A 102,553-nucleotide genomic window follows, 5' to 3' on the forward strand; every position below is an offset into this window, starting at 1 on the left:
GTCAGCCTGCAATTGGTGTTTTAATTAACTTGCTACCAATAGGTGATTTGAGGATTATCGATGCTACTGCTCTCATTATTTTTGTGGTCAAGAGAGACTGTGTTTCTCATGCTGAAACTTCAGAAGACTCTTACCTGGATCGTCTCGTGTTGTCCAGCCAGAAGGGAGAACCTCTCTCCTCCTATATCCACATCAACCTGCTTGGCCCATGAGGCCACAGTGGAGAACTGATGCTCAGCCTTTAGCCATATGGCAAAGGGAGTGGAGTGGGAGCCACAGGTTTGGACCAGGGCAACGTGACAGGCTCCCCGGAAACTGAAAGCAGCCCCATCAAAAGTGTGGAGGTGGGGGTCCCCGTAGAGCCACATGGTCGCAAACTTCATAGGGTGGCAGCCCCACACCCCTTTAAGTAGACGGCACACTTTTCTGTACCCACAGGCATGGGGGTGGCACTCCATGGTCAGTCCTGGACCCGGACACGTGCACTTCTGCCTGCATGAGTCTATGAGAAACTCAGTCTTCAAGGGGTAGTATTGTCCATTCAGAGAACATCCACAACTATTCCGGGGGATGCAGACTTCATTCTCTAGAACATATCCGTCCTGGCAAAAACAGCCTGCTATGCATGGACGGGTACACGTGATGCTGGTATTGAGGTTGGCACAGGTGACTTGGCAGGGGGTACCACAGAAGTCATAATAGCTATTGGCTGGGCAAGAAACATCTAAGGGGAAGAGAGGAAGGGTAAAGACATAATTGGGGTGAGGGACAGTTTCCCATCTCCTCTTGCCTCCCGATTTTCCCACCCCAAGAAGGGAGCAGGAATACTGGGTTCATCTGTAAGCCCGCTGCACACAGGCTCAGGTCAGAGACATAAGGGAGGGAGGGTTGAGATTAGAGATACAGTGAGGGCTGGACATGGGAGCTGGAGGTCAGCACCATAAGTTGGCAGTAAGGTTGGGGCTGGGTTCGGGAGCCACATCATTTAAAGTTTGAACTGTAGGGACGTTGGCTCTTAGACCAGTTTTGCCAAAGTGACTTAGAGTGAGCAGAGACAGGCTGAGGCTTAAAAGAAAAAGAAAAGGGGATAGCTAGGTGCCTTAGTGAATAGAGAACCAGGACCAGAGATGGGTGGGCCTGGGTTCCAATCTGACCTCAGGTACTTACTTCCTAGCTGTGTGACCCTGGGCAAGTCACTTTGCTTAACCCTTAGCACTCTTCTGCCTTAGAACCAATAATTTGTAATGATTCTAAGATGGAAGGTAAAGGTTTTTATTTAAAAAGAAAAAAGGAAAGGAATGAATTTGATTAATTGTGAAACAAAAGGAAGAGTTAGAGCTAAAATTGGGGGAAACAGTAAGACTGGGAGTACTTTGTTTCTTTTGGGGGGTGCTTGGGAAGGTGGGCAATGATCCTTACTGCATCCTAGGCTTTTTCTCCAATCAGGCAGGCTCACCCTATGCAGGGCACAGAGCTCAGCATAGGCCTCCAGGGCAGCACACAGCATTTGATTGCCCATTCCATATTGGCACAGGTCATACACACAGGTCTGGACATGGGGGTCAGGATTCTCATGCCAGTGGCATTCAGCAAAGGGTCCTGAGCGGTTGGAGAGAACAGCACAGAGCTGGTCCACCCTGTGCCTGTCACGACAGGATTCTGCTCCACGGATGTCTTTCCGGCAGCTGCAAAGCAGGGACATGCCACATTTACTCACTCGGCTCTGTCCAAATCGAGCCTTTCCCTAGTCCCCCTCCCAAGGGCCCCTGACGCTTTAGCTCACCTCTGGAGTGCCCTCCTGTCCCTTCTCTGAATACTGAAATACCCCTCTTTTCTTCCAGGGAACTTTTTCCTAGCCATTCCTCTCCCTCTTGACCAACCTATAATAAATATTTACGGGTCCGGATGACACAGTCCCATATGGTTGGCCCATGGGTGGAATCTGGAACTAGATTGTAAACTCGTGGACCAGGGCTTCTCTGGCACACATTTTCCAGTTCCTTTGTCTAGCACCTAGTAACAGCCTGATCTATTTTGAATTCTGAGATGCTTTTGTTTGAGCCAGTGAAGTTGGTGAAGAAGACATTTATTGATTGAGCAAATATTTACTGAATGCCTACCATGGGCCAAGGCCTCTAGTCCCTGAGGCCAGCCTGCCCCCTTGCCCCCTGTACCGAGTACCTGCCAGTTACACAGTAAGAAAACTTCTGCCTATAAGGGTTTCCCTCAGCTCTCGGCCGCCTGGAGCAATGCCTCTGTCTTCAAAGGAAAACAGGAGCGGACAGGTGTGATGGGCAGGGTCTCACCCATCTGGGCTGCCATCCGCCTTCCAGGCATTTCCAAAGTCAGAATCATTGGAAGCTGTTCTCCCACTAGGGAGGAGCTTGTCGTCTTTCTTGTCACCATTGAAGTTGCCACACATGCCGCACAGATGGCCCCTGTATACTCGACCCACTCTCACAAACAGGGTGTTTCGTCCATTGTACCGGACTTCCAATTCGTTTCCTACTTTGAGCATCAACAGGCCATGTTCCTTCCACATCCATGCCTGGCTCCCCAGCTGTATTGGCAGGTTGACTGTGTGCCCATTCACCTGGTAAAGGAGAGATAGACCGAGTCTAAGGATTGGGCTCCTTGGGGTAGCATATCTTCAACCCTTCTGAATAGGACTCTTCATCTGATGCTGGAAAGGAGGAAGTACCTTCTGTACTGGGAAATCTGCCTTCTGTATCTGATTGGCTAAATCCAATCTGTGGCAGCTTTTAAGTATTTCTGTCCCCATGTTCTCCCCTAGAGAGGGGAGGCCTCGTCACCCTTTTCTCTAGGTCAGGCCATCTCAGTTCCTCCCCCTTGCCTCCCTGCTCTCCACAGGTTCCTACTATATTCCTGTTAGCTCCAAACAATAAGAATAGTGTTTATAATAGATTATCTGAGGAATATTTCCATTTTCAGGTAGACTGCTTCTTATCCCCCGTGACCAGCACATATCTAGCTAGGTCACCTTCAGCCTCCAAGCTGTGAATTTGTCAGGTTCAGGATTAATTTGTAGGTGTCTGTCTTCCTGAAGGTAATAAGAAAATTAAATCCTACAAAACATTCTGCAGCCAGCTAGAAATCACTTCTGGACTAGTTGTGAGCCTGTTTATCGAGATCTTGAAGAGCTGAGTTTCCAGCCTCATTTTTGTCTACTCTGAAATCACAGGGATCTCAGAATTGGAAAGAGCCCGAGACCATCTGGCTTAGCCAATAGCTGGGCAAGAGGCCCTTCTATGAAAGCCCAAGTAAGTGGGTATCAAGCCTATGCTTGAATTCCCCAGGTAGGACAGGGCCCAGCTTCTCCAAATGCAGCCTAGTCTGATCATTAGGAAAATTTCCCTTATATTTGACTAAAACTTGTCTCCCTGCAATTTTACCTCTTTTGCCCAGTTCTGCCCTCTGGGGCCAAACAGAAAAGTCTAACTCTGGGAGCCTTAAAAGTTAAATGAAGGATAGAGTCGATTAGAAATCGAAATATATCTGGGGATGGACCCAACCAACCTGGTAGGAGGATGGGAGCTAGCAGCAGGATGAGGATTAAGACTGGCCATATTGGTGGGGTTAGGGTTAGTCCCCCTGACAAAGGGGAGCCTCTTCCCATCAGTTTTCTCCTCTTCTAGCCCCTGCTTACCTTGACTGGCTGGCCTCGATCGAAGACCACACGGGCCCTGAAATCTTTGTTACTGAGCCGCACCTCCACATGGGTCACGAAGGAAACTTTACGGCTATGGAAGTTTCTGTTGGTGGCCTCCACTTGGAAGGAAAGTCCCCCAGGAGAAGAGGTCTCATTACACGTGTGGGTCAATCGATAGGCACAGGTGCCTTGGAAGTGAGCAACCTCTCCATCAAATGTGAAGTAGTGAGGATCCCCAGTGGCTGTGCAGGTGCCCATGGGGGTCTGACACCTCAGCCGCCCAGCCTGCAGGGCACAAAACTCCCCTTCAGGACACTGGGCTGGAGCACACTGGAATTGCCCAGGAGCATCACAGCTGCATCGATGGGTACAATGAGAAAGCCAGACCAACTCTCCAACCTAGCAGAGGGGTAGAAGAGGAGGTGAATGTAGATTGGGCTAGGGAAAGATGCTGTCAGCAGTTCTTGGTCCCTCCTGGCTGGGGGAGGCTGGCAGTGGGCTTCTTTCTAGAGACATGGCATAGAGACTGAAAGATGCCCGAATAGGAAGCGTACTGGTCTAAAGATCCAGTTTGAATCAAGGTATAGTTGTAGCCTGAGATCTGGCTGACCAAGAGCAAACTTAAAAAGAAGATTCATTAGCCTAAAAAGAAAAAACCTACAATATCCCTAAAGTCAGGAAGGGGGCAAATAACAGAGACGTGAACATGATTATTAGGTATCTTGATGTCCCTCGATGGTGGAATAAAACATTGGGACAAATAAACATTTATGCCACGGGGGAAAACCCAGGGAAGACATTCTGTTGAAAGCCATCTACCCGGAAAATGGAGAGAGACTCAAAAAGGGTTTTTTAGATACATTTTCAGAAGCAGAACTGGAATGCTATGAGACAGCCTGAACCTGTGTGGACAACTATGGCCTCCCTCAACCTGCCTCTTGGGCCCCCATCGGAGAGATTCCTTTGGTAGGTAAACGTTGGTGCTAACTCCAGCCACTGGGAGTGGCAAGGCAGAAGGGCAGGAGCAGTGGTCAGATTTCTGGTAGGGATGAGCCTGAGAATGGATCTGGAAGGCTCCTTAGGTGTTACCTAGTCTTACCCCTTCATTTTACAGATGATAAATGAAATCCCATGAAGTTGGGTAACTTTCCTAAGGTCCCATGAAGAATAAGAAGCAGAACTAGAACTACAACAGAACTAGGGACCAGCAGGTGGCACAATGGAGTCAAATATGAATTTGTTTTAATTCTGCCTCAGACCCTCACTTAGCTGTGATCCTGGACAAATCACTTCATCTCTGTGTCTCCCTTTCCTCATCTGTAAAATGGGAATGATAATACTTTCCAGGATTGTTGTGGGGATCAAAAGAGAGAATATCTGTAAAGTGCTTTGCAAATCTTCAGGTGCTAAATAAATGCAAGCTCTTCTTTTCCTTCTCCTCCTTCTCTTCCTCCTCCTCCTTCTCCTCCTCCTCCTCCTTCTATAAACCCTTACTTTCTGTGTTAGAATAAATATAATGTATTGGTTCCAAGGCAGAAAAGTGGTAAGGGCTAGGCAATGAAGGTTAAGTGACTTGCCCAGGATCACACAGCTAAGAAGTCTATGAGGTCAGCTTTGAACCCAGGACCTCCTGTTTCTAGGCAAGACTCTCAAGCCACTGAGTCTCCTAGCTCCCAAGCCAGGGAGTATTTACATTTTTCTTTTTTTCTTTTTATGAACAAAGGCAGCTGGTCTTAAAAGTGAGCTTTTGGCTATTTTTAAGGTTGAAAAAATTATATACGAAAAAATATTGATCTTTTAATATCTTTTGCACACCTAAAATGTATATTTTTGTTCCCTCTTCATTATGCATCTAATTCATATTGTATGTTAGCTACATCACTATCATTGATCCTATAATATTAAATTGATATCTATCATATCATATATATAGCATATCACGCCACCTCTCTCTCCCACCCCTTCTGTCAATCTGGGTATTATGCCCTTCTCTGGATTCCATACTTACCTTGTAGTAGCGTCCTTCATGCTCGCAGCCACACTGATTCGGGAGAACACACCTATCCCCATTCCACAGGTAACCATCAAGACAGGAACAGCCCTCAGAGCACACTGGGCTGCCAGGAGTCGGCAGAGAAATCTTGGCACAGAACTGGACCTTGTGTGGGTCTCGGCAGAGGTGATAGTTGCTGTGTGTTGGACAGGCAAAGGCTGGGAAGGGGGAAAACAGCATGAAGGTGAGGGACCCCAACTGGTCCATCGCAGAGGCAATTTATTGACTTACAGCCCCAGCCTACGGTAGTCCATCGTGCACACTGCCAGGCTAATCTTCCTAAAATTCCATTTTAGCCATGGCATCCCCCAGCTCAATGTGTGGGGTGGCTCACTATTGCCCCTCAGATCATGTCCAAACTTCTCAACTGTGATTCAAGGCTGTCCATAATACAATTGCGTCCTTCCTGTCTGCCTTTTCCCCTCCACTTGTTCAAGGGATGAGCTTAAATAATGTATTCCCTCTCTTCCAGGTAGAAGGATCTTCTCCTTTCACCTTTTCTATCTTTCAAAGCCTTCCTGGGGGGGAGCAGCTAGGTGGTTCAGTGGATAGAGAGCCAGCCCTAGAGATGGAAAGTCTTGGGTTCAAATCTAGCCCCAGATACTTCCTAACTGTGTGACCCTGGGCAAGTCACTTCACCCCAATTGCCTAGCCCTTACCACTCTCATGCCATGGAACTCATATTTGGTATTAATGCTAAGACAGACAGTAAAGGTTTAAAAAAAATAGAGAGAGACTTCCTGGGGCACTTCCATAAGGATTCTGAATTTCCTCAGCATTGATGTCCTGCTGATCTGACTGGACTGCACAAAGGCCCTTTGGTTGCTCTGAAGAAGCACAGAGAAGAGTTTCTCCTGGGCAAGGAGAGGTAGCCTTTCCGTCTATACCTCTGGAGAGAGGAACCACCCTCTGTGTGTGTGTGTGTGTGTGCGTGTGTGTGTGTGTGTGTGTGTGAGATATTCTCTAGTTAGAGCTCCTTAGATCACCCAAGGAAGGCTCAGCTTCACAGAACGCTGAGCCCGAGCCCCAGCGAGGCTGCTCGTCTTTTCCTTTTCCTTGTAGTGCCTGATGTAGAACAGAGATTTCCACCTAGTAAGGGTGGCGGTAAAAACTGATTGGGTGAGCGAGTGGGACCCCAATTCTGGCACGATTGGACAAGACTCAGAACCAAGAACATCAGCGCTGGCTCTTCTCACGTGTTTTCAGGGCTGGAAAGCCAAAAAGCAAAGCTCTGACCCTTTAAACAGCGACTGGGGCAATCTCCCTGGAAACTGCTTGGACCGCTTCAGGCAGCCCTGATGCAATATACCGGGGATGAACAAGATGGTGCAAGGTCAGGAGAGACTCACCACAGAAGGAGCCGTTCCTCCAGCGGCCCACGGTGATGTTGGCTCTCTGGCAGGCTGCAGTGTACGTCTGGACGGAGAGGCAGAGGACGGTGCGGCTGCCCTTGGACCGGCACACGTCCTCTATACAGCTGCCCACATAAGGTTCTGGGTCGATCTCTTCGTGGCAGGCAGCGAAGGGTCCCTTGGGGTCCTGCAGGATCCAGCACTGGGCCTTTCCCTGAATAAGTGCCTTGTGGTCCTGGCAGGCTGGGCAGCCGCCATGAGCGCAAGGATGTTCACAGTCTTTGCTGTTCCACTTGGAAGCCTTCGGGGAGCTCTTTCCGAACCGGGGCTCCTCCTTGGGATTCCAGCTGAAGTTTCCGCAGAGTCCACAGGTGTTGCCCTCAAAGCGAGGGGGCAGAGAGAGGAAGAGGCTGTAGGCCAGGTCGGAACTGAGCATCAATCCAAAATCTGTCCACAGGGTCAAGAAGAATCCGTCTGGATACAAGAGGATGCCGCCAGCATTGAGGCTCAGTGGGAGACGCAGGGTCTCTCCATCCACCTGTGGGAAAAGAACGCAAGCCAGGGGACTGCGATAATGAAAGCAGAGAGTGGCCAGTCTAAGTCCATGGAGGATGCTTATACGTGGACTTACCTCAACCAAGCCTGGGCTTTTTCTGTGCAGATGGATCTGGGTCCCGTTGACTGAGACAAACACCTCCGAGATCACAGATGTGGGGGTACTTAAGGCGCTCTCCTTCTTGACTTCCACCCTGAAGGAGGGCAGGGACTCCAGGGAAGCGCACGACTCGGAGAAGACGTATCTGCAGGCGCCCGGGAAGGCATAGGTCGTCCCGTCAAAGGCCACGTACTGTGATTGTCCTACTATCTGGCAGGTGCGGGGGACAAGCGGGTGGCAGCCAAAGATGCCCTTCCGAGTCCCGCATCTCTGCCCGGGCCCACAAGAGGAGTGGGAGCAGCGCACAGCTTGGGTGGAGGCATCGCAGCGGCAGAAACGCTGGCAGGCCTCCCCTTCCCAGAAGGTCTCTCCAGCCAGGTAGTATCTGCCACCCGAGGTGCAGCCACACTGGGCTGGAAGCACACAGTCGGTGCCACTCAGCACAAAGCCCTGGTCACACTGGCAGCCCTCTTGGCACGGGGTCTGGCAGCTGGCAGTCAGATTAGGCTCAGCACAGGAGTTGGGGCAAGAGGAGCCACAGAGCTCATAGTGGCTGTGGCGGGGACAGGTCATCACTGAAAGACACGTTAGTAGACATTAGAACACGAAAATGCTCCTGGGGTCAGACTTCCCCAAGATCCAGGGGAGGCATTGAGGGAAAGTTGGGGGAAATGACACAGTGCTTATCATTAAAAGAACACTAGACTTGGAGGCAGAAGATCTGGGTTCAAAAATCAGCCCTGCTCAACCAACATTGATTAAGCACCTACTATGTGCCCTTCGGTGGGCTAGACTCTAGGAATTTTTTTTTAAAGGGTAAAAGACAGTCCCTGCCCTCAAGGATAGACTCACAGTCTGATGGAGGGGAGATATGTAAAAACTATGCACTCTGCCTAGAGACCAGAGGCCCTGGGTTCAAATCTGTCCTCAGACACTTCCTAGCTACGTGAACCTGGGCAAGTCACTTAACCTCCATGGCCTAGCCCTTACCACTCTTCTGTCTTGAAACCAATACGCATTATTGATTCTGAGATGAAAGGTAAGAGTTTTAAAAAACAAAAAGAAAACAACTAAGCAGAAATAAGATATATGCAGAGTAAATTGGTGGTAATGCCAGAGGGAAGGCACTAGCATTAAGGGGGACTGAGAAAGTCCCTAATGATTTTCTGGATCCTAGTTTTCTCTCTCTCTCTGTCTCTGTCTCTGTCTCTCTCTGTCTCTGTCTCTGTCTCTCTCTCTCTCTGTCTCTCTCTGTCTCTGTCTCTGTCTCTCTCTCTCTCTCTCTCTCTCTCTCTGTCTCTCCCTCCCTCCTCTCTCTCTCTCTCTCCTTCTCTCTCTTTCTCTCTCTCTCTCCCTTTCTCTCTGTCTCTCTTCCTTTCTCTATCTCTCTGTCTCTGTCTCTCTCTCCCTCTCTCTCTCCCTCTCTCTCTGTCTGTCTGTCTGTCTGTCTCTCTCTGTCTCTCTCTCTGTCTCTCTCTGTCTCTCCCTCCCTCCTCTCTCTCTCTCTCCTTCTCTCTCTTTCTCTCTCTCTCTCCCTTTCTCTCTGTCTCTCTTCCTTTCTCTATCTCTCTGTCTCTGTCTCTGTCTCCCTCTCTCTCTTCCTTTCTCTCTGTCTCTCTCTGTCTCTCTCTGTCTCTTTCTGTCTCTCTCTGTCTCTCTCTCTGTCTCTCCCTCCCTCCTTCTCTCTCTCTCTCTTCTCTCTCTCTTTCTCCCTCTCTCTTTCCCTCTCCCTCCCTCCCTGTCTCTCTCTCTCTGTCTCTCTCTCTCTCTCTCTCTCTCTCTCTGTCTTTCTCTCTCTGCCTCTCTCTCTCCCTCTCCCTCTCTCTATGTCTGTCTCTCTGTCTCCCCCCTCTGTCTATCTCTCTGTCTTTCTTTCTTTCTTTCTTTCTCTCTCTCTCTTTCTCCCTCTCTCTCCCTCCCTCCCTGTCTCTCTCTGTCTCTCTGTCTTTCCCTCCCTCCTTCTCTCTCTCTCTGTCTCTCTCTCTCTGTCTCTCTCTCTCTGTCTCTCCCTCCTTCTCTCTCTCTCTGCCTCTCTCTCTCTCTCTGTCTTTCTCTCTCTCTCCCCCTCTTTCTCCCTCCCTCCCTCTCTCTCTCTCTCTCTCCTTCTCTCTCTCTGTCTCTGTCTCTGTCTCTCCCTCCCTCTCTCTCTCTCTCTCTCTTTCTGTCTCTCTCTGTCTCTCTCTCTCTCTCCCTCCCTCCCTGACTCTCTCTGTGTCTCTCTGTCTTTCCCTCCCTCCCTCCCTCTCTCTCTATCTCTTTCTTTCTCCCTCTCTCTCTCTTCTCTCCCCCCCCCCCCGTGTCTCTCTGTCTTTCTCTCCCTCTCTCTCTCTCTCTCTCTCTCTCTCTCTATTCTTGTCTTCTGTCTTTAGTATCAATTCTAATACAGAACACCAAAGGCTAGGCAGTTGGGGTTAAGTGACTTGCCCAGGGTCACACAGCTAGGAAGCATTTGAGGTTGAATTTGAACCCAGGTCCTCCTGACTCCAGGCAGAGTGCTCTATCCACTTAGCTACCTCAATGCCCTGGACACTAGTTTGTTTATCTGTAAAATGAGAAGTTCATTATATCCTTCCAATTTTCTCAGACAATGAATCTTGGGGATTTAGAAATATCCTACAGCTTATCTTGAAAAACTCATCATGGATTCACTCAGGAATTTCTCTAAACCCCAACTTCCGAATGAGCCTGTTTAGAATTCTAGCCTTTCCGACACCTCCAGTTACTCTTCTGCCTGTAGAGCGGGCCTTCCCTTGGTTTGTTCTAAGTGGATTTCTTCGAGCTCCCAGGAGTGCCCTTTTGTTCTAGAATGTGGCCTTGGGTGGAAGCATGGCCCCAAGGAGCTGCTATTGCGTAAAGCAAGATTTTCCGGTATCCATTCATTCATCCGGCTGAAGAGCAGTAAGGGCTAGGCATTGGGGGTTAGTGACTTGTCCAGGGTCACTCAGCTAGGAAGGGTGCGAGGCCATTTGAACCCTGGGCCTCTGGGCCTGGCTCTGCAGATTTCTGGCAGGCTAACTCTCTGCTTTAAACCAGGCTGGGAGGACTTCTCTTTGGGGATTTCCTTTCCTCCCCTCCTCGGGCGTTTTAATGAATTCATCAGCCCATGTGAGTGAGAGCACTTGGGAAAATGCAGCCCACAAGGACGGGATGTGATCGGCTTTTGGGTCTCTTCTGCTTTGCTTAGCAGTCACTCGAGGGGGGTGGGGGTGGGGTGGAGAGGAGGACCTGGGGAGAGCCCTGGGGAAAGCGGAGGGGCCTCTGGGAAGGAGGAGAGGCCCCAGGAGGGCCTCACTCACCGCAGCCGGCCAGATGCCTCCAGGGCCCGAGAGAGCGCTTGAGGAGCTGGCACTGCTGGGCGTAGCTGCGCAGCACGTCACACAGGGGCGTCGCGGCGCACACGTCGTGGACGCAGTTCTCCACGTGAATCTGGACATCGTCCTCCGTGCTGCAGGCACGAAAGGGCCCATTTGGAAGCCCAAGCAGGCCGCAGAACGTCTGGGACCCGTAGAGGGCCCTCCTCTCGGGGGCGCAGCGGGGCGCCGGGCCCACGGCGGAGCAGTGCACGGGGGAGCCCGGGTCCCTCCAGCTGTCGATGAAGGCGTGCGCGTCCCCAAGGACCGTGCCGTTGGGGCCTCGGAAGTCGTCTCTGGGGTTGCCGTTGAAGTTCCCGCCCAGGCCGCACAAGGAGCCCGCGTAGGCCTCGGGCACCGTGACAGACACGGAGTGTTGCCAGTCGTAGGAGACCAGGACGAGGGCGTCCGTGTGCAGCACCGCGGCCGAGCCGCTGAAGTAGGCGTGAACGAGATTGTGGGCCAGGTACAGCGGGAGATTCCTCCAGAGCCCGTTCACCTGGGGCACAGGAGAGGCCGGGCTGGAGGGCCATCTCAAGGGGGCAGAAGACTCGGTGGAGGAGCGCGGTGACCCTGGGCCAGCCACTCGCCCCCAGTCCCGCCCTTACTAAGCCCCAGAACACGGCGCAGTATTGACTGGAAGACCCAAGGGGAAGTCCATGTGGAGCGGGCGGGCTTGTGGGGCCTCGGCACTCTGTCCCGCCTGGCAGGGGAGCTCCGCAGGGGATGCTGGGGAATCCCGCGGGCTCTGCGCTCGGGGCAGGCTGACCCACTCTCACCTGGACCTTGCCCGGGACTTTGGCCGCCATCACGATCTTCAGGCCGTACATGTCCACCTCCACGTGCCTGGTCCAGGCCCCGGCGATGGAGCTGAGGTGCTCGTTGTGTATGTGCACGGCAAAGGCGGGGGGCCACGGCCGGGCCCTGCAGCTCCGGGTCAGCGTGTAGCGGCACGCGCCCCGGGCCGTGAAGGCCACGCCGTCGAAGGTCCGGTAATGAGGGTCGCCCGACACCCAGAGGCTGCCGTCGCCCCCCCGGAGGCAGCCCCACGCCCCGTCCTGCATCTTGCACTCGTCTCCGGCCTGGCAAGCGTGCGGGGAGCAGCGCACGGGCTGCCCTGGGCCCTCGCAGGCGCATCTCTGCCCGCAGCCGGCCCGGAGCACGTGGGCCCCCAGGGGGACGTAGCGGCCCTGCAGAGAGCAGCCGCAGCGAGCCTGGGGGACGCAGGCCCCGGCGCTGAGCAGGTGCCCGGCGTCGCAGGCGCATCCCTCCCGGCACGGCCCCTTGCAGAAGAGCGGAGCCAAGGAATCCGCGCAGCTGGCCCCGCAGGGGCTGGTGCAGGCCTCGTAGTGGCTGTTCTCTGGGCAGGAGGGGGCTGGGGGTCGGAGGGGAGAGAGAGGCGTCGGGCTGGAGGCCCAGCAGACCAGGGGAGAGAGAGGGAGCCGGAGACCCGGGGGCCATCCTCATACGGGAGAGCAATGGAAGCTGCTACTGAGGCTCCGGGTCTAGCCCGCATCCAGGCCCTTCCCTCAGCCGGGGCCCCCCAAAGGCTCTGATGGGGACAGAGGACCTCAGAATGGAGCCCCGAATCCCATCGGAGTTCCTGGCTGCCAGTCACCTCCCCCTGCCCAAACCCCCAGACCTTTCTCCAAGTCGCCGTCCACCCTAGTACCCTGGGGCCAGTGGCTGGACCTCGGGCGCACAGGGCTGGGTTTCGGAGGCAGGAATGGAAGCCGGCTTTCCGAAGGAGCCGCTCAGGGAAGGGGGACGAGGATTGGCCCCCCGACTCCCCCCACCCAACAGTATTCCTCACCACAGAAGGCTTGGCTCCTCCAGGTGCCCACGGTGAGGTTGGCAGCCTGACAGCTCCGAGCGTAAGCAGCCAGGGCCCGGCAGAGGACGCGGGGGGCTCCCTCGGCCGTGCACAGCTCCTCGGCACAGCTTTGGACAAAAGGCCTGGGGGACAGGACCTGCGCACAGGCCGCGAAGGGCCCCGGAGAGGCCTCGAGGAAGCCGCAAGCCTCACGGCCCGTGTACAAGCCCACCCGGTCTGGGGGGCAGCGTGGGGGTTCGCGTCCGCACGGCCCGGCCGCTTGCCAGCTGGAAACCAAAAGAGTGGGCTCCCGCTGCAGGGCCCCCGAGGGGGTCAGGGCTTCGGCCCCGCAGAGGCCCCGGGTGGCGCTCCCCAGGCTGGCCGGCACAGCCAGCTCCACGTGCTCCTCCTGCATCCACAGCTCCAGGCCAAAGTCGGTGGTGAGGTAGGCCACAGAAGCCCCGGCGTGGGCCCTGAGGCTCCCCTGCAGAAGCTGAACGGGCATCGGGAGCCGGAGGCCATTTACCTGGGGGCAGAGGATGGGCTGGGGACCCAGCGGCAAAGGGAGCCAGAGAGCAGCGCCGATGGAGGAGATGGCACCAAGCACATCGGAAGGACCCCAAAGTCCCTCTTGATACACTGAGGCACAAAGGAGCCGGCAGCTCTCTTGGCTGAGTCTGAGTCCCAGCCAGAGACTAGCCTCCAGCTCCCCCTCTCTCCCCCCCGCCCCCCTTTGCCCGCTTACTCCCCCAAGCAGGCCCCTCTTCATGAGAGGACCACAGAATGTTAGTTCGAAGGGACTTAGGAGTCCCTCTCCTCCAGCTCATCACTGAAAGGAACTCCTACCCTCACAGACTCCACAAGAGGCCCTCCAGCCATGACTTGGATAGCTCCAAGGAAGGGGAACTCACTCCCTATCAACTTCTGGCCAATGAGGAAGGGCCTTAAGCCTAAGCTCCATCTGCCTCAGTTTCCTCATCTGTAAAAGGAATACTCCCAGCACCGCAGGGCTCAGACAAGATAATCTTTGTACAATGCTTTCCAAACCCGAAAGCATCATCATTATGACTATTTTATACGTTTGCCTCCGCAACGTCTGTCCGGGGCTCCTGGTATGACGTCTGGATCAAACCCAAGCAGCCAAACCCTTCCAACACGCTAACTGTAAAATATCTTGAGGCTCCTCTTCTCCAGGGTAAGCACCCCCACCTCCCCCGCCCTTCACCCCCCAACCCCTCCTCCGAATTCGCTCCGGCCGATCAGAGTCTGGGGACCCCCGCTAAACAGAGAGCCCCCGATGGGGACCCCACTCTTCCCAGAACCTGGACCTCCATCCATTTAGCCCCAAATCACATTCGTTCCCCTCCTCGCCTCCCCCAGAGCTCTTCCAGGCAAATCCTCGTCCCATCCAGGCTTTGCGAACCCACGTCCGAGACCCGTCCTCGGCTTCATCTCGTCTGGTCGGATCCACGGCTCTCCGGGGGACCTAACGGTCCTCGAGCGTCTCCTGCCCTCCCGGACGGGGCAGAGGAGTGTCTCATCGCCACGGCTCTGTGTATGGCCTGGCTGCTTATCCTGTCTCAAGGACCATGTTTTTTAACCCCCCTTTTTAAAAACATCCTCACCTTCCTCTTAGAATTAATGCTGCGTATTGGCTCCAAGGCAGAAGAGTGGTCAGGGCTAGGCCATGGGGGTCATGTGACTTGCCCAGGGTCACCCCGCTCTGAATCCAGATTTGAACCCAGGACCTCCCGTCTCTACGCCTGGCCCTCCATCCCCTGAGCCATCCAGCTGCCACACTTTGTAAACTTGAAGAGGAATTCACAGTTGTATGGACTGTGCCGCGGATCTCAAGGACATATGAGCTAGCATCATTTTAATGCTGTGATGAATAGCAGCGTCTTGGCATCATGGGATTAGAGAATTGGGGGGACCTCAGTAGCCTCCCCGGGTCCCTGGCTGATTACCCACCAGCTCTTCACGCCTCCCATCAAGAGGACACGCAGCCACTTGCGATTGAGCTTTTCCCGGTTTCCCTCCCTTTTCTCCCCCCCCCCCCGACTTACCAGCACGTGACCCACGGTGCCATTCGGTACCACGACCTCCTGGCCGTGAGCCAGGAGCCTCAGCTGGAACCCCGGCGCCTGGCCTGTCCCCCGACTCTCCACCTTGACTTGGAAGCCAGTCCTGTTGCCAGGGGCCTGAGCCAGGATGTACGCACAGGAGCGGAGGCGGAGCAGACGGCCAGAGAACGTCCGTAGGTGCCCATCAGGCCCCAGCTGGCAAGAGGGGCCCCGCTGGGCTTGGCAGTAGGCAAAGGGGTAGGAGGTGCGGCACCGCTGCTCCGCCAGGCACGGTTCGGGCCAACACTGAACTCTCTGGTCAGTCAGGCATTGGCACCGGTGTCCGCAGCTACTGCTGTTCCAGAAGGTGGCACCCATGGGCAGGAATTGGGCTGAGGAAAGCGAGTGGCATGAGGCGCGGCACAGCTGGGGGACCAGCCTTGGGGAAAGCCCTGAGAAGAGTGGGGCTCCGGGGGGATCTTAGGGTCGGGCCGGGGGAGGGGGGTCCATGGCGGCTCACCCTTGTAGATGCAGCCACCAGGGACCGAGAACTCGTCTGTTCGGAAAGCCCACAGCCCTGGCATCCCCATGTTGCTGGTGGAGGCTACACGGATGATGGCAGGAGTCCTAGAACCCGGGATGTTGAAATAGTCCTGGGCGGTGCCACTGTTGATACCAGCCTGGGGGAAGAGAGCCCGGGGAGGGAATGAGTGGGGACTGCATGCTTCCCCCCTAAAGGCCATCACCCCTCTGGAAGCCTTTGGTTGGGGGGCGAATGCCTTTCGGAGGACCCAGGCCCCCCTACTCCATCCCTTGGCCTCCACCTGTGCTGGGGTGCCTCCCAGGCCACTGCTGGGGGCCCCTCCGCTGGCCATGCCTGTCGTCCACTGGATGTCGCCATAAAGCAGAAGAACGTAAGAGGCGTTGGCCCCCGAAGCCAGCACTGCCTGGAAAGTATTCGCCTGTGGGAGCGGCGGAGGGAGGAGCGTGGTTATGGATGGGAGGCCCACGGGGTCTGCGGAGCATAGGAGACCCTGGCCGGACCGGGAGGCCCACTGTGGAGTGGGAGGAGTAAGATCCAGGCCTTCTCTGCCCCCCAGAGCTTGGCTAGCTGCCGGCCCCTCTTCTGGTCTCAGCCATTCACTTTTCCCTGTTCCTGTTCTCTAGGACGACCTCTCCGTCGCTGCTCTTTCCTACGCGTCTTTCTGCCACGCAAATGTCTCTTTCCTGCCCCTCTTCTCTTACCGATCTCTCCGTCCCTCTCCCGCCCTGCCCCTTCGCTCACCTGCGGGCCCTTGGACCCATAGAAGGGCACCTGGTCCCAGGTAGCCACAAACAGAGAGCGAAGCCTGGCCACGGGGGAGCCAGGAAAGGCAGCGGCCAGCTCTCTGGCGGCACGGCTAAGCAGACCGGGCTGCTGGCTCTCCCGGTACCACACCTGCCCTCTCTTGACCGTGGTCACATCGGCCCAGAACGGGGCCACGAAGGCCCGGCCATCGGCAAGAGGGAAAGCCCGAGGAATGAACTGGGACACGGGCACCTCAAAGGAGACCAGGCCGTTGGTGTTCACCTGTGGGGGTGATGGAGAAGTACAGGAGGCAGTGGTCAAGAAGGGACGGGCCGAAGGGAGAAGGTGTGACCATCGCTGCAGAAGGGACGAGGGGCAGAGGAGGGACGAGAACCCCGGGGCAGGAGGAGGCTTGCATCCAAGGGAGAGTAGAGTCAGAGGGAGGAGTGCAGGTTCACAACGGCGCTGGTGGCAGAGGAATCAGGGGGGATGGGAGGGTCATGATTAAGGGGGCTCCCCCACACTCACATAGACAGTTCGGTAGGTGACTCCATAGAGGCTGAAGGGTTCAGAGAGTTGGAACTTTGGGGAGAAACCATCATCTGCCCTGGGGATACTCTGGTCTCCATGCTCAGGGCCAAAGGGATACAGGAGGGTAGCTGGGGGTTCAGGGACTTCTCAGAGCCCAGAAACAGCCTCTTTCCTCAAGACTTTAAGACAGACTCCCTCCTCCAGGAAGCCCTTCCTATTTAACCACATTGCCCTAGCCACTCTCTGCAAGGTCTCCCAATCCTAAGCATTTGTGGACTGGTCGCACAATGGATCCTGGCCCTTGTCTGTTAGTTGCTATGAGCAAGAATCCTGCCCGTGCTTGTGCCCCTTTGTGTGTCTTGGCATTTCTGTCAGATCCTCCCTCCAGGACTGCGGTGCTCCCAGCCTGACTTTGCCCCCATCCCCCAGTAGATGGAGGCCCCCAGGAGTCAGGAGTCACTTCTCCTCCCACCTGGTTAGGGACTTTCCAAGAAAGTAAGTCTTGTTCCCCCCCTCTGCCCCTGAGCCCCCCAACATATCCAAGACGGGCTGGAGAGCAGACTCCCTGCTTTGCCTCTCAGTCCTCCTCAGATTTCCTCGTTCAGGGTCCCATTCTTCCCTGGTCTGGGGCCCCAACTCACCAGCTGCATCTTGACCCTGGGCCAGGGGCCCCTGCAATGCTGGGGGCAGCAGGAAGAGCAGAGAGTGAGGGGTGGGGGAGCTCTTGCTCTATCCTCTTTCTAGAGTGCTGATGCTTCACTCCCCCCCCACTCCCATGCCCCACTCACCCATAATCAGCAGCCAGAGCACCCCCATGGCCACCTGACCCTAGCTCCCAAGGGAGACGATTATATCCATCAGGAAATGGGGTGGGGTCACCCTGGGACTCGGGGTGGAGTTGGGGTCCTCGCCAGATGGCTCTCTGGCTTAGCTCAGCAGCTCTGCCTGCTGCCTCCACCTTGAAGGCTCATTTTCTATTGTTCCTGTGGCCCATGGGCTATAGGGGGCCCCTGGGAGGAGGGGCAGATCCTAGTTCCCATCAGCGGTGGCCAAGACAGAGCCAAGTGGGGGGAGGGTGGCGAAGAAAGGGGAGGAAAAGACATGTAAGTCAAGAGTCACAGGCTTGGCTATTAGAGCAACAGTGGACATCCACGGAGAGACGGGGATTTTGGATGGGAAATTGAGCCCGAGAGCTGCAACTCCTTGAGAAGACAGATTATTCCTAGATATATTCCTAGAGCCTAGGAAACCCACCGAGGCTGTTTGTTGAGTTCAATGGAGAGAATCTCTTGGGGGCGGGGGGGAGGGGGGGAGATGGGCTTAAAATTCTCGCCATGCTGGGGTACTGGGTGTGAATGCTGGGGCTGGGGGGAGAGGACGACAACGGAAGGAGGCAGAGTGCAAATTCTTCCATCCCTTCTTTATTTAAGATTTTCTAGAGATTTCCACAGACAGAAATGAAGGCACAAGATGGGAGAGGGGGTCTGCTGAGGCCAGGGGAGCCAGTTTGAGGGCCTGAGTAGCAGGGGAGGCCTGGATTATTATTTCCATGGCCATCCCCTCTCTCTCCACCCTCCCTCCTCTTCCTTTCTCTTCCCTTTCCAAAGAGCCAGATTTCTGGCTGCTTTTCTCCCTGCCACTCCTCCTGTGAGGTCTCAGGTTAACAATTAACTCCCAGCAGGATTTCGTGTCCTGGCTACTGATTTGGGGGAGGCTGGGGTGTGATGAAGTTCCAGAAGCTTCTAATCTTAGACAAAGAGGGGAGAAGGGTTAGCAGATTCCTTGGGCCCAGGCTTTCCCACCTCTACCTCTCTGGGGACCCTATCCCCAATCCCTGAGCAAGAAAAGGGGACGGGCCACTCCTAGTCTGAGTCTGTTGGGCGATCAATACTTCAGGGTCCCCTTGACCTCTGGGTCTTCCCAGGGGAGGTGGACGGGGAAGCCTTTCATTTTCTCCTGGTAAATCTGGCCAAAACGCTCACTCTGAGCCACTGTAAACAAATTCTTCCAATCACCAGTGACCCCTAGAGAGAAGAGAAGGCAGAAAATGAAGCCACTGTAATTCCATTGCTGAGCCTGGGCATCCTCCCATGGCATTTTCTCTTCCGCTCGAGTCCCTCCAGAACCCCGTCCCAGGCCATCCCCTCAGCCTCCCTACCTTTCCGGAAGAAGGTCCCCCGATCTTTGGCAACGTACTGAGAGGACATCTGGCTGAAATTGGACATGGGGTTCTCCTTCATTTTCTGGAAGCTACAATTGTCCACCACTTGCTCGAGGGCAGCGCTGCTCAGATGGACCCCCAGGAAGTTGGCGATGCGCTCTATGCTGCCTCGAATGTCCTAGAGAAGATCGAGGAGGAAGCTGGACTGAAGGGAAGCCTTGGGGTAGGGGCTCAGTGCTTCACACTAACCTGACCCCATCCCTGACTCCAACTCCAGGATCAGGCACCCACTCTGGCATGCCTCCTCACCGACCCAGTGAGGTCCATTCATCTCCTTACCTTTTTTTTAAAAATTAAATAAAACCCCTTAGAATCAATACTAAGTATCTCTTCCAAGGTAGACATGAGATAAGGGCTGGGCAATTGTGGTTAAGTGACTCACCCAGGGTCACACAACTAAGAAGTGTCTGAGGTCAGATTGGAACCCAGGACCCCTTGTTCTTGGGCCTGGCTCTTTATCCACAGAGCCACACGGGAAGTTTTGAGGGAGAGAGTGGGCAGATAGATGTCTGGGTTCAAAGTTACCTTCTTAAGCTCCTCATAGGTTACCAGCAGAAAGTTGCTCTGTTCTCTAAGTCCCAGCCAGCCTTTCACATGGTCAAACCAGGAGCCATAGGGCACTGGGGCAGGGGAAAGGAAGCTAGTTGAGTCAAACCTGTCGAGAGGCCTCCTCTCCAAGCCTCCCCCTTCTGCCTTCTGAGTCAGGAATCTGCCAACCCCTCACCGGCTCCACTGAGGAACTCCTCTATGAAGTCCTCCGAACTCTCTGCTTGTTTAAAAAATGTCATAATCTTGGAGAAGTGAAATAAGGAGGTGCACACGTCCCTCGGGTCTCGAGTTGTGTAGATGACCTGGGGGAAGAGCCAGAGACCAGGAGCCAGGGATGCCTGAGATTCTGGTGTCCCAGTGAAAACTAAAACACTTTATTCATGATCATTAGAAGTGAAGGAAGAAAAAGGTAACAAAATCAAAACCACATGCCGGGGGCCAATCAGCCTGTTCCAAAGCCCTGCTTGCCACCCATTAAGATGACTCTCAATCATTAAAATATTATATTTTTATTGTGGTGATTAATGTTAATTTTGACCCTGGGGGAGGCAGGAGAGGTAGAAAATTTGGAAGAAGATCCTACACAAGATGGTGGGGACTTTGGATCAAATGACTGAGGAAACAAAACTTGAATATATTAATTTTGTAAGCAATGCATGATGGTTGCCCAACAACTTCCTCAGCTTAGGGCTGGACTCTGACCTCAGCAGGAGGCAGATTTTTTATCTATTAAAAACCAATTAATTAAAGGGAAACAGTACAACATTAGCTAATTTGATTTCACCGGGCAGAGTGTCCTGGCTCTCACTCATTTAATATACGACGCTGGCCTCTCTTGGCCATCTTGCTCCTTTGTAAAATTAGGGAGTCGAATCTAGACCCTCTCTCACGTGCTGTCCAGCTTTGTCATTCTCCCAGGTAGGATGGGTGTCAGGATGCCTGGGTTCCTTACCTTGGCTCTGCTCTGAAAGAAACTTTTTGGGAAAAGCTGAATCGGGAGGTGTGAGGACAGCAGGCGGGGCTGAGCCCAGGTCGGTAGATCTTTCTCCTTAGGAGTTATTTCTATCCAAGGAGCCCGTTCCCAGGTGGGGAAAGAGCGGACCCAGGAAGTGTCTCCCATGGAACGAATGAGACTCAAGATCTCTACCATCCAGAAAGTACCTGAAAGCACAGGAAGGAAAAGAGACGGAGCCTCCCCATCTAGAAGCCACATGTTTCAGCCCTTTGGGCCCAGGGCCTCAGGGAACTGATCCATCGGTCCGTCTCCCTGGCTCCCTGTCGTCTCCTCCGCGCTCTCTTCCCAAGATCCCACCATGGCTCCTAGCCACCTGCTATGCACCTGATCCCAGGCCGGGAGCCTCACCTGACTTAGGGAAGGTGACATTGAAGACATCATCCTCTTGGACCTGGAACTCTTCTTCTACAAAGCTTAGGACTTCAGGAGAGTAAAAGTTTTCAGGAAACGGGATGTCCTTGTAGGTAAAGTATTTGCTTGGCATTTTCCCACTGGAGCCTGCAAGTAATGGCATGGACGTTCACAGGTCAGGCCAAGCCCCTGGCGCATACTTGGCTCTTCTCATCTGTAGAGAGCTTAGGGTTGGCTCTAATCAGTCTTGAAAATTTAGTCAAATCCTCTTACTTCAGCCCAGTTCAACCAGTCAGAGAGGGTAAAAAGAATAAACTGGATCTCTTAGTCCAGCCCAACCGGCCACTCTGATCCCCCCCAGAACCGATCTGACCCAGAAAAGAAGAAAAGAGCCCGAGTGGCCCTGGGAGAGCTGAGAGGGGCCAGCTTTTCTCTGCTTCCATTCAATAAGGGAAGGGGAAAGAATAAGCCTTTACGTAGCACTCACTTTTTCCCAGGTACTGTACTCGGCTCTTTTATAAATATCAGCTCATTTGATCTCACGACAACCCTGCAAGGCAGCTGCTCTTATTATCTCCAGTGAAGGAGACTGAAACAAAGGTTAGGTGACTTGACCAGGTCATACAGCTAATAAGTATCTAAAGCTAGATTTGAACTCAGGTCTAGCCCTAACCCACAGTCCACGGTGCTACCCAAACCAGCTGCCTTTAATAAGCCCTCTTCTTAGTCCCAGAAAGTAGAAGTAAACTTAAAAGGAGAACTTCCCAAGGACCTGAGGAGGCTCCAGAGGTAGTCCACCTCGACCTCCAAGAGCATTCTCGTGATAATATACCAGGCCGGCGGTCATCCATCCTATGCTTGAAGACCCCTAGGAAGTCTGGGGTGGGGAGAGGGAGAGGAAAGGCGGCTGCTCTGGGTTTGGACAACTCACATTATAAAAAAGCTTTTCCTCTCCCACTCATTCCTCCTGGTCCTGCCCTCTGGGACCAAGATGATCCCAACTAAGCTCCTTTTGGATGGCCTTTCAGGCATTTGAATCCAGGTCCCTATAAGGAAAAGCTTCTCAGTACTTTCAAGAGGTCTCAGATAAAGTCTGTTGCCTTAGAAAATAGAGGGTTTCGGGGGCAGCTGGGTAGCTCAGTAGATGAGGAGCCAGGCCTAGAGTTGGGAGGTCCTGGGTTCAAATCTGGCCTCAGACACTTCCCTGGGCAAGTCACTTGACCCCCATTGCCTAGCCCTTCTCACTCTTCTGCCCTGGAGCCAATACACAGTATTTATTCCAAGATGGAAGGGGAGGATTAAAAAAAAAATAGAGGGTTTCCTCTCCTTGAGGTGTTCAAGGGCAGAGGCTGGATGACATTTGGGCCGGGATGTTGTCAGTGGAATGGGTTCGCCTCTGGAGCCCCTTCCTTCCTCTTTCAAAAAGCAATTCATTCATTCATTCACTCACTCACTCATTAGGAGGCATTTGAGAGAGGGGTCCTGGCTGCTCCCAAGAGAAGCGCCCCGCACCGGTGTCTCACTGGGCCCTTTGAGCTCCGAGGGCTCAGGGTTCTTGGCACTGTAAGGGGTTCTCTAAAAGGCTGGCCTGGGCCTGGATCACTCAAGAGAAGCCCCCCCCCCATGTAATTAATCCCAAAGAGATTTACTTAATTCGTTTACAAAATCTAGAAGAGTAAAGGTAAGAAAACCAGAGAGAGGCTAGGGTAAGATATCGAGGCTACACGCGAAGTATTCTCTCCCACCCCGGCTCAACCCAAGCAGGCCCAATTAGTCCTTAGCTGCAGGTGCCTTGGCCTTGTGCCCAGGTTCTGGGGGTGCAGGGGGCCTCTCTCAAGAGGGCAGGCCTCTCCGGAGGCTAATCCCTTCAGAAACTGCAGGAAAGGAGTCGGCCTTTTTCACTCACGTCAGTCCAACGGGAGAGAGTTAAAAACAGTCACACCAAGTCTAAGGTCTCAGGTCCTGTAAACAGATTCTGGGACGGACGGGCCTCCAACTCAAACTTTGAACTCCAAAAGTCCTCTCCCACAGGAAGTGGTAACTCCCCCCTTTTTTTTAAACCCTGACCTTCCATCTTGGAATCAATACTGTGTATTGGCTCCCAGGCAGAAGAGCGGTGAGGGCTAGGCCATGGGGGTCAAGTGACTTGGCCAGGGTCACACAGCTGGGAAGTGTCTGAGGCCAGATTTGAACCCAGGACCTCCCATCTCTAGGCCTGGTTCCCCATCCACTGCGCTACCCAGCTGCCCCCAACTCCCTTTTAAAGACACTTCTTTTGCGGCACTTCCTGTACCTTCCTCTTTTACATGAACTAATTACAGCTAAAGCTTTGCTTAGGACTGTCCAGGGGGCGGTCGGTCGATTCTGATTGTCACCCACTACCGTCACACACTGCACCCCCCCCCCCCAAGCCTAAGTGGGGTGTTTTCAGGCAGGTGAAAGTCCATTAAATCTCCACCCTCAGGGGAGAGTCCATTTTACTTTCACAATCAGGGGAGAGTTCATGTCATCTCCACCGCCCAAGTCAGATGGTTTCTCTGCTCACCCAGCCAGCCAATGGCGTGGAACAGCCCTAGTGACGTCACGGATCCCAGGCAGGCTCCTCGGTGATGGGCTTTGCCTGGTCCCCTGCCTGGTAGACCCTGCTGCGCAGCCACACTTGTTACAAGCTACCCCCCCCCCCCATCCTTCCCCTTCCGGTCTCCATCTTAGACCGGGAGGCAATAGGCGGGAAAGGTCGAGGCAGGCTCGGTGAAGGAGGTCTGGAGTCGGGCTGGTTGTCATGGTAGTCTGGCCCATTTGGGGTGCGGTGTCTGAGGTCACGGGGAGGCCTTGGGCCCCTGCAGCTCAGCCCTGCCCCCAGCCCCGACCTGGCCAAGGTGCTGGGCATCCCCCCAGCCCAGTCCAGTGCTCACAGGCAGGCCTTGGGATCCCCAAGCTAGAGTTGGATGGATGATAGACAAGACAGATAGCACGGGACAAACGAGGGGGGAAGAGAGGAAGGGAGAAGGGAGGGAGACAGAGAGGAGAGAGGAAAGGAAGAAGGGGGAGGGGAGGGAGGGAGAAAGAGAGAGGAAAGAAGGGAGGGAGGGAAGAAGAGAGAGGGAGGAAGGGGGAGAGAAAAGGAGGGAGAGGGAGGGAAGAAGAGAGAGGGAGGGGGAAAGAGAGAGGAAAGAAGGGAGGGGGAGAAGAGAGAGGGAGGAAGGGGGAGAGAAAAGGAGGGAGAGGGAGGGAAGAAGAGAGAGGGAGGGGAGAGAGGGAGGGAGGGAAGAAGAGAGAGGGAGGGGGAGAGAGGGAGGGAGGGGGAGAGAAAAGGAGGGAGAGGGAGGGAAGAAGAGGGAGGGGGAGAGAAAAGGAGGGAGAGGGAGGGAAGAAGAGAGAGGGAGGGGGAAAGAGAGAGGAAAGAAGGGAGGGAGGGGGAGAAGAGAGAGGGAGGAAGGGGGAGAGAAAAGGAGGGAGAGGGAGGGAAGAAGAGAGAGGGAGGGGAGAGAGGGAGGGAGGGAAGAAGAGAGAGGGAGGGGGAGAGAGGGAGGGAGGGGGGAGAGAAAAGGAGGGAGAGGGAGGGAAGAAGAGGGAGGGGGAGAGAAAAGGAGGGAGAGGGAGGGAAGAAGAGAGAGGGAGGGGGAAAGAGAGAGGAAAGAAGGGAGGGAGGGGGAGAAGAGAGAGGGAGGAAGGGGGAGAGAAAAGGAGGGAGAGGGAAGGAAGAAGAGAGAGGGAGGGAGGGAAGAAGAGAGAGGGAGGGGGAGAGAAAAGGAGGGAGAGGGAGGGAAGAAGAGGGAGGGGGAGAGAAAAGGAGGGAGAGGGAGGGAAGAAGAGAGAGGAGGGAGGGGAGAGAAAAGGAGGGAGAGGGAGGGAAGAAGAGAGAGGGGGGAGAGAAAAGGAGGAAGAGGGAGGGAAGAAGAGAGAGGGAGGGGAGGGAAGGAGGGGGAGAGAAAAGGAGGAAGAGGGAGGGAAGAAGAGAGAGGGAGGGGAGGGAGGGGGAGAGAAAAGGAGGGAGAGGGAGGGGAGAGAGATGGAGGGAGGGGGAGAGAAGAGAGATGGAGAGAGGGGAAGAGAGAGGGAGAAAGAGAGGAAAGGAGGGAGAGGGAGGGAAGAAGAGAAAGAGGGAAGGAGGGGGGAGAGAGAGAAGAGAGATGGAGGGAGGGGGAGAGAGAGGGGGAGAAAGAGAGAGAGGAAAGAAGGGAGAGGGTGAGCTGTAAGAGCTTTTGTGCCAGGGACAGTGACAAGAGCCAGGAACACAATCACATACTGCCTTTCTCTGCTGCCCCCCAGAAGTTTCTTCTGTTCTAAATGAGGGAAGACAGTTCATCCTGGGGAGCTGACAAGGGGTGGGTGGGGAAGGCACCCTCAGCTAGACCCAGGTGTGTCCCCCCAGGAAGGAGGAGGCAGCGTGTGGTGGCACTGCCAGGGATTTAAGGCTGCTGAGGTGAGGCAGGGAAGGACTCTCGGGAGCCATGAGCTGGTCAGGTTTGAAGTGGGCACTCACATAGGTGTCCCCAGGAGGGTTCTGGGATCTCAGTACCCTGGTGGTGGGGTCTTTGGGCCCCCAGGGGTGTCCCGGGATCTCAGAGCCCTGGCTGGGCTCCGGGTGGCAGGGGGAGCCCCCCTGGGATTTTCAGGGGTTTGTGGCCGTCTGCTTTCACAGAGCTCTTCTGAATTCCCAGGTGTCACGAGGCATCATTGTGGACCTCCCCTGCTGGGCAGTGAGCTTGGGGTTACTGAAGCTGGGCTCACCCAGCTGGTCGGTGTGAGGTTCCTGGTTTTTGTTCTTAATCCTGGAGCATGAATTCACAGAGGGAGGGAGGGAGGGAGTGGGGGGGGCTGGCCTGGCCTGGGTGTATTAGTAATCAGAGTCTCAGGAGGATTCCAGGCAAGTGCGGTTTATTACTCTTCTCCAAAGCAGAAACCTATCTGGGATACACTGGAAGCCTGTGAGATTCGTTGCGGTCATTCCAGCCCCGATCCAGGCCCCGCTTCCGGGTGGGAGGCTAATGCTTAGACGCAGGACCTCGGTGTTGGGGTGGGCAGCGTGCTGGGGGGGCCGGCTTGAAGAAACCCCAAGGCACTTCTAATCAAAACCAGTTTTATTATCCAAAGTAATCACGGAACGTTTCTGGGGACAGAGGGCAGGCCGGGCCAGGGCCCGCACCTCCCAAGAGAGTATTTACATGGGGAGGGGCAGGCAGGACTCTTGGGTGGACCTGAGTGGGGGGTTGCCCAGAGGAGGGCAGGTCCTGGGCCAGGGATAGCAGCAACATGTACGGGATGGGGGGGCCAGCACTGACCTGGTTTCCCCCTCCCCATCGCCTCCCTGCCCTTGGGAATCCTCAGGCCCCCCTCGCCTTCCAGAGGAATCCAGGATGGGGCTCTTGGAGCCATGGACTGTCCTCCACTGCTGAGTGCTGGGGAGCATCCCAGGATACGGAAGAGGAGGGGAAGCAGGTCCCCAGGGGAGAAGCAGGGGGTCAGAGCTGGGTCACTATCCCACTGTCCTCGGAGTGAGTCTGGGGAGAGAAGGTTAGACAAGGGTAGCGTGCCGTGCCGTGCCGTGCCGTGCCGTGCCGTGCCGTGCCCTGCCCTCCCGGTCCAGGCCTTCTTCTCTGTGAGACTCAGCTGGACGTGCTCCCCCCCCCGCCAGGGGCCGGGGGAGCCGCCAAGCCTCGCCCCTGTGGTGCTTATGTGGGCGACGGACGTAAAGAAATGGGTGTTTTCCAGACTCAAACAGGGCGACACGAGGTCCGAAGGGAGACGACGACGCTATTCCCGCGCGTCTACACCTCCGGCCTTATGGCCTTTGCCTGCGTGGCCCGCCGTGCGTGGGATGCTTCCCCCAAGGTTCTGTTTCTCCCAGTTGTGACCCAGCCCGCTTCCTCTTCCCTTGGGCTCTACTTTGTTGATAGCCTACATCTGGGGTGCGACGGTACCCCCCTTAAGGGCAGGGACCTGCCATAGTGCCGACACACGCTAGATGCTTCATCAGTGCCTCTCACCGGATCAGAGAGCCACTCACACACACTTTCTTGGTCCATCAATCAGCAACTTTTCGTTGAATCTACCCCAAACCTGAAAACACCCCGACTGAGTACGGAGGAAGGGAGCTCACAGTTTGGGGTTGATTCAGTGACATGCTGATTGATAGACACAGAAAGTGTGATTCACACTTCACAAAAGGGAGGATGGACAGAAATGGGGGGCACAGTGGATGGAGTGCTGGGCCTCGAGTCAGAAGGACCTGAATTCAAATCCAGCCTCAGATACTTCCTAGCTGTGTGACCCTGGGCAAGTCACTTCACCCTGTTGACCTCCGTTTCCTCTTCTGTCCCATGAGCTGGAGAAGGAAATGGCCACCCACTCTAGTGTCTCTGCCAAGAAAACCCCAAATGGGGTCATGAAGAGTGGGAAAACGCAGCCGCAAGAGAGACCTGCACTGGGGCAGGGGCCGGAGAATAGAGAGGAGGGGCTGGACCCACTGGGCAGGTGGAGGAACGCTTCGAAGGCTGCTCTGGCCCCCATTTCTCCCAGGTCTCCCTTTCACTGGGCCTACTTAAGCGGGACAGGAGGGGGCAAACAGGGGGTTCTAGGAGGGGCGAAGCTGCTTTTGCGACTCCCCCCCAGCCTCAGTACCTTCATGGCTCGGTAGATCCACTCCTGGTACTCTCCGACTTTTGTGTAAACTCCGGGCTTGTGGGCGAGGGCACAGCCTGTTCCCCAGCTCACTATGCCACACAGCCTCCATCGAGGCGTCCTGGAGATACTGTCCTCACACACAAAAGGGCCCCCGCTGTCTCCCTGCGGAGGAACAAGCAAGCTGGAGGCCGGGAAGCCTGGGTTCCTTCGGGAGGCCTGGCGGGCGGGCGCGCTGATAACTCTCTTTAAATGCTCTTCCTTCTCCCAGTTTCAGGGTCTCCCATCGGGGCAAAGGATCCAGGCTCTCGGCTTCTCTTGACTGGAGATTTTTCCCACCCCAAAAAAGGCCAGTTTTGGACAAGGGGTGTCAAAACCTGACAAAGGCCCCCGGGGGGATGAAGGGGAGCATGGGGGAGGGGGGCTGGCGGGTTGGGCCTTAGGGCGCAGCTCCCCACCTGGCAGGCATCGATGCCCCCCTCGGTGTAGCCAGCACAGAACATTTTGGGTTTGATCTGGTTCCCATAGAAGTCGGGGCTGTTGCAGACGGCGTTGCTGATAATGGGGACTCGGGCTTCCTGTAGCATATTCGCCTGTTGGCCTGCAGGGAAATGAATCAGCTCCATCTCTTGTTTTAACCCTCCCCTCCCGTCTGGAATCAGTACTGTGTGTCAGCTCCAGGGCAGAAGAGTGGGAAGCGCTAGGCGGCGGGGTGAAGTGACTGGCCCAGGGTCACCCAGCTGGGATGTGTCTGAGGCCACATTCGAACCCAGGACCTCCCAGCTCTAGGCCTGGCTGTCCATCCACCGAGCCGCCCAGCTGCCCTTCCTTCTTACTTTTCAGACGGTGGGGCCTCCCCTGCCCTCCCACCTTGGAGTCCGGGACCGTCTCCACTCACCATAATACTGAGTGTTTCCCCAGCCGGTGACGGTGCAAATCTTCCCATCCACCAAGGCCTGACCAGCAGCTGGGAGGCACACGGGCTGGATGTATTCTGTGGGGGGAAGAGCCACGCGGCCAGTTTTCTGCGGCCGCCCCGGAGCCAGCATCTTGTCCCCCGGCCCTCCCCGGGTGGGCCTGTGGGCGCGCTCACCCGTGAGGGGCAGGGGGCTGGACAGGTGCACCAGAGCGATGTCGTGACTGTTCTCTTCACTGTTGGGGTCCCGGAAGGGGAGGTAGCCTCCGTGGTACACCACGGCCTGGACCCCAAGCTGGAGTCCCTGGGTGGACGCCTGGGCCACGGCGCCCGCAAACACTCTCCACCGCGACACCACCCGGTTCCGCCTAGTGCAAGAAAGAGCGGGATAGCCGCCTCTCGGGCCGGCCGCGGGCCTTGGGAGGGAGGCGCCCACCCCACAACACCCCGCGGGCTCTAGGCTGGGGGCCGCAAGGGACCCCCCGACACGCGGCTCCGTTTCCTCCTGCCAGCCCCGGGCCTCACCAGGAGGGCACTCACTCAGGGAAGCAGTGGGCAGCGGTCAACACCCAGTCTCCGGACAGCAGGGACCCCCCGCACAGGTGCGACCCATCATAGCGCAGACTGACCTGCCACGGCCAGCGGCCCAGGCTGGCGTCTCGGCCTCCCACAATCCGGTCCACGGGCAGCTTCCTCCGGCCACAATCTAGAGACACACATGCTCAGGCCGCCTCACAGACTGCGCCCTGGGGAGAGGAAGGGGCCCCCGCCCTCAGGGAGGAGAGGCAGCCCTCGCTCTCCTGATCTCTGAACGGCCACGGACCCGCTCCCTGCCTCAGTTTCCTCTGCTCCAGCGCACACAGGCCAAGGAGCCAGCCGCTCCAGACTGATTGTGGAAGGAGGGGGACGGGGAGGGGAGGTCTGTGAGGAGGACACCCCTGGGGGGCTGCTTACCTTGGCAGAGGGTGGCCAGGAAGAGGCCCCTGGGGCAGTCACTGTCAGAGAGAGAGGGGAGCTGGTGAAGGGGGCCGGGACAAGGGGCGCGGGTCCCTCCTGATCGCCTCAGCGCTGCCCGCCAGCCCCGCCTCCCTTGCACGTGGGCCTCGTGCACATCCGCTCGCATGACTCCCTGCCTACGACTTCCTGTACGTTTATGTGTCCTTAATAAATATTGATTAAGCATCTGGCGTGAATTAGACGGTCATGGAGGAGGATAAAAAAGAGGAGTAAGAAATAATCCCTGCTGTCCAGATGACCGTACAAGGGGCAGCTGGGTGGTTCAGTGGCTGGAGAGCCAGGCCTGGGTTCAAAACTGACCTCGGGCACTTCCCAGATGGGTGACCCTGGGCAAGTCACTCGACCCCCAGGGCCTAGCCCTTACCTCTCTTCTGCCTCGGAACCAATACACAGTATTAATTCTAGGCTGGAACGTGGGGATTTAAATTTTTTTTTCATGAGATGCCAGTCTAGTAGAGGAGAGAACACACATGCAAAGATGAATACAATTAAACTGAGACGAGCAGAGGAGAGAGACAAGCAAAATGCTAGTTTAGGGGAAGGAGAGTTCATTTCCTGACGGGAGATTTGGGTGGGCAGGAGGGAAAGGCGTCTGGGAGCAAAGGCGCAGAGGCAGGAAAGAATGAGAACCAGTTTGAGTAAGCAGGCCATTCTGTGGCTCCACCTCAAGTAGCTTAGGCTCCAGCCCCCTGGCCAGAGTTGAGGAGAGAAGTCAAAGCTGATGTTAGAAGGTCGGGTTCTTGGCCTTGCCACATTTGACAGCCTCTTTGAGCCTCAGCGTCCTCATCTGCAAAGTGAAGATGGCCCAGCTGATACCCAAGGATGCTTGTCACTGTGTCCTATGATCCCTGCAGAGGTGGGAGCCAGCTTTCAAAAGGGGAGACGAGGCTGTGGAGGGGACAAGATCAGCACCAACAGGAATAACTGAGTTATTCAGCAGCAGCGGGAGCTCCCAGGGAGAAAAGGCCCGCTTTTATGAGATGGGCAACCTCTCTGCAATGGAATGTCATCAGAGAGAGAGAGAGAGACACACACACACAGAGGGAGAGAAGGAGAGGGAGAGGGAGGGAGAGAGGCAGAGAGAGAGAGAGAGAGAGAGAGAGAGAGAGAGAGAGAGAGAGAGAGAGAGGGAGAGAAACAGGGAGACGGAGAGAGAGAGAGAGAGAGGGAGGGAGAGAGAGAGAGGGAGAGAGAGACAGAGAGAGAGAGAGAGGGAGAGAGAGAGAGAGAGGGAGGGAGAGAGAGAGAGAGAGGGAGAGAAACAGGGAGAGGGAGAGAGAGAGAGAGGCAGAGAGAGAGAGAGAGAGGGAGGGAGAGAGAGAGAGGGAGAGAGACAGAGAGAGAGGGAGAGAAAGAGAGAGGGAGAGAGAGGGAGAGGGAGAGAAAGAGAGGGGAGAGGAGAAGAGAGAGACAGAGAGGGAGAGTCAGAGAAAGAGAGTGTCGGAGAAAGAGTCAGAGAAAGGGAGAGAGTCGGAGAAAGAGAGGGAGGGAGAGGAGAGAGGAGAGGGGGAGAGAGAAAGAGGGAGAGGAGGAGAGACAGAGGGGGGGAGGAGAGGGGGAGAGAAAGAGGGAAACAGAGGGAGGAGAGGGGGAGGGGCAGAAAGAGAGAGGGACAGAGATAGAGAGAAGGAGGAGAGACAGACAGATAAGAGAGAGGGAGAGAGAGAGGGAGGGGCTGAGAGAGAGAGAGATGCCCAGGCCACTGAGCAGTCAAGCAGCTTGCCCAGAGGCACATAGCCAGGATATGTCAGACTGTCAGACTCAGGCCTTGATGCCAGATCTTCCTGCCTCCCAGACCAGCTTTCAATCTATTTTCTCATGACTCCTTCAGGTGGTTATAGGAGCACTGGACTTGGGGTCAGGAGTCTTCTTAAGTTCAAAGCCTGCCTCGGACACTTACACTGGCTGAGTAAGCCTGGGCAAGTCACTTAACCTCTATGTTCCTCAGTTTCCTCATCTGTGAAATGCGGATAATCATGGCACCTATCTCCTAAGGGGTAGTGTGAGGGCCAAATGAGATACTGTGCAGGCTGTTCTGATGATGATAATGAAAGGAGGAGCCATAGCAGGAACAGGCAGAAGAGAAACAAGACTACAGGGGTATAAAGTCTGTGGGCCTAACTTTGTCTGCAAGCATTGGCTTAAATGGGCCTGTGGGTTGATAGCTATATCTGTGTATTTGTGCTTATCAGCTAGAAATGTAGCACCCTTCCCTGTTTAGCTACTCCTTGGCCCTATGTCTTTTTTTTTTTTAACCCTTACCATCTGTGTTAGAATCAATACTGTGTATTGCTTCCAAAGCAGAAGATAGGGCTGGGCAATGGGGGTTAAGTGACTTGCCCAGGGTCACACAGCTAGGAAGTAACCTGAGACTAGATTTGAACCCAGGACCTCCCATATCCAGGCATGACTTATCCACTGAGTCACCTAGGTGCCCCCACCTCCCCATGACCTTCTTTTATTTTTTTTTAAATCCATACCTTCCATTTTAGAATCTATATTGTGTATTGATTCTAAGACAGAAGAGCCATAAGGGCTAAGCAATGGGGGTTAAGTGACTTGCCCAGGGTCACCCAGATAGGCAGTGGCTGGGGCCAGATTTGAACCCAGGACCGCCCCCCCCCAGGCTTGGCTCTCCATTCACTGAGCCTCCTAGCTGCCCCCTCCCACATCCTTCTTACCATACAGAGATGACTTCTGACAGCCTTCGAGCATAGGGGAGCCTTTCTTCATCCACACAGAAGTAGCCTGATGTGCCATTTGTTCCAAACACCCGGACGTCCAACTCCGAGTGGGTCAGAGACCTGTGAGGCAGAGGGGTCAGGAACAGCAGACTGGTTCTCCCCTGGCCTCAGTCTCCTCCCCTCACAACTCCTACCCCTACTCAATGGTACCTGATGAAGCCCATCTCCTCACAACTCAGACTTGCCACCCTGGAATTCGCCCTGGAGGAGCAGAGCAGCCGCCATGTGCCCTCGGTTCCGTCAAACACAGTAAGCCGCATGTCTGCCGGACTCACCTGTACTGTGGGGGCAGAGGGTGGGGGGAAGGGTAACAGGCCTGGTGATTAAAGGGTGTGTCGAATTCACTCAGCAAGAACAAGCTGGGAGGCCACTAGCTCCCACAGGCTAAAGTGAAACCTCTCAGATCTCCAGGAATGACCTGCTCGGGCCGCCCTCGGCCCTGTGCAGGCGGTCTGAGCCCTAACAGTGCCAGGGCGCTAGCTGTACTGCCTGGCTAGCCCAGGACTATCTTTGGCTCGGCGGGCATGCCCTCTTCATTTCTGGACATTCTGAAGAGGTGAGTGTAATAGAAAAAGAAAGATTTAGAGGGCAGAGGACATGGGCCCACATCTCAAATCTGCCATTTTCTACCTGTATGACCCTAGGAAAGTCATTTCCCATTTCTGAGCCTCAGTTTCCCCTTCAGTAGAATAAGTCTGTTGGCCTAAATGGCATTGAAGGGCTCTTGGAGCCCTAAATCTGTCCCTTTGTTTGTTTTTAAGCTTACTTTCTATTTTATTTATTCTTTTCTTAAACCTTTACCTTCCATCTTGGAGTCAATACTGTGTATTGTCTCCAAGGCAGAAGAGTGGTCAGGGCTAGGCAATGGGGGCTAAGTGACTTGCCCAGGGTCACACAGCTAGGAAGTATCTGAGGCCACATTTGAACCCAGGACCTCCCATGTCTAGGCCTAGCTCTCAATCCACTGAGCTACCCAGCTGCCCCCTTACTTTCTATTTTAGAATTGGTACTATCAGTTCCAAGGCAGAAGAGTGGTAAGGGGTAGGAAACTGGAGTTAAGTGACTTGCTCAGGATCACACAGTTAGGATGTGTCTAAGGTCAGATTTGAACCCAGGACCTCCCATCTCAAAGCCTGGCACTCGATCCATTGAACCCCCTGCCTGCCTTTCTAACTCAGTCATCTTACGATCATAGGACAACTATCTTACCCGTATCCTATTAGTATGTCTAGGAGGACACACATTTAGGGGAAATTTGGAATACGTGGACTTTGTAAGGAAAAGTCTACGGACTGAAAGTCATTTTATTCGGTTGAGTATGTGAACTACATTATGGAGAGCTTGTTGTCCTTTCTAAAAATCATCATGTTTGGCTCGGTTAGCAATGGGAAGGTTTAGAAAAACTGGGGTTGCCTTTCCCCCTTCATTTGACAAGTTTATGTCCTCATTCTTCTCTTCCTTGACCCCAAGGCCTTCACATTTCTGCTCAGGCTGAACATATAATTTCACTGGAATAGGCGATTCACTCCCAATGCTGCTTTGAGGGTTGCCTGGGGACCCGAAGGGGTTAAATGGCTCCCCTAGAGTCACATATGGGCAGCTAGATAGTGCCATATTGCACAGAGCACCAGGCCTAAAATCAGAAAGATTTAACTTATGAGTTCAAATCTGGCCACAGACATGAGTTGTGTGACCCTGGGCAAGGCACTTCACCCTGTTTGCCTCAGTTTCCTCTTTTGTAAAGTGAATTAGAAAAGGAAATGGCAAACTACTCTAGGATCCTTACCAGAAAAACCTCACATGGATCATAAAATTGGATCTCAGATATTTTCTAGTTGTGTGACCTTGAGCAAGTCACTTTACCCTGTTTGCCTTAGTTTCCTCTTTTTTTTTTGTTTCCTCTTTTGTAAAACGAGTTAGAGAAGGAAATGGCAAACCACTCCAGGATCTTTGCCAGGAAAACCTGAAATGGGTCATAAAATCAGATCTCAGATACTTTCTAGTTGTGTGACCCTGAGCAAGTCACTTTACCCTGTTTGCCTTAGTTTCCTCATTTGTAAAATGAGTTAGAAAAAGAAATGGCAAGTCATACTAGTATCTCCCAAGAAAACCTCAAATGAGGTCACAAAGAGTCACATATGGCCACACAGTTAACGTGTCAGAGGCAGGACTTGAACTCAGGTCTTCTTGATTCCCAGGCCAGCCATCTCACCACACTATGCTTATGCTATCTTCATCGCTCTCTTCATCGATTTTGAAGTAGATTTGATCCAAGTTCCTCAGCCTGGTCCATGCCCTTCCTACTCTGGTCTCCCCATTTCTTTCTCCTTCCGTCTTGTTCCAGCTGCCTCTTAAGAAAGCCCAGCCCTGCCTCTAGCCCTCCGCTGGTGTCTTTCCTCCATTTACCCCCCATCAAGATGCTTCTGCTAAGTTTTCGCTTGGATCTGAGAGACGGGATGTCCTGGGAGACAAGCCAGGGCTCAGGGCTCAGAAGCCCCGAGTGTGAATCCCAGCTCCTTCACCTGGCGCTCTACGAAGGCTGAGTCGTCACCTGTAAAACAGGCACGAAAGCCTATCTGTCCTGTGTCTGGACTGTTCTAAGCATGGAAGGACACAAAAGCCATTGAGCACCTCTCAAGCGCTAAGGAGAGAAGGGCGATTGCCCCGAGGGCTCTCCAGTCCTTCTCTTGCCCGGAGGGGCTTTTTCTTGGGAATCCGCCAGTAGGACTGAAGGGGTCTCCCCCAGGGGCCGGGTCTCCGCCTGCCCGGGAGTCAGTGGGGGCTCCGTGTTTCGTGGCACACTCACCCGGGTAGAGCACCTCCTGGTCACTCCTCATCACCACAGTCACTGTGAAAAGGACAGAGATGAGGAAGGGGCTGACGGAGCGGGAAGCAGGGGAAGGAGAAGGGGACAGGAGGGCTGGGAGGGGGAAGGGGCTGTCTCACCAATGGCCCAAGAAGCTGCTCCAATCCCCGCCAGGAGCAGGATGGCCCCTGCGATGAGCGCCACAATCTTGGGCAGAGACCAACACTGAACCTTTCGGCCACCTACAAGCAGAGACAGCGCGAGCGCCACTTGTTGCTCATTCCATGCTCTCGCCCTCTCGCGTCCTTAGGGGGTGCCCTCGGCTGCCTCTACGGAGCCCTCCCTCCCTCCCTCCCTCCCTCCGCCAGCTCTGACCCCCCCCTCCTCTCCTCCCCCCCCCCCCCCCCCCGCACATGCCCTGTTTCCAAGGGGATCCTGAGAGCCCTGGGAAAGTGGTTGGGTCGGTTTCCCTGAGCCCGCAGCCCTCCCAGGAGCCCAGGTGTCCTTTCAGGAAGCTCCTGGCCCTCCTCCCTCTCTCCAGGCTCTGCATATCCTGCTTGCCCCCCCCCAACGCCCCCCTTGGGATGGGGGACAGGGAGGGGTGGAGAAAGGAAAAGGGCCTCTCTGGGCGAGCCTGGTGGTCAGTGTGTGCGGAAGACGGGGGGGGGGGGGGGGGGGGGGGGGAAGGGAAGGGGGTGACGGGCATTAGCCACCTCCGCCCTTTTCCTTGGCACCCCAGTGATTGGTGGCCATCCTGCAGCGGGCTTTCCTGGGGCCCTCCCCAGCCCGGCTCCCTCCTGGCCTTCTAGTGAAGCCTGCCCTGGAATGGGAAATCTCCGAGAGCCGGCGACCTTTGGCCGTATCCCCGAGTCCCCTCTCCGGCTGTTTGCTCTCAGCCAGCTCCCGCAGTTCTCTCCTTCCAAGCCAAAGGCAAGGGGGGTGGGGGGGATGGAACCCTTATCCAACAGGGAGCAGGGACCAGCCCGTCACCCCCTCCTGCACCAGGGCCTCTCCCCTCCACAGAGGGCATGTGCCTAGGACCGTGCGCCAGGGCCGGGAGGCCCCCTCGCCTTCTCCCCAGATGACACCCCCCATTCTGGCTAGCCAGTTTCTCTTTCTCCCCCTGGTGGCCACATGTGGCAATGGCAGGATGATTAGGGGAATGCCTCTGCTCTTCTGCCCCTTTCAAAGAATTCTAGACTCCCAGAATTGGACCGGTCCGAGAAGTCACTCCCCACCCCCACCCCCGGCATCTCCTTTATTTCCAACTTCCCGAATAAGCAGTCGAAAACTTTCAGATTCTTTTTATCGTATCTGATCCAATTTGATATAAAGTTGGAACAAATAAGATACAAAGTATATTTTAAAAATCCTTCAAGGGACCAGTGGATAGAATGATGGGTTCAAATTCGACCTCAGACACTAGCTGTGTGACCCTGGCTAAGTCACTTAACTCCATTTACCTCCATTTCTTCATGTGTAAAATGAATTGGAGAAGGAAATGGCAAACCACTCCAGTATCTGTGTATAATAAAGACGGTATATGAATGCGAACTTTGTAGTCTCTTTTTAAAAACTCTTACCTTCTGTCTTAGAATAGATATTAAGTAATCAATAGTAATTAGTAAATAGTAATCAATAGTTAGATTCTAAATAATAGTAATTAGTCAATAGTAATAGATACTAAAAATAGCAATTGGTAAATACTAATAGATATTAATTAATAATAATTAGTAAATAGTAATCAATAGTAATAGTCTAAATAATAGTAATCAGTCAATAGTAATAGATACTAATTAGTAAATAGTAGTCAATAGTGATGGATTCTAAATAATAGTAATAGATACTAATAATAGTAATTAGTAAATAGTAATAGATACTAATTAATAATAATTAGTAAATAGTAATCAATTGTAATGGATTCCAAATAATAGTAATCAGCCAATAGTAATAGATACTAAAAATAGTAACTGGTAAATAGCAATAGATATTAATTAATAATAATTAGTAAATAGTAATCAATAGTAATAGTCTAAATAATAGTAATCAGTCAATAGTAATAGATACTAATTAGTAAATAGTAGTCAATAGTGATGGATTCTAAATAATAGTAATAGATACTAATAATAGTAATTAGTAAATAGTAATAGATACTAATTAATAATAATTAGTAAATAGTAATCAATTGTAATGGATTCCAAATAATAGTAATCAGCCAATAGTAATAGATACTAAAAATAGTAACTGGTAAATAGCAATAGATATTAATTAATAATAATTAGTAAATAGTAATCCATAGTAATAGTCTAAATAATAGTAATCAGTCAATAGTAATAGATACTAATTAGTAAATAGTAGTCAATAGTGATGGATTCTAAATAATAGTAATAGATACTAATAATAGTAATTAGTAAATAGTAATAGATACTAATTAATAATAATTAGTAAATAGTAATCAATTCTCAATTCTAGATTCTAAATAATAGTAATAGATACTAATTAATACTAATTAGTAAATAATAATCAATTATATATTCTAAATAATAGTAATAGATACTAATAATAGTAATAGATACTAATTAATACTAATTAGTAAATAGTAATCAATATACTCTAAGTAATACTAATCAGTCAATAGTAATAGATATGAATTAATAGTAATATATACTAATTAATAGATGCTAAATATCAGTTCCAATAAAGAAGAGCAGTAAAAGCTAGACAATTGGAATCAAGTGATTTGCTCAGGGTCACATAGGTAGGAAGTGTCTGAGGCCACATTTGAACCCAGGACTTCCTATCTTCAGGCCTAGCACTCTACCCAGTGTGCTCCCTACTAGCTGATATTAGGTGGGAGCACTTCTTGGCAGAACTAGGATTCTTGCTTCCAATCTCTCACTTTCCACCAGTAATCTCTCTTTACTATAATCACATACCCTAAAAGCTGGGAAGTTGGTCTTCGCCACTTTGTCTAGGGTCACCTTCCTTTTTTTCAAAGACAAAAGAAAGAGTTCTCTGCCACTCTTGTTCTTCTCTGGGACCTTCGTGTAGGGCCTGTCATCCCTTCTGGTACCCTAATCCAGACCAAGTACTCCGGCCACGCTCCTTGTCCCGAACAATCCTTTGGGGGTTCTGGCCTCCAGCCTCTTCACATTTTCTTGCCTTTACCCTCTTTCCCAGTGTCTCTCTCCCTTTCCAAACCAGCCTCCCTTAGTTTAAGTCCTAAACAGAGCTATGAGAACTTATTTCTGTATCGCTCTTTGTATTTTGGGTTTCTTCCTGTGTTCCTGCCCATCTGCTCGGAAGCTTGGCCAAGGGTCAAGACCTTGCTTCTCCCATCAGACAGGAAGCTCCCTGAAGCCTGGGGCCATGTGTCTTCTCAGTCAGAGAAGGGGAATTTTGAAAAGGCCCAAGTGCCTCTGCTTTGGTCCATTTTTCCCACTCCCAACTTCAACAATTTTGTGCCTTGAGTACTCATTCTTCAATCAATTCATGTTAGCTGGGAAATCGTTCAGAAATTCAAACTTAGAGGGATGCTTCTTTTTCTAAATGGGGGAAAAGGAAGGCAAAGAAGAGGATGTAGGTTGTAACCTTAGATTTTGTGCCTCTCCCCCCAATCCAAGGCATCTGCTTTTGTCCAGAGTTGGCTCTCTTACTTCCTAAGTAAGAAAACTGGGGTTGAGGCAATGATATGATCCCAGTAAATGTCCCTGCCTATCTGGACCTCAATTTCCTCTTGTATAAAATGAAATTATTGGGGGGGGGCAGTTAGGTGGCTCAGTGCATTGAAAGCCAGACCTAGAGGCAGGAGCCCTGGGTTCAAATATGGCCTCAGACACTACCTAGCTGTGTGACCCTGGGCAAGTCACTTAACCCCCATTGCTTAGCCCTGACCACTCTTCTGCCTTGGAACCAACACACAGTATTGATTCTAATTCAGAAGTTAATGCTTTAAAAAAAGAGAAAAGAACACAAAGTTTGAGTGGGATGATCTCTAAGGTCCTCTCATGGTCTAGTCCTATACTCTTCAGTCTTGGGGTTTCTCTTATCCTAAGGTCTTGCTCTCTGACTTCCCAGTCTGAGTTGCTTCAAATAAGCAGCAGGAATTAGATGGCCCTAGAAAAGGCCAAGGTCGAGGGAGAGACAGCAGGAAACTTGAATCTGGGATGGGTGGGAGGACCAGGATACCTGGACTCTGAAAAGGTGTCAGAATGATCCAGAGGAGGAAATGGGGTTAGGACTGACTTGTTTAAATAGATATGGGAAGAGTATCATCCCTTTTCTTAGAACAAATGTTTATGTACTTACACTTGCTTCTTTGACTTGGATAGTATTTCTAGTTCACAAATATGGAAAAAACTATAAAAGTATATATGTATACTTCAAGAGGGAAGGGTATACTTTCTTGGATTCTTTTTCTAGATCACCGTTTCCCCACTCTTCTCGGTAATTCAGATGGAGGAACCAGAAATCCCTCCTTCAGAACTGGAGGAAAATGGGGAATGGCTGGAAATTGGAGACTTGGGTCCTTTATGGTCAAATGCCTTAGGAGAGTGGAATCTGGGCAGATTCTCAGAATGAAGGATTCTCAGAATCCTGAGATTCTCAAGTCAACCTGTTGTTAACATTCAAGATGGAAGGGATTTAAGGCATCTGTGAAGAGATCACGTATTTCTGGGGGCAGAAGGTGGAGAGAGGAGGCAGGGCAGTAGCAAATGGGGAAATTAAGGCACAGATGAGGGAAAGTTTTGAGGGATATTGAGAAGAATAGGAGGCAGATTGTGTAAGAACTTAATGGATGACCGATTAATGTTAACCTGGCAAAAAGGTAGAGGTAGCTTTGGGGGGAAATTGGGGAGAGGATGAGATGGGTAGAGTGAGGAAGCTGGATGAGCAGGGGGGCAGTGCTGGGGTGAGACCCACATCGGGAGCCTGGAGAGATGGCTTCTGATGGATGGGAAGAGAGTAAGACTGAGAGATTTGGAGAAAAGAAAGCCAAAGGATGGGAAAGGGAGAAGGAAAGGAGGAAAACACTAGGGTGAGGGGAAGGAGAAGGGGCAGAAGGTAGGGAAGACACTTACTCTCCTTCTCAGCCATGTCACCACCTTCAGTTAATGATTCCCCCAGTGAACAGTGGTGGCTGTGGCAGTCGGGCCTCCCCCCTTGGGGAGAGAGCCAAGTGAGACCTGTGGGGGAGACATAAAATGGATGGGGTGGGCCAGGAACCTCTTTGGTACCTGCTCGAGGTCCTCAGTTCTCTGAATTTCAGCCCCCCCCCCCCCCCAGGACCTTCTCTGACCCAGCTGGGCCTCTTGCCCAGAGCATGCCGTGATCACGGGCTGGCCAGCCTGCCAGCTCAGAGGATCAAGGACACAGGCAGGGGAATTGACCAGGGAGACAGGGCATCGGGGCCCTAGGAGTAAAGAGGAAGCTCGGGCTGGGAGGAGGAGGAGGAGGTGCCAGGCAGGACACCTAGGGGACCAGGCAGCATCAGTGTTCCCAGGGGCTCCCTGTGGGTCGAAGGGGATTGGAGGTACCTCTGCTCCCCAGAAGATCAGGGGCGGGGAGATGGATGCCGGGTCTCTGGGGAGTGGGGTGGGGAGGGGGCAGAGTGGGCAGGAGTTGCCCTCGGAGGCCAGAGCAGACGGGATTGGAGAGAGAAAGCTGGAATTAGATGGTCCCAGGAAAGGCCGAAGGGCCAGAAGGAGCCCGCAGGAAGCCTGAAGCTGGGGATGACTGAGGGCCGGGTAGGAAAGGCAGGTGGCCCAAGGAGCCAGAGGAGGAAATGGGGCCTCGGGGCAGCACCAGAGGAGGAGGGGGAGGGCAGCTTGGAACGGGAGACTTGCCTTACCCTCAGGGGTCCGTCCAGCGGGATCTCTGAGCTGTTCTCCAGTTTCTAGGGGTCACAGTTGGACCCCGGCAGGAGCATGGTGTCCCCAGCTGGGGGCCAGGAACCTGGGTCCCAGGGAGGGGAGAAACAACAGCAGCCTTGAGCTCAGCCAGACTGGCTCACCTGAGGAGGAGGGGGCTGGGGGGTGGGGGGAGGGGAGGGGAAGGGGCGGGAGGAAGGGCGGAGAAGAACCTGACCAATGGGAGTGGCCGCTGGTGGAAGCCACCTGCCTGTTCCCCCTGCTGCCCCAGGACACAGCTAGAGAGGGCTGGCTCTGGCCGTGGGCGCCTCTTCTTTCCTCTTCTTTTTCTGCCTTGCCCGGGGCTCCCCACTCCCACGGGCGGGCGCTGCTGCTGGCGCCGGCCCTCTGGGGCTCTGGGCTGAGGTGGAGGTTTGTGTAAACACGAGGGAGGAGAGGGTGGGAGTGGCTGCCGAACTCTGGGCGGGCCGGGATGGAGGCCGAGGGGCACTGGCTGCTCGGGTGGGCCCGGATGGGTGACCGCACCTCGGGCTAGGCCCGAGCCCCAGCAGTTGTCCTCTGCCCCCTGTGCCCTCCCGTTTCTGCTTTCCCACAAGTCACGGGGTCTGGTTTGCTTTGGCAGCGCCTCCCTCATGGGGCAGCCAGCGACCTCTGGAGCCGGGGAAAGTCCTGCGGCCACGGTGGGGGCCCGAGGGAGGGAGGGGGAAGGCCGGGTCGGGATTGGGGGCCAGCCAGACACAGACCTCCCTGGAGACGCCGAGACACCCTCGACAGGCAAATGCATTCCTCTCAGTCACCCGGTGGGGAATCACATCCATGGGCGCCAGCTCCACAGCGCAGCGCCAGAAACAGCCCCTTCCGCGGCCAACTCCATCCTCCCACCCGGCTCCATATGTATTTTCATCACACGGTCTCCGTGAGCGCACACAAATACCCGTCTGAGGATGGGGATGGCCAGGATCAGACTCTACGGAGGCTCGGAGGCCGGCCCCGTCCCCGACATCCTCCCAGCCTCAGCCTCTCCGTCCGAGGCTCCAGCCTCATCTCCCTCCGCTGCCTCCTGGATTCCTCAGAGGCCCTTCGAGCCAAGAACCCTGGAGTCCAGAGCCCGAGGGCCGCGCTCCTACTTGCCACCCTCCCTCCAAATCGCTCCATTTGTTTGTTTCCACTTCCGCCTCTGCCTCTCGCCTGTGGCCCCCTGCGGCCTTAATGAGCACAATAACGATGACGTTAATAGTGTAATAAGCCGGTTCTTCAGAGCTGCTTTTGAACTCTCCAGGCAGGAGTTCTGGCCTCAGCCTGGGAGGGAGGGAGAGCCAAGCGGAAGGTGGGGTGGGTGCCCCCCATCCCCGTCTCAGCGCCCCCATCCCCTTCTCGGCTGTCTCTCTGAGGCAGGCTGGGTAAGTGTAAAGGAGAACCCCTGGGGAACCACACCCAGCTGTGGTAGCCCCCGGGGCTGTCGCTGGCCAAGGGATGATGATGGGACTCGAACCCGGGACCAGCCCCCCCGCGTCTTCCCCCTCCCTGGACCTCTCTAGCCCTAACTGAAGAGGGACACTGAGACTCAAGTCCAAGTGGCTTTTATTTCATGAACAAAACTACGACTGTACAGTAACTAGGAAGGCGGAGTGCTCCCCGTCCTAAATGCCCACAGACGTGAGGCTGGTGAGAAGGGGGAAAGGCCGGAGGAGCCGAGGCTGGACGGGGCTGGAGGTGCAGCTAGTGTGGGAGAGCCCGTCGCCCCTTGGGCCCGCCACACACTAGGTCCAGAGGGTCGCTGAGAAGAGAGCAGGAGCGCGGGGTTTGTCCTGAGGCCTGGCTCTGTCCCCACGTCCAGGCTTCCTGTCCCCCGGTCCTCTCCATCCCTGGGATGCGTGTGTGGTCGGTGGCGGGGAGGCAGGCATGGGCTCAGGGGAAGGGACCCAGGCGGCCCCTGCATCCTCCGGTGTGGCAAAGTGAGGTGCTCGGCCAAAGCAGCAGACATGTGCAAATCAGCATGAGGAGAAGGGAAGGAGGAGGTGCGCCGCCCCCCGCCCCCAGAGATCAGGCAGCAGAAGCGAGGTGGGGGGTGGCCGTATTGCTTTTTCGTCATGCATTTTGGTGAGTCAGGAGGGCCCCCACGCCCCGGTGTCCTATACCACGGGGAGAGGAAGAGGAGGTGGAGGAAGGGAAGACGGGCCAGAGGAGTGTGGACGCCCCCTGACCCTCCATTACAGTATCAGACAAGTTCACAGGCAAGCCCCTGCCCCCGCCTCGCCCTCCTCCCGCTCCCTTGGCATGACTGACTCGCATGGCAGCCAAGGAGCTTTCTAGGCCCGGGAGGGGGCGGGGGAGGGGGAGGCATCCGCCCCCTTCCAACCTGCCCATCAGGGTCGGCCCTCTCTAGAGGCAGAGCGGGAGCCTGGAAGGCTAGAAGAGAAGGACAAAGGGAAGAGGGTGAATGACTGAATGGCGGTCCACAGCTCACTCCCCTCCTCCAGGCCCGGCCCCCTGCCTTACCCTGGGCTATTCAGCCACCTGGACCCCCGTACAGTTCTCCTTGCTCTCCGAAGTGATGGCCAGGTACTCTGAGCTGTGGGAGTCAAACGTCCACCATCGGTCACCATAAAGCAGCATGGCTTTGGGCCCCGGGCAGGGTGGCATCGGGCCCCGGGCAGGGTGGCATCGGGGCCCGGGCAGGGTGGCATCAGGGCCCAGGCAGGGTGGCATCGGGGCCCGGGCAGGGTGGCACCATGGCACACACTGCAGAGGCTGCCAGGGTCCCCAGGGTCTCTCCTTGCATGGCCCTTCTTGGTCACATTGTATCTGGGCTATGTTCCCCCCCCCCCCCCCCTTGATTGGCAGAGCAGCCACCGGAATTAATAATACTGGACCGAATCTCAGTCTTCACCTTTGGCCAGCCAAGTGGTGGCTCCCCTGATACCGACGGTCACACAAACCACCATAACCCAGGCTCTAACTCTAAAACAAACCCCAGCCCTGACCTGATCCTTACCTTTGAGCCAGTTTTCCCCTAAACTCTTTTCAAACCCTCACCTCCTGCCTTAGAATCAATACCATGTATCAGTTCCCAAGCAGAAGAGCAGTATGGTCTAGGCCATGGGGTGAAGTGACTTGCCCAGGGTCACACAGCTAGGAAGTGTCTGTGGTCGGTTTTGAACCCAGGACCTCCTGATTCTAGGCTTGGCTCTCAATCTGCTGAGCCACTTAGTTGCCCCCAAATAGAAATCTGCCTCTCTCCCCACCCCAGATTTTGTCCCTTAGAGGCTTGAGGGGCATTCCCAGGGAAGGCTTCAGCACTCACGCATTCTCTTGGGCAGCGGCTTCAGTGGCGGCAGCAATCTTCTTATAGCAGTAAACCATCTCAGCCACAAGCCAAATGGTCAGCACGACGATGAGCACGTACATCATGATCTCAGACACGATGGAGGCCATGTCCCTGTTGGCTGCAGGAAGCAGGGGGAGAGTCAGAGGGACTGACGGCAGGAGGGAGGTCAGCAGGGAATGCTGGTGTGAGGGAGGAGAAAAGCACTGAACTCCCGCCGCCGCCTCACTTTAACCCCATTCTGAGCCCAGCCCTGACGCCCCGGCAGAAGGGAGGCCGTGTCTTCATGGATCTCTCAGCCTGGGCTTCCTCTCCCTTTGTCTGGACTGGGCAAATGGATTTTATTCTACCTGGATCTAACATTGCCCCTTCCTCCAACTCTTCCCTGTATATAGGTCTTCTTCCTCTCGGATGCCTTGTCATGGTAGGTGGAGGCCTCAGCAACAGCACAGGTGCTTTGAACGTGGGCCAACCATCCAAAGATCCCCCTCTCTACATAGAGATGGAGCCATCAGCAGCCTGGCTTATGTGGCTATTGATTTTTCTGCAGCAACAACTTTCAAAGACCATCCAAGTCAAAAAGGGATGGCGGAAAGCTTTGGTGCAACAAATCGTAGCTCCTTGAAGTCTTCAGGAACCTGACTCAGGAACCAGGAACCTGACTCAGGAACCAGGAACCTGGCTCAGGAACCAGGAACCTGGCTCAGGTCCTGGGCAGACTTAGTTTCTTATGGGAAGAGCCCATGTCTTAGACTTCCCCGTGTCCGTCCTTCATGCCTAGCACAGAGCTGGGCATGGAGGATGTGCCCAGCCAATATTTGTTTAATGAGATGGAAATATAGAAAAAGACAGATGAATCTAGAGGAAGGCAGAGCAATTAGAGGAGACACATTGGGGATGGGAGGCCAGCTAAGTCCACATTAAAAAGATGGATGAGAGGAAATGGGATTAAAGGCTTCCAATTTAGGAAAGAGATGGGTAGGTGGAACGCAGACATTATAAATTCCTAGATTTCCTAGAATATGAAAGTTGGAGTGTCCCTGAAGGAACATAGATGATCTAACCCCTTTATTTTACCACCAAGGACAGTGGAACCAAGAGAAGAGAGAGGACTTGCTCCTGAATAAGAATGAAGGAACAAGGAGGCAGCTGGGTATCTCAGTGGATGAAGAGTCAGGCCTAGAGACAGGAGGTCCTGGGTTCAAATGTGACCTCAGACACTTTCTAGCTGGGTGATCCTGGGCCAGTCACTTAACCCCCATTGCCTAGCCCTTACCACTCTTCTGCCTTGGAACCAATACATAGTATTGACTCCAAAATGGAAGGTAAGGGTTTAAAAAAAAAAGGAATGAAGGAACAATCTTGGAAGCTCAAATTGAATCCAAATAAAAGGAGCCACTACTTTCTTTTCTTTCTTTTTTTTAGACCCTTGCCTTCCATCTTGGAATCAATATTGTGTATTGTTTCCAAGGCAGAAGAGTGATAAGGGCTAGGCAATGGGGGTTAAGTGACTTGCCCAGGGTCACACAGCTGGGAAGTGTTTTTGAGTCCAAATTTGAACCCAGGACCTCTTGTCTCTAGGCCTGGCTCTCAATCCACTGAGCTACCTAGCTGCCCCCAAGCCACTACTTTCAAGTGTGATTAAAATCTACTTCTTGCCCCAAGAGGCTACACAGGCTGAAAATATGAATTGGCTCAAAATTGTTTGAGAAGTTCCTAGATGACAGTTATAGTGGATTCTGGGATTCAAGGGAAATTTGTGGGAAAACTAAAATGTGTGGGGAACATATCAACCTCGTCACTTCTAGAAAGAACTATAGCAATCACTCTCTAACTGATCTATCCATCCCCCCTCCACTCAGCTGCCAAGATCATTTCCCTAAATCACATAGATAGACCCCTTTTCTGTGTCCCACTCTGCCCCCTCAGTGAGTTCTAGAGGCTCAGTCTTACTTCCATGATTAACTTGGCATTTAAAGCTCTCCATATCATGGCCGTTTCCTACTTCCTTTCATGAACTATACATCCCAGGAACTAGATTCTACTGGAAGTTCCTCCTACAGGATACTACACCTCCCTTCTCTATGACTTTTTTGCCTTCCACACCTAGAATTCTGTTTCGTCTCCCCTCGGCTTCCTGGACTTGCTTCAAAACTCAACTCAAATCTCCCCCCCCTACAGGGGGCCTTTCCTGGTCCCCACAGTTGTTAGTTGTTCCTGCCTTCTCTCAGTGTCTTCCATCTACTCTGTAGATAACTTCTCTCCGCCTCAGTGCTGAACACAGTGCATAACACATAGCAGGTACTCAGTAAATGCATTTTGGCTGACTAAGTGTTGTAATCAGTCTTGGGCAAAGGTCTGGGAAGTGGCGGGAAATAAAATAAAATACAGTCATAATGGAATGCTATTTTACCATAAGGAACAATGAGCAGGATGAATTCAGAAAACCCTGGAAAGACTTATATGAACTGATGCAAAGTGAAGTGAGCAGAACCAGGAAAACAGTATATACAGCAATGGTAAAGAAATAAACCATCATCAGCAAAGCAAGTCTCCAAGATAACCAGAAGGGATGCATGAAGAAAATGCTCTCCACAGCCAAAGAAGGAACTGATGGAGCCTGAGTGCCGATCACAGCACGCCATCTTCCACTTTATTTCCTTCGTGAGGTTTCTATTGTATGTATGACACGTGGCTTCCATCTTGACATGAGAAATATGGAAATAAGGTAGTACATGAAAATATGGGTACAACCTATATCAATCTATTCAACACCTTTGGGGGGGGAAGGAGGGAGAATATCTGGAATTTAAAATGTCAAAAAAAAAAACCCAGTGGTCAGAAACTTTCTATATGAAAAATAAAAACATTAAAAAAGAGAGAGAGGCAAAGAGGCTGAGACCAGTGTGGAGATAGAGAGTTAAATTAGGAGAGAGATGCATTGATTGAGTGCCAGAGAGAAAGGGAAATGAGCTAAGAACCTCACCACCCCCACTGGGTAGTCTGGGCATGGAGCCAGCATCATCCCACCCAGACCATCTGTCTCCCTATTTGATGTTAGAGAACTGGAGGTTGCAATTCATAGGGTGGGTGGAGAAGGCCTGTGGAGGGGGGATGCTTACCTTTTTCCACCACCTCAAGGTGGATCTTCTTGACGACGCTGGTGTTAAACTCATAGTTCTCAAAGAAGAGAAGGCGGTAGACATGGCACTCGTAGTCACCTGAATGGTTGTAGGTGACATTGGTGATGAAGATGGACAGGTCCTGAAGGTCCTTGCTCCCTCGACTTCCGTTCCACACCACACGCCCCTCAAACCGCTCATCTTCCTCTAACTGTAGCATCTCATTTTCGTAGCGTAGGATCTGGGGAATCCAAGGCAGCCTGGTCACCCTGGCTCTAAAGCCAATTCATACCCAACCCAATTCCTAGTCTCAATCCTAGCCCCCCAGTTACTGAATTCTGGTCCCCAGATCAGTCCCTAAGAGGAACCTTAACCTGCGTGTCCACCCTTCTCCCCTAATCCCCATTCCCACGCCTCTCCCTCCCACCTTGACAAATTCTTCAGTCCCTTTTTGACGGAAAGTCCACTCAGTGAAGGTCTCAGCCACCGTTTCACTCCGACGCTTGCATGAGATGCATAAAATCTTGAAGGTCATTCCATAGACAGCCTCTGTTTCGGAGTCTACCTCCACACAGCCCCCCCAGACTGACGACACTGTAGAGAGCAGGAGCAGGCAGGACAAGAAAAGGAAGACATGAAGCCCTAGTATAAACCTTGGGCTCTGGGGCGAGAGTGCAAAGTTTGGCCTTGGAACTGGGCTAGATGCCTTGGGAGACTATTATTGCTTTGAGCTGAATGATACATTTGGAGTTAAAGAACCTGGTCAGAAATCAGAAAACCTGGGTGGCTCGATGGATTGAGAGCCAGACCTGGAGGGGATAGGGGAAGGGGGAATGACACCACATGTACCTGGGCTCAAATCCGGCCTCAGATACTTTCTAGCTGTGTGACCTTGGCCAAGTCACTTAATCTCCCTTACCTAGCCCTTACTGGGTATTGATATTAAGGCAGAAGGTAAGGGTTTAAAAAAAAACCCAGAAATCCTAACTCGGCCTCTTTCCACCCACCAAGACACAAAGTGTTTCAGCTCATTCTATTTCCTTCTCAGCATCTAGGATCGTATGGTTTCACAAGCTCATTCTCTGATCATTCTCTCACCAGACTCAGTTTTGTACCAAATTATCCAGAGGTGAGATCATCAAGCGGTAAAAAGCCTGAGTTCTAGAATTAACTCCAACACTGACTCCTCATGTCATCTGGAACAAGTTGTTCTAACCCCCCGGAATTTGGTTCCTCATCCCAAATGGGGATACGCTCTCCTCCAATGGACCCCATGGGAGTATTGTGAGGACCCAGTGCTCTCAGGAAGGGGGGGAGTGTTTGGGAAGTGCTCAGACAAGAGAGCCCTAACCTGACACCCTCCCAAAGTGCTGGGGTTACTTAGCAAGATGATACCCAGGAAGCTAGTGGTCATTAGGCAAACCAATCCCAGAATCAAGCTTAGAGCAAAGGGGAAATGCATCGAGCAGGAAACCAGCCTCAACCACTGACTAGTCACCACGCTCCTGACGAGCCTACTGCAGTACCGAGAATCAGGTCAGGGTCGGATACAAGGGTAGAATTAAATCTCAATGGCCTAGAACCATCGACACCTCAGGACTAGAGGCAAAAGATGTGATTATGAGACTGATAGCCAGGGAGGAATCTTTTGGGTTGAGATAGGAAAGTGCTTTCCTCATACAAGGCCCTAGTACTAGGGCCAAACTCAGCCACGGGAAGTCTAGGGGGATGGAGATGGAGGTGGATCACACCAAAACAAGAGGGAATAGACCTGTGATGCAAACTGAAAGGTGCCAAGATCCCAGCAGTCCTGGCGGCAGTGCTGGCCCCAAACTATCCTCAGTCTAAAAGTTCGTCAGATTGAGAGCTAGAAGGACCCTTAGAGATCCACAAATTCAACCCCTCATTTTTATGGATGAAAAAGTGGAGTGATTTATCCAGGAGTACTATGACACAGAGGGAGTAAATAACAGTCAGGATTTGAACTCAGGTCTCTAGCTACAAACTCAGTGGGTTTCTTCACCAAAGAAGTGCGTTTAGAATCTTTTTGTTGGCCGTTCAGACCAGTTCAGAAACTTTTACTCCGAGAGGGTCTTTCTTGTTCAGACTTTGTCTATAACAATAACTTCCTTTCAAGTTGATTAGTTTAACTTAAAGAAAATTTAATAAAAGTTGCCTTTGAACCATTATGCCCCTAGTGGCCAATAAAGTATGGTGACAGCAGAAGAACCCAAGGAATAGTTGAGACCAACAAAATTCTGGAAGGGTCCGAGAGGTGGATAAAGACTAAGAGAATGGGGGTAGCGGTTGCCACTAGGTGGCTCAGTGGCTAGAGAGCCAGGCCAGGAGACAGGAGGGTTCAAATTTGGCCTCTGAGCTAAGTGACACTTGGCAAGTCACTTAAACAATTTACCATTCTTCTGCCTTAGAACCAATATATAGCAAGGATTTTAAGACAGAAGGTTAGTGATCTGAAAGACAACTAGATGTTACAATGGATATAGCACCAGGCCTGGAGTTGGGAGGACCTGGGTTCAAATTTGGCTTCAGACACTTCTTAACTGCATGACACTGGCCATGTCACTTCACCCTGTTTGCCGAGCCCTTGCCCTTCTGTCCTAGAGTTTGTCATTGGGACAGAAAATAAGGGATAAAAAAAAATTAAAGACTGATGGGGTCTCCCCACTTGTTCCCCAAGAATCCAGTTACAGGTCAAGTCTAGTACCTGTAACATTAGGACTCCCTTAGGCAAGGAGTTCATCTTTCTTTAACCAATGTCATTAACTGGGAGGATAGAGGTTGTTGGCCCTCCCCTAAGGAAGCTACACAAACCAACTTGTCTCATTTTTGGCTTGGGGGGTTCTACTTCTCTAATGGATAGTGCATATGGTTTGGTTCACCTCATCAGGGACTCTGAGGGCAAGGACTAGAGCTGCCTTTGTTTCCCTTTCTCATTGGGTTTGTCCTTGAGCATATACAAACTCCAGCATTTTTTTTTTGTTATTGTTAGTAAGTGGAGACCAGCTAGGCGTAAAGGGACAGGCTGCTAGGAGCTAAGTCTATCCCTAAGGCAGGGACTGTGGAAAAGGAGCTCATGGGGGATTTAGGTCATGGAACCAACAGCAGATTCCTCCCCCCTCCTCTTTAAACAATTCTGCCTCCCTCATCTCTTCTCATTGGTCAGTGGCTCAGGGGCCACGAGATTGGAAAAGTTGTACCTCAGCTCTGGCTTTTCTTGGCTCTCATTTCCCTAGTGGGAGGGGGGGACAAGGCCCCACTTTCTGGCTCTGCAGTTGCTAGCCTACCTTTGGGCAGTTAGCATTGGCTTTGAAGCCCTGCTCATAGATGAGCCCAAGTGTCTTTGTGTGTCAATACTCCAAGAGAAAAGGGGCAAAGGGGAGAAGGGAAGGCTTGGTATCTCCTCTGCCTCTGGTTATCACTTCTGCTCATCTTTCCATCTCTGTGCCTCTTGTTCTTTCTCCATCTTCCTCTCCCTCTCTCTCTAGCTCTTGCTCCATCTGTCTCTCCATCTGTCTCTCTGGGTTTCTATCTCTCCATCTTGATGAGTCTTTCTCTTCTTTCCTCCCCCTTCTGCACCCCTCCCCCATTCTTGGGTGTGGGTGTCACATTACCGCTTGCAGGACTCCCAGAAGCAGCTGACACCAGCTCTTCTTCCCCCAGAGCCATCCCTGAAGCCCAGAGAACTGCTTGTTCGCCCACACTCCCCTCCTCCGTTGCCCCAGCCTTGTCCTAGGCATCTTTCCACTAACTCACCCCCCCCAAATCTCAACTTCCGAGTTAGGAAGGGCAAAAGGGGGAGCAGCTTGCCTCCTTGCCTCCCTGCCTCCCCCCACCCCCACCCCAGGGCAGGGCCAGGCAAGAGGAGAAGGTTCTAGCTTTAGTTGGGGCACCCTGCGATTTCTGCAGCTGCCCACTGCCTCTGAGCCCTCCTTCTGAAGCTGGCAACCTCGTCTAGGCGACTTTGGTGCCGGGTGGCTGGTGGGGGGGATTTCTGGGGGGGGTAGGGAAGTCAGCCCCAAGTCCCCGAGGTCACTCCGGGAAGTTTCCGGTCCCGTCTCTGCCCCTTAGCCCGTTCCGTGCCCTCCAAGACCCCCGACTCACCCAGGGCGATCCACAGCAGCATCCCCGGGAGCAGCCCCATGGCGCCCGCCGGCCGGCCCGGGCTCGGGCTCCGGTTCGGTCCCGCTCGCCTGGGCTCGGCGCCGCCCCCGGCCCGGTATTAATAGCGGCGGGAAGGAGGCGTCGGCAGCGCCTGGAATGTCCCCCGGAATGACCCCGGCGGGTGCAGCTGCTGCTGCTGCTGCGGCGGCGGCGGCGGCTCCCGCTCGGGCTCGAGCTCCGCGCTGTCACCCCCTGGAGCAGGACCCGGCCGGCGGGGGGGACACGGCCCCCCCGCTCCCGTTACCGACGGGGACTCAGCCCCGGAGCCCGGCTTCCGGGCATCCCAGCTGAGCCGGTGGCCCCTGCCCTCTTGCCAGCTCCCCCGCTGCCCCCCACCCACTTCGCGACCTCTACTTGTCTGCCTGCCCCGCCCTGCGCCTGGGCACATCTAGGGACCAAGAAGGCCGGGCAGGTGCAGCCAGATGGTGGGGAAGCGGGGTTCAAGGCATGCCGTGGTAAGAGGGGCTCCCGGCTCTCCGTGCACCTTCCGAGCCGGGGTTCCTCTGTCTCCTGCGCACTGCAGCGGGAGGAGCAGGAAGGGGGGGGAGAGATGAATCAGAGCCGCGGGGGGGTGGGGGGGCCAGGGGGACGGGCCTGATGCATTGCAGCAGCCTCTGCTGGGGCCGCCCCCCTCAAAGGTCTGCCGGCCTCGAACTACTTAGGGGACTCGGAGCTCCGCGCCCCACAGGACCTTTGCACAGCGGGGAGGGGCTGACCCGGTTTCCGCCAGGACAATTCTGCCGGGACTGGAGACTGGGGGCCTGGGGGGGAGCTGGGATGGGATGATAGAGGGGAGGGAGAAGAGTCCGAAATACCCCTTGGCTGCCTCCCCCCGCCCCCACTCCCCCAGCAGCTGACTTTGCACCTTCCAAGTACTAGATAACGTCCAGTGGCAGGAGAGGATCCTTCCCCTTTCCGGAGAGGTCGGCCAGCCCTGGGCGTGGGGCCAGGACTCCGAGGGCAAGGTGGTCAGTAAGCCCCGTCTCTTCTCTGGCTCCAGGCCAGCCTGTTTGGCCTTGGCCTACCATCCCCCCACCCCTTTGTCCTTCCTTCCCCAGCGCCCATCACTTCCTGCCATTCATTTGGACTCCTAAGTCCTGCAAGGCCCGGGTCTCAGCATGGAGGTGACTATCACATCCACTCCAAAAGGGGTATTGCCTGCCTCAGGTACTTTGCCTCTCTCACTTCCCCACCGGGCCACATGATGCGTCATCTCTGACCTTGGAGAGGCTTCTTCATCTACAGAGTGACAGGGCTGGGCTAGATCAGGCCCCAAACCAAATCGTGTACAATTCGAAATTATCCCAGTTAGCTCAGACCAAGAAGCCTGCGCTCCTCTCTTAAGGCTCCAGGCAGCAGTTTAAAATGAAGCATTGTTTGTGTTGTTGGATGACATTGGGCTGAATGACCAAGCAAGTCTACTAACCTCTCTTGGCTTCAATTTCCTCATCTGCAAAATGGGCACAATTGGCCCACATTCTGATTGGAACCTGTTTTAATGTTTCCCCATTTTCTAGGCTGTTTAGGATTAAGATACAGTAGTGGGAAGAACAAGAGGCCTGTAGACTACTTATGTGACTTTAGGTAAATTATTTTACTTCTTTGGGTCTCAGTTTCCTCATCTGCTAAATGACAGAGTTAAATTCAGTGACTTCCAAGGCTTCTTCCAGTTCTAAATCAACGATGTTTTAAAATGCTCATTTTCCAGCTCTCAGACTGAGAATATTTTCAGGGGACCCATCCTTTTTGCTCTCTGGGGAGGGAGCGCCCTCTGGGATGAAATCACTTGTCCAATGTCACTAGAAAGGTTCTCTGGGCGGAGTCTCCTGTGGAGGATGCAAAGCCTCACAGAAAGGACAACTCTGAGGAGGTTATGGTCCTGCTTCCCTGGAAGAAGAAACTGTGATTTCACAGATCCTTTGAGGAGGGGTGTTTACACACTCCTTATCAAACAGGGAGGCTTCCAGGATGGGGATGGAGAACTGAATAAGAGAAGGTGTGAAGCTACCCTCCATACCTGGCAATGCCTACACTCTGGACTAATCCAGACACAGTGAGAAGCCTGTACCCTCCACCCCAAGGTAGGCTAATCTGGATTCCCTCACTGCTCCTCCACCCAAATGGGCTCCATCAAGCCCTGCTATGTGGGTGGTACCCCAAGTTCTTCTTCATCCCCAAATTGGAAATAAAAGACTTTAAAAACAAATTACAGGATCCAGCTCAGAGATGGGAGGTCTTAGGTTCAAATGTGGCCTCAGACACTTCCCAGCTGTGTGACCCTGGGCAAGTCACTTAACCCCCATTGCCTAGCCCTTGCCACTGTTCTCCTTACAACTGATACACAGTATTGATTCTAAGACAGAAGGTGAGAGTTTAAATAAAAAAGTTACAACATGTAGTTTGGGATTATCTTCTGCATCTGATGTTAAAATGTTACCAATTCAAGTGATGACTGAGATGGGGAATATCAGGAAGCATATAGATCAAATGAGATAAAGTATACAAAATGCTTTAAAATTTTTTTTTAACTTTTGCTTTCTGTATTTATAATCAAGAGTTCCAAGGTACTAGGCAACTGGGGACAAGTGACTCACCCAGCATCACCCAACCAGAAAGTCCAAGGTCAAACTTGAACTCAGGACCTCCTGTCTCTAGGCCTGGATCCCTATCCATTGAGTTGCTGAGCGGCCCCTGCTCTATGTCAGTAGTTAACATCAGATACTTTTCTGGATAGTAGACCCCTCTTGGGTCAGTAAGGGGAGTTAAGGAGCTGATCTCTACCTGGATCCCTATCCATTGAGTTGCTGAGCGGCCCCTGCTCTATGTCAGTAGTTAACATCAGATACTTTTCTGGATAGTAGACCCCTCTTGGGTCAGTAAGGGGAGTTAAGGAGCTGATCTCTACCCTATGCCCCCCAAACTGACCCTCAAAGACCCCAAAAGAGACTGGTTCCTGGGGGGTAGGGGTTTCTGATGGATTTATGAGGCATGGTGCTACAATTAGGAGTCAAGATGACCTGGATTCAAATTCTGTTTTTATTCACTTAACTAGCTGGCTATATGGCAATAGATGGCCTTCCTGAGTCTGTTTCCTCACCTGTAAAATGGGGATAATAATGCCTATAGAATATACCTCTGAGGGACAGCTGGGTGGGAAAGCCAGGTCCAGAGATGGGAGGTCCTGGGTTCAAATGTGGCCTCAAACACTTCTTATCTGTGTGATCCTGGGCAAGTCACTTCACCCCCATTGCCCAGCCCTTACCACTCTTCTGCCTTGGAACCAACACACAGTATGATTCTAAGACAGAAAATAAGGATAAAAAAAAATCTATCTCAGTGCATTATGAGGCTCAGAGAAGATCATGGTTGTAAACTTTAAAGTGCTACGCAGGGTGTCCCAAGTCTTAAAGCAATTTAAAGTTACAAAAATGGCAGCTTATTCCTGTGGTCTATTTTGTAAAGGAAGATGTGAACGAAATTCCTGTGGAGTCAGGACTTATTAGCTGTCCTCTTCCCTGCCCAACACCTGGCCCAGTATCCTGGCCTTCAAATACCGAATACTCCCTCAGTTGCTCCAAAATCAGGCCATGAGAACATTTCCGACCCTTTATTGGGGCTCCGTTTGCCCCAAATAAATATAATACATTAGACCCCATCTCTGGGGGAACACTAAACAGTCAGCCTTCCCCTGTCCATAGGATTCCCCACCCTAGGTCTGTCCCCCTCCCAGGGGCAGCTTGACCTTTTCCAAATAAATTACCCAGAGGGGGAAAAGGGGGGGAAGGAGCTGCAGAGAAGGCCCTTGCAACCAGCTCCAGGATCATCTCAAGTATCATCTGGGAGAGGGGGGAGGCAGACAGTTGTTGGAGGCTGGAGGGGAGGGGCAAGACTATTGTTCTCTCCCCCCACACTCCCCCAGAGTTCCCTCCCCAGGTTCTAAAGTGCATCACAGCTCTGCAGTCGAAGTGTCCGACCATTCTCCCCTGACCTGGGGGGTGCAGGGATGGGGAGTGAGGGGACAGGGGGAGTTGGGGGCTGTTTTGTTCATGGGGAGGAGAGTTTCTTGTGGGTACTGGAGATAAAGGGCTGATGGGGAAAGGGAGGCACAGCAGGGGGCTACAGTTGGGGGAGCAGGCATTCAAAAGGTCCAGCACTGGTCCAGCAGTGTCCACTGAGGCTGTCCATCTGTCCATTCACTAGGGGCTGATTGAGAGGGAGATGGAGGGAGTCTCAAGAGAAAGCATTCTCTCCAAGGGGCTCAGGGTCAAAGGGGGGTTCCGACATCTCGATGCCCTGGTGGAGTTTCTCCAGGGAGAACTTCATCTGCAGGGAAAACAAAGAGGTCATGTGTGGGTGGGGAGGAAAAAGAGGGTGCCTCAAAGGATGCTGTCCTGGCGGGATGGGAGAGGGCAGGATCTGGGGGGGATGGGACTTCTCTCACTGGCTCACCTCATCCAGCAGCTCGACAGAAGCCCGGAGAATCTGCCGCCATTTGTGCACTTCCACACTGTGGAACTGCTTCTGGAGGGCCAAAATTTCTGCCCACTCAGCTGCCGTCTGAGGAAACTTCCTATGGGGAGAGTTGGGGCTGAGGCCCAGAGGGAGAAGCAGGTGGAGGAGAGGACACTGCCTCTCCCAGTCCGCTCCCCTCACTCCTCCTCATCCCCCCCAATCCCATCCACTCCACCTACTCTTTGCCCAGAGCAAGGCTGTGCCAGGCCTCAAAGGTGTGGGCTGTCCTCTCCAAGGACCAGAGCCGGTAGAAAAGGAGAGCATTCAGAGCGACCAGGATGACAAGGCTGCAGAGGGCAGAGAAACTGTCAGGGCTCACATAAATAGGACTAGAGTCCAGGGAAGAGGGAAGGAGGAAAAGGGGGCCAGTGAAGTCACAGGTCAGGAATCAAAGGGGACAGGCAGGCATCAAGGGGACTCAGGACCAGTCCAGAGTCCCAGACCTGCGAGGGACAGAGCGCAGGGGAATGGGAGACAGGGAGGCAGGCAATCCAATACTCTACCTTACACAGATCCTAGGGAAGCAGGGAAAGAATGAGAAATAAAGAAGGATGAGGCCCTGTCTATCCACCTTCAGAGCAGAGCATCACAAGATCTAAGATGGAGAGCTAGAAGGAAGCTTAGAGTCCATCTAGTTCCACCCCCACTTATTTTACAAATGAAGAAACTGAGGCACAGGAGAATAAGTGATTCACTGATGGTCACACAGTTAAGGGACAGGGGGAGGCCTTGACCCCAGGTTCTCTGACTCCTGAATCAGTACTCCTTCCATTGTACCAAGGTATGGTACCCATCTCTCTCTCTCTCTTTCTCCCCCTCCCTCCCTCCCTCTTTTCCTCCCTCCATCTCTCTCTTCTCTCCCCCCTCTCTCCTTCCATATCTCTCTCTTTCTCTCTCTCCCTCCCTCCCTCCCTCCATCTCTCTCTTCTTCCCCCCCTCTCCTTCCATCTCTCTCTCTCTCTCTCTCTCTCTCTCTCTCTCTCTCTCTCTCTCTCTCTGTCCTCTCTTTCTCTCCCTCCCCTTTCCCCAACCCCCCTGCTTACACAACACTGATAATGAGGAGGATTCCAGGAATGCCTGATCCAGGGCTCTGGTCCAGGGATGGTTCTGAGAGTCGAGAAGTAATGGAGCCTATGGGGAGAAAGACAGAAGGTGAAGGTTTCTGATCCCTGGGACCCTGCAAAGAAGGTAAACTGGACCAGAGGTGGCCCTTAGAGTTGGAAGGGGCCCCAGAAACCATCTAGCCCAAGCTCATCCCTTTGTGAAGAAAATGAAGTCCAGAGAAATTAGAAGACTCGTCTGAAGTCACTGAGGCAGTGAAGGGATGGGATGAGGAGGGATTGAATGGAAATCCTCAGCTTTGGCACCTCCTCACAATCTCCCCAGATCTCCCATCTCCCCATTACTGGCTCTCTGCTCCATCTATACTCATCTCTTCCCACAGATCTTTCTTCTCCATCTCTTTCCTTGATCTTCCCCAAGACTGGACCCCTCATGCCCCCTCCAAAGGCCATGGGCCCATTCTCTCCACTAGTCCATATCTGTGAGCTGACTTTCAGCCTTCTCTTCCAGGAAGCCTTCCTTGACTGCTTCTAGTCTTCTCTCCAGCACTCATCATGAGCCCTTATACTAGTAGTATCTCGGGAGGACCTGGCATCTTCCTAGATTTTTCCCATCTGGCTGTCCCCTCGGAGGTCTCTGGAAGATCAGGACCGCATTTCCTTCTCCCTTTGTTTTCTCGCTTTCATCTGACCCTCCCTAACTCAGCCCTCCCCATCTCCCTCAGATACCTGAAGGGTGCAGGCCACCCCGACTGCAAGTTTCTGGATCAGCGTGAGTGGGAGCCTCTCCGTGGTTCCTCCAGCTCAGAGGCCTTTTGCGCCGTCGGAGTCCTGACAGCAGCCCCCGGGTCTCCTTCCCACCCTCTTCTAGGGGCAGTTTCTCTGCTTTGGAGAGTTCTCTCTCTGGTGAAGAAGTCAAAAACTGAGTCACCCCTGAGAGCTGGGCCCTTTCCCACTCTCAGGCCTGGGGCTCCCTTTGGGGTACACACAGAAGGATCCTATAAATGCACTGGGAGCTACTCTGGGTCCCCAACTGTCCCTGGTGGGTCTCCACAGGCTCCCCTCTCCTCCTGCCCCAGCCCCACTGGGCCTCCAGGGCTGTTGAGACCATCAAGCACCACTATCTTCTTGCTCTCTTCTGAAGGAGGGGGACCAATTCATTTGGACTTCTGAAGAAGCTTTTATTAATAAATTAGGAGGAAATAAAATACTAAAGTACCCCAAAATGTCCTTAAGGAAAAAAAGAGTATTACAGGGGCAGCTAGAGCACACTGGATAGAGCATCAGGCCTAGAGTTGGGAGGATCTGGGTTCAAATCTGGATTCAGACACTTCCTAACTGTGTGACTCTGGGCAAGTCACTTAAACCCCAATTCCTAGCCCTTTTGTTTTAGAATTGATACTAAATAGAACTGCTCTTGTTTTAGAATTGAGACTAAAATGGAAGGTAAGGGGTTTTATTTTTAAAAATATGATCATAGACGAGAAAGAAGATTTGTGTGTGTGATTTCTGTTTCTCATGTCATTTACATCTGGCCACTAAATGACTCAGTTGGTCGAGCTGAATATCTCCCTCTCACCTCAGCTAAACACGGGTGGAAAAAGGGTTTCTGCATGTCCTGCCATTTAGGGAAGTGGGGGGGGGGCACAGCAGCTGTCTGAGGTCCCACAGTTCCCAAGAGGGTGTAAAGACTAAAATTTAGGGAAACTGAGGCAGGTAGAAATTAGTTTTCTCTCTGCAAGGAGTATTATATTTTTAGAGATTTATTGAAGATTAAAATATAAAGAAAACACAAGTAAGAGAGGCATGTATCTAGGCCCAAAGAGCCGATTCACGACCACTCACATCTTGCCTGCTACGTGGAGAGCTGCGTCTGCTCCCAAGTAGAAGTAGGGGAAAAAAGGGACTTTTTACAACCAGGTTAAATACCCCATCTCGCTCTCAGCCCAGGTGAGGTTACAAGGCATTCTGGGGAAGTGGAGCAAGGACTTCTAGGGACTGAAGTCCTGGATTCGAGTCTCCAGTTTTTACATGGGGCAGCTATGGAGCTTGGGAGAGCCATCCCACCTGCAATGCCCTTCACCCTCCTGGCTTGTTCTTTCCTCTGACTGCCTTGGCTTACCCAAGTGGTGAAAGTAATCTTCAATGCCACTCCAAGAGTTCTTCTCAATGAGGGACTTCACCAGGCTCCACGGCTGCTTCCGATAACGGATCTCTGAGGACACGCTAGGTGGGGAAGAAAGGAGGATTGGATGAAGAGGGGGAATGGGATAGGAGGGGGGGGGGGCTGTACACTTTAACTCCCCCCACCTTTTTGGAGCCTCCAATCAAAATGCCCTCCAGGAAGTCTTGTTTGATTCAGAGATCACAGCTGTGGAGAAAGTAGAGTCCTCACAGCTCCCTAAACCAACCCCTCCCCGGAATTTCTCATGTTACAGACAAGACGGAGGGAAATTAAAAGAACTGTCCAATGTCACTGGACTATTCCTCCTTTGTTCAGTCACGTCTGACTCTTTGTGATCCATTTGGGTTTTTTCTTGGCAGAGATACTGGGGAGGTTTATCATTTCTTTCTCCCATTCATTTTATAGATGAGGAAACTGAGGCAAACATAGTTTGTCCAGAGTCACACAGCTATTCAGTGTCTGAGGCCAGATTTGAACTCCGGAAGATATGTCTTCCTGACTCCAGGCCCTAGAGCACTATGGGGCCACCTAGGTGCCCTATCACTTATACCTATACTACATTGCCCTTTACAAAAGAGGAAATTGAGGCGCCTCTCCTTCCTCCATCTTGGCCTGGTGGCTTTGCAAGAGTCCTAAGGGCAGATTCCTTCCTAGTTTTCCCATTTCCCCTTTTTGGAGCTTCTGATGTCAGATCCCTAACTAAGGAGCCAAGATATGGCCATGCCTCACCCCTCAAAGGGAGAGCTCCCTAAGAAAGTCTGATCTTTCCTCATAAGCTTGAGGCTTGCATGTGAGGATACCCAGGACAGGGAAGAAGGGCCTGACACACACACTCTCTCTATCTCCCCCCCCCCCCCCGTTTTTCTCTCTGTCTCTGTCTCTCCCTTTCTCTCTGTTTTCTGTCTCTTTCTCTGTTTTTCTGTCTCTCTCCCTTTCTCTCTCTCCCTTTCTCTCTCTGTTTTCTCTCTCTATCTCTGTTTTTCTGTCTCTGTCTATCTGTTTCTCTCTTTCTCTAGCTCTCTGTCTCTGTCTCTCTCTGTTTTCTCCCTCTGTCTGTCTTTCTGTCTCTGTCTCTGTCTCTGTGATGATGCCTCAGAATGGGAATGAAGTGAAGGAGAGGGCCGTGGGCTCGAGGTTTCGGTGGTTACCGGAGGCGGCTCTTGTTTCTGGCCAGGCTTAGGATGCAGTACCGATGCGCTGTGTAGAAATAGTCTTGGTACGGAATGCCCTGAGTGAGGACCTCAGAGTCCACCACGCAGCCCCCACCCTGGGGACTCCGCCGGAACAGGGTCTGGCAGGTGGAGGGGGAGAGAAGAGCGGAGGTCAGAAGGCCACCTCCATTTTCACACAGAAGCCCCCTCCCTGGGACCCCCAGTTCCCGTGGCCTCTTCATCCTGAGCGCCCTCAAAGCATGTCTGCAGCCCACCCCTGGCTCTTCTCTCCACATCTCTTTTCCTGGCCCTTCCTCTTCCCCGGCGTCCAGCCCAAAGCACCCACTTCCTCCCTTACCTGAGTCTCCACCACAGCTGCACTCTTGGGCCCGAGGGGGTTGCTGATGGGGATGGTGTAAGACAGGACGCGGCTCTGGTGACATTTGCTCTCCCCGCTCCATGGAGTAAATGTCACATCTGGGATGGAGAGAGGAGGAGTGAGGAGCGGCCTGTTCTCTCCCCCGAATGCCTTCACCCCATACCGCAGGCCAAAAGAAGGCAGCTTCTCCCCCACCCTCTCTTCCAGGACACCCTCCTAAAAGAAGGGCTTCTCTGCCCGGGTCTCTCAGCTTGTTGGAACCGCGGTCTCCTGAGAAGCGTTTGGGATGGTTATTGTTGTTCAGTCATTTTTCAATCACGTCCAGCTCTGTGTGAGCCCATTTGGGCTTTTCCCGACAGAGATACTAGCGTGGTGAGCCAGTTCCTTCTCCGGCTCATTTTATAGATGGGGAAACTGAGGCCAGCAGGGGAAAGAGACGTGCCCAGGGTCACCCAGCCAGGAAGTGTCTGAGCCCACATCTGAGCTCCGGGAGATGAATGGCCATCGTCCCGGGAGGGAGAGAACGGTGCCAAGGAGGAGGGAGTCCTGTCGCCACCGCCCTGGCTCCTGGGATCCCGCAACCCTCCTAGAGCAGAATCTTGGCTCTGCCGTTTGCCCCAGGCCCAACCTTGCCCTCGGTTCTGACCAGTGAATTTTCGCTGCTGGAGAAAGCCCTGCAGGAAGGGGGAGTCGGAGAAAAGCATCTGCTGCAGGCGGTCGGCCCCCATGTGGAACACACAGTTGATGAGCAGGCGGCCAGAGAGGTCCGGGAGGAAGGAGGTCAGGTCGGCTGTGGGTGGGGAAGCGCAATCATTGGTTTGGGGGGAGCTGAGGGAGGAGGCCGGGGGGGAGGGTCCCCGCCTCACCTTCCTCCGTGGCTGAGGAGGAGGAGTTGCTTGTGTCTGTCAACATCTCCTCACTGGGCAGCAGATCCAAGGAGGCCAGGGCGGCCGGACCCTCGGGGGGCATCTCGCTCGGAGGGGGCTCCGTCACTGGGGTCACTGGTTGGCTGTCGGGCTGGGCTTCTTTCTCCTCCTCTCCCTGAGGAAGCAGGAAAGCCGTCAAGCCTCCAGGCCTCCCCACGTCCCCTCCCGGGCCTGACCGAGGCTGCTCTGTCTGGAGGTGTCTGCGGACAGCTTCAGTGACAGAACGGGGAGCTCGAGGAGACCTCGGAAATGGAGCCGCCCAACGGCTCTTCCACAAAAGGAGGCCCCCTCCTGAGTTCAAGCCCTCATCGGCCCTCACATGATTCCAATATTATACAGAAGTACATATAATAGAATAACAGAAGGCTTTTGGAATAGCCTTTAAGAAAAAACCCTTCCTTCCGCCTTAGACTCGACGCTAGATATTGGCTCCAGGCAGAAGAATGGGAAAGGCGAGGCCACTGGGGTGAAGTGACTTGCCCAGGGTCACCCTGCTAGGTTTGAATGCAGGAGCTCCCGTCTCCGGGCCTGGCTCTCTATGCACTGAGCAGCGAGCTGCCCCTCTCATAGCCTTTTCTTAGTCTCTCCCCACTCGAATCCATCCTCCACTTGGCTGCCAGGAGATTTCCCGAAAGCTCGGGCCTAACCACATCATCCCCCGCTCGGCAGACTCCAGGCTCAAACACAAACGCCTGTGTTCGACGTCGATGCCTGTCGGCAGACCAAGCGGCTTGTCCAAGGATGTAGAATCAGCGTTGGAAGAGATGTGGGCGATTTAGCAGCGAAGTCTTCCTCGCCATATGCCCCCGGGCCAGTAAGCCAGAGCCTCGGCCCGCTGGCCCCTGCCATCACCCATCGTGCAGGCCGGCCTGCCTGCCTATCTGTCTGTCTGTCTGTCTGTCTGCCTGCCTGCCTGCCTGCCTGCCTGTCTGTCTGCCTGCCTGCCTGTCTCTCTCTCTGTCTGTCTGTCTGTCTATCTGTCTCTGTCTGTCTGTCTGTCTATAGGCCTGTCTGCCGGTCTGCCGGTCTGCCTGTCTGTCTGTCTCTGTCTGTCTGTCTGTCTGTCTGGCTGGCTGCCTGCCTGTCTGTCTGTCTGCCTGCCTGTCTCTCTCTGTCTGTCTGTCTGTCTCTGTCTGTCTATAGGCCTGTCTCTCTCTCTCTGTCTGTCTGTCTCTGTCTGTCTGTCTGTCTGTCTGTCTGTCTGTCTATAGGCCTGCCTGTCTGTCTGTCTGCCTGTCTGTCTCTCTCTCTCTGTCTGTCTGTCTGTCTGTCTGCCTGCCTGCCTCTCTCTCTCTGTCTGTCTGTCTGTCTGCCTGCCAGTCTGCCTGTCTGCCTGCCAGTCTGTCTGTCTGTCTGATTGTCTGTCTGTCTGTCTGTCTGTCTGCCTGCCTGTCTCTCTCTCTCTCTGTCTGTCTCTGTCTGTCTGTCTGTCTGTCTATAGGCCTGTCTGCCGGTCTGCCTGTCTGCCTGCCTGTCTGTCTATCTGCCTGCCTGCCTGTCTGCCTGTCTGCCTGTCTGTCTTCCTGCTTCTCAACACAACTCACCACGTTGTCCCCCTCGCTGCTGGCCTGGGACGGGCAGGGTGTGAGCTGGGTCCTCCGGGAGGCTGTAGGGCTGGGCTCTCGGCTGAGGTCTGGAGAGCGACGGGGCAGGGTCATGTCACTCAAGGCAATCACATCTCCCACCTCCTTGTGGCCCCTGCCAAGAAGAGAGGAAATCGATGAGGCCATGCCCGAGCCTCCCCCGAGGCCTGAGGGGCTGCCCTTCCCACTCCTCCCCAGCCTCCAGCTGACCCCAAACCATTCAGCTGCTGCAAGGGGCACACGTAGTCTTCATCCTCACTGGTGAGGCCCAGTTCTGACCCATAGCACTGATGGACCAGGTGCCACAGCTCCCGGGGGGACAGCGTCTAGCGATGGAGAGGAGCAGAGTAAGGGGGTGGGGGGACAGCAATTCCTTCCCTCGGGGAACCTTCATCCGCCTTCCTGACACTTCTGCCCACTTCCCTCCCCCTCCTGCCTGCCAAAAGAAGAGTCTTTCTGACTCCAGGCCTGGTGCTCTCTGCACGGCACCATCTAACTCCCCTATGAGGTAGCGCAGGGGAGAGAGCACCAGGCCTAGAATCAGGAAGATCCGAGTACAGATATGGCCTTAGATACATATTTAGCTGTGAGACCCTGGGCAAGTCACTTCACCCTGTCTACCTCAATTTCCTTATCTATAAAATGAGCTGGACAAGGAAATGGCAAACCACTCCAAGAAAACCAAACAACAGCTCAAATGGAGTCATAGAGTCAGACACAACTGGTTTGCCTCAGTTTCTCCATAAATCAAGGAGAAGAAAATGGCAAACCACTCTAGTGTCTTTGCCAAAAAAAAACCCAAATGGAATCATAGTCAGACACAACTGGTTTGCCTCAGTTTCCCCATAAAGCAAGAAGAAAATGGCAAAACCACTCCAGTGTCTTTGCCAAAAAACAAACAAACAAACCAAACCCAAATGGAGTCATAGAGTCAGACATAACTGGTTTGCCTCAGTTTCCTCATAAGTCAAATGAACTGGAGAAGAAATGGCAAACCACTCTAGCATCTTTGCCAAGAAAAAAAAATGGAGTCATGAAAAATTGGGCCTGACTGAAGAATAACTGACAGACTGAGCTTGCTAGATGGTTGTCACAATGCCCCCTGTTGTCCACGAGAGGGAGCATTTGGTCCACCCTAAACCGGACATCTCTCTGAGCCTCCCCAACCAGCCCCTGGTACCTTGTCCAGCAGGGCATTCTGCCAAAGGCGGAAGATGAGCAGGAAGCAGCGGTCTCGGGCCCCAAAGGAGGTGAAGAAATGCTGAGGGAAGTTGGGCAAGGAATGGCATGAAAGAAGGGGTGGGTGTGAAACAGTCTTCAGTCCTGACCTCTCCTGTGATCTTCAGCCTCTAAATCCTGCTCACTTATTTATGGCTCCATTTGGCCTTCGTCCCTCTATCCTTTATCCTCCGATTACCCCTTAGACATTCCTGCTTCCCTTTCGACCTTAGGCCCCAAGCTCTTCCCAATACTATGCCTCGCATGGCATCTTCCACCTCAACCAGTTCTCACACCCGTCTACCATTCCCCAACTCCATCCCTCAATACCATTCTCCTTAATACTCTCCCATTCCCCAGACACTCTTCCCTTCTACTGTCTGCCATCACCCAATGCTTTCCCCACAGTACCATTTCCCCCCCTCTATTCCCCAGTGTCCATTCCAATTCAGACTCTTATCTCTTGCCTCAACTACTGCAGTTTTCTCCTGAATAGTCTCCCTCTCTCCAGTCTACTCCCATCTAAGCTCCACAGAGCTGTGGGGAAAAGTGACCTTCCAGAAGTGCACGTCTAATATCACTCTCCATTCAGTAAATTTCAGTAGCTCCCTATTACCTCCAGAAGGAAATATAAATAGAAACATGGCCAGTCCATTCTCATCTTCCCATTCTTCTTACTCCATATGTTCTACAGTCATCATCCGCTCCATACCAACTTCACTCGCTATTCCTCACACAGCGCTCTATCTTCCATCTCTCCTACGACTTGTACCCATGTCTAGTCTGTTCATCCTTCTCACCTCCGTCTCTTAGAACCTTCACTTCCTTCAAGGCTCAGCTTAAGCATCATCTTTTAGGAAGTCTTTCTGAATTGACCTAGTTACTGCTGCCTTCTCGGGTTACCTTCCATCTACTCCACCTCTGTTGCTTATATAGTTAGACTTGGTGTCTCCTCTATTCCAGTATGAGTTCCTTGAAGGCAGAGAGCTTTTTCTTCTTCTTCCTATTTCCCAGTGTCTAGTACTGTGCGTGAACAGCTAGGCATTGCAGTAGATAGATTGCTGGGCCTGGAGTTAGGAAGGTTAACCTTCCTGAGTTCAAATCTGGCCTCAGACACTTCCCAGCTGTGTGACCCTGGGCAAGTCCCTTAACCCTGTTTGCCTCAGTTTCCTTATCTATAAAATGAGCTGGACAAGGAAATGGCCAACCACTCCACTAAAAAAAAAACCCCACTAGGGTCAGGAAGAGTCAACAACAAGCATTGTGCATGGTATATCAATTAAATGATTATTGACTCCCACTGAACCTCCTGTTCCTGTAATGCCTCCTCCCTCCAGGGTTCCCCCTCCATTGCTCACTTTCTCGCTCTCGGTGCAGATCTGAATGGCATTGGGGATCAGTTTGGCTGTTTTCTCCTTCTTCAAACATGTCACTTCCTTCAGCTGGATTGAGATCTGGGAGATGCAAGGAGGAACATGTAGGAGGGAGCCTCCTAGCGTGTTTCCGGCCTGGCCTCCCTTGCCCTTGCCCTTGCCCCTGCCCCTCTCTCAGCCTTGGAGAGCTGGGCCCAGGCCCCAGGCCTCACCGTGGTCTCCCAGCGGAAGATATTGCTATAGAAACAGATCCAATTTTCAGAGAGGTAGAGGCGGCCTTGGAGCAGGATGTCCCTCTGCAGGGCACAGGAGTAATCTGAGAGCAGAATGGACAAGAGGATGGGAGACGGCAGCTTAGTAATCTGAGCCCAGGAACCAGGAAGGGAGAGGAAAGGCCAGAAGGGAGGAAGGCACCAGCCAGGCAGGGAAGCAGGGCACAGGGTGAGAAGGGGAGGCTGGCAGGGAGGAAGAAAACCAGAGCTGGGCAGCACTGGGAAAACTGGCCGACCTTAGACATTCAGAAAGGGAAAGGCAGAGAGGGGGTAGAGGTGGAGGGCTTCCCCCTCCTGCTCTTACCTACAATGAGCCTCTCAGCCTCAGGAAGTTTGCTGAAGAGTTTCCTGAAGTCTTCATTTCGCTGTTTGTAGGTGGGACTCAACATCTGTTGGAGAAAAAGGGAGACACTGGGAATTTGACCTGTCCTCCCCCGTTTGCTGCCTTCCTCAAGTTCTCCTGAGCTTCCTGAGGCCCACTTAGATAACCAATCAATCAACAGGCCTTTATTAAGCACCTACTGTACGCCGAGGACCACACTAGGTGCTGGAGGTACAAGTAAAGAACAAGTCAATCCCCCGGGCACCTGTTCCCCACTGAGCCCCCTTCCAGGCTTCCGTTGCAGCCCCACTTTCCCTTTTGTCTCTCATTCCATCTCCTTCCCTTTTTTATCAGTCTTTTTATTTTTTTTAATTTGGGAAAATGTATTTAATTAATTAAGAATATTTTTCCATGGTTACATGATTCATGTTCTTTCTCTCTCCTCCTCCCAACCCCCTCCCACAGCCAACACGCAATTCCACTTTATCAGTCTTTTTGGACCAAAGAGTCTTCCATGCTTTCCAGGCCACACTTTTGCCCTCATTTCTTTCTAGAGGACGGCAGCCGGGAGCTGTTTCCATCCTCATCGGCCATGTTTCCAGATACTTACACTGTACCAGCTCTGCATTTTCTGGAAGAGAAAAGAAGAGTCAGGCTGCCCTCCCCTGAGACCCTCCCCAATTCACAGCTCTGCCTTCTCCCCCCTCCCAGCGTGCACCCGCCAGCCCTCGCTCAGACCTTGCTGTTTCTGATGAAGTTTCTGCTGCTGAGCGACTGGGTTCCAGGAGTGCTGGCCCCTCCGCCCTTCTCCGAGGAGCTGTCGGAGCCCTTTTCAGAGCCCTTCTCCACCATGGCTCCGCTCTCCTGCTCTGCAGGTGGGGACCGGTTTGGGGGCAACAGCAGCAGCCGCTTCCGAAGGGAAGGGGAGCTGCTGGGGGTGCTCCGGGCGGAGTGGGGGGCCGTGCTGCAGGGAAAATGGGAAAATTGGATGTGGGGACTCTTTGCCTTCCTAAACTCCACTTAAAGTACCCAGATTTTGAACCTGGGTCTCAGCGCGTGATCCTGAGTGTCCTAAGAAACTGGAGAAATGTTCGACTACATTTTTATGACAGTAATGGCTCAGATGTATATAAGGCTACAAGAGCATTTTCCTGTGAAGAGCTCTAGCACCCTTTTAAAAATTTTTAAACAAAAACCTTGTTGTTTAAACTATTTTTATTTTCAAACAAAAACCTTGTTGTTTAAACTTTTTTTTAAAACTCTTACCTTTTGTCTTGGAATAAATATTAAGTATTGTTTCCAAGACAAAAAAAGTGGTAAGGGCTAGGCAATGAAGAATGAAATGACTTGCCCAGGAAGTCCTACAGCTAGGAAGTATCTAAGACCAAATTTAACCCAGAATCCCATCTCTAGGTTTGGCTCTCTATCTACCGAGCCACCTACCTGCCTCCTTTAGTATCAATTATAAGACAGAAGAGTAGCAAGGGCTAGGCAATGGGGGTTAAGGGACTTGTCTAGGGTCACACAGCTAGAAAGTATCTGAGACCAGATTTGAACCCAAGACCTCCTGTCTCTCTATCCACTGAACTACCTAGCTGCCCCAGTTGAAGATGCTGAAGCTCAGGGAAGAGTGACTTGGCCAAAGTCACACAGCTAGTCAATAGCTCAACTGGAACATAAGGCCAGGGCTTCTGACTCCTGCGGCTTCTCTACACTGACTCAGTGTCCCTTATCACTCCTTCCCACTCCCAGTCCCTTTTCCCTCCTCCAGGAAGAGATCATCCCTCCCCACCTCAACATCCACCCCAGAAGAACTCCCTTCATCTGGTGCCTCTCTCTCTCCCTCTGTCTCTCTCTGTATTCCTATTTCTGTCTCTCTCCTCTCTCTCTGTCTCTCTCCTCTCTCTCTGTCTCTCTCTCTCTCTGTCTCTCCTCTCTCTCTGTCTCTCTCTCCTCTCTCTCTGTCTCTCGCTCTCCTCTCTGTCCCTCTCTCTCTCTCTCTCTGTCTCTCTCTCTCTGTCCCTCTCTCCTCTCTGTTTCTCTCTGTCTCTCGCTCTCCTCTCTGTCTCTCTCTCTGTGTCTCTGTCTCTCTCTGTGTCTCTGTCTCTGTCTCTCTCTGTGTCTCTCTCTCTCTGTGTGTCTCTCTCTCCTCTCTCTCTCTGTCTCCTCTCTCTCTGTCTCTCTGTGTGTGTGTCTCTCTGTCCCTCTCTGTCTCTCTCTCCTCTCTCTCTGTCTCTCTCTCCTCTCTCTCTCTGTCTCTCCTCTCTCTCTCTGTCCCTCTCTCTATCTCTCTCTGTCTCTCTCTGTCCCTCTATCTCTCTCTGTCTGTCTCTGTCTGTCTCTGTCTGTCTCTGTCTCTCTCTCCTCTCTCTGTCTCTCTCTCCTCTCTCTGTCTCTGTCTCTCTCTGTCTCTGTCTCTCTCCTCTGCTCTCCATTTCTCTCCTCTTTCTTCTCTTGTCTCCCTCTCTGTCTCCCTCATCTCCCTTAGTTCTCTCCCCCAGGCTTTTTACTGTCTCTTGCCTCTAGCTGCCAGATCAGGGACTCCAGGGTGTAAGGAGGAAGCCATCCTAGTCAGGGCTCTGAACTACGATCTCAGACATCACTCTTGCAGCTCAGACGTGATCTTTTAAGATTCTGCCTTTCCCTCTCCTTTCCCACCCCTCACCCCCTTCCCTGCCCTCCCCCCTAGCCCTTGGCTCTTTCTCCCGCTGGCCACACTCTCCTCCTCCCTTCCCTATCTCACCCCTCTGGTGGACTGGCCCAACCCTGCACTTGGTCCTCTCGATGAGTCTCCTGGGCCCCTTCTGCTCCGCCCAGTCTTGGCTGGCTTCTCCCTCCGCCCCCTCTGCCTCTATGTCTCCATCTCCTCTCTGTCTCATTCTATAAGTCTCCCTCCTCTAGGCGACTATGGGTGTGTGATGCGGTGTGGTCACTGTGTCTGCTGGTTTGGCTTCCTTGTTCACTCTGGTCCCAGAAGAGGAGCCTATTGGGCAGTGGTTACAGACACATCAATAATGCAGTTTTCAAAGTCAGCAGAGAAGCATAAAACAAAGGGGTTGGATGAGAAGATCTGGGAGGATTCTCAGTTGTAAAAATCTCTGAATATGAGCAAGCCTGGTTCCTGCCCAGCCCTAGAGCTATGATTCTCTTTGAGGGGTCCCTATCCTGATGAGGAAGAACTGTGGGAGGAGAAACGCAGAAGAAAGACATATGATTGGTCACTTGTTAATAGGGGTAGAGGATTTGGGTTTTTTTTGTTGTTGTTTTTTAATAAAACCCTTACCTTCTGTCTTGGAGTTAATACTGTGTATTGGCTCCAAGGCAGAGGAGTGGTAAGGGCTAGGCAATGGGGGTCAAGTGACTTGCCCAGGGTCACACAGCTGGGAAGTGGCTGAGGTCACATTTGAACCTAGGACCTCCCGTCTCTAGGTCTGACTCTCCATCCACTGAGCTACCTGGCTGCCCCCGGGGGTTTTGGTTTTTAAAGATTTCTCTGTTATAAAAAAGAATAGTATGGAAAGAGATATTAATATAATCACAGGTATAAGCCAGTGGAATTGCTTGTTGGTGCTGGGAGTGGGGAGGGAAGAGAGGAGGGAGAACATGAATCATGTAACCATGGAAAAATATTCTAAAATTGAGGGGTCACTTTTCAGTCTCCCTCCTTCTGTCATCCTATTGTATTTATGTGGAGGGGAGAGGCAGACTGGAACTTTCCACTCTGATTCTTAGGAAATGGCACAAGATAAGGGAGACAAGAGAGGAAAGAAGAGAGAAATGAAGGAGAGCAGAGGAGAGAAAGAGAGAAGAGAGAGAGAGAAGAGAAGAGAGAGAGAGAGAGAGAGAGAGAGAGAGAGAGAGAGAGAGAGAGAGAGAGAGAGAAGAGAAGAGAAGAGAAGAGAAGAGAAGAGAAGAGAAGAGAAGAGAAGAGAAGAGAAGAGAAGAGAAGAGAAGAGAAGAGAAGAGAAGAGAAGAGAAGAGAGAAGAGAGAGAGGGAGGGAGAGAGAGAGGGAGAAAGAGAGACAGAGAGAGAGGGGGGAGAGAGAGAGGGAGAAAGAGAGAGAGAGAGAAGAGAGAGAGGGAGAAAGAGAGAGACAGAGAGAGGGGGGGAGAGAGAGAGAAGAGAGAGGGAGGGAGAGAGAGGGAGAAAGAGAGAGACAGAGAGAGAGGGGGGAGAGAGAGAGGGAGAAAGAGAGAGAGGCACAGAGAGAGAAAGAGGAGGGAGGGAGGGAGGGAAGGAGAGAGAGAGAGAGAGAGAGAGAGAGAGAGAGAGAGAGAGAGAGAGAGAGAGAGAGGGAGAGAGGGAGGGAGAGAGAGGGAGAGAGAGAGAGGGAGGGAGAGAGAGGGAGAGGGAGAGAGAGAGGCGGAGAGAGAGAGGGAGAAAGAGAGAAAGAGAGAAAGAAGAAGGGAGGGAGGGAGAGAGAGAGGGAGAGAGAGAGAGAAGGTTGGAGATCATTTAATTGCTTTAGGACTGAAAAAGAAAACTCATAAGATCTCTACAGTTCAGGGAACTCTTTATCCTATCTAATAAAACATGAAGTAGAAGCTTAACACATTTGATTAACATAAAGAAGATATTGTTTTCTTTGTTCTGGCATAAATGGTTAATGCTAACAAGGACACATTCTCTCTCTTTATTTTATTAAGTTCTATATCTGCTCTTAATAAAACCCACTTTGTAAGAAACTGTTATTCTGGGGTAGCTAGCTGGCTCAGTGGATAGAATGCCAGGCCTACAGTCAGAAAGATCTGGATTCAAATTTGATCTCAGATACTTACTAGCTGTCTGACCCTGGGCAAGTCACTGAATCCTGGATGCCTAGTCCTTGCTACTCTTTTGACTTAGGGAAAAAAAAAAAGGAAGGAAGGAAGCAAACTCTGGCTCCAGCATCTCAGAAGGACAGAGAAAAAAGGATGGGCAATATCATCTATGGAATCTGGAGACACACATGTCCATCGCTTAGTGATACTGAATGTCACACTCTTGAATGAATAGCTGCAGTTTACCTGTCTGCCTGTATCCGGAGCTGCCTTATCTGGGCAGTAGTTAGTAGGGACCCTGAAAACCTATGGCTTTTTGACCATGGACAAGCCAGTTAAGCACAGTGATTAGCCAAGCCACTACGATCATTCCAGGAAAAGATGTATCAGTCCAATGCCCTACTTACTCAACTCACCATCCCAAGGACTTCCCTAGCTAAGTGTTAATACTACACCAAGGAGGTGGTGGGTGGTGGTGGTGGTTATTGTTGAGTTGTTCAGGCATTATGAACTCTACATAACCCTATGGACACTATCTTTGGGGTTTTCTTGGCAAAGATCCTGGAGTGGTTTGCTATTTCATTCTCTAGTGTGTCCCCATTTTACAGATGAGAAGGAGTTGAGTGACTTGCCCAGGGTTACATAGCTATTAAGTGTCGGAGGCTGGATTTGAACTCGGGTCTTCTTGAATCCAGGCTTGATGACCACTCCCCATTAAAGAGCTGTCTTCCCTTTATTAGAAAATAAGTTCCTTAAGGGCAGGACCTGACTCACTGTTGCCATTTGTATCTCCAGGGCTTGTTATGTTGCTTGGTGAGCAGTAAGTGCTTGAGAAATGCTTTTTCATTCACTTACTGCAAATTTAAGGAGCTTTTTAAACTACCTTCTAGCTGTGAGACAATGTAATGTGCTGAGGATGCAAAGATTAAAATCAAAACAGTCTCTGCCCTCAAGAAGCCTATATCATATAGGAGGAAATACTGAAAACAGAGAAGTAAATACAAATATATGCAAATAATTACAAAGCAATTTCTAAAGGGAACTAGGTTGCTCACTGGATAAAGCACCTGCAGTCTAGAGGACCTGGGTTCAAATCTGGCCTCAAACACTTATTATCTGTGTGACCCTGGGCAAGTCACTTAACCTCAGTTGCCTACCCCTCACCACTCTTCTGTCTTGGAACTGATGCTTAGTATCCATTCTAAGGCAGAAGGTAAGGGTTTTTTTTTTTATTAAGTTTTTCTTTTTACATTTAAATTTCTTTTAAAAGGAATATGTTATTTTTTCCTGCTACATGTAAAAATGATTTTTAACATTCCTTTTTTTTCTTAAGTTTTGAGTTCCAAATTTGTTCCCTTCTTAAACAAGTAATTTCTAGATGCCAGGGTGACAAGCCCAAACTGCAAGAGGAATCAGGAAAGATTTCTTCAGTAAGATGCTCAGCTGAGCTTGGAAGGGAAGGCAGTAAGGGTCAGGAGGATGAGCATTCCAGCTCTTGGCGTCAGACTTCCAAAGATCCTGGCCATATTTCCAAGAGCTGCTTACCACCTGGGGCAGTACTGGGGGCAGGGGAGAGTGGGGCAGGGCAGAGATCTAAAGTATAAGAATTTCAGAAACTATAAATTAATCTCCAGATCACAGATATTGTAGGCTCAAAAACCATCACAAGATCACTGCTCCAACTAATCCCTTGCAGAGGGAAAAAACTTGGGCCCACGATGGCACTGGTTACACATAGAATCAGTAGTAGGTCTGTTTGGGGTTTCAGAATTAGATTTTGGTGTGACTAATGGCCAGGGGATTTTCATCTCAAGCTGCTAAAGAATGAAAACTCTGCTGAGTGATCCTTCTTGCCCCTTCAAGATAATCTAATGGCCTTGAGCCCAGCAGTCAGGGCTCTATCCTATCTCTTCTGATACTCCCCCATAGAGCCTGCCTACTCTGGCTAAAGTGGTGCAAACCTCTGCTCAGACCATTGTCTATGGATGCTCTTTTGCCCTGATGCTCATTTCTACCTGTTAAAATCCTGCCCAGCTCAAGTACTTCTAGAAACTCTCTTGACCTCATACCCAACTCAGAAATGATTTCTTCCTCCTTAGAATCTATTTTCCAGTGGGCGTACTAGGTGGCACAGAGGATAGAGCACCAGGTCTACATTCAGGAAGATTCATCTTCATGAGTTCAAATCTAGCTTCAGATATTTACTAGCTGCATGACCCTGGGCAAATCACTTCACCCAATCCACCTCCATTTCCTCATTTGTAGAATGAACTGGAGAAGGAAATGACAAACCACCCCAGTGTCTGCCAAGAAAACCCCAGTGGGATCACAAGGAGTTGTAAAGGGAACCCTGGACAGGTCACGTCACCACATCTGCCTCAGTTTCCTCCTCTGTAAAATGACCAAGAGAAGAAAATGGCAAGCCACTTCAGTATCTTTGCTAAGAAAAACCCCAAGGGGATTAGGAAGAACCAGTCACAACTAAAATGATAGGACAAACAACAATTATATGATGTCTTCTGAGATCTGGCTCAAATTTCACTTCCCCACAGGATCACAGATTTAGAGCTGGGAGGGATTTCAAGAGGCCACTGAGTCTAGACTCTTCCATTTCTAGCTGAGGGAAGTGAGGCCCAGGAAGGGAAGCACACCATCTCACCCAAGATCACCCGTTAGGAAGCAGCAGAGCTGACCCGAAATTTAGAGGTTACCTCAGGAATGTTTTAGGACCCCCAAAGCCAACTTGCCTAAAACCCACGGCTTCTTGGTAACCCCTAGATCTGCTCCTTTGAACCTCACTGTTTCTGTCTGTGGTGCCAGCATTCAGTTAGCCCCTCAGAGTCAACATCTCTGTCCCTCCTTTCCATCATGAGACCCCTCAGGCCTGGCCCCCTCATTTCCTATTTAAAGTCCTCCCCTGCTATTCTTTTTTTTTTTTTAACTCTTATCGTCTATCTTAGAGTCAATACCAAGTATTGGTTCCAAGGCAGAAGAGCAATAAGGGATAGGCAATTGGGACCGAATGGCTTGTCCAGGGTCACGCAGCTAGGGAGTATCTGAGGTCAGATTTGAACCCAAGACCTCCTGGCTCTCTATCCACTGAGCCACCTAGCCGCCCCTCTCCCCTACTATTCTTGCTAAGAAATAACCCGAAGTATCTTTGCTAAGAACCCCCCCCCCATGGGGTCACAAAGAATTGGTCCCAGGCAGGCACTCTTTCTGACCAACTTACCTCGCTTACTGTAAAGACCTTCAAATGAGTCTCTCTCTCTATCAGTAAAGAGCAGGTTGGTGGCGCAGTGGATAAAGTGCCGGGCTTGGAATCAGGAGGAACTGATTTCAAATCTGGCCTCAGACACTTCCTAGCTGCGCGGCTCTGGACAAGTTACTTAACTCTGTTTGCCCGTTTCCTCACCTGTAAAATAAGCTGAAGGACATGGCAAACCACTCTAGTATTTCTGCCAAGAAAACCACAAATGGGGTCACACGCAGAACTGAACAACCAAACAACAACTAACTCCAGTCGTCTCTGCGCCAATCTAGCCAAACTAATGCAACACATCTAGATGGTTGGGTCTCTCCTTTGCTCAGAAACCTTCTGCAGCTCCCTATTGCTTATGAAATAGAGATCCAGGTTCTTTGGCTGCTTTTAAGGCCCTTTCACGACCACTGGGAACCTTTCCCTTTTGCTTTCAGTACATGAACTAATGAGCACTTAGTAGGCACTTCCTTGACGGGGCAGAAAGCCTTTCCACTTGGTTCGTGAATGAAAGAATTTAGTAGGCACTGACTATACTCTGAGGGCTCTATGAGTTCCCAACTCATCTCTGTCCTTTTCCTGCTTTGTGTATGCCATAGGAAATAGCAGGGCTGTTCTAGAAGACTCTTCCCTCGCTTAATTCCTTAGCCTTTAAAGTCCAGTACAGGTGATTCTTCCCAAGACATCTCCCTGGACAGCCTGCTGGTGCATGGGATAGTGCCAGGCCTGGAGTCAGGAAAACTTGAGTTCAAATCCAGCCTCTGACACTTGCTAGTGATGTGGCCCCAGACAAGTCTCTTAACACCTATTTGCCTGGAGACCTACCAGAAAAGGAAAGGGCAAACCACTCCAACATCTTTGCTGAGAAAACCTCCGTGGGCTTGGCCAACAACAAAATGTCTCCTTCCTTTCTGTCTCCAACCTTGTCGTTCCAACCATCTAATACCTTGATGGTGGTCTTATGGTACTCTGGGAAGTAAGGCGGCCCCGAGAAGTGATGTCATCGGTGTAGGGAACTCCCAGATGAAGAAACTCCTTTTAGCAATGCAGAACATCCTTCCTCTGCTACAAGAGCTGTGTGGAATACTGCCTGCTCTGACACAACTAGTCAGCATGTGATGGGGGAGGACTTGAACCCAGCTCCTCCTGACTCCTGGTCCAGTTCTCTTTCTATAATGCCATGAAGCCCTCTTATAATCCCAATAAGAGATGGTGTGTAATGTGCGAGGGTCGAGGAATGCTTTCTCCTTTGGTCCTTATAGTGAGCAGGGAAACTGAGGCTCTGGCATGGTTCTGGCGGAAGTGTCGGAAGCAGAATTTGAAACCTGCTCTAGGTTCCTGATTCCAGTGTGTTTCCCACTTGTAGCACTACTCTCTCTATTCTAATCTAAATAATAAATATATCTAATATCTAATAAAATGATCTAATAATAATATTATATATAAATAATATCTAATAAAATATATCTAATATTCTAATAATAATTTTAATGATGATGTCCATATAAATAGAACAAATTCTGATAATTTTAATGATGATACTACAATGTCAATAAATTGAATACATTCTAATAATTTTACTTCTAATAATGGAAATATTAACCATACTAAATTATTATTATTTTAGTAACAATGTAAATATTAAATATTTACTTACTATTAGATAGTACCTACTCTGTGCCAGGTACTGTGCCAAGTACTTTACACAAATTACTTTACTTAATCCTCACAACCACCCTGGGAACTGGGTGCTACTCTTATCCTCCTCATTTTACAGTTGAGACTACTGAAGCAAATAAAGGTTAAATGACTTGCCCAGGGTCACACAGCTAGGCAGTGTCTGAGGATTCCTATGAGCTCAGGTCCAGTGCTATCTTCACTGTTGCCAAATTGCCCCCCATAAGGGCAATGATTATGTTTTATCTAAATTTCAGTTACCAACTTTCCACCCCAAGTCTTAACAAAGATAGCAAGTCATTCTGATCACATCAATCCCCTGCTTAAGAATGCTCAGTGGCTCCCTAGTGCCTCCAGCAAAAATACAAACATCTCAGACTGGCAATCTGATTCCAGCCTCTCTCCTCTCCCCACCCCCCCAACCCCACCCTCTGTCTCTCTCTGTCTCTCTCTCTCTCTCTCTCCAGCCATGGCTCCCTTTTAATGATCTCTATTCCAGCTAAACTACCGGCTGCTGTTCCCTGAACTTCTGTGCACGAGGAGTGACCTGTCCTTACCTCCACTCCCCATCAGAAACCTTCAAGGCTCGGCGGCTCAAGGCCCACTTTCTCTACAAGTCACTGGGCACGAGTTCTCCGTGTTCTGTCCCTCCTGCCCTAATCTTGGGATCTGGTTGGCCTTACAAGCAAGGCTAAGTGGGACATCAACCCTTGAAGGCAGGCACTGTTGCTCGCTGTGCTAAGAAGTCAAAAAAGGCTTCTCGGCTCCTATCTGGGGCGACAGTGGTGCGCTCTGAGCCTCGATGTGTCTAAGGACCACCACTGGAGAGCTGGAGAGGGTTGCCTCTTGGACCCAGGTCAATGAAGATTAGGAATTGAGGCTACTTAGCCTGAATCAAGGTGAAGGGAGGCACAGGACGCTTTCTTCAAGGAATGGAATGATGTGGGATTTAGAGCCAGAAGGGGATGCACATCACCAAAGCCACCGCTCTCATTTTACAGATAAGCAGATAAAGAAACATTTTACAGATAAAGGACAGGTTAAGCAACTGGACAACCATCACCAGGAAATAAATAAGGAAAATCTCTCCTATGGGAAAAGAATTGGACTTCTTCTGCCTGGCCCGAAATGACAAAGCAAAGGGTGGGAAGACCAAGAGAAGCTGATTTCATCAGGACGGGTCTTCCCAAATGGTTGGCATTGGCCAGTCCAGGCCCTAGGTCTAGTAGGGGGAGAGAAAACATACTGTAGAGGGGGAAAATGCGCTTGGAATCAGGAGTCTACACACACAGTAGATAGAGCACCAGGCCCAGAGTCAGGAGGACCTGAATTAAAATCCTGCCTCAGCCATTTATTAGCTGAGGCCCTGGCCAATTAACTTATTACCTATCTCCAGGACAGCTAGGTGGTGCACAGAGTGCCAGGCCTGGAGTCAGGAAGACTCATCTTCTTGAATTCAAATCTGGCCTTAGATACTTCCTAGCTGTGTGACCCTGGGCAAGGCACTGAAGTCTGGCTGCCTCGGTTTCCTCATCTGTAAAATGAGCTAGAGAAGGAAATGACAAATCACTCCAATATCTTTGCCAAGAAAATCCAAATGGGGTCATGAAGGGTCAAACATGACTGAAATGACAAATCCTAGTGGGGGCTTTGGCCACTCCAAAAGACAGAGGTAATGGGAACATATTCCAGAGACAGGAGGAAGCATGAGCAAGGACAAAGAGGCAGGAGATGAAGGGTCACGTACAAGGAAGAACAAATAGGCCAGTTTGTCTCAAACGTAGACTGTATGGAAGAGAAGTGAGGAGAAAGGAAATGATGGAAAATTAATCTAGAAAGACGGGCTGGAGTCAGTTTTTGAAAGATGGTCAACGTCCAACAGAAGAGTTTTTATTTTATCAAAAGGCTCGAAGGAAGCAACTGTAGCTTCTTGAGCAGAGGAGTACTATGGCCAGATCTGTGCCTTAAGAAATACGCAGACTTTGTGGTGGTAAAAAATTGGAAAATGAGGGGATGCCTTTCGATTGGGGAATGACTGAACAAATTGTGGTATCTGATGGTGATGGAATACTATTGTGCTCAAAGGAATGAACTGGAGGGATTCCACGTGAACTGGAAGAGCCTCCAGAAATTGATGCAGAGCGAAAGGAGCAGAACCAGGAGAACATTGTACACAGAGACTGATACACGGTGGTACGATCAAATGTAATGGACTTCTCTACTAGCAGCAATGCAATGATCCAGAACAATTATGAGGGACTCATGAGAAAGAATGTTATCCACATCCAGAGAAAGAACCGTGGGAGGAGAAGCACAGAAGAAAAACAAATGACTTATTTGGTTTTAAAAGATTGCTCTATTGCCAAAATGAATAATACGGAAATAGACATAACTGATAACATTTGTATAACCCAGTGGAAATGTATATTGGATCTGGGAGGGGGGAGGGAAAGAAAATGAAATATGTAAACATAGAAAAGTATTTTTTAAATTAAAAAAAAATTTAAAGGAAGAAAGAAGCAGAATAGGAACAGCTAGGTAACTCAATGGATAGAGAGGCAGGCCTAGAGACAAGAGGTTCTGGGTTCAAATCTGGCCTCCGACACTTCCCAGCTGTGACCCTAGGCAAGTCACTTCACCCCCATTGCCTAGCCCTTATCACTCTTCTGTCTTGGAACCAGTACATCATATGGATTATAAGACAGAAGGTAAGGGTTTAAAAAAAAAAGTTTATCAAGAAAAGTCTTAAATAAACAGAAGCTGGGCTGTACTGGGAAGAACACTTGTCCTAGAGAGGCAGCTCTGACACAAAAGACCATCCTCAAAGACCCCAAGCCAATCATCTTCCTTTTTTAGGCCTCAGTTTCCTTCTCTGTACAAGAGGATTGTTGTAAGGACTAAGTTAATGCATATAAATTGCTTTGTAAACTTTCCAGCTGGGAGAATATCAGCTTTTTTCAGGACAAAAATTCAAATTATTTGTTTTGGATTGAAAATCTTAAATTTTTACTTATTAGTCCAATATTTTGGTGATTTCATGGGTGTGGTGGTAACTCCCAGAGAAGGAAATTCCCTCTCAAGGCAGATCTCTACCTCAGAGGGCTGCCCAGGGCACAAGGGAATAGGCATTTGTGCCAGGTACTGTGCTAAGGGCATTCCAAAGATTACCTCACTTGATCTGAGACCTTAAATGGCTTGAATAGGGAGGATGGGCTTGAACATCCTGACTCCTTGTTCTCTCTCCCACAGCAGCATGTCCAGCCAGCTGCCAAGGCCTGTGGACTCTTATCTGCACATCATGCCTCATCTCTTACTCTCTGACCCTACAGCCACCACCCCAGTTTCTAACTTCATCATCTCACCAGGACTATTTTTTTTAAGCCCTTACCTTCTGTCTTAGTATCAAAGAGAGAAGAGTGGCAAGGGCTTGGCCATCAGGGTTAAATGACTTGCCCAGGATCACATAGCTAGGGAAGTATCTGTTATGAAGATTTTTCCCAGTTTGTTGCTTCCCCTCTAATTTTAGTTGCATTGGTTTTGTTTGTACAAACCCTTTTAATTTGATGTAATCAAAATGATTTATTTTACACTTTGTAATTTTTTCTAACTCTTAATTGGTCTTAAAATCTTTCCTTTCTCAAAGATGCTAGGAAGTACCTGAAGCCAGATTTGAACCCAAGTCCTCCTGACTCCAAGCCTGGCTCTCTACCCACTGTGTTACCTAGCTGCCCTTCCTACCTTGAGAGTTCCCCTTTCCAATCTATCCTTCACTCAGCTAATAAAGTGATTTCTTTTTTTTTTTTAAACCCTCACCTTCTGTCCTGGAGTCAATACTGTGTATTGGCTCCAAGGCAGAAGAGTGGTAAGGGCTAGGCAATGGGGGTCAAGTGACTTGCCCAGGGTCACACAGCTGGGAAGTGTCTGAGGCCAGATTTGAACCTAGGACCTCCCATCTCTAGGGGTGACTCTCAATCCACTGAGCTACCCAGATGCCCCCTAAAGTGATTTCTTTAAAGCTCAGGTCTGACCATGTCACCCCTGACCTTTCACCCCCTTCCTCAATAAACTCCAGTGATTTCCTTTCATTTCCAGGACCAATATAAACTCTTCTCCTTCTCTGTACCTCTTGAAATCTCTTTAATTCTTCCTTTTCTTAAATCCAGCTCAAATCTTATGAGGCGTGTGTGTGTGTGTGTGTGTGTGTGTGTGTGTGTGTGTTTGATCTCCTTCATTTGAATGTAAGCTCCCTAAGGGCAAAATCTGTCTCACTCTTATATCCTAAATGTCTAATACAGTGCCTGGCACATAGCAGGTGCTTAATAATTGCTTGACATTTGAAGCTCTGTCCAATCTGTCCCCAGCTTATCTTTTCAGCCTTATTACAAATTAATCCCTGTCATATGCTTTGTTTTTTTCAACCCTTACCTTCTGGGTTAGTATCAATTGTAAGAAGAGTGGCAAAGACTAGGCAATCGGGTTAAGTGACTTGCCCAGGATCAGCTAGGAAGTGTCTGAGGCCAGATTTGAACCTCCCAAGCCCAAGCCTGTCTCTCTATCCACTGAGCAACCTAGCTGTCTCCTTCATATACTTTTTGATCTGGTCAGACTGACCTTCTTACTGAAGAACTTATTGAAGAACTAAGTTGAAATCCAGTCTCAGATACTTCCAAAGTTTGTGACTCCAGACAAGTCCTTTGACTCTTTGCCTCAGTTTTCTCATCTGCAAAATGGGGATAATTAGCCCCTGCCTCCTAAGATTACTGTGCCAATCAAATGAGATAATATTTATAAAGTACACAGCACAGTACCTAGGCTATAGTAGGCATCAAACAAATACTTGTTCTGGGCGTGGATAGAGACAGGCTTGGTTCAAATCTTGCCTTGAACACTTCCTAGCTGCCCCTGGGCAAGTCACTTAACCGAATTACCTAGTCCTTGCCACTTTTCTGTCTTAGAATTGATACTAACACAGAAGGTAAAGGTTGAAAAAAAACAAAAACAACTTTTGTTCCCTTCCTTTTGTCTTCCCCCATTCTTCATGCTTCCACACCGGCTGTCCCCTGGACTGGACTGCTTTTCCTTCTTACAAGGATTGGGTTTTCCCCCCTTCACAGAATCCTTATCATCCCTCAAAGAATACTTCCCACTTGGGCCTTTCTGATTTCCCAGCTGCTAGCATCTCTCCTCCCTCCAGAAGAATTAGCTTTTATCTGACATGTGCCTACATGTGTGTGTGTATGTATGTGTGTGTACACAAACATATGCGTGTGATAGGATTGAGGGGAAAATCTTTTGTCTATCTCTATATGCCTCAGCACAGTCCCTGGTATACAGAAGACACTTAATAACTGCAGCCTGCTCTCTATCCACTCTACCACACTGCCAACAATAATAACGACTGGATATTATTATTAAAATTGGGGGTTCCATAAGATTGGGCATCAAGCAGCCCCAGGAGGAGGAAGGGGGCACCAAGAAAACAATGAGGCACACCATATAATCAGGTACTACATTTTGGGAGTATCTCTAGGTTATTTCTTTCTCTTTTCCCCCAAGGCTTTCATCCTTCCACATTTCCAACCATTTTCAGTTGTGTCTTCATGGCTCCATCTGGCGTTTTCTTGGCAAAGATACTGGAGCAGCTTGCCATTTCCTTCTCCAGCTCATCTGACAAATGAGGACACTGAGGCAAGCAAGTGATTTGCTCAGGGTCACACAACTAGAAAGCGTCTAAAGCCGGATTGGAACTCAGGAGCTTCCCTAACTCCAGGGCCCACTTCGCCATCTAGCTGCTCTCCCTCTTCCACTTGGTATACTGTACTAACCTCTCCCTGTATTCTGCATCTCCGGCCGGAGTCTTACCTCTTCAATTGGGCCTGCCCAGGCTTCCTTATTAATCTATGTAAAACACCGATCACAACATTCTAGGACCAATTCTGGAGTCTGTCTATACAATTTCAAGCTTCTCCAGCCTGGCATTCAAGGCCTTCACCACAGCCTCCAACCTACCTCTCCAGCCTTATCTCTTCAGTCTGCCCCATACATACACAGACTTCCTCCTGGAAAGCCTCCCTTATCCATGGACCAGTGAGCCTCCCCTTCCCTTGACCTCTTTCCAATTCTGCCCTTTACTAGAGGCCCTTCCTAGGAGTTTTTCTCCTCATTCCCTGACCTCCTGACCTCTTCTGGCCCCACTGGGCAATAGGTTTCATTTGGTCTTTTGTCCCCCAAAGCCCACCTTGTTCCCTAAAGCCCTCCAGGGGTGGAGACAGGCAGGATCTACTTGAACCCATCCACCTCCCAGCACAGAAAGCCCCCAGCACTGAGCTCAGCCTTCAGGAAGTTGCTCAGGGCCTGAGTGGGCATCCCCAAGGCCTGGATAGCCAGGCCCCAGGGCTCAATCCCTGCCGTGGGCCCGGGAGGTGGAGGGTTCTTGCTAGCCCTCCTCTGCTCTTCCACCCAAGACAGCCAGACCTTCCTACAAAGGGAGAGCCAGCCGTAGGGCCTCTGGGAGAACAGCTCATCCATTGGCAGAGGGAGGAAGAAAGGGAGCTCAGACCTGCCCGGGGGCAAAGCCAGGAGGTGAGGGAGGGAAGGATGAGTGTCAAAAAGGCTCAGGCTGGGGCTAGGTAGTGGGTGAACACCTGGCTTTGGGGCCCGCTTTGGGGGGGGAGCCCACCTCGGGCCCCAGGCTTCCTGGCTTCCCTCCGCTTCCTGCTCCCTCAGGCCTCCACAGGCCCAGAACAAGCCAAGTCCTTGCTGGAGTCACAGGTCTGCACCTCCACCTCACCACAGAGAACTTCCCAAACTCAAAAGCTGAGGCGCAGCCGCTCAGCCTGAAATGTGTTACTATGAGAAGGGGCATGGCCGGGAGGGGGGAGCTCTATTTGGGCTCAGCCACCCGAGGGCCAGGCAGGCCTCCTTCCTTCCCAGCTCCATCAGGACTCAAGGCCATGGAGCCTGGAGCCTGCCATGCCCAGGGACCCCTGAGCACCGAGGCAAGGGGAACCCAGGGAAACACCCCAGGGGCACCCAAGATCCCCGACACACACACATCCTCCTTCCTCTCTTCTGCCACCATCTCTGCCCACTGCCAAGCTTCCCTGCAGTGCTGAGCACACACACACAATGTGGGGCTCTCTTCTCCGCCCCTTCCCAATAAAAAAATGCCCGAGCCCCTCCTCCAGCTGCCTCTTCTCCTGACAGCTGCTCCCCCCTCCCAGAGCTCCCCATTCCCAACTGGCCCAGCTCCTAATCCTCCCCCACCCGTATCTCCCCGCCCCCCTTCACTGTGCCCTCTCGGTCCCCTCATCACTAAGGAAGGCCCCACGGCTCAGGAAGGTGGCTGCTCTCAGGCTCACCCCGCAGATCCCCCCCCCCCAGGGACTCTTTCCTCCCAAATCCTTCCTGGTCCCTCCAGCCTGCCCCCTAATCTCTTCCAGGGATCCCGGACATCATGCCACAGGTCCCTGTCCCCCTAATCCCTCACAGCCCCCCAATCCTCATCGAAAGACCCCTTCAATCCCCGGCTCCCACACAGCCTCCCCCGATCCATCCCCCCTTCTCCCCGCGGTCCTTACTCAAACATAGCACGGAGCGGCCGGGCCGGGTGGGGCTCCTGGGCGCCTGGGGACTGGGGGGGTCCAGGGCGGGGTGGGGAGGGGGACGGGACGCCCGGGCTGGGAGGGCTCCGAGCCCCGCAGCCCCGGGGAAGGGGAATCGGCGCCCCGCTTCCTCCGCCGCCCGCCCGCCCTCCCGGCAGCACAAAAGGCCGCGGAGCCGGCGGCGGCTACACCCCCCCCCCCCGCGTCACCAACCCCCCCCCCCCCTTTCCCCCTCCTCTTTCCTTCTCCTCCTCCCTTTCCCCGTCCTCCTCCCTCTCGCGTCACCAGCCCCGCCCCTACGGCCCCACCGCGGGGAGGGGCCGGGGCTCACTCCATGGGCCCCGGACACCTGGGTCCTGGGGAAGGGGGTGCTGCGAGACCTGGCCCAGAGGGCCCCTCCTTCCCCCCTCCCCCGCTGGGCCCCAGACCGGAAACAGGGGGGCGAAGGGAAACTCCGGGGGCAGGAAGGGGGAGGGGAGACTAGCCCCCGCCCCCCATCCCGGCTCACTCCAGAGCCGCTTTGCCCCTGCTCTCCCCGGGTGGCTGTGTCCCTGTCGGGCTCCCTGCCCTCCTCTCCCCGGTTCTCTGGGTTTTTCTTGCTGGCTCCTTCTCCATCTTCGATTCCGCCTCCCTGGCGGGGCTCTCCCTAGTCTTTTTCTGCTCTGCCCTTTGTTTTTTTCGCTTCTCTCCGTCTTTCTGTAGTTCTTGCTCTTGTGAGCGTTCCTCGGCGTTCTCTTCTCCATTCGCCTTTCTTGCTCTCTGTGGCTGCCTCCCTCGGGGTCCTGGGGTTTGGGCCCCTCTCCCGGCTCCCTTGCGTTCTCCCTCCATCTGGCCCCTGGAAGCTCTCTCTGAGTGCCCGACCTGTCCCTTTCCGCCTCTTTTCTCCCTAGCAGTCCCCTCTCTGGGACTCGGGTTGGGAGCCTCCCAGGCCATCCCTTTCTTTTTCCCGTCCTTCGTAGCCCCGCAGCTCGGGGACCCGTCTTTGGGGCCTCCCTCCATCCTTCCTCCGTCCCTGATGGCCTCTTACACCGGCCTATCTCTTGGCCCGCCCCAGATCCCAGCGTGTCAGGGGGGCAGTAACAGCCCCACCCCCACCCCGTGCCCCCTCTCCCCACACACACGTTGACCTTTCCCCTGGCTTAAAGGGGGAAGCCTAGCCGTCTGACCTGTCCCCAGCTGAATTGTCCGGGTCAGAGATCCTTGGCAGCTGGAGGTGCCTGCGGCGAGTCGGGGTGCATGGGGGTGTCTCCCCTTCGCTGGAGGGTGTTACCTGTATGGTGGGCAGAGGCAGGAGCTCCCAGGGGGCCCAGGCCCTACCCTTTGCTCCACTGCCGCCATGATTCCTCGGGTGCTGCTTGCCTGGGGGAGTGGGGGAGCTCGGGCCTGGGGGGGCCTCGGGCTCCCCTAGCAGGGGTGCCCAGGGAAGCAAAGGTAGGAGATCTGCCATGGGGGAAGGCAGGGGAGAGGCTCTGCCGTCAGTGGTCTCCAGGAGGAAGGCTGAGGACCTGAGGAAAGAAGAGAAAGTTAGGGGGGGTCAGTCAGGCAGGGATAGAGAAGGACCACAACCCTGATAATGGAAGGGAATTGGGTGCTGCCCTCGGCCCCCTCTGCTGAGGGACACCCTGGCAGTGAATTTGGAGTCAGGAAGACACACTCCAATCTTAAATTACGAACTAGGAACAGGGGTCCATTCACCTCTGGGCCTCAGTTCCCCCAGCCCCCATCTCCTTCCCCCACGCCCTCCCCAGTTATTAACTACACCCCCGACTTTTTAAATTTATTTTTGAAATTTTGTTTAATCAACGAATGAATTTAGAATATTTTCCCGTGGTTGCCCGATTCCTCCTCCCACCCCCTTCCCACAGCCAATGAGCAATGCCGCAGGTGTACCCCCGTCTTGTGCCCCGAAATCCTTGGCCACCCAGAGCTTGTTGACTCTCCTCTTTCTAGGTCCCTGTTTGCTCTGCTCTAAACAGCTGTCCTGGGCCAGCACTGGGAGCCCTTGATCCTGAATGGCCAGGGAGGTGAAATGGGCCGATGATCCGGGCTCTCATAACTCTCTTCCCACCCCCAGACTGGTCGGGGTTTCAGAGTCCCTGGCACAGCACTGGTCCAGCTGTCATAACGGTGCAGAGCAAGAGCGCTGTCAGGGCAGCCTGAAGCAGGGGATGTCCCTCCTCTGTTTGCTCAGTCATCAGTCACACAGTAAACACCAGGGACTCTTTACATTCCAGATGTCCGTCTGCCCCACGGCCTCTGGGACCACGGGGCAGCCCTGGGAGGGTAGGCCCTGGAGGGACGGGGCCCAGCCTCCCGCAGCCCCCTTCCTGGACACCCTGCTTTTAGGGGGGGTCTTTGGGGCTCATGGGGCAGGGTGTGGCTATGAATCCAGAAAGCCTCAAGGCTGAGGGCAGAGGGCACCTCTCAGCAATCTTGGCCTTCTGGATTTCTGGAGCTAGGCGTATGGAAGGAGCTGCCGGGGCCAGAACCCCTTCTCTCTCTATTCTCCCCCACCACCCCAAGATTCTCCCGCCACCTCTGTTCCCCCAAGGAGGGGCTCCTCCTGACCTTTGTCCTAGGGGAGAGCTTGGGTCCTGGTCCTCAGCAGCTATCCAGTACAGAGGGAGAGGGAGAGAGAGATCCCCTCTCTGTCCATGAACCAGGGAGGGAATCTTTGGCATTAGGATTGGGGTGACCTTGAAGGCCCGGAAGAACTTCTGTGGGGTCGTGTTACTCTCCAGACACCTCCCCCCTCCACATATACACACCTGCTCCTGAGAGAATCCACCAGCTGTCCGAGAAGCAAAGCAGGGGGAGGGTCAGGGACAGGACTGTAAGGGACCGGCGTCTGGCGGGGGAACCTGGGTCATCCAGACTTGAAGCAAGAGGTTACCTGTGCTGCGCCTTGAAAGCACGGACCATTCGAGATCCAGGACTGGAAGGGGCCTGGCTGTTCAGGCATCTGGGGTTTTCTTGGCAAAGACACTGCAGCGCTTTGCCATTTCTTTCTTTTCCTTTTTTTTAGGGGGGCATTTCCTTTTGCGGCTCATTTTTCAAATGAAGAAACTGAGACAAAGTTAAATGACTTGCCCAAAGTCACACAGCTAGTAAGTTTCTGAGGCCAGATTTGAACACATGAAAATGAGTCTTCCTGACATCAGGCCTGGCATTCTTTCCACTGTACTAACTAGCTGCCCCTAGAAGGGACCTTAGGGGCCATCAAATCCAACACCCTCCTTTTGCAGAAGAGGTAACTGAGGAGATTATGGAGATAAAGTGAGACTATGGAGATTAAGTATCTTGCCCATAGTCACATAGCCAGTAAATGTGTAAGGTGGGATTTGAACCCAGGTTTTCTTGACTCTTAAGACCCATGTCCTATCCAATATTCCAGACTGCCTCTCCCACCTAACCCACCTCAACTGCTAAGCCTACAGATTCATCAGAGGCAGCACTGACTGAGTTTAGAGCTAATGTATAGGATTAAATATATTTAAATTAATTAAATTGAATATAAATAAATATTAAATAAATACCCAAAACATTAAAAATCTATGATGTCTAAACCTCTATAGAGCCCACCTCCCACCCCTCCATAGTCTATTCTATCTCTGGTCATGAGCCCAAGAGATATGGAGATACTCAAGACATCTCAATCACATCATTTACTAAATGTGATCATGGAAGGAGTCCAAGCCCTCCCACAGGGAGCTCTCTGCTTCTAGGCTTTTCTCCAACTTCTTCCCGATTGCCTCACTCCCACCCACCCCAGATCTTCAGGTGTAGATGGGCCATGGGAAAACACTAAAGGGAGCGATGTACGTCCAGTGCCCCCACTCTGCACAAGGAAGGGCAGGGGGAGAAGGGGAAGAGGAAAAAGAACTTCCCCTTCTGGCTCCCCAGCCAATGGGATTCTCTGTGGCTACCCATCTTGGGATTCAAGAGTGCTCTGCCCAAACACCCCATCAGTGACTGCAGTAGGCTCTCCCGTCTTGACTGTTCCTGTGAAAAAGCTAATCGTTACCATTTACAGATCTCTTTTCTCTAGTAGCCAATATGTGTCTTATTTCCCAGCATGACCAATAGGAAAATATGTATCATATAATAACACGTACAACCTATATCATATCATCTGCCTTCTTGGGAAGGGGGAAACTCGGGAGGGAGGAGGGAAAAAACAGTGAGAAATAGATTTTGGGACATAGCTAATGTGTTTCTCTGGGATAATCACATTTATTATAATGTATTATACATTTATAACAAATATATGTATTATGTTATTGTTATAAAAATAACTCAAAAAAGAATAAACTTAAAAAATTTTTAAACCCTTTGCTTCCATCTTGGGATCAATACTGTGTATTGGTTCCAAGGCAGAAGAGCTGTAAGGGCTAGGCAATGGGGGTGAAGTGACTTGCCCAGGGTCACACAGCTGGGAAGTGTCTGAGGTCAGATTTGAACTCCCATCTCTAGGCCTGGCTCTCAATCCACTGAGTCACCCAGCTGCCCCCTAAACTTAAATTTTAATAGGAAAAAAAGAACATTCTGACCCCTATCCCTGCCTTGGGGTCTTAATCACCTCTGTTGGCTGGTAAAGGGCTCTTTTCAGGTTCAGAAATCTTTTCCAGCCCCTTGAAGGAAGAGGCAGATCAGCAGCCGCTGCTGTATAGCTGTGCTAGCTGCAGCCGAGTGTGTCCTGACTTGCCTCTAGGAAGTCCAACAATTCAAATTTGACAGTCAGCAGCAGCTTGCTTCCAGAGCCTCATTTAGCCCTCAAGGAAGAACTGATCCTGTAAGCCAGAATAAAGCTCTCCTGCTCACTCACTGAAGCCCCGTGGGGAGAAGGGGCCGTGTTCTGCATCATCAGAGACTCTCTGTCTGTCTCTATTTCTCGCTTTCTCCTCAAATCACCATCACCTTGGGCCCAGAGGGAAATAATCATTCAAAAAATATGAGGCATAAGAGGCAGGTGGGTGGCCCAATGGTTAGAGAGCCAGGCCTGGAGATGGGAAGTTCTAGGTTCAAATCTGGCCTCAGACACTGCCTAGCTGTGTGATTCTGGGCAAGTCACTTCATCCCCACTGCTAGTCTTTACCTCTCTTCTGCCTTGGAAGTGATACTTAGAATTGATTTTTTTAAAAAACCTTTACCTTCTGTCTTAGAGTCAATACTGTGTATTGGCTCCAAGGCAGAAGAGCAGGAAGGGCTAGAAAATGGGGGTTAAGTGACTTGCCCAGGGTCACACAGCTAGGAAGTGTCTGAGGTCAGATTTGAACCCAGGACCTCCCGTGTCTAGGCCCAACTCTCAATCCACTGAGCCACCCAGCTACCCCCCTTAGAATTGATTTTAAGACAAAAGATGAGGGTTTAAAATTGTATATCTACACGAGGCAGGCTATATAATCATTTACTCAGCTTATTATTCTTCCAAACCTAACCCACCCTTTACCTCCCACTGTTGCTATGCTTACTTGGGCTCTTATTCCTTCCTTCCTGGACCATTTTAACAGTATGGTATGAGCTAACTGATTTCATGTGGATAGTGAGGAGGGCACTGGAGGGTTGTTGTTGGAAAAAGGATGGAGAAGACTCAATCCAGGACCAAGACCATGAGGATAGCATCTCCTAAAATGGATCGAGGTCTCAGTTTCTCAAGGAGTTAAGCCTGAGTACTCGACCTCCAGAGCTTTAAGCCAGGTTGGAAGCAGGGGATCTCCCAGAGCAGACTGAGGACTCAGGCCCAGGGCCCACTCCAGCAGTGCGTTTCCCAGAGGAACTAGAATCTCCCACTCATCTCTCAGAGTTCCCACAGGACAGTGCCCCAGAGGAGGACACTGAATCCTGGGACCAGAACAGGACTAGACTAGCATCATTTAGCCACTATCTGCCTCAGTTTGCTCATCTACAAAATGGAGACAATCATATTACCTATCTCTCAGAATTGTTGGGAGAATAAAATATTTAAGTACTATATAAATGCTAGTAACCCTAACCACCATCATCAACATCACAACTACTACTCTACTCCTGATTGTTGTCTTTCATACTCAAAGAGGTCCCAAGAGGCAACTATGTCAGGATTAAGGTACAGTGTGTCTAGCTGTGGTGGATCAGACTAATAGGAGCTCAGAAGGCACTACCACAGGTTGGACACCCCATGATGGAGATGTCTCTAAATGGGCACGTCTCATGTTTCTTTTGAGCTACTGCAATTTGGCTTTGGTCATAGAATGCAAGGCCTTCTTACTACTCCCACCACCATTACAGGCACCGCTGGTACTCAGGGAAGACTTGCACCTTTGGTGGGAGGGTTTGCTGAGCCCTTTTCAGGGCTGCTCATCATCACCTAACTCTCAACTGTGGCCCAAGAAGCATGTGCTGAGACCATACCCTGGTAAAGCTGTCACAGCAGACAGGTAAAACCAAAGGGAGGGTAACCCAGGCCTCAAACCTGTTAGTGAATTAAGGAGGTGACTACCCCGACAATGGGAAGACTTCCCCTGGTGGAGTGGGTCCATGAGAACAATGTGTTCCAATTGGCCATGAAGGCAGCTTAGAACTTGGTCAGACATTGAAGACACCGAGGTCCATCTACTGCATCCTGGGTATCGCTGGTCAGCCTGACTTCTGTCCTGCCACTGGACTTGGATGATTCTGGAAGAGAGAGTGAGGCTGATAACTTTGTGTACTTCTGCCTCCCTTAAATCCAATTCACGAGCCAGTTAAGACATCACCCTGTGATATCACTGGTCATCTTCCAAAGTGGACAAGGGGGCAGTTGGGAAGCTCAGCAGATTAAGAGCCTGGAGACTGGAGATCCTAAATTCAAATATGGCTTCATACTTCCAAGTGACCCTGAGCAAGTCACTTAACCCTCATTGCCTAGCCCTTTCTGCTCTTCTGCCTTGGAACCAATACACTAAGTGTTGGTTCTAAGACAGAATGTAAGGGTTGAAAAGAATGAAGGACAAACAGCAACAACTACTGCTGCCAACCCCACATCCTGCTACTACTATGACTACCATTATACTACTATTTTTTAAAACTGAAAATATATACTCAGAGTGACATTCAGAGTCCACCATAATTTATCCCCACCCTGTCTTTCCCATCAAAATATTCTACTCTCCCTCTTCATGTAGTCTAAGTTTTGGAATCAGAGCCATTACTAGGACAAGACTACAAGGATATTGTCCCCAGAGCACTGAATTTAGAGGCACTCGCAAACCTCGGGTAGAACAGGAAATGGTTAAAATAGAGTGGTGTTAGGAATCTAACAGATTTTAGGCTAGGATGAACCCCTCTCCATGCTTTGTGCTACATTCCCACCCTAGATAGGTGTAGGGATCCTCCTCAGAAGTGGTGCCACAGTGAAGTACAGGGTTTCTCTCTTCTCTATCAAGAAGCAATGTCCTGCCCTTCCCCTCCACTAAGGGTGCATTTTATACCCCTGACCTTGATTTGTAGTTTGTAGAACTTACTATGGACACAAAAATACCTGATTATCATTGTCCGGAATGGCCCACCTGCTGATCCCTGGAATGTGCTTTGAGCCTTCCTGCCTAATGCCTAGAATGTCCTCCCCTTCCCTTCCTCTTCTCCTCGTGAAGTCCTATCCATCCCTCAAAGCCTACCCTAATTCAGATGTCACCTCTACCATAAAGACTTCCCTGAATCCAATGCTCCAATGTGGTCTGCTGCCTCTGAACTTCCAGAGCAATTGGTTTGTTCTGATTCCCATATTGGAAAACTTGTCTTATTCCAAATTGCCAATTACCTGCTGGACAATTCCACCTGGCTGTCCCCAGTCACTTTAAACTCAGTATGTCCCAAATGAAACCCATCCATCCTTCTTAACTTCGCCATTCCGTTGAGGACACCACTATGCTCATGGTCACTCAGTTTCACCATCATGTTATCTTTCTTGACTCTTCCCTCTCTCTTACCACCATATTCAACCAGTTGTCAATGTTATATAGAAAGTTCTTAAGAAATACTTTTCATTCATTCTTGTTAACTCCACCACTACGCTTTTCGGTCATCTTTTTCTCTCCCACTAAGAGATCACCCTACTTCAAGCCTGGTCATCTCTTGCCTAGACTATTGAAATAGCTTCCTGATGAGTCGCCCTGATAACCATTCTCTCCCCCTCTGCAATCCATCCCCTCACAAATGCCAAAGGAATATCCATAATGTATATCAGACCAAGTAACTCCCTACACAGAAGCTCCAGCAATCTCTCTCCATAGCTCCTAAGATAAAATCCAACCTCTTCTGCTGGGCAGCTAATGCCCTCCATGCTTTGGTTCCTACTTAGCTTTCCAGAATTACTGGATATCACTCTTCTTCACTCACTCTGTGGCTTGGCCAAATTGGCCTTCTTGTTTTCCACCCATGATCTTCCCTCTTCCATCTCTTTGTCTTTCCATAGAGAGTTGCCCATGCCTATAATTCACTCCTTCCCTTTCTCCCCATCTTAGAATATCAGCTATCCTCCATCCAAGGCCTTTCCCAATCTTCTCAGATGACAGAAGTCTCACCATAAGCCTAGGACTTGTACTAACTTTGAATTCACCCATTTGTGTGACTGCTATTTCCTACCAGGAGAATATAAGCTCAGGGAGTGGTTTTGTTCTTGCCTTTGTATCCCCAATGCCTAGCATGTAGTTGGTACTTAATAAATGCTTATTGATCTAATTTTTTATTTAAAGTTCTTAAGGACAAGAAAGATGTCTTTGATTTCTGCCAGCATCTGGTATGGGGGCTCCAGCAGTAAATGATCAAGAAACTGGATTCCACATTTATGAAATGGTGAACATGGAGAAGTAACTCTGGGTGTATCAGACAGACAGACAGAAAGAGACAGAGACAGCTATATGTTGGCATATAGGTAGAAAGGTAAATGTTGCTCTATGGGATGTCAGGGAGTTGGAATGTGGGAGAGTCACAGAATCATAAATTAAAGTCAGGATGGATGGATCTTAATGGCCATCCATCTAGTCTGGCCCATACACCAAGGAGTCCCCATTCTAACATACCTGACCAGTGGCAGAACAGCCTCTGCTTGGAGACCTCCAAAGCAGAAGAACTCATCACTTTTATGGGCAGTCGACTTCACTTTGGCAGTATGGTTCACAAAGCTGTAACGGTTAGCCTCAATCGACCTTTATAAAATTTCCACTGATTGTTCCTGGTACTGACCTCTGGGGTCAAATAGAACTAGGCTTATCCCTTTTTTTTTTTTACTTAAAACAAACAGCTGTGGAGAAAAATATTTGCTTAGCAAGTTTCCTCAGGTTGTCTGTTATTTGGGAGATTTTTTTAAACCAATTATTTTGTTTGTTTGTTACATTAAAGTTCTCAAGTATTGTCCTTCCTTCCCTTCCCCTCCCACACTAGAGAAGACATGATTTGATGAAACAATATATATAATATAAAACTAGGTCATGCATGTTTCTGTTTATCTGTTCTTTCTCTGAAGGTGGACACCCACAGGTCATTCTTCAAACAATATTTCTCTTGCTGTAGGTAATTTTCTCTTGGTTCTGCTCATTTTGTTCTTCATATTTCCTTCCTCTTAAAATTACTCCTGGATCTTTGAGGTTCTGAGGACTAAAGGGATCTTGAGGGCCCTCTCAGAGTCTCAGGACAGAATGTTAAGGGCCGTCAGAGCCCTGGTCTGGGGCTGTCCCTCAGAAGTCACTGGTTTCTGCTGCTCCCTGAGGTATTGCAGGAGCCTCAGCTCACCTGCTTCCCTGTGAGAGCTTTGCCCCTTGGGGCTTTTGATTGACTTTGTGCAATCCCAGTCAGTCATTTCCAACTCATGATTCCATTTGGGGTTTTTGTGGCAAAGGTCCTGGAGTGGTTTGCCATTTCCTTCAACAGAACATTTTACAAATGAAGAGACTGAAGCAAACAGGATGAAGTGACTTGCCCAGGGTCACACGGCTAATAAGTGTCTGCGGCCAGATTTGAATTTAGGAAGATGAGTCTTTCAGACTCTAGGCCTGGCACTCTTTTCTAGCTGCCCTGGAACCTAAAAGCAGTCCAAGATGGCATGAATATTTTTTTTGGCTGCCACCCCACTTCTGAGTCATCTTGAGCTTACAAGCTACTAAAAGCCCCAGATCCTTTTCACAACAATTACTGTCTATCCACGTCTCCTCATTTTATATTTTTTGTACTCAAGATCAAAACTATGCCTCTTCTTGTTGGTCTCCCTGCTTCAAGTCACTCTCCACTCCAGTCCAGCTATCAAAGGAATGTTACAAAAATACAGGACTGACCATATCGCCTCCACACTCAATAAACTTCAGCAAGTCCCTATTACCTTCCAGATCAAACATAAAATCTTCTGTCTGGCTTTTGAAACCCTTCATTATGTGGCTCCTTCCTACCTTCCCAGTCTTCTTATACCTTACTCCTCTCCAAGAACTCTATCATCCGGAGACACTGGCCTCCTTGCTATTCCTCACCCAAAACATTCTGTCTCCTGACTCCCTGCCTTTTCTCTGCCTCTTCCCCATGCCTGGACTTTTCTCCCTCTTCATCTTCTCCTGGAATCCCTGGCTTCCTTCAAGTCTCAGCAAAAATCTCCTCTTCACGACGTATTTCCTGATCCTCCTTAATTTTAGTGCTTTCTCTCTTTTAATCATCTCCATTTCATCCATTTAATCATCAAGCTATATTTGTAGCTTGCATGTTGTCTCCTCCATTAGATTTCCTTGAGGATAGAGAATCTCTTTGTCTTCTTTGTGTCCTCAACATTTAATAAATATTTATTAAATGCTTAATAAATATTTTTTAGGCAGCTGAATAGCACCATGGATAGAGCTCCTGATCTGGAGATGGGATGATCTAAGTTCAGATCTGGCCTCAGACATTTCCTAGCTGTGTGATCCTGGGCAAGTCACTTAACCTCAGCTGCCTACCCCTTGCCATTCTTTTGCCTTGGAATCAGTACTTAATATTAATTCTATAACAGAAGGTTAGTGTTTTTTAAAAAATTAAAAACTGATGCTAAATAGAAGGTAAGATTTTGTTTGTTCTAAAAATTTGCTGACTTAAATTATTCGACTGAATTTCATCTTCATCAGTTCTCAATGGCCTTACTTCTCAAGATCCATTTGGATCCTGACTGTTATCCAGTGTATTAGCTTTCCCTTCTAACTTTGTGTCACCTGCAAATTGGATGGACATGTCATCTACGACTTTAAGTCATTGATAAAAATATTAAAAAGCTTAGAATCAAATACACATTTCTAGGTATTCTACTGGAAACTTTCAACTATTAGTGACACTGAACTCTTCATGAGTACTCTTTTAGTCTAGTCATCTCAACCATCCCATCTGAAGTCATTTGATTGTATTTTTGTTCAATCCATATTTTTTCCCACAAGAGTAGCATCAATAAGGATATGCTGGAGCCAGCTCAAACCAGCTTATAAGAACTAACTATTACATTTTCAGTGTGAGCATTTATACTTTGGAATTCAGTTATTGTTACAAATACGGTCTTGATTTATTGTTTTGATTTATAGATTTAAGGAAATAATGAAAATATTAATAATGTAGATTAATATTAAAAGTATATTCTGAATATGAGCTTTTAATTTTTGGAAGGGCTATCAAATTATGCCCCATTTACTAGCACATCCTTGAGATGAGACACTTTAACATAAGTTTCCCTAAAATCTATATTCCCTTCATCTACTACCAGTTCAGTAGTACTGTCAAAAAAATGAAACAAGGTTGGTCTGGCATAACATAAACTTGATGAAGCCATATGGGTTCTAAATGATCACCTTTTTCTTTTCTATATCTCTTTAATAATCCTTTCCTCAGGAATCAAAGGGAGAGCCTATAATATTACTAGAACTATATATAAGTTATATATATTATATATATATAAGAACTATATATATAATATATATATATATATATATATATATATATATATATATATATATAAGAGGGATATACCAATGGGGGAAGGAGGAAAGCTGAAGAATGAGAGGTAAAAGTACCTTGAAATAGGTGGTTTAAGTGAAAGGTCTGGAGCCTGTTGGGACTGGATCATGGAGATGTTTCTATTCATGTTCTAATAGTGTGAAGGGTACCAGGAATGTGAGAGGGAGATGGCTTAATACTATGTGTGAAATGAGATGTGAAGGGGCACATAGGGGGCCTTAGTGGATGGAACATGAAAATAATCTGTAGGTTTGGGGAATGTGAGGAAGGACTTTGGTATATAAGATCATGTGATCAAGGGGACATAAAAGATTGTGTCATCCAATACCCCTTATTTTACAGATGAGGATATTGAGACTGCAAGAATCATAGGTTTTTAGATCCAGAATTCCAAGTGGCCAAGAATTAAGTTCCCAAACCTTTCTGAAATTCCTAACTCACCAGAAAATTTTAGAAGGGTTCAGGTCAGTTTAAAAAAAATGGATAAGACTTATCTTCCTCCCCATACCACTTAGTACCTCACATTGCCCTCAATTATCAATAACATCTTGTTAAATATTTTCAGGATCTTTATTTCTTCGATTGTGGAATGGGTATTTCCTTAATTAAGAGTCCTCTGGTGTGGCTCTAGTGGCCTAGACATGTGATGTCATTGTTACTCAATCTAGCCCAGGCTGAATAATTGGTATAGATAAAGATATCAATACTGAAATATTCATACAATTAAAACTTTATTATAGAAACTGGTTTGACTTGTAAGGCAAGTAATACATTCCAGGAAACTGTTTTTTTTTTTAATTAAAAAAATGTTTTTCTCTGGTGGATCCCTGTAGTACTAGAACATTAAAAATAAATCCTAAAAGGAAAATCTTTCCAACACACTCAGCACAACAGTAGTCCTGATTCCTCATTGGTCAACCAGAATCCTGACACTCTGAACATTGTATACAGAAATAGCAATATTGTATGATAGTCAACTGGGAATGACTTAGCTATTCTCAGCAATACAATGATTCAAGACAACTCCAAAGGGCTCATGATGAAAAATGCTATCAAATGCCAGAGAAAGAACTGATGGAGTCTGAATGCAGATCAAAACATACCATTTTACATTTTATTTTCTTTCTTTTAAAATATGCATCTTCTTCCACAATATCAGGAATATAGAAATATGTTTTGTATGATAGCACATGTATAATCAGTATCAAATTGTTTCCTGTCTCAGGGAGGGAAAAGAATTTGGATTTCAAAATGTGAGAAAATGAATGTTAAAAATTGCTTTTCTAGGGGACAGCTGGGTGGCTAAGTGAATAGGGAGCTATTTCTGGAGTCCTAGGTTCAAATCTGGCCTCAGATGCTTCCTAGCTGTGTGACCCTGGGCAAGTCACTTAACCCCCATTGCCTACCCCTTACTACTCTTCTGCCTTGAAACTGATACATAGTATTGATTCTAAGATGGAAGGGAAGAGTTTAAAAAATCCAAAAAATAAAGGTCATTAGATTTGGCAATTAAATGAGCAACAGTTTGGGTTGAATGATGAGATCAGAAGTCAGAGTACAGAGAGTTAAGAGAAAGAGAAGGAAGGCAGGGGAGATTTTGATTATAGATAGCCTTCTCCAGAAATTTAGCCACAAAAGAAGAAAAGACAAATATACAGAAATAATCATCTGATTCTATAAGCTGAGAAGGGACATGCTGGGCATTTGCAGAAAGATCTGCAACCCTGACATTATTAAGCTCTATCAGATTCAGGGGACAAGTTAATAACAATGTCTGGTGGATTCCTGCCTGGTAGAAGAGCCCCTTCCTCCTGTCAGGTTAGCTGCTCTAATCGCTCTTGCCCTTGGGTTCTTTGGTCAATTACTGAAGATCCCATCATTCTCCTGTCTCAATGGCCTGGAGTCCTGAGGAGCAGTCGCTCACCTCTATTCAATGATGAACCCCCCCCAATCGATATTTCCATCACATGTTTGATAATATTTTACCCTAGATTCATAGTCCCCAAATGGTTCTTTGTTGAAGATTTTCCCAACAGTAAATTAAAAAGTCTGATCTTTAAATTTGGGGGTGGGGGTGGGAAATGCATTAATCTTCTAGTATCCTTTACTAGATCTTCATCAAGATCACAAACCCCTTGTGGTTGTCCTGTCCCCCTGGGCACCCTCTATAGTCTTCATTTGTTGATCTCAGCAGCTCTCATGGATTCAATCACCACCTCCATGTAGAAAATTCTCAAATCTACTTATAACAATAAAACTAATAGAGTTTATGTGGCACCATAATGTTTACAAAGGACTTTACAAATATCGTTTGAATACAAATATTTATCCAATCCTAACCTTTTTTCCTGACTTCCAGACATGTTTCCAACTACCTATTTGTTGGAAATCTCCAACTGATTGTCCTATAGATATCTTAAACTCAACATGTCTAAAACTGAACTTGACTTTTCACCAAAACCTTCCCTTTTCCAAATGTCTCTATTAGGGTCAAGGACACCATCAATCTTTCCAGTTACCCAGGCTCAAAACCTAGATATCATTCTTAACTTTTTTTTCTTTAAATCCTTACCTTCCGTCTTAGAATGGATACTACTCAGTATCCATCCCAAGGCAGAAATGTGGTAAGAGCTAGGCAATTGGGGTTAAGAGACTTGACAAAGCTAGGAAGTACCAGGAAGCTAGGAAGACCAGATTTGAATCCAGTATCTCTTGTCTCTAGGTCTGGCTCTCTCTTCACTGAGCCACTGAGCCACTGAGCCACCTAGCTGCCCTCTTCGCTCCCTCACATTCAATCTGGTGCCAAGGTTTGTCAATGCTACCTTCTCGACATGTCTCCTATGTGTTTTCTTTTCTCCTCTGACATCACCACCACTTTGTGGTAGACCCTCATTATCTCACATCTAGATAATTGCAATAGCTGCTAGTGAGTCTCTCGGTCTCAAATCTTTCCCAACATCTTCTGCTTAGCTGTTAAACTAATCTCCCCAAAGCACAGATCTGACCAGGTCATACCTGTCCCACCCCCACTCAATAAAATTCCAATGGCTCCCTATGACCTCTATGGTTAAATATAAATCCTCTGTCTGACTTTTAAAACTCTTCACAATTTGGCCTCTCCCTACCTTTCCAGTCAGTCATCTCATACCTTACACTCTTTCATTCACTCTAATCTAGTAATACTGGCTTCTTTGCTCCTCCCAAATGACACTTCATCACTCCACCCCAGTTATTTTCAGTAGTTGTCCTAAATGCCTGGAATTCTCTCCCCCTTTACCTCCCTATCTTGGTTTCCTTCAGGACTCAATTAAAATCTCACCTTTTATTTTTTTTAATATATTTTATTTGATCATTTCCAAGCATTATTCATTAAAGACATAGGTCATTTTCTTTTCCTCCCCCCCACCCCCCATAGCCGACAAGTCCACTGGGCATTAGATGTTTTCTTGATTTGAACTCATTGCTTTGTAAAATCTCAGCTTTTATAAGAAGCCTTTTCTGATTATCTTTAATATTTATGCCTTCTCTCTAAGATTAACTCCAATTTATCCTATATGTTGTTTTTTTATTCATTTTTCAGTCCTGTTTGATTCTTTATGATCCCTATTTAGGATTTTCTTGGCAGAGATACTGGTTTGTCATTTCCTTCTCCATCTCATTTGACAGATGAGGAAACTGAGTTAAACAGGATTAAGTGACTTGTTCAGGGTCATATAATAAGTCCCGAGTGCAAATTTGAACTTGAGTCCTTCTGATTCCAGGCCTGGTGTTCTATCCACTACACCACCTTGGTGCCATCCTATATGTATTTTGCTTATATATTGTTATTTTCATGTTTTCTCCTCATTAGACTGTGAGCTCCTTGAGGATAAGACCTTTTATTCCCCTTTCTAAATGTTTACTCCAGTGCTCTTGCCTTTGAGATGCTTTCAAATAGGTCTTTTTAGGACCAATGTGTACAAAAATATTTTTAGTAGTTCTTATTGTGGTGGCAAAGATTTGGATCTCTCACTAGTATAGTTTCTCCTTTAAAAATCTGGATGCTATACCATTTGGTACATACATGTTGAGTAGTGATATTTCGTCATTGTCTATACTGCCTTTTGTCAGGATGTAATTACCTTCCTTATTTCTTTTAATCAGATCTATCTTTACTTTGGCATTGTCAGATATCATGATTATGACTCCTGCCTTTCTTTTCTCAGTTGATGCCCAATAAATTCTTTTACCTTTACCCTGTGTGTGTCTACCAGTCCATGTGTGTTTCTTGTAGACAACATATGGTAGGATTTTGGTTTTGAATCCACTCTGCTATCTGCCTCTGTTTTGTGGGTGAGTTCATTCCATTCACATTTTAGTCCTGCCCTTTCTTCTTTCACTACTTCCTTCTATACCAGTGTTTTGCTTTTTAATCAGTCCCCCTTCCCCCACCCTTATTTTACTTTCCTTCCTGCCCCTTCCCTTCTTATTCCCCTCTTACTTCTCTTTAAGGTCTATTAATCCCCCCAAACATTCCCTCACTTTTAATACTTCCCACCCCACTCCCCCACTTTGTTATTCCCTCACAACGGTAAGATAGAATTCTAAACCCCAATATATCTGGCTGTTCTTCCCTCTCAGAACTGATACCACTGAGAGTAAGGTTTAAGTATTACCTATTAGTACTCTCTTTGTATCCTTCTTATAATAGTATTCTCACCCCACCCCATGCACCTCTTTATGTGGTATAATTTCTTATTTTTCTTTGTTCTTCAAGTTTCTCTTAGTACCATTCTCTTTTCTTTGTCCTCTCCCACAATTTTTTAACATTTTTAACAACTTAATACCATAACTTCTGCCTATGAATAATTCTTCTATCTACTATGATAATGAAAACAATTTTAAAGAGTTAGATATATTATATGGAAAATATAGGAATATAATCAATTTGACCTTACTGAAGTCCTTAAAAATTTTTCCCCTCTTTCCTATTTACTTTTTTATGGTTCTCTTGAATTTTGTATTTGAACATCAAAATTTTCATTTAGTTCAGGTCTTTTCTTTAGGAATGTCTGGAAATCTTTTATTTTGTTAAATGCCCATACTTCCCCCGAAAGTATATAGTCAGTTTTGACGAATAGGTGATTCTTGGTTGTACACCCAATTCTCTTGCCTTCCTGAATATTAATATTCCAAGCCTTGAAGTCCTTTAGCGTGGAGGATATCAGATCCTGTGTAATACTGACTAAGGCTCCTTGATATCTGAATTGTCTCTTTCTGGTCATTTGTAATATTTTCTCCTTGACCTGAAAGCCCTTAACATTCCTGAGGGTTGTCTTTTGGGTATTGAATGTAGGGGGTGATCTATGGATTCTTTCAATGTCTATTTTGACCTCTTGTTCAAGAATATCAGGGCAGTTTTCTTGGAAAATTTCTTGTAATATGATGTCAAGGCTTTTATTTTGTTCCAGGCTTTCTGGTATATCAATAATTCTCAAATTGTCCCACCTGGATCTGTTTTCCAGGTCATTTGTTTTTTTCAATTAGATATTTCATGTTTCATTCTATTTTTTATTCTTTTGATTTTGATTTATTAATTCTTACTGTCTTGTGAAATCATTAGCTTCTACTTGCCTAATTCTAGGCTTTTAAGACTGATTTTCAGCTCTGATCTTTTGATTTTCCTTTTTGATTTGGTCTATCCTGCTTTTCATGGCTTCCAGCAGATCAATTCTGGTCTCCAATTTGCTTATTACTTCATTTTAATTTTGTGCCTCTTTTTCCATATGGGCAATTTTGTCTTTTAAGCTATTTTCTTTTTGTATTACTTTCATTTATTTTTCTCACTTTTCTTCCCATTTTTCTTCTATCCTTCTTACTTGGTTCTTGAACTCCTTTTTGAGTTCCCCAAGAGCTTGTGATGAATTCCATTTTTTTGGGAAGTTTGGATGTGTTTGTTTGTTTGTCATTCTCTGCTGTTGCTTCTGTATTTTTCTCTTTTTCTACATAGAAATTATCCAGGGCCAAGAACTTTTTTGTTGCTGCTTATTTCTTTGGCTGCTAGTGTACTTGGGGTTCCTGTGTGTTGATTGCTTTCTTAGCTTTTATCTTGTAGGGCTTTAACTTGGTAGTATCTTCCCCTCCTAGTCAGAAGCCTGAGTGAGGTCAGACAATGTGATGTTCTTTGTGTAGTGGGCTTTAAAGTGTTTTGGCCTGAGACTATCTTTCCAGCCCCACTGCCTAGACTGTGTCTAGCCTTGTTTCTGCCCAAACTCCTCACTATGTTGCCCAGGGTCCACACTCTTCAGCCTTGAGTCTCAAGTTTTCCTGCCAAGGCCTTGCACTGCCCTCAGGGGTAAATCTATGGTGTTTTCTGCCAGCCCCTAAGAATTTAGAGATTGCCTTGGCCCTCACTCTGACTCTGATGAAGTAGGTGGTATGGGATTGGGGTGATCAGCTTGCACTTTGATAATTGCAGTTTGCTCCCTTATAGTGTGGGAATCTCCAAATACTACCTACTTTTAAGGCTGCATCCTGTGGGAAAGCACCTTTACTTGTCCAATTTTGATTTCTGTCCTTTTGAGCAACTTTGTAATGGTTGATTGAAAGGAGATTCAGAAGGTTCCTGTGACTATGCTGCCATCTTAGCTCCCACAAGCCTTGTGGTGGCAAAGAACTGGAAGTTGAGGGAAGGCCAATAAATCAGGGAATAACTGAACAAGTTGTGGTATACAATTGTGATAGAATACTATTGTTCTATAAGAAATGACGAGGGGGGTGATTTCAGAAAAACCTGGGAAGGTT

General features: G+C 50.5%; 5 protein-coding genes and 1 long non-coding RNA gene across 15 annotated transcripts in view; 1 reads left to right on the forward strand and 5 right to left on the reverse strand.

Annotated features, from left to right (window-relative positions):
* Positions 1 to 16,006, reverse strand: part of LOC103100475 (IgGFc-binding protein-like) — a 24,241-nt gene extending 8,235 nt beyond the window's left edge. For 3 of the 4 annotated variants that reach the window (XM_056825280.1, XM_056825279.1, XM_056825278.1), the window contains exons 1-11: positions 15,477 to 16,006; positions 14,960 to 15,348; positions 12,894 to 13,419; positions 11,860 to 12,455; positions 11,027 to 11,579; positions 7,073 to 8,305; positions 5,679 to 5,881; positions 3,668 to 4,069; positions 2,307 to 2,593; positions 1,420 to 1,685; positions 135 to 724 (exon numbers count right to left, since the gene is read on the reverse strand). In XM_056825280.1, coding sequence (XP_056681258.1) covers positions 135 to 724; positions 1,420 to 1,685; positions 2,307 to 2,593; positions 3,668 to 4,069; positions 5,679 to 5,881; positions 7,073 to 8,305; positions 11,027 to 11,579; positions 11,860 to 12,455; positions 12,894 to 13,419; positions 14,960 to 15,348; positions 15,477 to 15,831 — 5,400 coding nt within the window. In that variant the 5' untranslated portion in view covers positions 15,832 to 16,006. The remainder of the gene's footprint in view (positions 1 to 134; positions 725 to 1,419; positions 1,686 to 2,306; positions 2,594 to 3,667; positions 4,070 to 5,678; positions 5,882 to 7,072; positions 8,306 to 11,026; positions 11,580 to 11,859; positions 12,456 to 12,893; positions 13,420 to 14,959; positions 15,349 to 15,476) is intronic. The other variant, XM_056825281.1, reaches the window with a different exon arrangement.
* A 2,174-nt stretch (positions 16,007 to 18,180) lies between these two features.
* On the reverse strand, positions 18,181 to 22,485 carry LOC100015166 (sulfotransferase 2A1-like). Its single transcript, XM_056825338.1, has 8 exons — positions 22,366 to 22,485; positions 21,684 to 21,788; positions 20,909 to 21,058; positions 20,498 to 20,706; positions 19,721 to 19,847; positions 19,522 to 19,616; positions 18,934 to 19,114; positions 18,181 to 18,799 (listed from the first exon to the last, which is right to left on the reverse strand). Exons 1-8 carry the CDS (start codon positions 22,367 to 22,369, stop codon positions 18,660 to 18,662), a joined length of 1,011 nt encoding a protein of 336 aa, XP_056681316.1. The 5' UTR covers positions 22,370 to 22,485; the 3' UTR covers positions 18,181 to 18,659.
* A 909-nt stretch (positions 22,486 to 23,394) lies between these two features.
* Positions 23,395 to 25,704, forward strand: LOC130458739 (uncharacterized). Its single transcript, XR_008918141.1, has 3 exons — positions 23,395 to 23,696; positions 25,287 to 25,337; positions 25,576 to 25,704. It is a non-coding gene; the product is annotated as an uncharacterized LOC130458739 (long non-coding RNA).
* Positions 25,705 to 25,977: 273 nt separating this feature from the next.
* HPN (hepsin) lies at positions 25,978 to 42,067 on the reverse strand. Of its 5 annotated transcripts, none has more exons than XM_056825316.1 (14): positions 41,632 to 42,067; positions 40,870 to 40,973; positions 40,100 to 40,204; positions 35,159 to 35,260; positions 35,019 to 35,060; positions 32,363 to 32,492; positions 32,150 to 32,272; positions 29,406 to 29,446; positions 28,992 to 29,157; positions 28,629 to 28,819; positions 28,434 to 28,529; positions 27,994 to 28,136; positions 27,536 to 27,700; positions 25,978 to 26,415 (listed from the first exon to the last, which is right to left on the reverse strand). In XM_056825316.1, the coding sequence occupies exons 3-14, from the start codon at positions 40,113 to 40,115 to the stop codon at positions 26,377 to 26,379; spliced, it is 1,254 nt and encodes a 417-aa protein (XP_056681294.1). In that variant the 5' UTR covers positions 40,116 to 40,204; positions 40,870 to 40,973; positions 41,632 to 42,067; the 3' UTR covers positions 25,978 to 26,376. The 5 variants fall into 5 exon arrangements, with proteins under 5 accessions (XP_056681294.1, XP_056681296.1, XP_056681293.1 ...); XM_056825318.1 differs by having other exon boundaries at positions 40,865 to 40,973; positions 41,632 to 41,962; XM_056825315.1 differs by lacking the exon at positions 41,632 to 42,067 and adding an exon at positions 41,106 to 41,442.
* A 385-nt stretch (positions 42,068 to 42,452) lies between these two features.
* On the reverse strand, positions 42,453 to 52,057 carry SCN1B (sodium voltage-gated channel beta subunit 1). The gene is made up of 6 exons (XM_056825336.1): positions 51,458 to 52,057; positions 47,763 to 47,929; positions 47,336 to 47,576; positions 44,193 to 44,334; positions 43,388 to 43,460; positions 42,453 to 43,297 (listed from the first exon to the last, which is right to left on the reverse strand). Exons 1-5 carry the CDS (start codon positions 51,495 to 51,497, stop codon positions 43,394 to 43,396), a joined length of 657 nt encoding a protein of 218 aa, XP_056681314.1. The 5' UTR covers positions 51,498 to 52,057; the 3' UTR covers positions 42,453 to 43,297; positions 43,388 to 43,393.
* Positions 52,058 to 55,109: 3,052 nt separating this feature from the next.
* GRAMD1A (GRAM domain containing 1A) lies at positions 55,110 to 86,496 on the reverse strand. 3 transcript variants are annotated; one of them, XM_056825288.1, is made up of 20 exons: positions 86,369 to 86,496; positions 84,967 to 85,305; positions 67,238 to 67,463; positions 67,110 to 67,130; positions 66,482 to 66,566; positions 66,118 to 66,221; positions 65,891 to 65,986; positions 64,495 to 64,575; positions 63,525 to 63,640; positions 63,276 to 63,429; positions 61,672 to 61,846; positions 61,452 to 61,595; positions 60,785 to 60,903; positions 60,424 to 60,566; positions 59,213 to 59,316; positions 57,820 to 57,993; positions 57,073 to 57,160; positions 56,209 to 56,316; positions 55,967 to 56,087; positions 55,110 to 55,840 (listed from the first exon to the last, which is right to left on the reverse strand). In XM_056825288.1, exons 1-20 carry the CDS (start codon positions 86,479 to 86,481, stop codon positions 55,748 to 55,750), a joined length of 2,604 nt encoding a protein of 867 aa, XP_056681266.1. In that variant the 5' UTR covers positions 86,482 to 86,496; the 3' UTR covers positions 55,110 to 55,747. The 3 variants fall into 3 exon arrangements, with proteins under 3 accessions (XP_056681266.1, XP_056681265.1, XP_056681267.1); XM_056825287.1 differs by having other exon boundaries at positions 55,967 to 56,105; XM_056825289.1 differs by lacking the exons at positions 84,967 to 85,305; positions 86,369 to 86,496 and adding an exon at positions 83,777 to 83,985 and having other exon boundaries at positions 55,967 to 56,105.
* Between the last annotated feature and the right edge of the window lie 16,057 nt (positions 86,497 to 102,553).

This window comes from Monodelphis domestica, chromosome 4, assembly GCF_027887165.1.
Source record: "Monodelphis domestica isolate mMonDom1 chromosome 4, mMonDom1.pri, whole genome shotgun sequence".
In the NCBI taxonomy this organism is placed as follows: Eukaryota; Metazoa; Chordata; class Mammalia; order Didelphimorphia; family Didelphidae; genus Monodelphis; species Monodelphis domestica.

Bases quoted from the DNA above. Each gene is read 5' to 3' on its own strand.
- GRAMD1A (XM_056825287.1), bottom strand. From the start codon at position 86,481: ATGCCAAAGATTCCCTCCCTGGTTCATGGACAGAGAGGGGATCTCTCT. The intron at 63,430-63,524 runs GTCAGCTGGAGG...TCTTCTTGGCAG, and splicing joins CAGCAGCTGAATGGTTTGGG to GGGCCACAAGGAGGTGGGAG. The intron at 61,847-63,275 runs GTGAGTTGTGTT...CTGCTTCCTCAG, and splicing joins GCAGCGAGGGGGACAACGTG to GGAGAGGAGGAGAAAGAAGC.
- HPN (XM_056825316.1), bottom strand. The intron at 32,273-32,362 runs GTACCATTGAGT...TCTGCCTCACAG, and splicing joins GAGGAGATGGGCTTCATCAG to GTCTCTGACCCACTCGGAGT. The intron at 29,447-32,149 runs GTAAGAAGGATG...TCTCTCTGACAG, and splicing joins TCAGAAGTCATCTCTGTATG to TGACTGCCCCAGGGGCCTCT.
- LOC100015166 (XM_056825338.1), bottom strand. The intron at 20,707-20,908 runs GTGAGGCTCCCG...CTGTGCTTTCAG, and splicing joins TGTCACCTTCCCTAAGTCAG to GTACTTTCTGGATGGTAGAG. The intron at 18,800-18,933 runs GTAGGGAGGCTG...TCTTCTCTCTAG, and splicing joins GGGGACCTTCTTCCGGAAAG to GGGTCACTGGTGATTGGAAG.
- SCN1B (XM_056825336.1), bottom strand. From the start codon at position 51,497: ATGGGGCTGCTCCCGGGGATGCTGCTGTGGATCGCCCTGG. The intron at 47,930-51,457 runs GTGAGTCGGGGG...TGCTCTCTACAG, and splicing joins GCTGCTGTGGATCGCCCTGG to TGTCGTCAGTCTGGGGGGGC. The intron at 47,577-47,762 runs GTGGGAGGGAGA...TGGATTCCCCAG, and splicing joins GGACTGAAGAATTTGTCAAG to ATCCTACGCTACGAAAATGA.